Source organism: Perca flavescens, chromosome 4, assembly GCF_004354835.1.
Source record: "Perca flavescens isolate YP-PL-M2 chromosome 4, PFLA_1.0, whole genome shotgun sequence".
Lineage (NCBI taxonomy): Eukaryota > Metazoa > Chordata > Actinopteri > Perciformes > Percidae > Perca > Perca flavescens.
Window position 1 is genome coordinate 74437 of NC_041334.1, and position 144179 is coordinate 218615.

General features: G+C 43.2%; 8 protein-coding genes across 18 annotated transcripts in view; 3 read left to right on the forward strand and 5 right to left on the reverse strand.

Moving 5' to 3' along the window:
- Positions 1–2218, forward strand: part of ddx27 (DEAD (Asp-Glu-Ala-Asp) box polypeptide 27) — a 23883-nt gene extending 21665 nt beyond the window's left edge. Inside the window, exons 19-21 of one of the 2 annotated variants that reach the window (XM_028576865.1) lie at positions 1711–1807; positions 1903–1962; positions 2077–2218. In XM_028576865.1, coding sequence (XP_028432666.1) covers positions 1711–1807; positions 1903–1962; positions 2077–2092 — 173 coding nt within the window. In that variant the 3' untranslated portion in view covers positions 2093–2218. The remainder of the gene's footprint in view (positions 1–1710; positions 1808–1902; positions 1963–2076) is intronic. The other variant, XM_028576866.1, reaches the window with a different exon arrangement.
- A 9098-nt stretch (positions 2219–11316) lies between these two features.
- kcnq2b (potassium voltage-gated channel, KQT-like subfamily, member 2b) lies at positions 11317–38720 on the reverse strand. 7 transcript variants are annotated; one of them, XM_028576486.1, is made up of 19 exons: positions 38317–38720; positions 36264–36414; positions 35454–35544; positions 34882–35008; positions 34043–34218; positions 30099–30224; positions 29386–29496; positions 29017–29112; positions 28219–28313; positions 28049–28117; positions 27877–27906; positions 20299–20378; positions 18899–19114; positions 18585–18632; positions 17738–17846; positions 14289–14420; positions 13989–14109; positions 13719–13894; positions 11317–12296 (listed from the first exon to the last, which is right to left on the reverse strand). In XM_028576486.1, the coding sequence occupies exons 1-19, from the start codon at positions 38447–38449 to the stop codon at positions 11705–11707; spliced, it is 2679 nt and encodes an 892-aa protein (XP_028432287.1). In that variant the 5' UTR covers positions 38450–38720; the 3' UTR covers positions 11317–11704. The 7 variants fall into 7 exon arrangements, 3 of the variants coding, with proteins under 3 accessions (XP_028432287.1, XP_028432285.1, XP_028432286.1); XR_003692434.1 differs by lacking the exons at positions 11317–12296; positions 13719–13894; positions 13989–14109 and adding exons at positions 16585–16750; positions 17537–17562 and having other exon boundaries at positions 14335–14420; positions 28049–28120; XR_003692435.1 differs by lacking the exons at positions 11317–12296; positions 13719–13894; positions 13989–14109 and adding exons at positions 16556–16750; positions 17537–17562 and having other exon boundaries at positions 14344–14420.
- A 2159-nt stretch (positions 38721–40879) lies between these two features.
- Positions 40880–78635, reverse strand: ralgapb (Ral GTPase activating protein non-catalytic subunit beta). Its single transcript, XM_028576940.1, has 32 exons — positions 78480–78635; positions 75739–75941; positions 75051–75217; positions 74780–74963; positions 72380–72511; positions 72049–72191; positions 71850–71900; positions 71054–71098; positions 70449–70496; positions 68180–68328; positions 63394–63547; positions 63071–63194; positions 58944–59111; positions 57737–57851; positions 56626–56761; positions 56459–56520; positions 55227–55512; positions 54531–54658; positions 53943–54125; positions 53598–53746; positions 50044–50273; positions 49431–49534; positions 48830–48985; positions 47659–47844; positions 47282–47434; positions 46961–47081; positions 46377–46493; positions 46162–46256; positions 45985–46069; positions 42894–42942; positions 42584–42723; positions 40880–41863 (listed from the first exon to the last, which is right to left on the reverse strand). Exons 1-32 carry the CDS (start codon positions 78633–78635, stop codon positions 41691–41693), a joined length of 4392 nt encoding a protein of 1463 aa, XP_028432741.1. The 3' UTR covers positions 40880–41690.
- A 2049-nt stretch (positions 78636–80684) lies between these two features.
- ctsa (cathepsin A) lies at positions 80685–98129 on the reverse strand. The gene is made up of 15 exons (XM_028576767.1): positions 97966–98129; positions 91870–91929; positions 90565–90746; positions 90011–90122; positions 89889–89939; positions 89527–89613; positions 89294–89449; positions 88132–88308; positions 87705–87793; positions 87552–87630; positions 86934–87079; positions 84506–84581; positions 84042–84131; positions 81246–81347; positions 80685–81021 (listed from the first exon to the last, which is right to left on the reverse strand). Exons 2-15 carry the CDS (start codon positions 91891–91893, stop codon positions 80938–80940), a joined length of 1455 nt encoding a protein of 484 aa, XP_028432568.1. The 5' UTR covers positions 91894–91929; positions 97966–98129; the 3' UTR covers positions 80685–80937.
- A 1732-nt stretch (positions 98130–99861) lies between these two features.
- On the reverse strand, positions 99862–103547 carry snrpb (small nuclear ribonucleoprotein polypeptides B and B1). Its single transcript, XM_028575997.1, has 7 exons — positions 103391–103547; positions 102251–102402; positions 101313–101424; positions 100605–100757; positions 100394–100523; positions 100157–100282; positions 99862–100018 (listed from the first exon to the last, which is right to left on the reverse strand). Exons 1-7 carry the CDS (start codon positions 103391–103393, stop codon positions 99978–99980), a joined length of 717 nt encoding a protein of 238 aa, XP_028431798.1. The 5' UTR covers positions 103394–103547; the 3' UTR covers positions 99862–99977.
- Positions 103548–103868: 321 nt separating this feature from the next.
- LOC114554675 (E3 ubiquitin-protein ligase RNF182) lies at positions 103869–110964 on the forward strand. 4 transcript variants are annotated; one of them, XM_028576648.1, is made up of 8 exons: positions 103869–104282; positions 105570–105617; positions 105936–106004; positions 106552–106693; positions 107618–107685; positions 107993–108095; positions 108185–108369; positions 110691–110964. In XM_028576648.1, exons 2-8 carry the CDS (start codon positions 105570–105572, stop codon positions 110883–110885), a joined length of 810 nt encoding a protein of 269 aa, XP_028432449.1. In that variant the 5' UTR covers positions 103869–104282; the 3' UTR covers positions 110886–110964. The 4 variants fall into 4 exon arrangements, with proteins under 4 accessions (XP_028432449.1, XP_028432450.1, XP_028432451.1 ...); XM_028576649.1 differs by having other exon boundaries at positions 103869–104155; XM_028576650.1 differs by having other exon boundaries at positions 103870–104282; positions 105902–106004.
- A 15786-nt stretch (positions 110965–126750) lies between these two features.
- Positions 126751–128145, reverse strand: LOC114554874 (zinc-binding protein A33-like). Its single transcript, XM_028576943.1, has one exon. It carries the CDS (start codon positions 128143–128145, stop codon positions 126751–126753), a length of 1395 nt encoding a protein of 464 aa, XP_028432744.1.
- A 7693-nt stretch (positions 128146–135838) lies between these two features.
- On the forward strand, positions 135839–143331 carry LOC114553587 (regulator of G-protein signaling 9-binding protein). Its single transcript, XM_028574815.1, has 4 exons — positions 135839–136037; positions 137196–137399; positions 140782–140924; positions 143155–143331. The coding sequence occupies exons 1-4, from the start codon at positions 135839–135841 to the stop codon at positions 143329–143331; spliced, it is 723 nt and encodes a 240-aa protein (XP_028430616.1).
- Positions 143332–144179: the final 848 nt, after the last annotated feature.

Sequence of the window (144179 nt, forward strand, 5' to 3'; positions counted from 1 at the left end):
TGAATGGGCTACGGGGTAGGGTGGCAAGACGGAAGCCTTTTCTTACAAAGAAAACCACCCAAGCCTGGCTGAAGTTTGCAAAAACAAACATCAAGTCTCCGAAAAACCTGTGGGAAAATGTGTTATGGTCTGATGAGAAAATTCTGAATAACCAAACACAAACTCCTCCTATCACGGAGACTCTTTACTGTAAGCCATGTTGTCCTCTCTTTTCAGGACATGTCAAACAGCAAATTTACTGTTAGCCAGTCCCTATTTGGATATGAACCAAGTAGTAGGCACACTGTCAAAATCTCTTGGGAAATTTTCCAAGGTTGAATTTTTTGGCCATAATTCCAAAAGGTACTATCTTTTGCGCAGAAACTACACATCACCCAAACAACACCATACCCACAGTCAAGCATGGTGGTGGCAGCATCATGCTTTGGGACTGCCTTTCTTCAGCTGGAACCGGGACCTTACACCGGCTACCACTGGCTGCATGAAGTTTCTGTTGCGTGGTGGCTGCGTGGCGTTTTCTGTCTTTACACTGATGCGGCGCTGCTGCTGCTAGCCTTGTCTCTACACATGGATGTTTCCCATAAACATAAACAAATATATACTGATCTGATTAGATAGGGATAGCAAAATAGGTTACAGAACATTTCCTTCTGTAGTGACAGGTGCAATGTTTGAAAATCTATAATTATTTATTTATTTTTAATTACATTTATATCTACATTTATGTCAAAACCTAGATACTTTCAAACATCAAAATGTAATTTATTAAATGTATATAAACATCTTTTCCTATTCTTTTTTGCCTGGACACTCTTCCAACACGCTTGCGTGTCGTGTGAAAAATAGGCGTCAGTCCTATTTCTAGCATGCACGTGTTTTTGGCACGCCTCGAGCTGCACCTTAGACGTGCGTGTCATGCAGACAGTGTGCACGCTCTAACCGTTAACATGGGAGCCCAAATAAAAACGGCCACGCAGCTGACACGCTCACGCCACGCAGCCAGTGTGTAGCCGGTCTTAGTCAGGGTGGAGGGAATTATGAACGGTTACAAATACCAGGAAATTTTGGCAAAAAACCTTCAGGCTTCCGTTAGAAAGATGAAGAGGAATTTCACCTTTCAGCACGACAACGACCCAAAGCACACATCCAAATCCACAAAAGCATGGCTTCACTTGAAGAAGATTAACGTTTTGGAATGGCCCAGCCCGAGCCCAGACCAGAATCCAGTTGAACGTCTGTGGTGTGATCTGAAGAAAGCTGTGCACAGGAGATGTCCTCGCAATCTGGCCGATTTGGAGAAGAGTGGGCTAATATTGCCACGTCAAGATATGTTATGCTAATAGACTCCTACCCAAAAAGACTGAGTGCTGTAATAAAATCAAACGGTGCTTCAACAAACACTTATGCAACCAGGTTATTGTAAGTTTTTTATTTTTCCCCCTCAAAGATTTCAGTTTGTTTTTTCAATGAAATTGTTCATGTTATAGGTCACATTAAAGTTCTGACATGATTTAACTTGGTCTCTTTTTTTACATCCCAAAAACCTGGCATTTTAACAGGGGTGTGTGGACGTTTTATGTCCACTGTACTACATCAGTACTCAGCTATACTATATCAGTACTCGGATATACTACTCAGTATCAGTAATCCGTATTGCTAAAAGTAAAGATTAAACTGCTGAAAGTGATTGAATTAAACTTGTCTTTGCAGCAGCCAATCAGAAAGCAGGAAAAGGAGGGAAGAAGTCTGTGTTCGACAAAGAGCTGACCAACACGAGCAACAAAGCTCTGAAACACTACAGAGCTGGGTGAGACAGCTGTCTGTCTGTCTTTCTTACTGTACACCTGTCTGTCTTACTGTACACCTGTGTGTCTGTCTAACTGTCAACCTTTCTGTCTACAGACCATCCTTCGCGGACAGGAAGCGTCTTGGTATGGACAGGAAGCGTCCTGGCAGCTCAAGGTGTGTGTGGGGGGGTGTGTGTGGGGGTGTGGGGGTGTGTCTCTCTGTCTCTCTCGTACTCTGTAATAGCATCTCCAGGTGAGTTTACCTGTCTCTCTCTGCTCTGTCCAATAGGTTCAAGAAGAAGTGATGACAGCCAAGATGGCCACCTGGAGCAGCAGTTTTCTCCATGTCGTCTGTGCTCACTGTGTAAATCTGTTCCAGTTTTTTTTGTTCATTTAAGAAGTTTTAAATAAAGTTGCAGTCTGTATGAAAACATGTCTGTAGTTATTGCTCATAGAGCTGAAACTATACTGTCCTTGTAATGAGTTGCTTCTTCAAAACTCGACAGTTAGCTAACAGTGTAAAGTTCTCCAAAAAAGACACAAGGCATAACTTTTCTTGAGGTTCAATGAAGAAACTTTACTTTCCTCATTATACTGTAAAACTGTAACAAAGAGCAAAAGACAAACAGAAATGAGATTAAACTAATACAGATAACCAAATATAGTGCAAACCGACAACTTATAGCGATAGAAAATGCTGAGTCACAACTAATAGCCATGTTAACTATCAATTTAGTGATTTGACATTAGAAAACTCCAATAAATCAAAGATAAGCCAAGTGCAATTACTTTTAGAAAATGTTTAGTAACATATACAGTACTTACGGACAAATAGTATCCAAGGCACCAATGTGAGAAGAAATAATGCAGCAGGAGAAAACAACACTAGCACCCTGCTCTGCAGCACACTCAATTAACATCTGATGGAAATTTACAACTGAAGTGAAACTTAAACTAAAACTACTGTTGCCGGTTGGCCAAAAGGGGGCGGTGCTGTACACACAATTATGTTAAAAACCAAACTCTTTCTTAATTTACTTTAGAGGTCAGAACACTCCCCGCCTGGCACAATAAGTTTGTGCCAAAAAAAACATTAACCAAGATTTAACACAAAAGCCATAGACAACATGTTTTTACTGTCCCTCAGATAAAAGAACAACCATCTCAGAGATTGGTCTAAGAAACACTTTCACAGTTCCTTCTTTTACTGTTTTTACTTCTGCCTTTCGAACCTTGTTGTCACTGCTGAGGAATGTTTTGATGACACGTCCCACCGGCCAGTCATTCCTGTGAGCTTGTTTTTCTTTGAGCAAAACAACATCTCCAAGTTTAATGTTGGGCTTGTCGTCTGTCCATTTCTGTCGACTCTGAAGAGTGGCAAGGTACTCCCTCCTCCATCTCTTCCAGAAAGTGTCTGCAAGACACTGAACTTGTTTCCATTGTTTTGTATGGATCTCTGCTGGGTCAAAGTTGCCAGATGGGGCCGATAGAGCATTGGTCTTCTGAGTTAAGATCATTGCCGGCGTGAAAACAGTTGGCATGTCTGGGTCAGTAGACACTGGCAGTAATGGTCTGGCATTTATTATTGCCATCACCTCAGCCATCAAGGTACTCAGTACTTATGTGTGAGCCGAGTATGTACAGACTGAAGAAACATGGCATCCAGGATCCGCCTGGCTATCCCGATGAGTCTTTCCCACGATCCCCCCATGTGTGAGGAATGTGGGGGATTAAATTGCCATGTGCAGTCTTTCTCCTGAAGGTAGCTGTTTAATGTAGCATCACTGTGGTCGATTTTCAATTCTTTACAGGCACCAATTAAATTAGTGCCTCTGTCAGAGCGAAGAAGCTTGGCAGGTCCACGTACTGAGAAAAATCTTCTCAATGCATTTATGAAGCTGGATGTGGACATGGATTCCACAAGCTCAATGTGCACAGCTCTTGTTGTCATGCATGTGAAAAGTACCGCCCACCTTTTGCTGTCTGCACTACCTCCCCTTGTGCGACGTGTCGTCACCATCCATGGACCAAAGACATCAAGTCCAACGTTGGTAAAGGATGGCATTGATGAGAGCCTGTCAGCTGGTAAGTCTGCCATCTTTTGGATCTGTAGTGTTCCTCTGAGCTTACGGCAGATGACACATTTGAAGATAACAGATGACACCAAGCATTTGCTCCCAATGATCCATAGTCCTGCAGCTCTGATTGCTCCCTCTGTGATGTGACGTCCCTGGTGCGCCACCTTCTCATGGTAGTATCTCACTAAGAGAGTAGCAATGTGATGAGTACGGGGAATAATAAGTGGGTGCTTTTCTTCTTTTGTCATGTTGGCAGGTGTGAGGCGACCTCCGACCCTAAGTAATCCATCTTCATCAATGATGGGGTTGAGCTTTTTGAGTGGACTCTGCTTTGGTAATGGCAGCTTCATTTCCAAACATTTGAATTCTTCCCTGAAGATTTCAGACTGCACAGTAAGAATAATTACAACTTTTCCACGAAAGATCTCACTTACGGTGCTTGCCTCAGTGTAACACTTCCATCCAAGACATTTTTTCTGATCTGAAGTCGTCTTGAATGATCTTGCCACACGGATGAGCAAAGCTATGGTGCGACACAGAGTCATCCAACGAGAGAATCTTTCAAAGCGATGTGACTTTAACTGTGTTTCTGAAGTTGCTGTGATCAAAGTCGTTACATCAGGCCGTATCTCCACATCTACTTCCGGTTCCACTAGAGTGAAGATGTCAGTCTGTGCTGGCTCTGGGTTGGATTGTGTTAAGAATGATGGTCCCGAGAGCCAATTTGTGTGTTGAAGGTGAGAAGCATGGATAGGTCTGGTGGCATGGTCTGCAGGATTGTTCTCTGTAGAGATGTAATGCCACTGTTCAGGATGTGAAGACTTACGGATGCGAATCACTCTGTTTGCAACATATGTGTAAAATCTCCTAGTGCTGTTGTAAATGTATCCAAGGACGATCTTACTGTCTGTGTAAAATTTCACAGCATCCATGTTAATGTCTATCTCATCTCTGACTAGCTCATAAAGCTCCACAGCCAGAACAGCTGCGCACAACTCTAGTCGTGGGACGGTATGTGCGGGTCGTGGGGCTAGTTTGGATTTGCCCATAATGAATCCAACGTATGGCTGACCTTCACTGTCGATAGACCTTAAGTATGCAACGGCTCCAATTGCTGTTATGGAGGCATCCGAAAAGATGCACAGCTCTTTTCTTTGGGCAGAGGACTGTGGGAACGGAACATAGCACCTTGCTATCTGGAGACATTGGAGATCTTTCAATGATTCTTTCCACCTACTCCATTCCTCCTTCTTTTCTGAAGGAAGTGGTTCATCCCAGTCATTCTGCTCAGCTGAGAGTTCACGAAGGAGAGCTTTTCCTTGCATTGTTATAGGAGCCACAAATCCTAAAGGATCATACAAACTGTTGACTGTGGCCAAAACACCTCTCTTAGTGTATGGTCTTTCCTCTTGAGACACTTTGAATGTGAAACTGTCCGTTTCCAGGTTTCACAGGACCCCCAAGCTACGCTGTAAGGGAAGAACATCTGACCTGAGGTCCAAATCCTTCAGATCCTTGGCTCGCTCATCAGCTGGAAAAGCTTCCATGACCTTGTGACTGTTTGATGCTATCTTGTGCAATTTCAGGTTGGAGTCAGCTAGCATCTTCTGTGATCTTGTCAGGATGTCAATCGCTTCTTCAGGAGTTGGTGCAGATGCAAGTCCATCATCAACATAAAAATGTCTTACGACAAACTGCTTGGCATCAGCGCCATGCTCTCTCTCACCCTCTGCTGCAGCACGCCTCATGCAATAAATAGCCACGGCTGGTGAGGGGCTATTTCCAAACACATGGACTTTCATTCTGTAGTCCCTCACCTGCTTGCTGAGATTGCTGTCTTCATACCAAAGGAACCTGAGGTAGTCTCTGTGGTCTTCGTGTACAACAAAACAATAAAACATTTGCTGTTTATCAGCTGTGAATGCAATAGGTTCTTTTCTGAAACGTAGAAGGACCCCCAAGAGGCTGTTGTTCAAATCAGGGCCACTAAGCAGCACTTTGTTTAAGGACACTCCTTCATATTCAGCACTTGAATCAAATACCACTCTTAGCTGGTCAGGTTTCTGAGGGTGATATACGCCGAATGACGGTAAGTACCAGTGTTCTTTATGTTTAGTCAGTGGAGGAGCAGGCTCTGAATGGTCGTTTTCCAACATTTTCTGCATGAAGTCAATGTACTGCTTCCTCATGTCAGGTTTTCTGTCCAGTGTTTTCCCGAGAGAATATAGACGCTTCATTGCTTGCTCTCGGTTACTTGGAAGGCACTGTCTGGTGGAGCGAAATGGTAATGGCGCCACCCAGCTGTTTGCTTCATTTTGATAGACTTCTCTGTCCATTAAGTCAAGAAAAACCTGATCATCCACTGAAAGTGCTGTTTTTTCATCTTCCCTGGTTCTTTCAAAAACAGCAGATCCCAGCATGTCTATATTACCACTAAGGCACTCTTCCTGTGTACAAGAGGCTGGAGAACAGCCGCGATGTGATGACATGTGGTTGAGAGTCTCCTTCACTAAGATTTTGTTTGGGCATGGGCTAAGAAAAGATGTGCGGCCATTACTGAGCACATGTGTTTTCAGGACATTAACACTTGATGGCTTGTGAGTTGTTCCTAAGCAGATGTCACCCACGATGACCCATCCCAGGTCTAGCCTTTGCGCATAAGGAGCACTGTGGGGTCCGTTAATTTGCTCTCTCACCTTGTGCACCCGCAGGATGTCTCTTCCCAAGAGTATGAGGATGGGAGCATCTGGATCCACAGGAGGAATCCTGTCAGCAACTCGCTGTAGGTGTGGGTGACAACGTGCCACCTCAGGAGATGGAATCTCTGTGCGGTTATCGGGAATCATGTCACATTCAATTAAACTTGGTAGTGGTAGTTGTATTTTACCATCCATGGATTCGATCATCAAGTTTGTAGCTCTTCTGCCCATTACTTTGGTTACCCCTGAGCAAGTTTTCAGTGTGTATGGGTCTGATGAGGTTGTAATGTTAAAAAGATGAAAGAATTCTGATTTAGCGAGTGATTTGTTACTCTGCTCATCTAACACTGCGTACATTTTCTTTGCTTCCTCTCTTTTTCCAGCAGGATACACTATCACTGGACTGATTTTGGAGCAGGAATGTTGACCATCTGAATTGCCACATATCTCTGTGCATTTGGATGTCACTGGTGTCAAAGCATTTCCACTCACCTCCCCGCCATCATCTTTGTCGACTTCTTGGCTCCCTGTTGTAGTGGGAGGAGGACCAGGATGTAGCGCTGAGAGGTGTTTCTCACTGTTACATTCCAGACATTTAAGTGTCACTCTGCAGTCTTTTGCCATATGCTGTACTGACCCACAACATCTAAAACAAATACGGTTCTCCTTCAGGAATGATTTTCTCTCGTCAATATGTTTAGCTCTGAAGCTCCTGCATTTTTTTAGTGGGTGGGGCTTTTTATGTATGGGACATAGCTTATCGGGACTTTCCATAATCTTTTCACCAGAGCTACACTGGATGGTCGAAGAATCTTGTGGAACATCGGTTTTGTGCACAGTCACAGAAGCTCTGTTGCCACTTCTTATGTATTTCTCGGTTTTCAAGCTCTGGGTGCTGGAGGATGTAAAGGCACAACTGGGGTCATTTTTCACTCGTGCCTGTTGTCTTACAAAGTTGGAGAAGAGACGGAAAGGGGGAAATGCGACTCCATTGTCATCCTTATATTTGGATCCTGTGGCAACCCATCTCTCTTGCAAGTTGTAAGGTAACTTCTCCACGATGGGATTTACTCCACGAGCTGTGTCCAAATATGACAAGCCTGGTAAATATCCTCCCTCTTTTGCACACTCTAACTCCTGAAGAATGTCACCTAACTCCCTTAGCCTGACATTATCTCTGTTGATGAGTTTAGGGAAATCTTCAACCTTTTTCAGCAGAGCATGTTCTACTGCTTCTGGTGACCCGTAACATTCTTCTAGTCTTTGCCAGACTAAGTTGAGTGCTGCTGTTGGATTGAACACATGCACAGAGCGAATCCTCTTTGCCTGCTCTGCAGACTCCTCACCAAGCCATTTAGTTATCAAATCCAATTCTTCCCTCGATGAAAGGTTGAGATCTTGGATGGCACTTTGGAATGATGCCTTCCATGCCCAGTAATTCTCAGGGCGGTCGTCAAATCTCAGGAGACCTGCACTCAACATTTCCCTGCGAATCAGATACTTTGTTATGTCTTGCACACCTTGAGTCTCGGATAAAGGCTTCCTTTGAGGAAGAAATGACTCTCCTGCTGGTTCCAGGTAGTAAAGTTTCTTGTCAACTTCTGTTTTTTGTTGTGGTTGTTTGACATTAGCTTTTCTGCTATCAACATCTCTGTTTTTCTCATAATGATGTGTAGCTGCGTCCTTCATGGCCATTTCACACTGCGCATGTTCCACCTTGTGGCAGTCTTGTGGATCAACCTTGAATGGCAATTCCCCAGAGTGTGCTCCTGAGTGTTGCCTGACATATTCAGAGGTGCGTTGAGCTGAACTGATAGGTAACTCTAATAACTCTGGACTAAGTTCACTCTTGATAGACTTATCATCTTCTTCATATGCAGCAGCTTCAGCTGTTGCAGCAGCAACAGCCTTCCGACTTTTTAATATATGGAGACTTGCTTCAAGGTCAGCTTTCTGCTTTATTATTCTGGCTTCTTCTTCTGCAAAGGAGAGTTCAGCACGGGCAGCCTCTGCCTTAGCCCGAGCTTTTATCGCTGAGGAGCTAGCTGTGGAGGCTCCACTTGACTGTCTTGAAGTACGTGACTGTTCTGAATTTGCACATGCATCAGCACTTTGATTAGCTTCTTGCTGTTTTTCTACACCCTCAGTCTGAGAAGATTGCTGGTACTGTTTGCCTGACCGTTGACTCATTGTTGCTGCACATAACCTTGTTCAATTGTGCCCGCCTTGCGCTTGTCCTTTTACTATACTGTCCTTGTAATGAGTTGCTTCTTCAAAACTCGACAGTTAGCTAACAGTGTAAAGTTCTCCAAAAAAGACACAAGGCATAACTTTTCTTGAGGTTCAATGAAGAAACTTTACTTTCCTCATTATACTGTAAAACTGTAACAAAGAGCAAAAGACAAACAGAAATGAGATTAAACTAATACAGATAACCAAATATAGTGCAAACCGACAACTTATAGCGATAGAAAATGCTGAGTCACAACTAATAGCCATGTTAACTATCAATTTAGTGATTTGACATTAGAAAACTCCAATAAATCAAAGATAAGCCAAGTGCAATTACTTTTAGAAAATGTTTAGTAACATATACAGTACTTACGGACAAATAGTATCCAAGGCACCAATGTGAGAAGAAATAATGCAGCAGGAGAAAACAACACTAGCACCCTGCTCTGCAGCACACTCAATTAACATCTGATGGAAATTTACAACTGAAGTGAAACTTAAACTAAAACTACTGTTGCCGGTTGGCCAAAAGGGGGCGGTGCTGTACACACAATTATGTTAAAAACCAAACTCTTTCTTAATTTACTTTAGAGAGGTCAGAACAGAAACTAACATAAATACGGAAAATGGTTTAAGGTTTTTAATTAATATTGAAATACAATCAAACAGGCAATCTCTACACAAACGTACAGTTTGATCTGAACTGACAGACAGTGACCATGGAAACAATTATCAGGTGGTTTAAACATTTAAAGGTGGACAGTCAGATTGACAAATGAAAACCCTTCACAAAATATTAAATTTTTTTTTCAAAAGAATTACAAAAAAACAACTTTTCTTCTTTGTCTCCATGTAAATGGTAAATAAAATGTTCACATGCAGATACATGAATGAATGCATTAAAGCGATTTAACAGCTGATCCCACATTGATCCATAGCTGATTGATCAGATGTACAGACAGCTAATAAACATTTACTGTCTGATGATGACACTCATATTTACATCTCTTAGCTCTCCTCTGCTGGTCAGACATGTTGAACTCTTCGCTCTGCTTTACGGATCTTCACATATTGTTTACATTCCTGTCGCTGGGTTATTTAATCAGCCGTTGGGATTTATGAATGAATATTTTAAAATAATTAACAGTGACATATTTTAGGCCTGCAGCTACAAATAATGTGATGAATATTTTCTCCATTAATCATATAGTTGATAAAACGCCAGAAAATAGTGAACCAGTTTCTCTAAGTCCAAAGTGAAAGATTCCTTTAAACCTTAAAACCTAGAAACTCCGATAAACCTGCAAAAAATTTGCCACAAACGTGCAAAATACGGTTACAAAGACATCACAAAGTTGTATTTCTGTCACAGTTTCTGTAGTTCCAGCTCTCTGCCTGTAGAGGGCAGAACAAACAATACATTTTATGCTGAAAGCTCGCGATGATTCTCAGGAAATAACACAGTCTGTTGTTCCCATGATGCTTTGTGTCAGCTTTTTCAAAACGACTGTAACATTGAGGTGTCTGATAATAGTGTTTACAACCCTAACTGGGAGGGGTGGTGATGGCGCTGTGGATATGACACATGCCTTTGGTGTGGGAGATCTGGGTTTGATTCCCACTGCGATACATCAACCAACGTGTCCCTGAGCAAGACACTTACCCCCTAGTTGTACCAGAGGCGTGTTACCTCGGACATATATGTAGCAATTGTAAGTTGCTTTGGATAAAAGCGTCAGCTAAATGACATGTAATGTAATAACTAACCCTAACCCTTAAACATGGTAAGAAGCAACCAATCAGGTATGAGCGTGTGCCAGCAGTGAACCAATCAGGTGTGAGCATGTGCCAGCAGTGAACCAATCAGTGATAGTAAAAACAAACATTTATCACATTAAAACTTTCTCATGAATAAAACCAGCGATAGAGCCAGTTGTTTGTGGGGTCCATAGTTCCTCTGGTCTGGCTCAGTGTTGAGTTAAAGCCTGACATCTGGCGCTTCCTCCTCCGTTAGCTCCGCTATCTATTCTGCAAGGGCGCAGTCTGTGCATCTGGAGCTTAGTGCCGCCCAGGACGGCTGTGATTGGTTTAAATCAGTGATTCCCTGCCAGAAATTAAGGGTAAAAAAGTAAGCTAAACAGTTTGAATGATTATTTATAAGTACTGGATTAATGGTTGAAATAGTTAGTTAAAATAATCGTTAATGCATATATGGTCAAACATTCAGCTTGACTCCAAGTAGTAGTATCCTAGAAGGTTTGTAGTAGTAGGATACTCACCATACCAAACGTAATATTGACAATTCAGCTGTACAAAAAAATGAACAATATCCTAGCCTGGTTGACCCCAGGTGCAATTGGAAAGACCAAAAACCAATCAGATCAATGAAGGAGATGGCGCTTCAACGTCGCTGCGCTATCGTCATCGTGTAAAGCCCGCCTCAACGGTTGTGATTGGTGCCTCGATTTGGAAAAATTGGAAATGGGCTTGAATGGGCTCTTGGCCAGAGGGAGTTGCAGAGCAAATCTCAAATTTGCCAGAAGTTCATCAGGGTTTTCCCAGGCTAACAATATCCACTTTTATATAACAAATAGTGTTAAACATTTGAAACAAACATTGTGAATGAATGAAGGGGTATGTGAGTTTTTCTGACAGGACTGCTGGGGAACCTCAGACCAGAAAGGTTAGGAACCACTGTGTTAAAGAAATACCAACAAGCCAGAATGTGTAAGCCCTATCCCAGAATAGATGAGCGGTGCGGCCAGACCATACTACAGGGATGTGGAGATATGTCTGTGAGACTACAGTGCCCATGATGCTTGATTCTGTAACTCCAGCTGGTGTTTAAAGTCTCAGTTTCTTAGTTTAAATCCATATTCGTCGTTTGAATTGCTATGCTGGTTCGGCTCTACTTGGTTCCGGTCCAGGCCTGGTCGGAGTGCGGCGAGGGAGCGCAGAGCTCCGAATCGGAGTCCGACTCGCCCTCTGCAATGTACGGCCGGACAGTAGCGCAACGGGCGGCGCCACCTCCCCGGTTGGCGGAGTAGAAGCCATTGTTGAGGAAGTCCAGGTTCTCTCGGGACTGGGAGAGGGAGAAGCCGCTGAAGGAGCGCACCAGCTCCTCGTGGTCGACAGATGGGATGGAGATGGAGACGTTGCTGTCCAGCTTCCCCTCCCCCCCACCTCCTCCTCCCCCCCTCTCTGGAGGCTCCGCCGCCCCTCTCTCTCCAGCACTGTGCCGGCTCGATCGGTTCCCGCCATGTCTCTCTCCGGCCGGAGGAGGCGGGAGTCGAACCAGTGACCCGTCCCCCACTGGACTTGGAGTGTTGCCATGGCTATGCTGGGGCGGGGCCTGCTGTTGTAGCTGGGAGCTGATGGGTTGCCAGGAGGTTGAGGGCGGGCAGGTGGGAGCGCTGTAGTTCTTGTGTCCGGTGGAGCTGCTGGAGCGGACCATCTTTGTCCCAAAACGACTCTTCTCAATGTGGTCGCCAGGCAACACCCTGAACAAAAAAATGCATTCATGTGTTTGTGCTTACTCTTTAAAATCATAAAGATAAGAACATAGGAACAACTTAACCTCTTAACCTTTAGACAAAGCAGCCTATCCATTCATTAGGTAAAGATTAAGAGGTTTAAAGATGTTTTGTATATACACTCACCTAAAGGATTATTAGGAACACCATATTAATACCGTGTTTGACCCCCTTTCGCCTTCAGAACTGCCTTAATTCTTTGTGTCATTGATTCAACAAGGTGCTGGTTGCAAGCATTCTTTAGAAATGTTGGACCATATTGATAGGATAGCATCCCCCACACCATTACACCACCAGCACCAGCCTGTACAGTGGTAACAAGGCATGACTGATCCATGTTCTAATTCTGTTAACACCAAATTCTGACTCTACCATCTGAATGTCTCAACAGAAATCGAGACTCATCAGACCAGACAACATTTCAGTCTTCAACTGTCCAATTTTGGTGAGCTTGTGCAAATTGTAGCCTCATTTTCCTATTTTTAGTGGAGATGAGTGATACCCGGTGGGGTCTTCTGCTGGTGTAGCCCATCCACATCAAGGTTGTTCATGTTGTGGCTTCACAAATGCTTTGCTGCAGACCTCGGTTGTAACGAGTGGTTATTTAAGTGAAAGTTGATCTTCTATCAGCTGGAATCAGTCGGCCTATTCTCTTCTGACCTCTAGCATCAACAAGGCATTTTGGCCCCCCAGGACTGCAGCATCCTGGATGTTTTTCCTTTTTCAGACCATTCTTTGTAAACCCTAGAAATGGTTGTGGGTGAGAATCCCAGTAATTGAGCAGATTGTGAAATACTCAGACCAGCCCGTCTGGCACCAACAACCATGCCACACTCAAAATAGCGTAGATCACCTTTCTTTCCCATTCTGACGTTCAGTTTGGAGTTCAGGAGATAGTCTAGACTTGGACCACACCCCTAATGTATTGAAGGAGATGCCATGTGATTGGTTGATTAGATAATTGCATTAACGAGAAATGTAACAGGTGTTCCTAATAATCCTTTAGGTGAGTATTTTTTTTTACTTGTTTATTGCTATTTAGCCCTTATATTGTAATAGATATTTGATGTGATTTGGTCTGTCATGTGACCTTACCTGTGTTACCTGTTTACACTACTCATTTGACTTATCCATGTTTCAATAACTTTGTATACAAGAAGTTATTACAGGCTATTTAAACTTTACCCTCTCTTGTTCTTCAGAGTCCTTCAACCGTTTTAAACTGAAGAGCATCACAGGGACACTTTCTACACACCGAGCAGCACTCCATGCAGATTGGATCACGACTAAGGTAAATGTTTAATTGTCTGGATAAAATTACATTACATTACAAAAACAAAGGGACAACAAGTGAACACATAGACAACATGTTGGTGTGTAGACACTGACTGGGGGATCTTGGAGATGGACTGGCTCTTCTGCAGTTGGTCCACTGGACTCTGGTAGGGCGGGGCCGGCTCCGGCTCCTTGGGTCCAAAGTAGGCGTCGGTCTCAGCCTGAGGGATTCCCATTCGCTGGATGTAGATGTTTACCAGAAAGTCCAACTTTCTCTCCATGGAGAGGACCTGAGGGACACAACATTGGGTTCAGATTTCAAACTAAAGATGCATCAAAAGAAACCAGCAGGTTCAGAGTCAGAGAGCATTGACCGTTGGTTACCTGCTTCTCCACCTTCCCCAACCGTCCCATCATGCTTGGGTCCTCAGGAAGCTCCTCGTTGGCTGTTTTGGGACGGTCCTTGTCTGCGATTGGTGTCCCTCTGCCAACTATCTGATCCACCCTTCCGATCAGGAGACAGCAAAAGTCAAACTCTGAAATTAGCAGCTTACTAGCATAATACTTTTTTCAGTAAATTGCTTTTTTTAAACGAGTGTTTTCATTGGGACCAAAGCCGGAGTGTCCCGCCAACAAAGAGAACATTCAGGATGAAATAAACATGGCGGCGGACCGAGGTTTTACCTGGACTGGAGGTTCTTGATGCGGGCAAGCATGTCCAGGTGTCCGGCTGAATACTGTTCAATCACGTCCATTACATCATAGGGACGAAGACTCTCCTTAAACTTCCTCTTAGACACCATGAATCGCATTATACTGAGAGAGAGAGAGAGAGAGGAAACAGGAAGTCAGCTGTCAATGTCGACCTCTAGTGCATGTCAAAGACATTCAGACCTGCAGTCGACATTTTTGACTTTTTCAACATACTTTACAGACTTTTGATGACTTTTTTTGACATACTATACTATGACTTTTCGACATACTTTACAGAGTTTTTGACTTTTTTGACACATACTATACTGTGACTTCTATGACCTTTATTCCCACATACTATACTATGACTTTTATGACTTTTTGGACATACTATATTATGACATTTCTGACTTTTTTTGACATACTTTCTATGACTTTTTTTAGGACCTTTATCAACATACTATACTTAAATTTTTTATGATTTTTTTCAACATACTATACTGTGACTTCTATGACCTTTATTCCCACATACTATACTATGACTTTTATGACTTTTTGGACATACTATATTATGACATTTCTGACTTTTTTTGACATACTTTCTATGACTTTTTTTAGGACCTTTATCAACATACTATACTTAAATTTTTTATGACTTTTTTCAACATACTATACTATGACTTTTTGACATTTCAGACTTTTTATGAATTTTTTGACATTTTATACTATGACTTTTTTCAACATTCTGTACTAAGACTTTTTATGACTTTTTTGACATACTATACTATGAGTTTTTATGACTTTTTTGACATTCTATACTATGACTTTTTATGACTTTTCAACATACTATACTATGACTTTTAAGACTTTATTCCAGATACTATACTATGACTTTTTACCACATACTATACTATGACTTTTATGACTTTATTCCAGATACTATACTATGACTTTTTACCACATACTATAGTATGACTTTTTTTCTACATTATTATACTTTGACTTTCTATGACTTTTTTTGACATGCTATACTATGACTTTTTATGAATTTTCCACGTACTATAATATGACTTTTTATGACTTTTTTCGACATACTATACTATGACTTTTTATGACATTTCCACATACTATACTATGACTTTTGATGAATTTTATAGAAGAGGAGGGGGGCTCTGTATGTACGTACATGATAACTGGTGTAATAATGGGACAATTATAGATAAACACTGACACCAGACTTCGACCCATATCAGTTTGCATATAGCGTGAACAGATCCACAGAGGATGCCATCGCCGTAGCTCTCCACTCTGCACTGAGCCACCTGGAGCAGCAGCAGAGCTACGTCTGGATGCTCTTTGTGGATTACATCTCAGCTTTCAATACAATCATTCCGGACATTCTCATCACCAAACTAAACTGGTCACTCTCAGCCTCCCCCCTCTCACATGTGCCTGGATGAAGGACTTTCTCACCCACCGGCCCCAGTTGTTGAGACTCAGCCCCCACCTCTCCTCCCCTTGCACGCTGAGCAACGGCTCCCCACAGGGCTGTGTGCTGAGCCACCTCCTATTATATATTGTCTCTGGTCTCTGGCCAGTGTCCTTTTCTATGCTGTGGTATGTTGGGGAGGCAGCACTAGGAATAGAGATGCTGGATGACTGGACAGGCTGGTATGAAAACCTGGCTCTGTGGTGGGCATGGAACTGGAGTCACTGACATCAGTTGCAGATAAGAGGACCCTGAACAGACTGCTCTCTATAATGGTCAATGACTGCCACCCCCTGTACACCACTTTCTACAAGCAGAAGAGAATGTTCAGTAGTAGGCTCCTGTCTGTCTTGCAAAACAGACAGGCTGCGTAGTTCCTTTGTCCCTAGGGCCATTAAGCTCTTCAATGCTACACAGAAGGGGAGGAGTGTGATTGACTTAAGTGTTTAAGTCTGCTCTGCACACTGCCCTTTGTACCATGCCTTCATCTGGGAGCCTTTATACATACACGTAAACTACCCTGGACTACCTTGGACTGGACTGATTGACACTGTTTGACTCCCTTACTGGCTATATTAGCCATTTGCCCATTTTGCTAGCTTGCCTGTATGGTCAATACACCAAGCTGTCTTTTTGACAGTTTTCAACTTTAACTTACACTTTTCTTCAAGACTAGTGTGTATGTGTAGTTAAGTAAGGATTTTGTGTTGCCTGTTGTACTTGAAGAGATATAGAATTTGCACTATCTTGCACTATGATACCATTGCACCTTTCTTCCATTTCCAGGTGCGTCCACACCTTCTGGTTTCTTGGCGTCCTTATCTCCGCTGACATCTCCGGGACAGACAACATCACAGCACTCATCAAGAAGGCTCAACAGCGGCTACACTTCCTGAGGGTCCTCAGGAAGCACAACCTGGACTCCAACCTGCTGCTGACCTTCTACCGCACGTCCATCCAGAGCCTGTTGACGTACTGTATGACAGTATGGTACGGCAGCTGCACCGTGGCAGACAGGGAGAGGCTCCAGAGAGTAGTAAGAGTAGAGTAGCAGCACAGAAGATCATTGGTTGCCCTCTCCCTTCCCTGATGGACTTTTACACCTCCCGCTGCCTGAGCAGAGCAGAAACCATCACCGAGGACAGCTCCCTCCCTGGCTCTGATCTGTTTGACCTGCTAGGACTAGAATAGTTTCTTTCCGAAAGCCATAACCACTTTGAACTCACGCATGCACTGACTTCACAGTCTTACCCCCAACCCCCGGAATTTCTACTATCCACCTACTGTGCAATATTTAATATTTTTGATAATATATAATACTGTGCAATTTCATTAATGTGCAATATCTGTATACTGTGTATACCCTGTGTACTCATTACTCCACACTGCATATCACACTGTATATGAAACCATATACGGTGAAACCATTATTTTTTTAATATGTATATAGTGTACTGTGCACTGTACTACTTCTTTTATTCCATGTTGTTATATTTCTTTTATAACAACATGTTATATTGGCACTGGAAAAGGAGTTGCTTTTAATCTGGTTGTACATGTGTATAGTGACAATAAAAGGCCTTCTATTCTATGACTTTTTTCGACACTATGGTACTTTTCAATGTACCATAATAATAATAATAATAATAATAATAATAATAATAATAATAATAATAATAACAACAGACAATAGAAAACAGAAACAACAGAAACTATGAAGCTAACTGGAGGTCAGACTGACTGGTCTTACCCAACAGCTGATGGTAACCTTTGACCCTGTGGTGAGCACAAATAAAAGAAAAAAACAAAAACAAAAATAACATGAATAAAAAGCAGAATGAGTTCAGTGAATAATAACGGCAAATAAACAATGAGTAAAGCGATGAATGACAAGCAGATAAACTGATAAAATAAATGATGTTGTGAATGAAGAAGAAAAGACGGTTGGTACCAGATAGCCCTGATGGTGACCTTTAACCCCGGGGTCAGATCCTGTGGGACAAACTCGCAGTGGCAGCTCTTGTTGTCATCGGCCATGTCTTCTCCTGGCAGGCTGGCGTCTGAAACAACAACATTGCAATGTGTGTGAAACATTGAGCTGTACCTGGATGAAACACATTACCTTATTATGTCCTGATTATGGCTGCATTACCCGGGACGGTGGGACTTACTCCTACTGTAAAGTGTCCTGAAATAATAATCTGTAATGATTTGACACTATAAATAAAGCTGAATTGAAGTCCATAGTGTTGAAACATTATGTCCCAGTTTGTGTTAATATGATTGAACACAACTTAATTCAGCAATATGCTCCACACGAGGACTATGTCAAATAAAACAATGTGCATGTGCATGTGTGCGTGCCTGTGTGCTTGTGTGCCTGCTTGTGTGTGCGTGTGCATGCTTGTTTGCTTGTGTGCTTGCTACTACAACTACTATTTAGTCACTGAACCATTACCTTTATTGTGACTATTATTGCCACTGTTCACCACCCCCCCCCCCCTCCCCCCAACCGGCATGGTCAGACACCTCCTACCAAGAGCCTGGGTCTGTCCCGGGTTTCTTCCTGAGAGGGAGTTTTTCCTCGCCACTGTCGCACTGCTTGCTCTTTGGGAATTACTGGAATTGTTGGGTCTTTGTAAATTATAGAGTGGTCTAGACCTACTCTATCTGTAAAGTGTCTTGAGATAACTCTTGTTATGAATTGATACTATAAATAAAATTGAATTGAATTGTGTGCCTGCTTGTGTGCGTGTGTGCCTGCTTGTGTGCGTGCGTGTGTGTGTGTGTGCGCTGACCTGGGGAGCTCTTCTGTCTGAACTCTTCGTCCTGCATCTCTATCAGCACTGCAGGAGGAGAGAGGAGACAAACCTTCATCAGAGGAAGACCATACTCTACTCATCATCACTACATCATCTAAGGGCTGAATCCAGTCAGCGAGCTCGCTCTTTGGGGCACGGTATTATAACGGGATCCATCTATTCATCAGATCAATCTCAGTTTGTTAATGATGAATCCTCCAGGCTCTAAAGCTACCGTTAGGGTCCTGGAGCAGTTTTGATTGTTGTGCAGTTTTGCAGATTGTTCTGATTGGTTGGACTCCCCCTCTCACCTTCAGAGTTTTGGCGGGAGGCAGCTCCTCGGATCCTGAAGGCCTGTCGGGTTCTGCTACGTTCTCCGAAGCTCCAGCTCTTTGGAACCTTGCTGGGACTGTCCTCCAGACTGGGCTCCAAGCTGGGGGACCGTCGCAAGGCCTGGACATTCCCCAGGACTCCAGGACCTCCAGGACCAACACCAGGAGTACCACCGGATCCAACTGTGGGAGTCCCTGGAGACAGAAAGTAGGGAAGCAAAGAAGGAAGTCAAGAATGGGACACACCAGATTATGGTTTGTTGTCCTGTAGTCTTGGTCAATGGAAGCAAATTTCCAGGATAAAGCCTGTCTGCTCTCTGTGTTTCTGTTTTCAAAACCCCTTCCCTACGGGGAACAACAACATACTTTGAGCTAGCAAGCTACTTTCTTTCTTTAACCCAATCACAGCTTTCCATGGCGGTGCTAAGCCAAGGATGCAGCGATGGGGTCCCATGCAGAATAAATATCAGAGATAGTGGAAGGGAAGGAGAAGGACATGTAAGTCTTTATCCCAGGACTATACAGTACATCCAGTAAACAAGATCAAGTCTATACAAACCAAACTAAACAACATGCTGTACTGTTCGTTCTGTCCAATAGGCCCACAAATGTTACTGACTTTACGTTCTCAACAGAGAACATGTTGGGAGGATCAAGCCTCCACCTCAAATAAACTAAACTAAAACTAAACCTCAACACCACAGGAAACACATGATAAGTGGTCGAATGTTAACTACGTTCATTTACTCCAGTACTGTACTTCAATCCAAATGTTGAGGGTTATTGTACTTTACTTGAGTCTTTTCTTTTCATGCCACTTTCTACTTCTACTCCGCTACATTTAAGAGAGAAATATTGGACTTTTTACTCCACTACATTCATTTGACAGCTTGAGTTACTAGTTACTTTACTTACTCCACTACATTCATTTGACAGCTTTAGTTACTAGTTACTTTAGTTACTCCACTACATTCATCTGTTACAGCTTTAGTTACTAGTTACTTTACACATTAAGATTCCTGTACACAGAACACATGTAGTTTATAAATCTGATGTTTGATTTTAAAGTAAACTAGCCGACAATATAACGGCTACAAGTCCAGCTGAGATGATGAGACCACACAGCTGGTTGGATCCTTTACACACACTACAATGGTTTAATACGTTAACTAATCTCCTGATGATACTTACACACTTTAACTGAAGAAACATTTTCACTGCAGGACTTTTACTGCAACAAAGTATTTATAGAGTGTGGTATTAGTACTTTTACTGAAGTAAAGGATCTAAATACTTCTTCCACTGCTGCAAATGACAATAATCTGATAGTTCCCTGTGAACTGTTCAACAACTGCAACATTTAGAAACATAAGGCCCACCGTGCTGAGGGGAACCTTTCCCTTTGGTTCCTGAACTCCGGGGAGACGAGAAGACCCTCTCCTTCAGACTGACCTTCTGACTGCAGGGACAACAGACACACACATTTATTTAAAAAACTGTTGTTACCTAATCTTTCAAAAACCCAGTTTAAGACAATTAACGTTTAAAGGGAAGCTTGATTTTCTTTCAATTAATATGCATTAATATGCAACGTGGAAACACAAAGGGTAACTACCGTTTTTTTCAACCTTGCTTTTTGTCCAATAAACGTGAAAAAAAACGGTAGCTACCCTTTAACCATTTAAGAGAACGATCGGGAAGCAAAAGTTAATTAAAGCTGCAAGCAGCGATGACGGGCCCTCGCTTCTTGCATCGGGGCGTACTGGCAAACGCAACATCACATGTAGACAACACATTCTAAGTTTCATGTAAATCGGAATAACTTTTGCCAAGATACAACCGTTCCTGTTTCAACAGCCACCTACAGGAAGTTGTTCCTCCATAACTTGCGCATTGTTTTAGCTATCAAAATTATTTTGATAATTTTAGTCACGAGGTTCCACCGAGTCCATATCCAAGTTTTCGTGCAGATTGGACTCACGGCACATGGAGGAGTTAGACAAAGTATGTTTCCCATACATATATCGTTATGTGGCTAATTAATAAAATAAATTCTAACAGCGCCATCTAATGGCCAATTTACTCTACATTTGGCATGGATGCTCAAGCCCCTACGCGGAACATCTGTGTCATGTTTGGTGGCAATCAGAATAAATCTTGGTAAGATACGCAACTTCCTGTTTCGACAGCCCCTATAGGAAGTTGGTCCTCTGTAACTTGTGCATTGTGTTAGCTATCCAAATTCTTTTGATAAGTTTTTGTCAGGAGGGTCCACCGAGTCTACGTGTATATTTTTGTGCAGATGGGACTCACGCTCTAGGAGGAGTTAAAAAAAGTAGGTTTCGCTCAAAGCAAATTAGCTAATTAATTAAAAAAATTAAAACAGCGCCATCTAAAGGCCAATTGACGACATATTTGGCAAACAGCCTCATTGGCACATGAGGAACAACTTTCTTAAGTTTTGTGCCCATTGGAATAACCGTATGCTATGTTTCCACAACCACCTACAGGAAGTTGGTCCTCCATAAATTGCACATTGTTTTAGCTATCAAAATTCCTTTGATAACTTTTTGTCACGAGGGTCCTCCAAGTCTACATGCAAGTTTTCGTGCCGATCGGACTCACTTCCCAGGAGTAGTTAGACAAAGTAGGCTTCCCATATGTCAATATTTTGCTGATTAATTAAAAAAAAATTTAAACAGCGCCATCTAATGGCCGATTGCCACCAACTTTGGCACAGATGCTGAACCAGCCATGAGGAACAACTTTGTCAAGTGTCGGGGCAATCGGAATAGTTGTTGCCAAGATAACGCAACTTCCTCTTTAGAAAGGAAGTTGCTATAACTTGCGCATTTTTTCAACTATCAAAATTCTCTGGATAACTTTTCGTCATGAGGGTCAATAGATAGTACCTGCTAAGATTCAAGAAGATTGAAATCACAGCCTAGGACGAGTTCGAAAGAATGTAAAACTCCTGAAAAATTCATAATTAAAAATGGCCACCTTCTGGTTGGGCGGAGCTAATGAAGGTAAATGGGAAATATGTCTGCAATGATTAGAGCAATATGGTTATTAAATCTGGTGAAGATCAGAGCAACTATGTCCAAGTTAAGACCTTCCACGCCTTAGGGGGTGCTATGGAGCCCGCTTACAGGTATGGCCCAAATCACTGTACAGTCTCACAAAGTCCCAGGTGTTTATGTTGGCGCCAATTTTTGTGAGTTTTCGTATATATTGAGGCCGTTAAAAATGTGCCCAAGGGCTAAAACCAATTAGGGGGCGCTATAGAGCAACCATACCACTCCCAGACCTAAATGTTCTGCACATGGCTGCAACATTTTGAGAGTTTTCGTGCATCCTGAAGTCCTCAAACAAGTGTTCGTATAATGAAGATTTTTGCACGAAAACCAAGATTTTGGAAATTTTTGAATTTTGTAATTTTTTCTAAAAATAGCTCCATGGAGTTCAAGATGAGACCTATGTTTCCTCAAAAGTTGGTATATTAACTTCTTACTTTTTTCGGAATTAAGGCGCACGTTAGGGGGCGCTATGGAGCCCCCTGGCAACACCCGAGGCCAAGCACTACAGAACTTTGCAATTTTCAACAGTTGTGACAGGTGTGCAAATTTTTGTGAGTTTTCGTGTATGTTAACGCCCTCAAAAATGCGACAAAGGACTCGGAAAAATAATAATCTGACGAAAAACAATAGGTTCCTTCGCACTTTCAGTGCAAGGCACCGCTGGGGCCTTGCACTTTCGTGCTCAGGCCCTAATGATCACCTCAATGTTTAACTGTACATTCACTACAACTAGACAACTTTACAATCAATACCATATGATATGGGTGGTATGTCCTCCCCACCCAAAAAACCCTCCGAGGAAATGGGTGGTATGTCCCCCAACCCACCCCCCCCCCCCAACCCCTCCAAACCCTCCGAGGATATGGGTGGTTTACAGTTTCTGATGGGGACAAAATAAATGATTAATCAGTGTGGAATGAAACTCAACCTGACAAACTAGAATGATGAACACATGACTCATCTGACCTGAGACGAACAAAGAAACAGGTTGCATTTCTGCCTTACTAAGACACCACACACACAATAAGACTCACCTTCGGACCAACACTTCCACTGAGAGAGGACATCTACAGGAGGGAGTACTGGGAATACTGGGAATACTGGGAATACTGGGAATACTGGGACACGACCACTTCCACTGAGAGAGGAGAGCTACAGGAGGGAGTACTGGGAGTACTGGGACACTACCACTTCTACTGAGAGAGGAGATATACAGGAGGGAGTAGTGGGAATACTGGGACACTACCACTTCTATTGAGAGAAGACATCTCCAGGAGGGAGTACTGGGAATACTGGGACACTACCACTTCTACTGAGAGAAGACATCTACAGGAGGGAGTAGTGGGAATACTGGGACACTACCACTTCTACTGAGAGAAGACATCTCCAGGAGGGAGTACTGGGAATACTGGGACACTACCACTTCAACCAGCTGCTGAATCCACAAACTGAAGAACAAAGACTCCATGTGAACGTAAGTTTCAGGGAACAGGGAGTTGTTGAGCTGTCTGTCTGATATCTTTTATCTTTACTCCTCCACTACATTCAAATTTATTTTGAAAAAAAGATATAGAAATAGAAAAAGTTCTGGCAGCTCATTACCTGGACTTTGCCCCTTAATTCTTTAATCCCCCAAAACCAACCTCTGTGGCAGAGCATAAATAATGTTTGAAATGTAAAAAACAAAAATATAACCATGAATCATGTTCTATGGACAAAGTATACAGCCATACAACTGTTAATACACAGATATTTCTTAGAGTCTATCATTTGCATCAGTCTACATATCCAGCATCACCACTCAGGAATGAGACACACCCCTGTGTTACAGGTGAAGCAACAATATTTGGCAGAAGAGGCGTGACAGAGCTCCACCCCTCACCTGACTCACCTGAGACAAACCAGGAATCAATTTGTTCTTCATCCTCTGCTCCTCCTCATAGTCGTCAGATTCATCTACCAACCCTTATAGGGCTGGCTCAGGTTTGCCTTGGACCAGTTCTTAATTATGCGGTTATAGTTTTTAGACTGCCGGGGGACTTCCTTTGACACACTAAGCTCCTCTCTCCTCTCTCTTTCCATCTGTGCATCAATTTCCAAGAACTGCTTGTTACTAACTTAGCTCTGGGGAGCTTATTCCCCGGAGTCCTTATGTTTTCTCGCCTCGCAGTTTTACCGGGACTAGGGTGGCACTTAAATCATGGTTGCTGTCGACGTGGTCCTGCTCTGCACCATGTTATGCCCTGCAACACGCCCTGCAAGGCCCTGCAACACCCTGCAAGGCCCTGCAACACCCTTCAACGACCTGCTATGCCCTGCAGTGCACTGCAACGCCCTGCAGTGGCCTGCAACACCCTGCTATGCCGTGCTACGCCCTGCTATGCCCTAATACACCCTGATTTGCCCTGCTATGCCGTGCTATGCCCTGCTATGCCCTGCTACGCCCTGCTTTGCTTTCCTACACCCTGCTATGCCCTTCAACGCCCTGCAATGCCCTGCTATGCTTTGCTACACCCTGCTATGCTTTGCTACATCCTGCTATGCCCTGTTTCGCCCTGATATGCACTGCTACGCCCTGAATCACCCTGATATTCACTGCTACGCCCTGATATAAACTGCTACGCCCTTATGTGCCCTGCTATGGCCTGATCTGCCCAGATATGCACTGTTACAGCCTGATATGGCCTGCTAAGCCCCGATATGCACTGCTACGCCCTGATATAAACTGCTACGCCCTGATGTGCCCTGCTACGGCCTGGATATTAGATTAGATTCAACATTATTGTCATTGGGCAGAGTACAAGTACAAAGACAACAAAATGCAGTTTGCGTCCAACCAGAAGTGCAAAAAGAGCAGAAAAGTGCAATGTGATATACAAAGTATAGACAGGTGGTGTCCTGCAATGCCGTGCTGGTCCGAGGTTTCTGCTTAAAAGAAAGTTTTTCCTTGCCACTGTTGCACTAAATGCTTGGTCTTGAGTGAATTGTTGGGTCTTTGTAAATTATAGAATGTGGTCTAGACCTACTCTATCTGTAAAGTGTCTTGAGATAACTCTTGTTATGATTTGATACTATAAATAAAATTTAATTGGATTGAATTAAAGAGAGACACTGACAGAAAAACAGAGGATCAGATTCACCTTCAGACCAAACTAACAACTTCCTCTGAGTGAGTTCAGCTACAGGAGAGAAACGTAGAAAACTACAACACTGCTGCTTCAACCTGCTGACTCTCCACACATTGAAGTTGAGTTGGACTAAAAACTGTGAAGTTAGTAAAGGAGGGAGGGGAGCCATGACTGACTAGACTTTCTGTCTCTTTCACCCATGGGACAAAATGGCTTTCAGATTAGAGAAAGATCTCTGCTGTCCGATCTGCACTGCCGTCTTTAAAGATCCTGTCATCTTGTCATGTACGCACAGCTTCTGTAAAGACTGTCTGCAGAGCTGGTGGACAGATAGACCAATCAGAGACTGTCCAGTTTGTAAGAGGTCTTCAAAGGATGAACCACTGTTAAACCAGGCATGAAGAACCTGTGTGAGTCCTTACTGGAGAGAGATCAGAGAGCTTCAGAGGCTCTCTGCAGTCTGCACTCTGAGAAACTCAAACTCTTCTGTCTGGACCATCAGCAGCCAGTGTGAGATTCAGAAAAACACTCCAACCACAGATTCAGACCCATTGATGAAGCTGCACGACAACACAAGAAGAAACTTCAGGAAACTCTGGAGTCCTTAAAGGAGAAGTTAGAGGTTTTTGAACAAGTTAAAGTGAAGTTTGATCAAACAGCAAAACACATGAAGGTCCAGGCCAGACGCACAGAGAGACAGATTAGGGAGCAGTTTAAGAAGCTTCGCCACTTTCTAGAAGAGAAAGAAGAGGAGGTCAAGATGGCTGCACTGAAGGAGGAAGAGGAGCAGAGGGAGGATGAAGGAGAATATAGAGGCTCTAAGCAGAGAGATAGCAGCTACAACTACAAGGCTACAGTGGAAAGAGTCCAGCAGCGGCCCCCTGCTGGATGATCCACAGCTGCTCTCAGGAGCTCTGATAGATGAGGCCAAACACCTGGGCAACCTGAGCTTCAACATCTGGAACAAGATGAAGGACATGGTCTCCTACTCTCCTCTGGTTCTGGACACTGCACATCCAAGACTCATCCTGTCTGAAGATATGACCAGTGTGAGATGAGGAGAGTATAAGCAGCTTCCTGATAATCCAGAGAGAATTGATAAATACTGCGCTGTCCTGGGCTCTGATGGCTTTAACTCAGGGACTCACAGCAGGGATGTCGAGGTTGGAGACAGTACAGCCTGGTTTCTGGGTGTGTGAGCAGCTTCTGTCCAGAGGAAGGGAGACATAGGGTCTGGATTTGGTTGCTTAGGGTTCGATGAAGGTAAATACTCTGCATGGTCACCACCAGGTCCAATCACTGACCTTACAGTAAAGAAGAAGCTCCGGAGGATCAGAGTGACTCTGGACTGGAACAGAGGAAAGCTGTCTTTCTGAGCCTGATACTAACAATCACATACACACCTTCACACACACTTTCACTGAGAGGATGTTTCCATTCGTTGAGACTGATGATAAAGTGAAGATATTACCACTGCAGGTCTGTGTGACTGTACAAAAGGAATAGATTATTTCCGGGGTTTATCTAAAAAGATCATACAGATAAAATCAGTAAATTTGGACCAGAAAACAGTTTGTGATTGACAGCAGCTTCAAATGGGTTTTGGTGGTGGGAGGGGCTTCCCTTTGATTATAAATGATATCTTTAAAGTGACGTTTTCTTTAAGAGGCTTTTCACTGTAAAACTTTATTGACCATGGAACATTTAAACATTTATAACCAACAGCCATCTATTAAAAGAAAACTGCTTTCTGAATATTTAATGTTGATGGATCTTTTAGTCATTTATCTTATGAATTACTATGTTCACAGTGTGGTGATTAACATCCTGTAACTTCAACACAGATTATAATTATAACTCTGTTTATTCCAGATTATTGATTGTGGTTGGTGAAAGTTAATCTTACAGAAGGTTCTTTAGTTCATGTTGTTATTTATGTAACATGTTATAATAATCATATGAAAAAGAAATGATTATTGATTATTTGTTGACTAATATCTAAATGTTTATAAATGCTTTACAAAGTATTCATTAACCATTAACGAGGAATTATAATCATTAACTTTATAATAACTTTCCAGATGTTTCTTAAAGATTTACAAATCATTCGTTAATCATTAATAAATAATTCATACATCAGTACAGATATACTATCTTCACTAAAGCGTCTAAAGTAATCTTAAGTGTTAAAGCTTCACAAGCTTTTTCCAGCGTTTTTGTCACTTTTGGTCAGAGCAAAGTTCAGTCATTTGATCTGCACCAGAGTGTAATAAGCTTTACCACCACCTCAAACAAAAGGTATGAAAGTAACAGTTTGGGTTCAAATCAGATGTTACTTCACTTCCTGAAGGTTACCACGTGATGCAGAACATGACGTAGCTCCGTTTGTTCCCTAAAGTAAAAAAGAAACTCAGTTTCCTTTTCTTTTCTAACGGGACATGAACCCCGGTCTCCTGGGTGAAAGTCCTGTGTTTGTTTGACCCATCCAGCAGTTTGAACATAGCTGCTGTCAAAAGATCTATTATAAACAGTAGCTCTTTTAAATATTACTGCCGTAGTATTTTATATGTTGCAGTTAGACTAAAGAGGAATAAACGACCGGTATCCTTGTATGGTTTGGAGGACTTGTTGGATCATTAAACAATCAGGTGTAACAACAACCGATCGGACAAATATGGCACGATTATTAATACATGGAGGACCACCGATTCAGTCTGTCTTTAGTTAGTATCAGAGAGTGGACACTGACCTGGGGGACTGTTCAGGCTGGGCATCCTTCCTGGAGACAGAAAGACAGACAGACAGACAGGTTGTTATTGTTCACTATTGAATTAAGAAGAATTTTATGGATTCTAGTTGGACATTTTTCAGTTGTTTAAGAATCCTGTCGTTGTCGTAGCAACTTTGTAAACTTCTCAGACCTGAATGAAAGTCCTGATTTGTTCTTGAGGTTCCTCAGTAAATCCAGCTGATTGAGAGGAGGAATCAACCTGCTGACACAGAGTGATTCATGATGACCCGTGCTGATATAATAATATCATAATCTAGAATGTAAAGGTTGTGTCTGTAGGTAGGACAGGTGTAGTCTCACCTGTACATGGGGACTGAGACAGTCCTCTCATAATAGTCCCAGGTAGAATTCAGATCAGTTCGGCTCAGATTTGTGGCGTAAACCCTCCACGCTGCCTGTAGTGACAGAGATGGTTGTTTCCATGGAAACAGGTGCTGACACAGCAGGAAGGAACCCCTTGACTCCGGGGATTTTCAAACTAAAAGCCCTACTCTGGAAATGTTAAAGTTTAAGTCTTTGGCTTCGTCTAGACTGGATTTCTCTCCTTTTTAACATCATCTGATCTGCTCAGTCATTTTAATCTTTAATCTGTGTGTGGGTGATTTTGGCTGAACGATGACTCAGCAGAACCTGAAGGATGTACAGACAACTATCACTGGATTACTGCAATACTGAAGAAACGGTCAAAACAAGTTCTGCTGCTGGTTGGATGGCCAGATAATGTGATTCATCCAGACATGACTTTGATTTTTAGACGTATCTGGGACTTCCATAAGTGAGTGGTTATTTCGGACATGTTGATGATGGAAAGAAACCTTTTTGGTTCCTGTAGGTTTACACCGGCATGAATAAACACAAATGATGCCAATATGATCAGCAAATCAAACTCACACAATTAAAGCAAAGCGGATATTCGCTCCACCGGTGAGTATGCACCGTATGTCACACTGAATGAATAGGTTTCCTGTCCGTGTTCCCATTTCATGTTTCATAAAGAGGAATATGTTTGTTTCAATGCGTCATGGGTTAGGATATTATTATGACTATTATAAGATTATAAAGAAGAAGAAGAAGAAGAAGAGGGCAGTGTTGGTTCACCTGGATGAGTCCAGCCGCCGGGTTTCTTCTCTTCTCAAAGTGTTTCTGTCGGTGCTGCTCCTGAACCTTCAGGGCAAAACCAGAACCCAGGATCCCCTGAGAGACAGACAGGTTAGAGAGAAAGACACGCAGAGAGGACAGGTTAGACAGACAGACAGGCAGAGAGACGGACAGGTTAGAGAAACAGGTTAGATAGAGACAGACGGGTTAGAGGGACAGACAGGTCAGAGAGACAGAGACAGATAGGCAGAGGGACAGACAGGTTAGAGAGACAGACAGGCAGAGAGACCAGTTAGAAAGACAGACAGGTTAGAGAGACAGACAGACAGACAGACAGACAGACAGACAGGTAAAGATCAGGTGACTCACAGCGGGCAGAGCGAAGAAAGAAACTCCGATCAGAGTGAAGGTAGCAGCCAGCAGTCGTCCATTCCAGGTGATTGGGAACTTGTCTCCGTATCCGATGGTTGTTAAGGTGATCTGAAAAAGACAGACACAGACCAATCAGATTGCTATATAGATCTCTCCATTTGGAGATCCGTTACTGAGACAGAACACACCTGCTCTGCTGTTAAACTGGCCAATAAAAACACTACGCTTCACTTTACCTTCAACCTAAATATGAGACTTACACTCTGACACTAAACTTTATCTTCCCAAAGGGATTTTATTGTCTGTTTCAAACTGCATCAAATCAGTTTGAAGGCATACACATTACTGTCTGGCTGTTACACACATTACCGTGTGGCTGTTGCACACATTAGCGTGTGGCTGTTACACACATTACTGTCTGGCTGTTACACACATTACTGTCTGGCTGTTACACACATTACTGTCTGGCTGTTACGCACATTACTGTGTGGCTGTTACACACAGCGTTCAGTGGCAATTACATCCCCCAACCCAACCTTTCACCAGGTTTACCTGTGTCTGGACACCTGTGTTAGTGTGTATTAGTGTGTGTTAGTGTGTATTAGTGTGTTATTGTGTGTTATTGTGTGTTACTCTGTGTTATTGTGTTTTAGTGTGCGTTAGTGTGTGTTAGTGTGTGTGTTAGGGTGTATTAGTTTGTTTTCTCTCACCAGTCCCCACCAGAGGGCGTCTGCATACGTCTCAAACTGTTCATTGTCCTCTTTTTCTGCCAAATAAACAAGGAAACTGGCCAGAATGAGACAAAGGAAGCCGATATACCACGCAGTGATCAACTCCTGCAGAGAAAGACAGACAGATAGACACACAGACAGACATCATAATACAGTGAGACAGAGTCATGAACAGAGGTTAGAAGTTAAGGTTATCAATAATCCTAATCGATACATTCCCGGATCAATGGAAACCATCAGATGTCAGGAAGATGATACCAACGAACAAAGAATGCTGACACACCATTACAAACGGCTGACACAGTTTAAATACAGCTGACCCAGTGAAACACTGAGTGTGTTCACATGCAGTTTAAAAAACAGATAATATTCTAGTTAATGTTTCTCAGCCTCCATGTAAACACCTTCCCTCCAGTTTCTAAATTCAGAGTTCTCCTCTAGTTAACAGAGCTAATAACTTTGTTAGTAACAGGGGGATTCCTGCTGGTATTAACCTTAGTAACAGGGGTAAACTCTGGTTAAGTTTCTGCAAATGCTCCGTAGGTTCTAACTGTCCCTCCCCACTCTGCTGCCGTGGTTTCTGACCCAGAAACAGATAGTTGGAAGCCACAGCTCCAAAAACAACAGCAACAACACAAGCTTTAAACCTTTAAACACACTGCAAACTTCAAAATAGTGACAATATGATACAACTTTATTGTCAGTTTACACTGAAATTCATTTTGCGTTCCCAAGCAGCTTTGCTCAAAAGAAGAAATACAAATAAAAATACACAGTTAGACAACAATTATAAATTTAGTACAAAGATGAAAGCATGTTTCATGATATCCTCGGATCCATATCTTAATCGGCAGCACACAGGTTTTGGTTTAGCAACAGGATAGACTAGAAAAGAGTTCTTGAGCCTGTTGTGTCTAAACAAAGGGACTCTTAATTGCTTGTTGGAAGGCAGAATATGGTATCCAGTGTAAAACGTGCATGGAGTCAGAGGAGATGCTGATAGAGAGTCTGAGCACGCTTTTCTTGTGGATTGTTTGAAAGGAGTGTGCAACAGGTTGACCAATGATCTTAGTGCAAACTTTGAGTTGATTGTATAATTTAGTTTGAAGTGTAGCAGATAGGCTGCTGTACAGCATGCCACTCTGAATCAGTTATAAAACAGAGAGATAATCTGGCCGCTGGTGATGATGATCTACAGAGAAAGTAAAGTCGCTGCTTGGACCAATTCTATTTACCTTATATCTGCTTCCTCTAGGCAATATTATTAGGAAACACTCCATTAACTTTCACCCTTATGCAGATGATACCCAATTATACCTAGCAATCAAGCAAGACGAAACCAGTCAGTTAGTTAAACTTCAAGCATGCATTAAGGACATAAAATCCTGGATGACCTACAATTTCCTGAGGTTAACCTCAGACAAAACCAAGGTTATTGTGCTGGGCCCTAAACACCTCGATTGAGCTACTCTAGATGGCGTTATTTTACAGTATATCCTTTAACACTAACTTAAAACAAACCTCAAGAACAGCCTTTTTTCATCTTCGTAACATTGCCAAAATTAGGAACATCCTGTCTCAAAACAATGGTGAAAAACTAGTCCATGCATTTGTTATTTCCAGGCTGGAGTACTGTAATTCCTTACTATCAGGTTGCCCAAATAAGTCCCTTAAGACTCTCCAGCTGATCCAGAATGCTGTAGCACGTGATCTGACAAGAACTAAGAAAAGAGATCATATTTCTTCTGTGTAAGCTGCTCTGCATTGGCTTCCTGTAAAATCCAGGATTGAATTTAAAATCCTTCTCCTAACCTACAAAGCTCTTAATGGTCAGGCACCATCATATCTTGAAGAGCTCCTAGTACCTTATTGCCCCACTAGTGCACTGCGCTCCCAGAATGCAGAGGTACTTGTGGTTCCTAGAGTCTCTAAAAGTAGAATGGGAGCCAGAGCCTTCTGCTATCAGGCTCCTCTCCTGTGGAACCAGCTCCCAGTCTGGGTCCAGGGGGCAGACATCGTCACCACATTTAAGAGTAAACTTAAAACTCTCCTCTTTGATAAAGCTTATAGATAGAGAGTGAGGAGTTGCAGTGTTTGCCTAGACCGGCGGGGAGGGTGTATCGTTACAGAACCGGCACACCTTCTCTTCTATGCTTCTCTTCATAGCTGCAGACTGGTTCAGGTTTGCCTTGGACCAGCTCTAAGTTATGCTGTTATAGTTTTAGACTGCCGTGGGACTTCCTTTGACACACCGAGCTCCTCACTCCTCTCTCTTTCCATCTGTGTGCATTCATGTCCCAGAAATGCTTGTTACTAACTTAGCTCTGGGGGAATTGTTGGGTCTTTGTAAATTATAGAGTGTGGTCTAGACCTACTCTATCTGTAAAGTGTCTTGAGATAACTCGTTATGATTTGATACTATAAATAAAATTGAATTGTATTGCTGTATCTTTTTACTGTATCACTGTCAACAAGACCTGTTTCTGGACGGATAAGGAGACACATTTTTTTTTTCCAAGTTGTTGTGATGTTGACAAAGGTCAACCGGAAGAAAAGGTTTATTGCGACCAGTTGTATGATGGCAGACGGAGGTAGAGTTACTACGTCATTCTTCCTGCTCATGTTTATGGACAGAACTGGCAGAATTCTGGGAAACATTGGACGTCATTCATTTGTTGATAGCAAGACTACGGTCTACTATTTAACAATTACAACATTAGAAACAGCTAGATGCTATCATCTACGGTCACTTTCTTCTGACTGTAGCTTTGGTCCAGGAGAAGATCTCGTCAGGTGGTGTCCAACTATCATTGGATGTTTCAACCCTAAAACACAACATCCTCCGGTTGGCAGGATAGCAATGGTGGCCAGTCACTGCCCATCTTCTCCTGGCTTCCATCTTAACTCCTCCCTCTTGTTTCAGAGCCAACAAGAGGCACTTTCTGCTGCCTCTACTAACCTGCAAGAAGCTGTTTTCCTCTCTCTTCCTGCTTCTTCCAGAGCTATGAATGACTTCTGACTGCACCGGGAAACCCTAGCAGCCAGGCCCCCACCCTTTGTCCCTGCATTGCTGGACCAGTTCCTGGTACTTATTTTATTTATTTATTTTATTTTATTTTATTTTATTAGGACAATGCACATTAATCAAAATTTCTGTTAGCCAGAAGGCTAATTTTCAACTGTAATCCTAGTTACCCAGCCATGTCTTTATGGTGGAGTAAACCGGACCACCGAAGGAAAACCACGCTGACACAGGGAGAACACACAAACTCCACATAGAAAGGCCCTGTCCAGACTGGGGATCAAACCCTGCACTGCCAACTTGTTGTCAGGGAGAAGTGCTAACCACTGAGCCACAGTGCTGCTTGGGTGGCTTTCCTCTCTGAGGCCTCTTTGCATCCGTCTTCCCACAGGACCGTTAGTTCAATTATGATAATCAAGGATATGTTTGGCTCCTCAGAACAAATGAACACATCACGCCTCAGGAAAGTGTAGGTCCACCCTCATCCCCGCTGACTGTGCCGCCTGAAGGCTTCCCCCCACCACCCCCTCCCCCCCCCCCTGATGAACTGGATGGATGGCCCTGGTCTCACGTAATTCTGTTGCTTTGTCCAGCTCTCCTGCTCCAAGATGTCTGCCAGTGCTTTAAAGACTTTGTCATGGGCCACCTGTATCTTCCCTGGCTAAGAGCAGCCTTGCACCCTGCCAGTATGTGCGCCAACATGATCAAATAAATAAAATTTAATTTAATATGTTTTTTGTACTTATTGCACATTGGATTGGGGTTAAACCATGTTGAAAGAGCCAGGCCTTGAACTCAAAATAATCTGCAGAATAATCTGCAAACTGATTAAGAATGAAAATGATCGTTAGTAAGAGACAGACGAACAGACGGACAGAAAGACAGGTATTTCCCAGGTTACCTTGCTGTGGGCGTAGACGACTGACCCCAGCAGTTTCCAGGTCCCTCCCCGCCGGTCCATCCGGATCATCCTCAGAATCTGAAGGAAGCGGAGCGACCTGATGGCTGAAGTGGCGAAGACGTTTCCCTGAGTCCCTGCAGCCAATACTGAGATGGACGCTATCAGCACCATGATGTCTGCAGACAGACAGGCACACAGGGAGATAAACAGACAGGCAGGCAGGCAGGCAGGCAGACAGACAGACAGACAGGTGGTTAGAATGTCTCACATTCAACCTTTTGAAACATTTGTTTCTTTCTAATAATTTGACCCTCTATAGCACTTTTCAAACATTAAGCACAAAGTGCTTTCACATTAAAAGATTTACAAACAATTAAAGAATCAGACACTCATGTAACCCCCACTGACATACCAACATTAGAACATGGGAGCTAGGCATGGGCCAGTTACCGGTTTCAAGGTATACCTCAGTCTGAAAAAGTCACAGTTTCAAAACAACTAAAGTTTTCTGTCATACTGTTCCTGCGGAATGTGCTGTTATGAGCTGATTTCTGACAGTAGTGCTGGAGGCCAGGGTAATGCCTTCCAGAGTAGCTTAGAGTTTAACATCAGGAAATTGGATTTTATGTCCTTAATGCATGTTTGAAGTTTAACTAACTGACTGGTTTCATCTTCCTTAAATGAAAGATATAACTGGGTATCATCTGCATAACATGTATAGTTAATGGGATGTTGTCTAATAATATTGGAGAGTTATAAAGGACTTATTAGAGCAAGCTGATCATAAGGAATTACAGTAGCCCAGCCTGAAATAAACCAACGCATGTCATCAGACTCACCGATGACACAGAAAGGTTTTCTGGCAAATTTGAGTCTTCCTCTCCATCCTCTGTAGCGGCAGCAGCAGCCTGCAGCCCAGATCCTCACCATGTACTCCACCCCGAACACCACGATGGTCACCACTTCCTGTTTAACAATAATTAGGAACCAAATGACATCATCCATTCATCTGCCCATTCCAGACAGAACAAAGTGTTTGTTGTTTGGCTGATGGGGCTCTTTGTTTCTGTTTGGTTTTTGCTTTATTCTTTTTTGTACCACTCCTCATTAGTTATAGGTTTACCACATCCTTGCTGGGTTTTTTTTGTATCTTGTGGGTAAATTTTTTTGATACGCTTGATAAATAAATAATGTTGAAAGAAAACAGAACCGTGTGTGTGTGTGTGTGTGTGTGTGTGTGTGTGTGTGTGTGTGTGTGTGTGTGTGTGTGTGTGTGTGTGGTGAGTTTAAATGAAAAGCTGACTGTGAAAGTGATCAGGTCTAAAAACGAAACTGAAACAAGTTCCTAAAAATATCCCAGCGTTATATTTAGGTATGTGTTCAGCGTGCAACTCTCTGATCTGAGTTTTACCAGAATGTAGAGAGCGTCCTCCGAACTCTTCTCGTACTCTCTGATGGTGGAGAACACAGACAGAACCAGACAGGAGAACACCAACAGGAATCTGAAACATTACAGAACCACATCAGACACAGTTCTCCGCCAGGCCTCAGTTATAATAACAGATGCTCCAGTTTAAACTGAGTCTGAGTGATCTGATATGGATGAAGAAAACCCAGAAATAGATCTTTTAATAGCTATCTTTTCACCATGGATGGAGAAGTAAAAAGTCCTTTAAACCAACTGTTTGGGTCTCAATTCTTAATGTACACATGAAGCTGGAGCATTATAAAGATATCTGAGAGTTGTTTCAAGCATTAGTTCTCTCTGAGAATCTCTTTAATCGACTCTTAATGCTGCATGTCATCCCCCCCCACTGTCTCTCCTTTCATGTCTTCAGCTGTCCTGTAAAAATAAAGGCCGGAAATGCCCAAAACAATAATCTTGAAAGAAAAAAGAAATGGAATTGAATCGGGACCTTGTGAATCAAATTCATTTAGGAAATCACTGGTGGTTCCCAGCCCTACTCGACCACATTTCATCACAATCCATCCCATAATAGTTTAGATGCTTCAGTCTGAACCAAAGTGGTGAATAGATCCACATTAGCACCCACAGAGCTGCTAGCATGACAACAAAACATTTAATCTGTGGTTTAAATAATCATATTCTTATCTGGTAACAGGCAGACTGACAGACAGGCAGGCAGACAGACAGACAGACAGAGAGACAGACAGCCAGAGAAAGAGACAGACAGCCAGACAGACAGATTGCTTTATTTACACATAGGCGTGGTAGATGAAGGCCCATCCTCGCGGTCTCTCCAAGACGTTGTACAAGAAGTTCTGCAGTCGTCTGTAGACGGCGTTTCTCTTCGGAGGTTTCTTTACTCCGGAGACACTGCTGCGCTGCCGCCGAGGACCTTCCTCCCCACCTGCAGACAGTTATTATTGTTATTGTTATTATTGTTATTATTATTATACAGGTCTTATTAAAACACAGGGACACAGGTGTCAAACTCCGTTCCCTTCAGGAAACAACATCAACCTTGTAGATAGCGAGCTACAAGCTGAAAATATCAAGTTTAGAAGAAGATGAGGATGGTTACAAAAGACAGAACTGCTCGGTTCTTTCAGGGAATGATTGTAAAGATTTACTAAGAATGTGTTTAGGGAATTTCCTCTCTAACTGGGAGGTTTTATAAAGAATATGTTAGATAATTTCCTCTCTAACTGGGTGGTTTTATAAAGAATATGGTTGATCATTTCCTCTCTAACTGGGAGGTTTTATAAAGAATATGGTCGATCATTTCCTCTCTAACTGGGAGGTTTTATAAAGAATATGTTAGGTAATTTCCTCTCTAACTGGGAGGTTTTATAAAGAATATGTTAGATAATTTCCTCTCTAACTGGGTGGTTTTATAAAGAATATGGTCAATCATTTCCTCTCTAACTGGGAGGTTTTATAAAGAATATGTTAGATCATTTCCTCTCTAACTGGGAGGTTTTATAAAGAATATGGTCGATCATTTCCTCTCTAACTGGGCGGTTTTATAAAGAATATGTTAGGTCATTTCCTCTCTAACTGGGAGGTTTTATAAAGAATATGTTAGATCATTTCCTCTCTAACTGGGAGGTTTTATAAAGAATATGGTCGATCATTTCCTCTCTAACTGGGAGGTTTTATAAAGAATATGTTAGATCATTTCCTCTCTAACTGGGTGGTTTTATAAAGAATATGGTCGATCATTTCCTCTCTAACTGGGAGGTTTTATAAAGAATATGTTAGGTCATTTCCTCTCTAACTGGGAGGTTTTATAAAGAATATGTTAGATCATTTCCTCTCTAACTGGGTGGTTTTATAAAGAATATGGTCGATCATTTCCTCTCTAACTGGGAGGTTTTATAAAGAATATGTTAGATAATTTCCTCTATAACTGGGAGGTTTTATAAAGAATATGTTAGATCATTTCCTCTCTAACTGGAAGGTTTTATAAAGAATATGTTAGATCATCTCCTCTCTATCTGGGAGGTTTTGGTACTGATTGGAGGGATTGCTGTGGACGAAGTCCATACAGAGAGACACTGGTAAGAGCCAATGAGGTTTAACCATGTATCAGCTCATTTAAATAGCTCACGGTACTGGATTGTGTCAACAGTTAACTTCATGTAATATTGGATGTGGACTTTTCTTTTGAGGGGTGCAAATGTTCCACCAAAACAAGTTCCTTCCTGAGACTATTTAGCAGAGCCACCGTCGCTGCGTTTGGAGCTTAGTGCCGGCCAAGAAATGTAAACAAACCAGGTCGTCTTTTCTCCTATCCCAGAATGCATCTGTGGTGTAGCCAGACCTTCCTCCACAGCGCTGTGGAGACATACACCCACAAAAAATTCCTCCTTTAACCTCATTGGTCCAAATCTGTGGACCAATCTGTTAGGGCTGCAAAATATATGTTTTTTTTTTATTTTCATGGCAATATCAACTGGCCGAATAAACACTTTGAGAAAGACACTGTTCTACAAAAGAAAGTTGGAAATTATTTCCTTTCATTTGTTTCAAACTCAACAAGCAGTGTGTTGTATTTTATCAGAATACTGAAAACAGCAGAAGTGAGAACACTTTAATATTTGGTTATTTATCACAAATTGTATCGGTATCAAGATATTCAATGTAGCCTATTGCATATTTTCCTCTTATCCTGCAGCAATAATCACACACACACGCACGCACGCACGCACGCACACACACACACACACACACACACACACACACACACACACACACACACACACACACACACACACACACACACACACACACACACACACACACACACCTGCTATGAGCAGGGCTCCATCCCTGGTGGACTCGCTCCCCCCGGCCTCTAGACCCACGAAGCCGACCTTCAGCTTCTTCTGGTCGGCCTGCGCTCCGGGGAACACCCCGCCGTTCCGGGACTTCTGCACCATGATGGAGAAACTGCACCGAGCCGCCGATCTATTGCCAGCCCGCAGACAGAGCGCCGCGGCCGGCCAGAGACTGCACCGAGCCGCCGATCTACTGCCAGCCCGCAGACAGAGCGCCGAGGCCGGCCAGGCGCGGCGGAGGCATCGCTGCTGGAGTGGAGGAAGAGGAAACAGAGGAGAGGAGGAAAATAAAACCCGCAGAGCGACAGACAGGCAGCAGATCTGCTGATCAGCAGCTTTCTCTTTCTCTCCTCACAAACACTGCCAGCACAAACAGGAAATGGAATGACGTCACTGATGATTATTGATCAGCTCACAGATAAAAAAAAACATTAATTAGATTATCAATAAAGACACAGGTGTGTGTGTGTGTGTGTGTGTGTGTGTGTGTGTGTGTGTGTGTGTGTGTGTGTGTAATCTAAAGGTGGTAACCATGACAACCAGAGGAGAGGCAGGTGGTACACAGCATAGACATAATATAGAATATTATATATTACATGGATATATGTATTATAATATCTTTATTATGTCTATGGTACACAACCATTGTTTCTGATTCTAATTAGATAGTAGAAAACGTACCGGAGAGCGACAGTAGATCTTCCTGACATCCAGAAGGTGGCAGTAAACTGCAATCTCACTCCTCCCTTTAAACAAAATATTTTATTTTAGCGGCACCCTGGTAGCTCACATGAGCAAACGCCCATTTACTAAGGCTCAGTCCTTACTGCAGCAGCCAGGGTTCAAGTCCAACCCGCGGCCCTTTGCTGCATGTCATCCCCCTCTCTCGTCCCTGTCCTGTTGAAGGAAGGACAAAAATGCCCCAAAAACAATCTTTAAAATAAAGAAATATTGTCATTTAATCAAAAATATTTATTAAGTCTCTTGGTTCTTTTTTTTTCCACATCCAGCTTCAATAAGCACAAACATTTTTAAGTACCAGTTATCTAAGCTCCAACACTTCAGGGAGAAACATCACTCTTGCTCTGCATCTGGGTCCAACTGATGCAAACTGCATGGACAGGAGTCAACTATTCATCATCCATCAACTGCATGTCCCATCATGCACCAGGGGAGTCATAAGCATAACAAACCCCAGTTCAAACCAGGGCCACGTTCAGCCCCAACATAATGTAGCAACACGTTCATTTAAAGTGAAACAGGAGTGAGTTGAACACCCTGCTGTCTGCTGATTGGGTATCATGTGACACAACCACCAAACAGAAAACAAATCTCAAAGCTCGTCACTAAACCTGTTTGAGTCGTGATTCACTCAGATCTTTAACCCGAGTCTTTAAATTGACTCACGAATCGCAAGTCTCTAGTATCATTAACTCGGATCAGTTGAGTCCTACTACAATTCAATCTAAAATTATAACAGCGCCACACACAAATCTCTTACTAGTCCTAGCCATCTTAGCTACAAAAACCTGTATAACAGGCACAACAACTCCACAAGTCAACTGAAGCGCCTGAGTGAGCAGTCCGAGATAACAGGTTATCCGACCCGCAGACTCAGAGCCGGAAGCTCGCAGACCATGATTCACTCGAGAACACACGAGCCCTCACAGACTCGCGAGTCTGTCAATCCCACGATTCAGCTGGCTAAGTTGAAGTCTCTCCTCGAGCTCAGGGTAAAGCAAATCATCAACAAAAGACATTCTTTCACTTCTGAAATAACTTACAATGTTCTGCACGTAGCCTAGCTAGGCATAGTGTAGGTTTGGTGCATAAATGTAATATGTTGAAAAATCTAGCAGTTTTCCATTCCTGTTTCTATGTCTACATTGAAAGCCTATATATTTCTTAGGCTACACAAAGTTAAGACAATAAATAAACAGTCTGGCTCAAAATGCTTTCTATTCCGTGACTAAATGGCTCTCCTGTGAGCAGCTGCATGAGGTAGCGAGTGGGTGTGCGCAATAGGACTGAGTTTCCTTGACGATTTAGCAATACTGACTCAAGTGATTCAAGTGAGTCGCACAACCCGGTTCAGTTTAGTGAGTGATTCAGAATAACCCGAATCCTTAAAAGGGACCGGGTTTGCCAGACCTACTCTTCACCATTCAGAGGAAACCCATAGTTCAAATGGGGAACCGTAGCAACACTGTGACACGGTTTAGAGACTGAACGTGTCCCAGGTAAACTCCGGCAGCAAAAGGAAAAGGTTTAGAAGTGTAAACAGGCAGAGCTTAAATTACCCATTCACCATTTACAAGTGATGTTAATATAAAGTGTTATGGACTCAAGTTGCATCAACAGGAAATAAGATGCAACATAGACAGAGAAAACATTCATTATTTTGATGCATAATAAATTCCAGAGGTTTTATTACACTAACAACAACAAAAAGCATGTCATGTACGGAACATCCAAAGTGTTAAATAAAAGAATAACTTTGGAAATAAGACAACATAAATATGAGCATTTTTATTGTTCCATACAGTTATCATCGGGGCCACTCAGAATCTGTGGACGCTGAAGTTTACAAAGATTTTAAACAAATTAAAAAAACTTTAATTAAGATTTGACTGTAAAAACACCAAATCTTGTTTTTATTCAGAATCACATCGAACACAAAGTGATAATCTGACATTATACCAAAACATAATAGCATTCAGCTGACTGTTAAAAAGGTTCAGGGCTCCTAACCCCTAACCCTTCTGTCAGAGAGACTAAAGTTTGGGGTTCAGGGGTCCTGGAACAGAGACTAAAGTTTGGGGTTTAGGGGCCCTGGAACAGAGACTAAAGTTTGGGGTTCAGGGGTCCTGGAACAGAGACTAAAGTTGGGGTTCAGGGGCCCTGGAACAGAGACTAAAGTTGGGGTTCAGGGGTCCTGGAACAGAGACTAATGTTTGGGGTTCAGGGGCCCTGGAACAGAGACTAAAGTTTGGGGTTCAGGGGTCCTGGAACAGAGACTAAAGTTGGGGTTCAAGGGCCCTGGAACAGAGACTAAAGTTGGGGTTCAGGGGTCCTGGAACAGAGACTAAAGTTTGGGGTTCAAGGCTCCTTGAACAGAGACTAAAGTTTGGAGTCCGGGGGTCCTGGAACAGAGACTAAAGTTTGGGGTTCAGGGGCCCTGGAACAGAGACTAAAGATTGGGGTTCAGGGGTCCTGGAACAGAGACTAAAGTTGGGGTTCAGGGGCCCTGGAACAGAGACTAAAGATTGGGGTTCAGGGGCCCTGGAACAGAGACTAAAGATTGGGGTTCAGGGGCCCTGGAACAGAGACTAAAGTTTGGGGTTCAGGGGTCCTGGAAGAGGGCGGTGTAAAAGGCGGGTTCAGAGCGGCGGCTGTGGTAGCGAAGGATGATGTCATTGATCATCTGCTTCCTTCTGACGTGGGACGGTAGGGTGGAGTCACTCTCTAGCCGTCGCCGATGGCAACAGTTGATCACCATCTCTCTGACCAGGAAACCTGCAGACAAAGAAACAAACAGGAAGTGTTCATTCATGGAACTATATCCAGGCTTTACGCCACAATAACCAGTTAACACCACTAATGTTCTGTCCTGTGATTTGGGCTTTGGGCCAGTCCCTGGTCTGTGGAATCAGGAGAAGTACTTCATTCAGGAATACTCTGAAGACGCTGTTCCAAATACTACAAGAGAAGTAGACAGACAGAGAGACAGACAGACAGACAGACAGACAGACAGACAGGCAGGCAGGCAGGCAGGCAGACAGGCAGACAGACAGAGAGACAGACAGACACGCAGACAGACAGACAGACAGACAGACAGACAGACAGACAGACAGGCAGACAGACAGACAGGCAGGCAGGCAGGCAGACAGGCAGACAGACAGACATGCAGACAGACAGACAGACAGACAGACAGACAGGCAGACAGACAGGCAGGCAGACAGACAGACAGACAGACAGACAGACAGGCAGGCAGACAGACAGACAGACAGACAGACAGACAGACAGACAGGCAGGCAGGCAGGCAGGCAGGCAGACAGACAGACAGACAGACAGACAGACAGACAGACAGACAGACAGACAGACAGACAGACAGACAGGCAGACAGGGAGGCAGGCAGGCAGGCAGGCAGGCAGGCAGACAGGCAGCCAGGCAGCCAGACAGACAGACAGGCAGACAGACAGGCAGGCAGGCAGCCAGACAGACAGACAGACGTACCCAGAGAGCGTTTGCTGACCACACTCCCATTGACCAATGGGACAACCAGACTGAACTTGCTAGTGCCGTTTCCACGGAAACAGATCCGGTAAAGTCCCGTTTTCAGAGGATGGATGAAGATGAGCTGGACGTTTGATGTGCTATCAGACAGATAGACAGACAGACAGACAGACAGACAGGCAGTTTGTCATCAATAAGATTATTAAGTCTGAAGCTGTGTGGAACAACAGTGTAACAATGTGTCTGTGTGCGTTACCTGCTCCGTGTGTGTGTGTGTGTGTGTGTGTGTGTGTGTGTGTGTGTGTGTTACCCGGCGTGAGTTTGGGTCTCTGATAGCAGCTCAGTCTGAGGGAAACTCTCTGAAACATAACGTCACACATCTGTTCTCACATCATCACAACAGAAAAATACACAATTTCAATCTGTTTGGTTTATGCTCATGCAAAGAGACAACTTTAAGATCAGTTCCTTTTTTAAATTTATATTATTATTAGGGCCGGAACTCGATTAAAAAAATTAATCTAATTAATTAGAGGCTTTGTAATTAATTAATCGAAATTAATCGCATTTTAATAGTGAGAACAGTGAGAAGTAATTTTTTTCACATGGATTTTTAGTATACCATTGAATAATGACTGAATACATAAGCTTAAGCAACAAAATATTGTTTATTTTTGTTCAACCAAGTCCAGCAGACCAGTGCAATTTTTGCCATTAAGTGTAGCAATAGCATATTTAGAAATATAGTACATTTCAGAAATTCAGGTAGCCTATAGGTAGGTAGACCTGTGAGCCAGGCCGTTGGTTATTTTTTCAGACGTGGACTTAGTTACCCTGGTCCTTAAACCAGTCATCTGGTGGAGTGTGGGTTGGGTGTGGGTCCTTGTACTCGGAGTCGGGCTAGCTGCTAAATGTTTTGCATCGAGGTGATACTTGAGGCTCGATGTGCTGCGGTGATATGAGAATTCCTTGTTGCATAGCTTGCACACAACCATGCTCTTATCGACGCTTCCATCCATTCATTTTTTATAACAACCAAAGCTGTCTCGTCAGCTTCTTCGTTCATGTTCACTGTGGTTTGTTGTTGTCTGAAGTCATGAACACTAGTTGGTGCTCCAGTGTAATCGGTCAGCCGAAACTCATCCAGTGCGAAACGTCCCACGGGGCAAAAATAAGTGTGATTAAAATGCGTAAAAAATGTTTGTGTTATTTTTTGTGTAATTAATTAATCTTAATTAACAAGTTAAAGTCCCGGCTCTAATTATTATTTATCTTTTATTTATACAGGTAATCTCATTGAGACACAGAGTCTCATTCTCAAGAGAGACCTGTCTGGGACAATAAACATCAGATACAGACAGACAAACTGATTACAACAGTAATAACAAGATTTAACAAACACATACAATAATCAAACCAAAGTGCCAAGTAGACTATGAACACTAAAGTACTAAAGACAAGAACTCATTTAAGGGGGCAGAGGGTTAGGGGGGTTAGGGTTAGGGTTAGGGGACTGAGGGGACATAGCTCTGTAGGAACTGAGGGGACATAGCTCTGTATGAACTGAGGGGACATAGCTCTGTATGAACTGAGGGGACATAGCTCTGTATGAAATGAGGGGACATAGCTCTGTATGAACTGAGGGGACATAGCTCTGTAGGAACTGAGGGGACGTAGCTCTGTATGAACTGAGGGGACGTAGCTCTGTATGAACTGAGGGGACGTAGCTCTGTATGAACTGAGGGGACATAGCTCTGTATGAACTGAGGGGACATAGCTCTGTATGAACTGAGGGGACATAGCTCTGTAGGAACTGAGGGGACATAGCTCTGTATGAACTAAGGGGACATAGCTCTGTAGGAACTGAGGGGACATAGCTCTGTAGGAACTGAGGGGACATAGCTCTGTATGAACTGAGGGGACGTAACTCTGTATGAACTGAGGGGACATAGCTCTGTAGGAACTGAGGGGACATAGCTTTGTAGGAACTGAGGGGACATAGCTCTGTATGAACTAATTGAGGGGAATTGAGGGGACGTAGCTCTTTATGAACTGAGGGGACGTAGCTCTGTAGGAACTGAGGGGACGTAGCTCTGTATGAACTGAGGGGACGTAGCTCTGTATGAACTGAGGGGACATAGCTCTGTAGGAACTGAGGGGACATAGCTCTGTATAACTGAGGGGACATAGCTCTGTAGGAACTGAGGGGACATACCTCTGTATGAACTAAGGGGACGTAGCTCTGTATGAACTGAGGGGACATAGCTCTGTATGAACTGAGGGGACATAGCTCTGTATGAACTGAGGGGACGTAGCTCTGTAGGAACTGAGGGGACATAGCTCTGTATAACTGAGGGGACATAGCTCTGTAGGAACTGAGGGGACATAGCTCTGTAGGAACTAAGGGCACGTAGCTCTGTATGAACTGAGGTGACGTAGCTCTGTATGAACTGAGGGGACGTAGCTCTGTATGAACTGAGGGGACGTAGCTCTGTATGAACTGAGGGGACATAGCTCTGTAGGAACTGAGGGGATGTAACTCTATGAACTGAGGGGACGTAACTCTGTATGAACTGAGGGGACATAGCTCTGTAGGAACTGAGGGGACGTAGCTCTGTATGAACTGAGGGGACATAGCTCTGTAGGAACTGAGGGGACATAGCTCTGTATGAACTAATTGAGGGGAATTGAGGGGACGTAGCTCTGTATGAACTGAGGGGACGTAGCTCTGTATGAACTAAGGGGACGTAGCTCTGTATGAACTGAGGGGACATAGCTCTGTATGAACTGAGGGGACGTAGCTCTTTATGAATTGAGGGGACGTAGCTCTGTATGAACTGAGGGGACATAGCTCTGTATGAACTGAGCGGACGTAGCTACAGTATCTCACAAAAGTGAGTACACCCCTGACATTTTAGTAAATATTTCATTATATCTTTTAATGAGACAACACTGAAGAAATTACACTTTACTACAATGTAAAGTATTAAGTGTCCAGCTTGTATAACAGTGTAAATGTGCTGTCCCCTCAAAATAACTCAACATACAGCCATTAATGTCTAAACCACTGGCAACTAAAGTCACTACACCCCTATGTTAAATTCCCATAGAGGCAGGCAGATGTTTATTTTTAAAAGGCCAGTTAAAGGCCATAAATAGTGTTATATTTGAAAGCAGTTTTAAGGTGTTGGTGATGGTGCAGTGGATATGACACATGCCCTTGGTGTGGGAGATCTGGGTTCAATTCCCACTGCGGTGCATTAACCAACGGGTCCCTGAGCAAGACACTTAACCCCTAGTTGTCCAGAGGCGTGTTACCTCGGACATATATAGTAATTGTAAGTTGCTTTGAATAAAAGCGTCAGCTAAATGACATGTAATGTTAACGGAAGGTTAGTTACCGATATCCTCGAAGCGTTCGACCCAGACAATCAGGAGTTTAGATTCAGAGCCACGAAAAGACTTCATGTCTTCAACTGGAGATCTCTAGAGAGACAGACAGACAGGTGAGAGAGACAGACAGACAGGTGAACAAAGTAGTAAGCAGATGAAAAAGCTTTATTTTTGAAGGTCCATACTGTGGGTGGGGGAGCGGAGTCTTGGCTGAGCTCGGTATTACTCTGCTGGCTGGTAGGAGGCTCCGCCTCCTCTCGACTCTTCAACCATTCAGCTGCTTTAAACAACATTAAAAGAAGAATTCAATAAAGCATGACACATTAGAGTATTTAGATCATCAGACACTTTAAACTGAAACAAGAAGAATAATTTCATAAGTATTGAAGACTTCAGAGACTGTGTGATGACGAAGGGACGATGAAGGTGATCTCTGTCAGACCGTCGGCATACATCAGGACGAACCTCTCTCCATCAAACACTCCGCCTCCGCTGTCACCCAGCACAGCATGGAACTCTGGGAGACACAAAACAACCAATCAGCTCACACACAGCCGTGGAGAAAAAGTGTGGTGAAGTCTGATCCAAAAACAGAAACACAAAACTATTTTTGACCAAATGAAACCTGCGGGGTGCACTGGGCCGGTTGGTATACCAGTTTTTAAAGTTTCTGTTGCTTTTTTTTTCCAAAGTTTTTCGTCGCATTTTCAATGTTTTTGTTCATAAGTTAAAGCCCCCCGTGTCTGATCCAGACTAAGGACCCAAAGTGTTACCCAGAGCGAGCATATCTCTGTGGGTGTGAAGGACTCAGAGCCCCCCCTGTGTCTGACAGCATCTGACTGAGACTAAAGGAGACTTTCTGTGTCAGTAACTAACGTCAAAGACACCTGACCAAGCATCAGCTTTTGACACACTGGCAGTGAGACTGAGTTGGGAGATTAGAGTGACCTCTGACCCCTGTCAAGGACCAATCAGAGCAATTACCTGAACTGATGTTGACTCCGCCCCTCTGGCGTCGCCACGCCTCTACCGGCCAACCAAGAGACGACAGGAAGTCCAGGAAGTAAGACGGGACGCTACAGCTAGACTCCACGTTCCTCAGGATCTACAGAGACAGACAGGTTAGAGACAGAAAAACAGGTCAGAGACAGACAGACAGGTCAGAGAGACAGACAGAAAGGTCAGAGAGACAGGATAGAGAGAGAGGTCAGAGACTGACAGGTTGGGGACAGACAGACAGGTTAGAGAGAGAGGTCAGAGACAGACAGGTTAGAGACAGACAGACAGACAGACAGACAGACAGACCTCAGCAGCTGTCCTCTGTCCTGCTCTCATGTAGAAGATGGAGGCAAAGTCACAGTTTCTGGACGGCAGCTCGTCCAATCTTTTCAGATCGTCGGAGAAACCAGGAAGAGACGAGTCCAGAGACAGCAGCTGAGGCGGGACACTGCCGGGACTCTACAGAGGACAGACAGACAGGTGAGAGACAGACAGCTGGGCCAGACAGTTAACTAAATTTATTATAAGTTCTGTTGAAAAATCAACCACATGACAACGAGTCACAAACCTCCAAAAGGAGACAGACAGTCAAACAGACAGACAGTCAGACAGACAGACAGTCAGACAGACAGACAGACAGACAGACAGACAGACAGACGGACAGGTGTAACAGTGATTGGTACTTTCAGGGTCTCCGGAGTGAGGAGGCCCAGGTGGGACAGGAAGAGTCTCGCTGTCTGGAAGCTGTTGATTGGAGGAGGTGGCCTGCAGATTGTCATGACAACCGAGCGTCCGCTGGCCTGCGGCTGAGCCTCGACCAGCCGCTGCGTCTTCAACGCCGCCTGCAGACGCTGCAGCTGCTGCTGCACCTGAACAAACCACAGAGTGTTTCTAAAGATAGTCTGATACTGCCACTGCCATCCTGTAATCTTATAGCTTCAAATAACGATCAGAAAAATGAACCCTTTAACAAACATCAGGGGATCAGAACTACCTAAAATGACAGAAACATCTTTAGCAGGGTGTAGTGCTATCTGTGTACCGGCGTACACACATGCACGCGCGCACACACACACACACTCACGGTTGACATTGTTTTGAGGTGTAAGCAGCCTAAAACCTGAAGGCATGAAACAAACCATTTAGTTTACTTACCGAAATAGAAACGCTGAAACTCATTACAATGTTTCAGCGTTTCCTTTTTTGGAAAGTTAACTAAATGGTAAATATTATCACAGTGCAAATGATGGGGCTACATTATCATATTTAGTCTAATGAAAGGACAGTAAGTCCGCTCAGCAATTATATCTGTCTCTCCATCTCTCAGTGCGTCTTGTAGTTCAACCCATAATCTGCCATCTAATCGCCACATCCACACCAACCTACATGAGGCACATAGGCCTAAATAACATTCCTGACAATATAAAAGTGTGTAGCGCACACAACAACTTTTATAATCAGACGTGTAATTAGTTTCGCTTTCATTTTGGATATTTTACACACATGACAGGATGAATACCGTGGCTTACCTTAGTGTGATTATAAGTGATTTTAAGAGCATGTGAGTGAATGTTGACGTGTATAAAAAAAATATGAATTGCAACCAGATTATGCAAACTGAGAATATTCTTTTTCATCACTTGGTAAAACAAAGTGGTGGAACGGCGTTCTGGAGCGCTCCGGCAGCACTACACACCTGATCTATGGGAAACATTTATGTGATGTATACTTTAATTGTTTAGTTTGGTCCATGTCCCCTCTGCTGAAGAACTCCAGGTGAAACAGACTGGTAAAGACATAAAACATCTGGACCCTAACCCTAAGGATCTGGATCTTTTGGTTCTGGTTCTGTACCTTGTCAGTGACGATGTCGTCCAGGAGTGGAATACTTAGATCTGCTTTTACTAGAGAAACTCTGTCCATGTTGGCAGGAAACAGCTGATGTTTGACACCACATTGTATCCCAGAATCCTCCTGGGCGACTCCACGCTGCTCTGGGATCGGAGTTTGCTGCAGTGGATCAACAGACAGATAAAACACTGATCTGTGTCATGATCGATGGTTATTATTGTGTGTAGTGACGATTTGTCCTCAATCCAAACAAACTAATAAGTCAGAACCAAAGAGACACCAAGGCACCGAAGGAGTAAATCTTACGCAGGTCAGACACGTTCATTGTCCAAAAGATGGCATTTTCTCAGGTTTATTTTCCAGGTTTTTGGATAACAATGGCGTCTCTTGGCTCTGGTAAAAAACCATCAGCCCTACCGGTGTCTACCTGATCACCCAAATATATAGACTTCATCTGGTGGCTGCTTGGTTCCTTCAAAACAAAAGCCCTAACAGATACTTAAAGTAACCGTACAGTATGTAGAAAACAAAACAGAAACAAGATAAATAAGTAAATAATATTTATTTGGGTATCTCCACCATTGTGTATGATATTGTGTGTTACCTGTGTGGCTGTCCTTCCGTCTCGGGGCTGCAGCTGGTGCTGTAGCGTCCAGCTGTGGCGTCCTGACGCTCCTCGGATTAGCACGGTGAGCGATGGACACTTCGCTGCACACACATCAAATATAAAACTCAAGTTTAGGATATCTGTCTTTAGAGGAAGGATCAGGTGATTGATCAATTTCCTTAACTAAAGTATGCATAAAAAAAAGATTTCCATTTATCAGACCTGGAGCTCCACTGCTGTGGAATTTATTAATAATATAAACTTCTTGCCAGCCTTCATATTGTATATATTTTGTGTGTATTTAATGTTTTACTTCTTGTTTTATTTTCATGGAGTAATTATATCAGTTTTAATTTGTTATTAATAATTTGTCCTGAGGAGGACTCAGGCTTCCTTCCACTCCTGCACTGAAATAGTTTTTCATCGGTTATATGTACTTTAGGTCTTCTTTTGTGCACAAAAACTGAACTAAACTAAGTCGATCAACAGAAATAAGTCGATCAACAGAAAATTAATCAAAAACCACATCAAGAAACAAAAAGCAGAAAGAGGAACTTTGTGTCGTTAAATGCTGTATGACAGGTGAGAGGTGATCAGGTTCAGGACTGACCCGCTTCTCCCGGTTTGGGCCCCGGTTCTCCCGGTTCTCCTGGTTCTCGGGGTTCTCGGGGTTCTCCTGGTCCTGGTAGCCGTTCCAGCATGGCAAGGATTACCGAGCTGCCCACCACAAAATATCGGAACTTCTTCACACTGGTGTCACTCAGAGTGGAGCAGCCAATCAGAGCGTCCTCATCCAGCTGGTCGCCAAGCAACGGAAAGGCCCCCGAAACCTGCATCACACTGAGACAAACACACATCAGAGAAAACCCCTCCCCTCCAGGTTATATAAACATCAGTCAGGCTCTGCCCCCACGGGATCAGTGTGGCTCCGCCAGGTTATATTTACATATATATATTAGAGGTCGACCGATCGGCAAAAATCCATACCGATTTCTGGTTGCGTCCCTTGCTGGAGCGGCTGAGAAGAGCGCACTGTCATTCATTCCACAGTAGACCGAGCTGAGAAGGCTCTGCTGGCATCATGCATTACAACAGCTCCTCTAGAGGCGGAACAAAAACTATCACTGATGCCCTGTGTTGTTTATTTTCGACACATGTTACTACGCGCTGCACAGAGAGCACATGCTGTGCGGAGAAGGCTGACATCAGATGCACATTTAAAGCATCGACAGCAAAAAGGTATGTATACAGTACATTTTGTCATATCATTATAAAGTTATTAATGTGTTGAATAGATGCTGCATTAGTAGAGAAAGAACAGCACAACAGTATGTTTGTTTGCTTTTGAGGCTGAGATGACGCTAAACATTAGTACCTGCGGGTAGGCAGCCTGCGGGGCTCCATGGGCTTTCGACATACATTGCATATATTTACACTTTGAATTTCGTCATGGCATTTATATAACACATACTCTATGGTCTTACAAAGCTAACGTTTTTGACCGATTTCAGTTTAAGGTCCTAAAACCTTTTATAACATCAAAGTGACCTCACTGCAGCACACATATTCTAGTAATAGCCCAGTTTGTCCTGAAAAAAATGATGTTCATAGATTGACTGTAGACAATAATAACTGTGTATAAGTATTGTTTGTTTGTTAATTAACATGTAGCCTCCTAATAAATTTTTTAATTAAGGTTTTTATTTGTTAACCATAGTTAATGCACTATGAACTAACATGAATGATCAAGGTGCAATTGTATTGCTCAAATCTGAATACATGCTGAAAAACGTTATATGCATAGTAATGTTTATAGTTCATGTAAGCTAGCTAATAAATCCTTGTTAACAAATTAGACTTGCAAAGTGTTATAGCTAAAGAAACACACATTTGACATATTTTAATGTTTAAATTATTTTCACATGGCAACTGCTTTGAAGAAAGTACCAGTGTGGGAGTATTTTACTGAAGTATCGCCAGGGAAAGCACAGTGTAATATCTGTGACAAAATAATCAGCATGGGGCATCAACATCTACAGGTAAAAATACTACGAACATGTGGAGTCATCTGAAGCATATTCATCCAGAAGTCCATGAAGAGGCTAGTAGAAAAAGGAGCATGAAAAAAAAATCCTTCTCAGCCAACAGTGTCTCAACTGTTTGAAAGCAAGACAGGGTGCAAGGTCTATCAAAAATGATGTATTTATCACTGAAATGATTGCCACTGACAGCCAACCATTTTCAGTGGTTTCAGACCTTGGATTTAAGAGGCTCATGTCCTTTATGGAACCCAGGTACCGGATTAAAAATGAGAAGTTCTACAGAACAAAGATGCTTGATGAAACATATTCAAGAGTTTTGACAAAAGTGAAAAGTGTAGTGACGAAGGACAAGGCCCCATTCATGGCCTTCACAACTGACTGTTGGTCTGGAACTACAGAGTCCACGATGAGCCTAACTGGGCATTTTATTTCTGAGGACTGGTCTAGAAAGCAAGTGGTGCTAAATGTCAAGCCCATGACTGGATCACACACAGCCACTTATATTCAAGAAACCTTCCTGAACATGTTGGAAGATTGGGATATTGCAACATACCGCGTTGTTCTTGTCCTAAGAGATGGGGGAGCAAACATGGTAAAAGGAATGAAACTGGCTGAACTTCCTGATTTAAGCTGCACTGCTCACACCCTTCAGCTCATTATCCATGATGGCCTATCTTGTCAGAGAGCTGTCCTGGACATTATTGCCATATTAAAAAGCTGTGCAACTCACTTTGGCCACTCTGTATTGGCCAAACAGAGGCTAAGAATCATTCAGGAGGAGCTTGGTGTCCCAAAGCACAACATCATCCAGGCTGTCCCAACTCGATGGAACTCAACACTTCATATACTCCAAAGAATGTATGAACAGAGACGGGCACTGAATGTGTACACTGGTGAACATGGCCATATCAGTGGCTTATCTGCCACACAGTGGGACATTGTCAGTAACCTTATTGACACACTGGCTCCCATCGAAGAAGTCACAATGGAGATGAGCAACTCTGAGTCTTCAGCAGGATGCATTATCCCTAGTGTGTCTGTTCTGAAGCTGATGCTGCAGGCAGAGGGTCCATCATCAGTGGGGATCAAAGCTTTGTCAGGCTTGACAGCCTGACAAAGCAGTTTTCTAAAGCAGAAGAGACAAAAGTTCTGGTCCTAGCAACACTCCTTGATCCTAGATACAAGGCCCGTGCCTTTGCGTCTGAAGAAAAAGTTGAGAAAGGAAAACTATGGCTAAAGGAGGAAGCTGAAGAAGAGCTTGGCGAGCTCAGAGAAGAAGATCCGAGCCCTGCACCAGAAAGACCTGAGCAGGATGAGGATTTGGATCCAGAGACAAAGAAGCAAAGAAGAATCCATCAGCCCACTTTACTGGACACCCTGTATGCCAGGGTCCTTGGTGCCACAGCTGTGTCAAGGGGGATGAACAAGAACAGCTTTGAGAGTGAGCTTGAGTGCTATTTGTCAGAGCCTGTCATTGAAAGAAGTGAAATGCCTCTGCAGTGGTGGCAGAAAAATGACACAAGATTTAAAACACTTGCACTTCTGGCCAAGAAATTCCTGTGCCCCCCACCATCCACTGTGCCAAGTGAAAGGGTGTTCAGTGAAATAGGCATGATTTATGATGCCAAGAGGAGCCGACTGACTGGAGAACATGCACATTATAATTTGAAGTTCCTAAACTTTGAATATTAAAATGGAAGGACTAGTTTCAACTGTTTCACAAGTTGAAATTTGAAAAAGTACAGTTAAACAGTTATATGTTGAGTTTAACTGTTTTTATTTGTTATTTATTACTTCTTGTTTCAGTTTGAATGAATGTATTTTATTGACTTCAATAGTTATTTATATTTATATATTTATTTCATTTAGCATGTTTTCATGGTTCAATACAGTTTTTTTATTTTTATAATAAAGTTCAGCACTGTTTTACTTGGAGTGTCATGTTTGTTTTTATCCAGTATCAATTCTAAATACTATCAGTCGATTAATCGGTTATCGGCAAATACGGCCCAACCTAGCTATCGGTAAAATCCACTATCGGTCAACCTCTAATATATATATATATATATATATATATATATATATATATATATAAAAAATTTTATGCGTTTGTTTTGCTCACCAGTTCAGCGTAGCTTCCGCGGCCTCCTTCACCCTTAGAGAGGAGGGGTTTAGTTCTTTCTCCTCTTTACATCTCACTTCCTGTTCCTTTCCAGACTTACTGCCTGAAATGCCCAACTCCACTATCTCCAGCACCTCCAATAGACACTCCTGAAAACAACACAACAACACAACATAAAACACACAACTCCACTATCTCCAGCACCTCCAACAGACACTCATGAAAACAACACAACAACACAACATAAAACACACAACTCCACTATCTCCAGCACCTCCAACAGACACTCATGAAAACAGTTAGTTACCTGTCTGTGTGTTAGTTACCTGTCTGTGTGTTAGTTACCTGGTGGTCGAGCACGGCAGGGTGCTGTGTTAGCCAGACGTTGAGACAGTAGAAAGCAGCGACGATGATGGAGTGCAGATCTCTGGAGTGGAGAGGAGGAGGACGACTGCACAGAAACACGATGTAACTACAGACTGAAGAGAGAGCTCGCCTGCTCTCGCTCTCCTCCACACTCACCTCCACCTGCAACAACAACAACAACAACACACCTTTCCTTACTTCAAAACTGTTCAAGAAACAAACTAATCAGAATGAAGCAACAAACGTTTCTGACTAAACAAAGAAAGAATTAGTAACCAGAAGTTCTAAAGTTCTAACACAGATTATCAAGAGAACTCTTTATATTTGTTGAACACCATATTTTTAAATATTGTTTTAAATTTAAAACACAATGCAACATTTGAGCAACACATTTTTAATTTGGTTTCATAAGTTAAACCTACGATATAAACATGGTTTGTTTCTTTATACATTCTGAGTGTGTGTGTGTGTGTGTGTGTGTGTGACTGTGTGTGACTGTGTGACTGTGTGTGTGTGTGTGTGTGAGACTGTGTGTGACTGTGTGTGACTGTGTGTGTGTGTATCCACCTTTGCCAGTCCTCCCAGTATTTCCAGTGCAGACAGACAAACTGCAGAGTCATTCCTCCACTGAGCCATCAGACGCTGAGTCAGCAGACGGACAAGCTGAACCCACAGGATCTCTGCTGATCTGATGCCTGGTTACCAAGGTAACACAAGCACGCACGCACATATACATATACACACACACACACACACACACACTAGGAGTTACAAAAACATTGAAAAATGTGATATAAAAACATAAAAAAGTGACAACAATTTTAGAAAAGCCACAACAGCAGAAAAAGTGGAAAAAACGTTTTTAAAAATGGCAAAAAGATTAGAAAAAGCGACAGTGGCTGTGTTTCAGTTGTTAAAATAGTGAAGTGATATACGATCAGGAGCCTGCACAGGGAGGTTATTCTGAAAAAGTATCCGATGCTGTAGCCCTCCACTTCCTGCTGGCCTGTTTAACTCCCCACAGCGCCATCACAAATAGACCTGGAAAGTGTCATAGTGGAGAGCCCCAGAGCAGCACAGATGTGCAGGTGTAATGTAGGGGTAATGGTGTTTAATCATGTCTAACTGGGTTCATCGAGGATTCAATAAATTGATTTGGGACGGTTTGGGATCTTTTTGTTGCATTCTTACAGTATGTGTAATTTCCAGAGGAGCGAATGCCTACTAGGATATAAGCACATACAGTAAAACTTAATTAACTACCGGTTCCACTGGTTCCACTAGCTCCACTGGTTCCACTGGGTCCACTGGGTCCACTGGGTCCTCTGGTTCCACTGGTTCCACTGTGTCCACTTGGTCCTCTGGTTCCACTGTGTCCTCTGGTTCCACTGGTTCCACTGGGTCCACTGAGTCCACTCTGTCCTCTGGTTCCACTGGTTCCACTCGGTTCTCTGGTTCCACTGGGTCCACTAGTTCCTCTGGTTGCCCCGGTTGATATGGGTCTACTGGCTCCATCTTGCCAGGAATCAGTTTGCTGGAAACCAGGAAGCTAGAAATAAGGAAGAGTCATACATCAGACCTTTGTGTCAGTTGCATTGAAGTTAACATGGCGGGTTTGGGATAGGTAAAGGGGTTAATCCCACTATAACCTGTCATAGGTTTATGTTAGGGTGGTTACGGTTAGGCAAGGGGGTTAATCCCACTATAACCCATCACAGGTTTAGGTTCACATGGCCAGAGCCAGACACTGTAAACACTCAGGGCTCAGCACAAACTTCGGGGTTCCGGGTGCACGCTACATTTACGGCAGCTATTTCTCAAGCCGTTTGATAATGTTGAAGGCATGACAAAGTATCCCGGAGCCAGACACTGAACCTCCCGATATCAGGCCAGCGCCTTGCATAGCAGCTCCGCCACCACCGGTGCATGAATGTGCGTGTGAATGAGAGGAAAATGTTTATGTGAAAAAAGGTAGAAAGGCGCTTTATAAATGCAGTTCATTCACCATAAATGCAGTCCAACAGAAAACCTAAAATCTGAACTGAAAGAATCATCCTGTAGAGCAGACATCCTGTTATCTGATCCTGTGTATATATATATATATATATATATATATATATATATATATATATATATATATATATATATATATATATATATTAACTGTTCTCCAACTGTCTTCATCATTCTGAAACCAGAACACAACTAATGTTGATAAGTTTCTCTCCTGACACCTAAAGAGAGGCTGAAACTGTCTGATGTTACTATTTAATAATGTACAGTAAGATAGGAATTTAGTGTAAACTGATTACTGATCTTGAAACCTGTTTTAGTTCACAGAATGAATTTTGATTTCTGCAGTAACGAACTTTTGCTGCATTGATATACCCGTCCAGTCAGAGAGACTGATGGGAAATTTCAGGAGATTTTCAGTAGAGTTGAAGGAGAGTTTAAGGAGAGTTTCAGTAGTTTAAGGAGAGTTTAAGGAGACTTACCTGCTGAGTTTGTCCTGCAGCCTCGAACAGAGCTGAGTCCTGAATCAGATTCAACATGGCCGCTAAACAAAACAGAAAGAGCGGCAGATCTTTTTATTTATTAATCAAAGTCGGAAGATTTTAGAAAACAGTTGTTAAATTGATGAGGGAATGAATGAATAACTGACCGAGTAGAATCTGAGTGTTGGTGGTGTCAGTCTCCATCTGCAGAGCTCCAATCAGAATGCTGCGGAGGCGGGGCTTCAGAGACAGGAAGTTACCTGCTGTGACATCATCACCACTGAACTTCCCGTCCAATAACACCTGAGCAAACACACAGCAGGCATAAATGGCTGGATTAATGTACCTGTGGGTGCCAGACTGCAGGTGTATGTCAGTGTTTAAAGTCCAGTTCAGACCAAAGATCTGTGATGAAATTAAACCGTTTCAGGAAAGGTTTCAGCGGCCTGAAGCGGCCCGTCTCAGCTCGACTCGAACCAGCTGATGGTGTCGCTGGGAATCAGCTGGTCAAGGCTCCAGCTCGACAACAACAAAGCAGAGAATAAGAGAAATAAAACATTGTTTTTTCTGTTTCATCTCTACTAAAAATGCAACTGTAACAAGTATCTGAAGTCACTGTTTTTATGCCACGTTACGTCCCACAACGCCCTGCTATGATGTTCATACGCACAGAGTAGTCAGGATCCGGTATAGGAGACTGCACTACTCAATATGACACAATGTGCCCTGCTCTGACATGAACTACAACAACTACCTTAGAAGTCCCTGTTCCACTATCTTTAATGTGACTATTATTGCCACTGTTCATCACACCCCCAACCGGCCCCGTCAGACACCGCCTACCAAGAGTCTGGTAGCCACTGCTAATGCTTGCTCTTGAGGGAATTACTGGAATTGTTGGGTCTTTGTAAATTATAGAGTGTGGTCTAGACCTACTCTATCTGTAAAGTGTCTCGAGATAACTCTTGTTATGACTTGATACTATAAATAAAATTGAATTGAAATTGAATTGAAGTATCTCACTATCACGGTCCTCATTCATATTTAACATGCTACAAATAATTTCCAGCTACAAAAAAAGCCTGAAAAGTCTGAAGTTGGAACTGAAGTCCAGAGAATGGTTTCTATGGAGATGATACACCTTCTCGTCTGATTGGTGGAAACTGGCAGCTTTCAGAACGCTGCAGACTGGAGACTTGCAGGGAGACTAAAGTTTACACTCTTCTCATCACAGCTCTTTGGTCTGAAGTGGACTTTACGGGGTGAACAGAAGCTGACCTCTGATTGGACGGATCCTAACTGCAGGGGGAGGGGCAGCAGGGACAGCAGGACCAAGATGGACGCTCGCCGTAAATCCACTGGTCTCACAAAACTCTTAAACCTTAACAGCTCTCTGGGCGAGAGACACAAATAGAAACAGACAGACAGACAGACAGTGTTGAAGTACTGAAAGTATTAATGTCCACAGTAGCGATACTAGCATCCACAGTGACTGTAATTACAGACAGACTGACTGACAGACAGACGTAGAGAGAGACAAACAGACAGACAGACATAGAGAGAGACAGACAGACAGACATAGAGAGAGACAGACAGACAGACACAGAGAGAGAGAGACAGACAGTCAGACAGACAGAGCGTTGAAATACTGAAAGTATTAATGTCCACAGTAGTGATACCAGCATCCACAGTGACTGTAATTACAGACAGACAGACAGATAGACAGACACAGAGAGAGAGAGAGAGACAGACAGACAGACAGACAGTGTTGAAGTGCTGAAAGTATTAATGTCCACAGTAGTGATACCAGCATCCACAGTGACTGTAATTACAGACAGACTGACTGACAGACAGACATAGAGAGAGACAGACAGACAGACAGACATAGAGAGAGACAGACAGACAGACATAGAGAGAGACAGACAGTCAGTCAGACAGACATAGAGAGAGACAGACAGACAGTCAGACAGACAAACAGACAGACAGACGTTGAAGTACTGAAAGTATTAATGTCCACAGTAGTGATACCAGCATCCACAGAGAGACAGACAGACAGACAGACAGACATAGAGAGAGACAGACAGACAGACATAGAGAGAGACAGACAGACAGACAGACACAGAGAGAGAGACAGACAGACAGACAGAGTGTTGAAGTGCTGAAAGTATTAATGTCCACAGTAGTGATACCAGCATCCACAGTGACTGTAATTACAGACAGACAGACAGACAGACAGGCATGCATAGAGAAAGAGACAGACAGACAGACAGACAGACAGACAAGTTAGACAGACAGAGTCTAGAGTAGTATTACTAGCATCCACAGTGACTGCAATTACAGACAGACAGACAGGCATAGAGAGAGACAGACAGGTTAGACAGACAAACAGACAGACATAGAGAGAGGGACAGACAGACAGATAGGCTAGACAGACAGACTGACAGAGTCTAGAGTAGTATTACTTTTTTTAGTTTCTGCAGTTTACCTGTCGAGCAGCACGCTCTCCACAGCAAACAGGAAGCAGGGGAACAGCAAGTTGACTCCTCTCAGGTCACAGCAGAACAGACAGGTGGAGTTCATTAGGATGGAGGCCAGTACCGGAGGACACGCCTCCTCCGACACCTGGATACCCCTCAGCAGAACCAGGTAGAACCTGAAGAAGGTTTACACACAGACAGAACAGCAAATATCACCAGATCATACAGGAACACAGACAGGGCTGTAGCTGGACAGTAGCACTGCGTAATTCATCAAAAGAAATCTAAACCCAAACTGAACCTCTCACCAATGGTTATTTCGGTACCAACAGGCAGCCAGCGTCAGGTTCAGTCTGAGGTTTCTGTCTGTTTTAAGGAAGTTTTTCCTCACTGCTGTCGCACCAAATGCTTGGTCTTGGAGGAATGTGTCTCTGTAAATTATAGTGTGGTCTAGACTTATATATATACTGTATATATATTTTATTAATCCTGCTAACACCTTCCCCACTGTGTGTGTTCATGTACTTTCCCCTTAAAAACATACAACAGTGTGTAGTCACATGACTCCACCACGTGCGGTCTGCAGCAGGAAGCAACTTTGAGGAGAACTCCAACACAGAGTCAACTGAGCAACAGCAACAGTTAGTGCTAAAGAAAAGCACAGCATCCGGCATCTGGACACATTTTGGCTTCAGAAAAGATGAGACAGAAGGAGTAAGTCTAGTAAGTTGACTGTCATGCAGCGACGACAGTTACATCCATCAAAACCATCCATCCATCCATCCATCTTCGTCCGCTTATCCGGTGTCGGGTCGCGGGGGGAGCAGCTCCAGCAGGGGACCCCAAACTTCCCTTTCCCGAGCAACATTAACCAGCTCCGACTGGGGGATCCCGAGGCGTTCCCAGGCCAGGTTGGAGATATAATCCCTCCACCTAGTCCTGGGTCTTCCCCGAGGCCTCCTCCCAGCTGGACGTGCCTGGAACACCTCCCTAGGGAGGCGCCCAGGGGGCATCCTTACCAGATGCCCGAACCACCTCAACTGGCTCCTTTCGACGCAAAGGAGCAGCGGCTCTACTCCGAGCTCCTCACGGATGACTGAGCTTCTCACCCTATCTCTAAGGGAGACGCCAGCCACCCTCCTGAGGAAACCCATTTCGCCACTTGTACCCTGGATCTCGTTCTTTCGGTCATGACCCAGCCTTCATGACCATAGGTGAGGGTAGGAACGAAAACTGACCCGGTAGATCGAGAGCTTTGCCTTCTGGCTCAGCTCTCTTTTCGTCTGGCGGTGCGATAGATTGAATGCAATACCGCACCCGCTGCGCCCGATTCTCCGACCAATCTCCCGCTCCATTGTCCCCCTCACTCGCGAACAAAACCCCAAGGTACTTGAACTCCTTCACTTGGGGTAAGGACTCATTCCCTACCTGGAGAAGGCATTCCATCGGTTTCCTGCTGAGAACCATGGCCTCCGATTTAGAGGTGCTGATCCTCATCCCAACCGCTTCACACTCGGTTGCGAACCGATCCAGTGAGTGCTGAAGGTCGCAGGCCGATGATGCCATCAGGACCACATCATCTGCAAAGAGCAGCGATGAGATCCCCAGCCCACCAAACTGCAACCCCTCCCCACCCCGACTACGCCTCGATATCCTGTCCATAAATATTACAAACAGGATTGGTGACAAAGCGCAGCCCTGGCGGAGGCCAACCCTCACCTGAAACGAGTCCGACTTACTACCGAGAACCCGGACACAGCTCTCACTTTGGTCATACAGAGATTGGATGGCCCTGGTAGAGACCCCCTCACCCCATACTCCCGCAGCACCTCCCACAGTATCTCCCGGGGGACCCGGTCATACGCCTTCTCCAAATCCACAAAACACATGTAGACCGGTTGGGCATACTCCCAGGCTCCCTCCAGGATCCTTGCGAGTGAAGAGCTGGTCCGTTGTTCCACGACCAGGACGGAATCCGCATTGTTCCTCCTCAACCCGAGGTTCAACTATCGGCGAACCCTCCTTTCCAGCACCTTGGAGTAGACTTTACCAGGGAGGCTGAGAAGTGTGATACCCCTATAATTGGCACACACCCTCTGGTCCCCCTTTTAAAAAGAGGAACCACCACCCCAGTCTGCCACTCCTTTGGCACCGTCCCAGACTTCCACGCAATGTTGAAGAGGCGTGTCAACCAGGACAACCCCTCCACACCCAGAGCCTTGAGCATTTCTGGACGGATCTCATCAATCCCGGGGCTTTGCCACTGTGTAGTTGTTTGACTACATCAGTGACTTCCGCCTGGGAAATCGGCGACAATCCCCGTTATCCTCCAGCTCTGCCTCTAACATAGAGGGCGTATTAGTCGGATTCAGGAGTTCCTCAAAGTGCTCCCTCCACCGCCCTATTACCTCCTCAGTGGAGGTCAACAGTGTCCCATCCTTACTGTACACAGCTTGGATGGTTCCCCCTTCCCCTCCTGAGGTGGCGAACAGTTTTCCAGAAACACTTTGGTGCCGACCGAAAGTCCTTCTCCATGTCTTCTCCAAACTTCTCCCACACCCGCTGCTTTGCCTCTTTCACGGCAGAGGCTGCAGCCCTTCGGGCCCTTCGGTACCCTGCAACTGCCTCCGGAGTCCTCCGAGATAACATATCCCGGAAGGACTCCTTCTTCATCGGACGGCTTCCCTGACCACTGGTGTCCACCACGGTGTTCGTGGGTTACCGCCCCTTGAGGCACCTAAGATCCTAAGACCACAGCTCCTCGCCGCAGCTTCAGCAATGGAAACTTTGAACATTGTCCACTCGGGTTCAATGCCCCCAGCCTCCACAGGGATGCACGAAAAGCTCCGCCCGGAGGTGTGAGTTGAAAGTCTGTCGGACAGGGGGCCTCCTCCAGACGTTCCCAATTTACCCGCTTTACACGTTTGGGCTTACCAGGTCTGTCCAGAGTCTTCCCCACCCCTGACCCAACTCACCACCAGATGGTGATCGGTTGACAGCTCTGCCCCTCTCTTCACCCGAGTGTCCAAAACATACGGCCTCAGATCAGATGAAACGATTATGAAATCGATCATTGACCTTGGCCTAGGGTGCTCTGGTACCAGGTACACTTATGAGCATCCCTATGTTCGAACATGGTGTTCGTTATAGACAATCCATGACTAGCACAGAAGTCCAACAACAAACAACCACTCTGGTTTAGATCAGGGGAGGCCGTTCCTCCCAATCACGCCTCTCCAGGTGTCTCCATCATTGCCCACGTGTGCGTTGAAGTCCCCCAGCAGAACAATGGAGTCCCCACTGGAGCCCCATGCAGGACTCCAGTCAAGGTCTCAAGAAGGCCGAATACTCCGAACTCCTGTTTGGTGCATATGCACAAACAACAGTCAGAGTTTTCCCCCACAACCCGCAGGCGTGGGGAGGCGACCCTCTCGTCCACGGGGTAAACTCCAACACAGCGGCTCTCAGCCGGGGCTTGTGAGTATCCCCACCCCCCGGCGCCTCACACCCTGGGCAACTCCGGAGAAGAAAAGAGTCCAACCCCTATCCAGGAGTATGGTTCCAGAACCGAGACTGTGCGTGAGGTAAGCCCCACCAGATCTAACGGTGGCGCTCCACCTCCCGCACCAGTTCCGGCTCCTTCCCCCACAGAGAGGTGACGTTCCACGTCCCCAGAGCCAGCGTCTGCCGCCCGGGTCTGGTCCGTCGAGGCCCCTGACCTTCACTGCCACCCATGTGGCATCGCACCCGACCCCAACGGTTCCTCCCACAGGTGGTGGGCCCATGGGCTGGAGAGATAGTTCAGACGAGTAGTTAAAATAAGAAAAAAAGATTATGGTTTGGGTTAAAACAGAGGTCCACCCCTGTGGCCGGGTTGGCTCAGTTGGTAGAGCAGGCGCACATATACTGAGAAGTTTGTGCCTCGACGCAGAGGTCTAGGGTTCAAGTCCGACCTGTGATGATTTCGTGCATGTCTTCCCTCTCTCTCTCTCTCTCTCCCCTTTCACATCTAGCTGTCCTGTCCATTAGAGGCGGAAAAAGATCCCAAAAAAAATCTAAAGAAATTATTTTCTACTTTTTTAGGAAACTTGGCAGGTAGACAAACAAACAGACAGACAGAGAGACAGACGTGTACCTGGACAGGTAGACGGACAGGATGTCCTCTGCGGTTTTCTTACAGGAGAAGATTCTGCAGAGCATCCCACACGCCTCGGCTCGACCGGCCGCCCACCGCTCTGACATCACAGTGACATCACCGACTGGCAAAGACAAAAAGAGACAGGAACAGTAACTTTGTTGTCTTTCTTTTATTGTTTCTTTGTATTTAAAAAGCATTTCTAACATCAAGGCCAGGGGATTAGAGATGACAAATTTCTAACCCATGTAAAATCATGCTTTTAATTAGTTTGCACTGTCCCTTGAATTATAAAGTTTAGAAGCAGTGTGTGTGACACAGACCAGAGTCTCTGTGGATCAGAGCAGCATCAAACAGCCATCCGCCGAAAAGGTGGAGTAGGGAATCCACGTTACACCTGAGTGGGGACGGGGGGGGTCGGTGGGAGGATAGGGGAGGATGGGTGGAAGACTTCCAGTGATGGGGGGAGGAAGATGTCTGAGAGGAGAGAAGAATGAAGCTCATGAAAGACAACAGACTTCACTGGAGACTGTATATGATGACAGAGCCTGTACAGAGTGAGCAGCAAGGAAACTTTAACTTTAAGGCTACATCTCCACCACTACGCTAGGAATATCTTCTGCTATGTTTCTCCCTCTCATTCCCCCTGCTCTGGCGTTTCCCCTTCTTATTCCCCCTGCTCTGGTGTTTCCCCCTCTCATTCCCCCTGCTCTGGTGTTTCCCCCTCTCATTCCCCTTGCTCTGGCGTTTCCCCCTCTCATTCCCCCTGCTCTGGCGTTTCCGAGCCCCTAAACCGGAGACCTACAAAGCTTTAAATGGTCAGGCACCATCATATCTTGAAGAGCTCCTAGTACCTTATTGTCCCACTAGAGCACTGCGCTCCCAGAATGCAAAGTTACTTGTGGTTTCTACACCGTAACCCCATTTAAGAGTAAACTTAGAACTCTTCTCTTCGATAAAGCTTATAGTTAGAGAGTGAGGAGTTGCAGCGTTTGCCTAGACCGGCGGGGGAGGGTGTATAGCTCTTAATTATGCTGTTATAGTTTTAGACTGCCGGGGGATTTCCTTAGACACACCGAGCTCCTCTCCTCTCTCTTTCCATCTGTGTGCTTCCATGTTCCAGAAATGCTTGTTATTAACTTTGCTCTGGGGAGCTTATTCCCCAAAGTCCCTATTTTACCGATCTGAAATGCAAGTATCAAACGTGAAATGCAAGTAGCTTTGTGGGCAGATCTCGGGTGCTGTTGCTATGATACCGGTGGGATAAATGAGTCTTGCGCCCGATGCAAATCTAAAATGGTTTGGTCTGAAGTAGCTAGGTGTGGTTTGGGCGTAACGTGCAATAAACCAATCAGAGCTTCATCTCACATTCCCTTTAAGAGCAGGCGCGCTTGTTCCATGGCGGATTGCTATTATAACGGTGGATTGGCCTGGTGCACGCCAGCGGGAGCTGTCCAGGATGCGGCAAAGTAATAAATGCCGTCTTGACCGGGTGGTGATGTTGCTGCGGCCTCTCGGGGCATCTCCTCAAGTCTGGAGAGGATTGCTGCAGCCATGGAGCGTGGGCCTCCAACCGTACCACCTGCACCTGTTGTGCACCTTCCTCCTCCCCCCACTCCATCTCCATCTACCCGCTCCACCAGGAGCACATTGCGCATTGCCACTCCCTCACCCTTGGAAGTGTCCAATCCCAACGTAGTTCAACATCACGTCTCCTTAAGTCCTCTAATATTTCCTCATTTATGTCATCAACACATCCATGATTCATGGAAATGTTGTGTAAAAAACCTCAAGCCACAAAGAATGCTGGGACTTTTTGAGGACTGTACTGTAAAGTGCCTCCTCATCTATCCAAACACCTGAAGCGCATTTTCAGTAATATTTTCCTTTGTAATTATATATGGTTTGCAAAAATGGGAACTGCTGCGTCCGTTTAGATGAGAGAAGCAAAGTGTATGAACGTTGTGCACACGCTACATTATGGCCAAGCATGCGCCCCTAAAATAGCATCTGAATAACGCGCTACTAACTTTAGAGTAGCACCACTGACTTTAGACTAGCGCCACTGACTTTAGACTAGCACCACTGACTTTAGACTAGCACCACTGACTTTAGACTAGCACCACTGACTTTAGACTAGCGCCACTGACTTTAGACTAGCGCCATTGACTTTAGACTAGCACCACTGACTTTAGACTAGCGCCACTGACTTTAGACTAGCGCCACTGACTTTAGACTAGCGCCATTGACTTTAGACTAGCGCCACTGACTTTAGACTAGCACCACTGACTTTAGACTAGCGTAACTGATTTTAGACTAGCGCCATTGACTTTAGACTAGCGCCACTGACTTTAGACTAGCACAACTGATTTTAGACTAGCGCAACTGATTTTAGACTAGGGCCACTGACTTTAGACTAGCGGCACTGACTTTAGACTAGCACAACTGACTTTAGACTAGCGCTACTGACTTTAGACTAGCACCACTGACTTTACACTAGCACCACTGACTTTAGACTAGCACCACTGACTTTAGACCAGGTTTTTCCTGGTCTGTGGCGGAATTGTTTTCTGAAACTGCAAAATAGCACCAGGAAACGTTTTCGCCTGAACACGCCTCCTCTTTTCGCTGAACCGCCCCCGGGAGCGCAAATACATTCCCTAATTTACCGCCGTGCGTCTGTGGAGGGAAAAGTCCGCTGTGCGTCGGGTGCAAAATAGGAATGATACATGCGTCAGTATCTCCAGGTAGGGAATGAGTCCTTACCCCAAGTGAAGGAGTTCAAGTACCTTGGGGTTTTGTTCGCGAGTGAGGGGACAATGGAGCGGGAGATTGGTCGGAGAATCGGCGCAGCGGGTGCGGTATTACATTCAATCTATCGCACCGTTGTGATGAAAAGAGAGCTGAGCCAGAAGGCAAAGCTCTCGATCTACTGGTCAGTTTTTGTTCCTACCCTCACCTATGGTCATGAAGGCTGGGTCATGACCGAAAGAACGAGATCCAGGGTACAAGCGGCCGAAATGGGTTTCCTCAGGAGGGTGGCTGGCGTCTCCCTTAGAGATAGGGTGAGAAGCTCAGTCATCCGTGAGGAGCTCGGAGAGAGCCGCTGCTCCTTTGCGTCGAAAGGAGCCAGTTGAGGTGTTCGGGCATCTGGTAAGGATGCCCCTGGGCGCCTCCCTAGGGAGGTGTTCCAGGCACGTCCAGCTGGGAGGAGGCCTCGGGGAAGACCCAGGACTAGGTGGAGGGATTATATCTCCAACCTGGCCTGGGAACGCCTCGGGATCCCCGAGTCGGAGCTGGTTAATGTTGCTCGGGAAAGGGAAGTTTGGGGTCCCCTGCTGGAGCTGCTCCCCCCGCGACCCGACACCGGATAAACGGACAAAGATGGATGGATGGATGGACATGCGTCAGTGTCCAATGAATGAATTTCGCTACATGTATGTGTATGTGAGAAATAAAGTACCTTTACCTTTACCTTACCTTTACAAAGGCAATTGCGCTGGGTGCACGATAGGGCCCAATGTGTTTTTTCGCCCAGCAGTTTTCCTTGGATTAGGGTGGCCCCTAAATCATGGTTGCAGCTATCGCCATGGTCCTGCTCTGCGCCCTGCTATGCCCTGCTTCACCCTGATACACTCTGCAGTGCCCTGCTACGCCCTGCTGCGTCCTGCTACGCCCTGCTATGTCCTGCTACACCCTGCAGTGCAATGTTACGCCCTGCTATGTCCTGCTATGCCCTGCAGTGCCCTGTTACGCCCTGCTATGTCCTGCTACGCCCTGCTATGTCCTTCTACATCCTGCTACGCCCTGCAGTGCCCTGTTACACCCTGCTGCGTCCTCCTACGCCCTGCTATGTCCTGCTACGCCCTGCAGTGTCCTGCTACGCCCTGCAGTGCCCTGTTACGCCCTGCTGCATCCTGCTACGCCCTGCAGTGTCCTGCTACGCCCTGCTATGTCCTGCTACGCCCTGCTATGTCCTTCTACATCCTGCTATGCCCTGCAACACCCTGCTACACCCTGCAGTGCCCTGCTACGCCATGAACTACTATGACTATTTCTAGTCATAGCCATCATCTTTATTGTGACTATTATTGCCACTGTTCATCACACCCCCCCGGTCAGACACCGCCTACCATTGTATCACACTCTATAATTATAGAGTGGGATCTAGACCTACTCTATCTGTAAAGTGTCTTAAGATAACTCTTGTTATGATTTTATACTATACATAAAATTTAATTGAATTTGGAAACACTTCTGACCTGTTCTGGTTCTGAATCTGCAGGGTTTTGTTGCAGTCTCAACGGCTCCAAATGGAGACCTTTGACAGCACCGACACTGACGCCAATGTTTCTCCTCCTGATTGGGTCTTATCGGTCACGACGTCTCGTTCTGAGACTAAAGCTACTAACGTTACCATGGTAACTAACAGCAGTGGGCGGAGTCTCCGCGCTGCCTCCTGTTTATGTCCAGAATACCAGGATGATGATGAGATAAGATGTTTGGGCGTGTTAGTTTAGTGCTAGAGATTAGTTCTTCTACTGGAGATAAAAACAGTTGGAGCACAGAAATCAATTTTGGCTCAAAACTCAAATGCTATAAAACCAAAATGTCTCTTTCCTGAATATAAACTTCTGCCATCAGGGAGAAAACTATGTGTGCTGAGATGTAAAACAAACTTAAATTATTGTTTATTCCAATGTCTAAGGGTCAAGCTGCTCAAGCTGCTCAACTCCAACAGTAAATTTTAGCATAACAGAGCAAAGTGCAATAAATACACCAGCACCTTAATTCTTACAGTCACTTTTTTTAGATGTTGTATTGTCTGTGCAGTCATATATGTCCTTTCACGTCCCAAGATGTTATCTTATGTCGATTTTATCTTGATTTTATGTCAATTTTAGAATGGGTTCTCTGTTACATGTTTGTGTTGTGAAGCAACAAAGGCCCACGACAAATTCCCCTCGGTGACCATAAAATTTATTATATTCTATTCTAACAAAGAGACTTTAAATTAACACAGAGAGACTTTAAACGAACACAGAGAGACTTTAAACGAACACAGACAGACTAAACTCAGAGGTAAACAGTCATGTATCAGGGTCGTACCATGGGAGGTTTGCTGGTTGCCTTGGAAACATTGACAGGTTTCAGTCGTGTGTTGTGTAAAGTTGAAGTGGTGGAGGGGGGGGTACTGGGCACGCTCAGTATGTTCACTGGGATGGGGGGGGCGCTGCCAGAACGAGGTCGAGAAATACCTGAGGAGACGGAGAACAGGTTCAGATTCTTCAAATCAAACCACCATTCAAATCTGGATAAGGGGGGCAGTGCAGCCAGAGCCAATTGCACCTGACTGCAGTATGCAGATAGGGGTTGGGCTAAATGTGGGTGAAGCTAAACTTTTGAGTCTGCATGGGCACCACCTACAGACAGAGTGGCGTAAAACCCACGTTGTAGAATGTAGAATAACGATTATAATATAACTAGTGCAGAGCCCGTTTGGAATGGGCAATTGCTTGACCTGTGTTATTGCTGCTTGTAGAATTCATCAAAACCAAATTGTACCCCAAAATGACTCACAGAAGGACCCCAAACCACCTAATATGCAACTCCACTGTATGGCCTTCTACTGACTTACAGTGTAGGCTACTTCTACATCAGAGGAAGACGTTGTACTACTGTATTTACCTGACAGAGAACGCTGTAGATTCAGAATGTAATCATAAAATATCAGACAGTAATCAGACATTAGCGTCATGGACTCATGGCAGTGTGTTACACACCCGGCCCGTTATGAGTGCTAATCAGCACATATCTGCGTTCATCAACCACCAGAACCGGACCGTGTGTGTGCGTGTGTCCCCCAAACACGGACACACATACAGATACGTCTCGCTTTATAAGATAGATAGCTTGCCTATAAGTGACATCACGCTCTGTCTGCACTTGTCTGGTTGTGCCTTGCATGTGTGGGATTCTGATATGTCCTTAAATTCGGGAATTATCCTTTTTTTATTTTCTAAGTCAAAGACAGTCCATAGTAGTCCTACTATGTCACATTTTAGCTGCCAAAGCTCCGCTGCTCTCTGTCTCTGGTCCTCAGGGTGAGAGGCCAGCGGCTAGAATGGCAAAAGCCAATGTGTGCTTCTTTTACTTATATATTTAATAATATCTTTTGCATTTCTAATCCATACAACGTCGAAATTGGCACTGCACTTACTCATGCCCGTAGTAAGACACCTGTCAAGTTTGAAATCCATCAGACTAACGTTTCAAGAGATATGCGCTTAACACCCACACAGACAGACAGAAAGACGTTCCTGCAATTTATAGATAGATAGATAGATAGATAATTATATATATATATACACATATAGACTATAATAAATAATGATATTTGAATTATGAAAAAAAGGAAAAGAAGAACAGGGAAAGCAAACGTGACTCGTGGGAAACAAGCCCCACCTCCAAGCCACAGTAAGTGTTTCTAAGCCTGGGTTAACATGCTCCAGGCCCCTCATGCTCCCTCCCAAGCCCCAGTTAGGGCCTCAATGGCTGGGCGTTGACCTCCAGGGCTCTCAGCCTCACCTCTAAGCCTCTAAGTGGCTCTAAGCCTGGGTTAACATGCTCCACGACCCTCATGCTCGGTTGGGTTAAGGAAAAGAAGAACGGGGAAAGCAAACAGCAAACTCGGGAAACGATCTCTGGTCTCCGGGGTAAAAGTCCTGTGTTTTTCCCTCAGACACACATTCTTCCTCTTACGGTTGCTATTGGGCAAGTGTGCGGAGTCAAACGTTTAGCTCCACCCACGTTGAGCCACTCCTCGATCTGCGTACTGCATACAGGGCTTTCTCGCCTCGCACAGAGAGTGGTTTCTATCTCATTGGTGGAAACAGGCAGCTTTCAGAACGCTGCAGAATGGAGACTTGCAAGGAGACTAAAGTTTACACTCGTCTCGTCACGAATCTTTGGTCTGAGCTGGACTTAAGGTGTGTTGAATGATTCCTGATGTCAACTTATGCATCAAGTAACATGCAAGAAAACATTCCACCTTAAAAGTTGCCAGTAGCTGCCAGTGGCAGCCTTTGAGCTGCACAGTAAATTAAATTATTTTTTTCATGTATTTTAATATGCCACCGTAGGGAGAGTGGTTACATAACCTTCCAAACGAGACGTAATTTAACGTCATGTTCTCTCCGGTACCTAAACAAAACACTACAGCTGTGGTAGGGAGGCAGGTGGCCAGGGTTTTCCGTAAGAGGGGACAGTGGCCGTGGCTTACCACATTGTGGTGATGGGCGGGGCTTCTAGTAGAATGGGTGGGCAGAGCTTCATATATGATGGGTAGGCGGGGTTTAGCATATGGAGAGGGGCTTACCATAGGGGGGGAGGCGGTCTTTAAACGGGCTCCTGGCCACACCAACACCTGTGAGAAGACGAGTTGGAAAACAAATTCCACATAAGACTGAAGGTTCAGTTTGGATCACTGTTGTTACATTGAATGAACCTTTAATTTACCAGTTATTTTAACAAATATCAGTCTGGCTTTAACACAGGTGTCATGAATCACTCACTCGTTCACCACTCCCTACTCACTATGTAGGGAGATCATTGGTACAATGAAAATCACTTAGAACACTACACGCAGAGCCAAATTAAATGGAAAGATTACTCGAGGCATTCTGCATTTTTCGGGCCTCCTCCAAATAGATACCTTTACTGTACAGTATATGTAGAGGTAGGTCTATAGTGTGGTCTCGACCTACTCTATCTGTAAAATGTAATGAGAAACTCCTGTTAGGACTTAAACTATGAATAAAATTGAATTGAAACGCGTGGCACCTTCTCTCGAACGTTGCCGCAATGCTCCCAGAATGCATTGCTGATTACAGAGACAAAGAGCGGGAAGCATGTAAATGACAATGTGGACATGGACCATTATTGATCAGAATGACATGATCAGTTTGTTTTAATCTGAATTACCGAGAGAAGGCAGCCGGTCTCTGAAATGGATCCTCGGTGTAACTCCTGCAGAAACAAAGCAGCAACAATCGAAATATATTGAATATATTGAATGAAAGTCTGAATATATTGAATGAAAGTCTGACTGAAAGTCTGAATATATTGAATGAATCTTAGTCTGAATATATTGAATGAAAGTCTGAATATACTGAATGAAAGCCTGAATATATTGAATGAAAGTCTGAATATACTGAATGAAAGCCTGAATATACTGAATGAAAGCCTGAATATATTGAATGAAAGTCTGAATATACTGAATGAAAGCCTGAATATACTTAATGAAAGTCTGAATATACCGAATGAAAGCCTGAATATATTGAATGAAAGTCTGACTGAAAGTCTGAATATATTGAATGAATCTTAGTCTGAATATATTGAATGAAAGTCTGAATATACTGAATGAAAGCCTGAATATAATGAATGAAAGTCTGAATATACTGAATGAAAGCCTGAATATAATGAATGAAAGTCTGAATATACTGAATGAAAGCCTGAATATATTGAATGAAAGTCTGAATATACCGAATGAAAGCCTGAATATATTGAATGAAAGTCTGACTGAAAGTCTGAATATACTAAATGAAAGTCTGAATATATTGAATGAAAGGCATGTCGACGTTAGACTGATGATATATTCAATATATTCAGACATTTATAATGTGTGTGTAGTGTGTATGTGTGTTTAGTGTGTATAATGTGTGTATAGTGTGTGTCTGTGTAGTGTGTAGTGTGTATAATGTGTGTGTAGTGTGTGTACCAGTGCTTGGCAGCTGCTGCTCTGTTGATTCTTTGTTGACTACAGTCACACCTGCAGAAACACAAAAGACGTAGGTTTGGTTTCATTTCATTTTTATAATATGCTTTCCAAACTAATGTTAGTGTAATTAAAAAACTAAATGAAACGCTGTGTAAGTTGCTGTTGCTGTGTAAGCTATTCTCATATAAGGTCAGTGTACCCAGGAAGGCGTCGACCATCGTGCCGACTCCTTTCATGGCTCTGAAGAAGATGTTCGGCAGCCGGCCGCCTCCTCGCATCGCCTCCTCGGGGAAGGAAGGAGTCGAGCCAGCAACCACAGGTCGACTGAGGTCCACCGGATTACTGAAAGAGAAAGACTCACTGACATCAGGAGACTCAAACTGAAATATTTATGAGAATCGCCCCGAGATGCTGAAGGCTGTGGACGTGATTGGTAGTTTATAATTTATAGCATTTATAAAAAGGGGGACCGGAGAGTGTGCTCCAACTTTGTGTCTGTGTGTCTGTTACCTGTAGGTAGAGGGTGTTACCTGAGCAGGTGCAGGAACCTGAACCAGGTCTGGGGGACTCGCTGGTCGTCCATGTCTGCCGGGACCAGAGAAGCATCTTCATCTGGGACTTTTAAGTGAGGGAAGGACGGACCGAAGCTCAACACCAACAACCTAAACAACAACAATGATGACATGTGATGATGGTCTGAACTACAGGAATAAGAGTTCTCCGCTTTCATCTAAGCAGCAACTTCAGGGTCTGAAAAGTGAAGCCAAAGCTGAAGCTCCTTAAAGTTGCATTCTCTCTAACTTCCAGCAGGGGGAGACTCCTTACAGCTGTATTCTCTCTAACTTCCAGCAGGGGGAGACGCCTTACAGCTGTATTCTCTCTAACTTCCAGCAGGGGGAGACTCCTTAAAGCTGTATTCTCTCTAACTTCCAGCAGGGGGAGACTCCTTACAGCTGTATTCTCTCTAACTTCCAGCAGGGGGAGACTCCTTAAAGCTGTATTCTCTCTAACTTCCAGCAGGGGGAGACTCCTTAAAGCTGTATTCTCTCTAACTTCCAGCAGGGGGAGACTCCTTACAGCTGTATTCTCTCTAACTTCCAGCAGGGGGAGACTCCTTAAAGCTGTATTCTCTCTAACTTCCAGCAGGGGAGACTCCTTAAAGCTGTATTCTCTCTAACTTCCAGCAGGGGAGACTCCTTACAGCTGTATTCTCTCTAACTTCCAGCAGGGGGAGACTCCTTAAAGCTGTATTCTCTCTAACTTCCAGCAGGGGGAAGACTCCTTACAGCTGTATTCTCTCTAACTTCCAGCAGGGGGAGACTCCTTAAAGCTGCATTCTCTCTAACTTCCAGCAGGGGGGAGACTCCTTAAAGCTGCATCTATGAGAAAATGAATCTAATTCTCTCTTGAGTTATTACCTCAGTAAACATTTTCATGTGTGTGTGTGTGTGTGTGTGTGTGTGTGTGTGTGTGTGTGTGTGTGTGTGTGTGTGTGTGTGGGGGGGTGTTGTGTGTGTGCAGTGTTGGTCATCTTACTTTAAAAAAGTAATTAGTTACAGTTACAAATTACTTATCCCAAAAAGTAATTGAGTTAGTAACTCAGTTACCACATTGTAAAAGTACTTAGTTACTCAGCAAAGTAACTGTAACGTTATTTTTTATGTTCTATAATGCTATTACGTTCTATAACATCTTTAACGTCAAACATAGCGTACATGTAACATAAACATTCTTACCTTTAAAGATGCAGTAGGTAAGTCTTATAAAACTAACTTTCTGTCATATTTGCTGAAACTGACCCTATGTTCCAGTAGAACTACATGAATTATGTAATATAAAAACTCTGGCACCACCTACAGCCTGTAGTGCAATTGGCAAAATTCCACCGCTCCCGGTTGATTTTCTCCAATCAGGGCCACAGGGGGGTCTATCTGCCTGTCAATCACTGCTCAAGCACGTACACGAATATAATAGGGTTCTCCCCTCCCACTTCCCTGCGCACGAGCTGCAGCAAGGTTTCCCCAAACTCGAGTGAATATTGGAGTGGCTTTTCAGAGGTGGCGTGAGCTGCAGGATTTTAAAGATCTGAAGAACGCTGCAGATGTAGCCACATTTCTTCTCGACAGGTAACATAATTACCATGAATGATTTATCTTTCACTTGGTTATTAGTAGTCAAAAGTCAATTCAATTCAATTTATTTATAGTATCAAATCATAACAAAAGTTATCTCGAGACACTTTACAGATAGAGTAGGTCTAGACCAAACTCTATAAATTCCAAAACCCCAACAATTACAGTAATTCCCTCAAGAGCAAGCATTAGCAGTGGCTATTGCGACAGTAAAGCTACGTTGGTGAGGATGATAGTAACGTATGCACAGTGGTTGGTCTGATATAATGCTGAAATGGCTAACGCTAGCCTGCTAGTTAGCATTGTTTTACTGTTGGTGAGTAAAGTTAACATTGTGTTAGTTTTTAGTTATTGAAAATGTTGTCTGACATGCCAGCAGTTCTGTCACACTCCCTTGAGTGGGCGGGGCTTAGGAGACGGTTTGGGCTGCAGCAGAAAGGGGGGAGACGCTACCTTTGAATGTCCCTGGCTCGTCGCCATTGTCGCTGTCTTGTGTTTAGTGGTAGTCAGAGCGTGCAGTGAGACAGCGTGAGCAGGGCATCCGCCCACCCAGCCAATCATCATCACATTTGCAACGGTGTCATCATCCGCCCCCCCCTCCCAGCTCTGACACCTCACACTTCATTCAACCAAATTGTAGTAACGCGCCACTTTACATCCTCAGTAACGATAACGGCGTTGCAACGATGGGAAAAGTAATTAATTAGATTACTCCGTTACTGAAAAAATAACGCTGTTAGTAACGCCGTTATACTTAAACGCCGTTACTCTGCTCCGCTACACTGCGTGTGTGTGTACCTGGAGGTCAGGGCGGCCATGACTCGGCTCCACTGCTCCACCACAGCTGGCTGATGTCTCCAGCTGCTCAACATCTGTCTGGCCGTCTGCCACAGAGAGTGAGACGGGAAACACCGAGAGCAAGACAGCAACCACACCTCAAACAGTACTGCCATCGACAGGTGAGACAGCTGCTCCAACACATCTGCAGAGAGATAGACAGGTGAGAGAAAGAAAGGTGACAGACAGACAGGCAGACAGACAGACGAGCACATCACAGGGGAGTGTTTACCTGTGGTTGTGGGTGGAGCCAGCATGTTGTGGTTGATGCGCAGCAGGAAGTGCAGCAGCGTCTCCCAGGTGTCTCCACTCATCACAGCGCTCTCTCTGGCCAACGACTGAACTGCAAGCAACACCTGCTGACAGAGAGACAGGTAGACGGGACTCGCCTGCTCGGACCTGGGGGAGGGGGGATAATTAAACTAGTTTATTGATAAATTGAAAATGTATTTCAAAGTAGAAAACGTTACACTTCATAAGGTTTGTATGGGTTGGGTCCAGACTGAGTTGCAGTTTGGTCGGGAGAAGCGCTGTCCTAAAGGATCACTGGACCTCTTTAGGTTCCATCTCCAGCGCTACATTTTGGTTTTTAAGGGCTTGAGTTTTGATCCCAAAGTGATCTCTGTGCTCCAAGTGTTTTTAGCTCCAGTAGAAGAACTAATCTCTGTTTAAACTATCACGCCCAAACCTCATATCTCATCAACATCCTGGTATACTGGATATCAACAGGAGACAGCGTGGCGACTCCGCCCACTGGAATGAGAGAGGGAAACGTCAGAGCAGGGGGAATGAGAGGGGGAAACGTAGCAGAAGATATTCATTTTTAAACCAAAATGTAGCGGTGGAGATGGAGCCTCAGATTCTCTCAATAATCACAGATGGAGTAAAGAGTTGAGCTGTCTGACAGAGGTTCAGCCTACCTGGACAGGAAGAGGCTGTCCAGGTGTCGCAGGATCTTCTGGGTGTACAGGTTGGGCTCTCTGCTGATTGGTGGAGGGAAGGAGTCTCTCGGGGAAACCAGGGCCATCAGCCAATCAGTGTAGACATCTACGCAGAGCTGCACAGTGTCTCCGTCCAATGGGAGAGTCAAGCCGTAACACAACACCTCCATCGTCCACTTCACCTGGAAATACACACTCAACCAGTCAGTATGTACAGTATAGCTATAAGTAGCTAATGCTAGCATAGCACTTGGCCATATGCTAACAGTTGTTAGCTAACAGACCGTACCCAGGTGAGTTTTCATAGTGGCTGGTGGTTTGAACCACGTTTATCTGAAGACGTGCTTCCAAGGTTTGAACAACATGTCAAATGTTCAACTACAGGGGGAACACACTGGACTGTGTTTATTCTAACATCGCTAAAGCATACAGAGCCCTTTCCCTGCCACACCTTGGACAGTCACCTTGGATGATCACCTTTCACTATTTCTAACCCCAGCCTACAGCCCCGTTATAGAGAAACACCAACCCACCGTTAAAACAGTTCAAACCTGGCCAGAGGGAGCATTCCTACAGCTGCAGGACTGCTTTCAACACAGTGCATCACTGGCTGAGGGACTGAACCACTTTTGATTTGAGAAAGGACAGGACAACGTTGATTCACCCCAGCTGGACACTGTTGGACACTCATTTATCCTGCACACAAGAGGTCAAACAAGTCCTGAAAGCTGTGAATGTCCAGTAGGCTGCAGGCCCGGATGGGATGCCAGGGAGGGTTCTCAGAGATTGGGCTCACCAACCCGCAGAGGTTTTCACTAACATCCTCAATCTCTCCCTGATCTCTCTGAACGACTATTCTTTATAAAAGACTAGTTATGGGACACCTCTCCCCTGCCTTAGACCAGCACTGGTATGGACACCGGTAGGGCAAACAGTTCCACTGAGGATGCCATAAATGTAGCCCTACATACTGCACTGATGTACCTGGAGCAGAAGGGAACATGTTAGGATGCTGTTCGTGGATTACAGCTCTGCTTTTAATGCTGTCATCCCCAGCAGGCTGGTCAGAGAACTACAGGACCTTGGTCTCAGTGACCAGCTGTGTCTGTAGATTAAAGAATTTCTTAACAACTGTCTACACATGCAGTTTATAAAAAACAATTATATTCGAGTTAAGGTAATCCCCAGATTTCTCAAACGCCATGTAAACACTATAACCTTGGTTAAAATCTGAGTCATCATAACTTGGTTAACAGAGGTAGAGAACTCCTTCAGTAACCGGGGGATTCCTGCATCTGTACACCTTAACGGGGCTATGATCGGTTTAAGTCTCCCCACTCTCCTGGAGTGGTTTTTGAACCAGACATACTCCGTCAGCGCTGTGAGTCGTAGTTGTTGCTATGATACCATATGACAAAACAGCATTGTCAGAATCAGCGGGCCATCGGCAGCAAAGGGCCTGCCGTCTGTCTGTTCTACTCTCTGCCGTGGCAGCAGCGTGCATCGAGAGATGGCTAAACCGAGTGTCCACCTCCGGGGCTGTCAATGTTCTGTCTCAGCAAAAAAGTGGAGGGACCGAGCAGCCCCAGCTGCGGCCCCTGGCTAACGTTAATGTTAGTTAGCTAGCAAAGTTAGCTTGTTAACTTCACCCAACACTGGTTACACATAACATTACAATGAGCTGAACAAGATGTCGTCTGGCTGCAACACTGTGCATTCTTACACTGTGACAAGAGTGTGTTTGTTTGTTTATTTAGGATCCTCATTAGCTCCTGCATTTCATATTCTCTATTTTTTCATATTATTTCTTAAATCATTTATTTTATATATAAAATAATTATTAAGGTGGTTAATGAAACAATAAGTTGTTACAGTTAAATTCAGTGATCGGTCTGTGTAATGTTGATAGAGATCAACCGGAAGAAAAAGCATTGTGCTTTGGCAGATCGCCACCTAGTGTACCGGAGGTGGACTTACTTCTCCCCATTCAGTGAGTAAGACTCAGCCCCCACATATCCTCGAGCCTGACCCTCAGCAAAGGTGCTCAGCCTGCCCTCTACTCCCTCTACACACATGACTGCACACCTACATACACCACAAATTCAATGCTAACATTTGCAGACGACACCACAATGGTGGGACTTATCTCGACCGGTGTACAGAGACGAGGTCTGCAAATTAACGGAATGGTGTGCAGTGAATAACCTGTTGCTAAACACCAAAAAGACAAAGGAGCTTATTATTGATTTCAGACGGCAACAGGAAGAGCACAAGCCACTCAAAAGAGGAGAGGAGAGGGTCTGCAGGTCTCTGTGCCACACCAGAGCCTGCAGGTTTGGTAAAGACAGTACTCACTACCCTTTCACCATAGGGCCTCAAAATGCTGCACCTCCAGACTGAGGAACAACTTTTACCCCACAGCCATACACAAACCTCCCAATCCCCCTCCCTCCCCCTCCCTCCACTACCACAATATTTGACATTGGTTGCTAATGTTACTTAATTCTTTGAATGTTTTAAACTAAAACTCTTCTGCTCCTTAACTTTAAACACAGATCAGAGAGCAGGTGAATGATTTCTGACTCAACTGTTGATCAAACACTCAACACGCTTACATATCAACACCTGAGAGTTTCCATAGAGGTCACACACACGCACACACACAAACACACAGAGACACACTCACTCACACACACAAACACACACACACACACACACACCTGGCTGTCTGTGTGCAGCAGGCTGCGGGTGTCGGGGTTTCTCAGGCCTGCTCGTAGGGGCTTCACCACAGCAACAGCAACGTCTCGGGCCACAGAGGGCGGGAAGCAACTGAGCACGCTCACATGGCCCCGCCCACTGCACACTGATTGGTCCATGTTTACCTGAGAGAAAGACAGTTTAATAAGTAAACAAGCGGTTTGTTTTTCAGTATGGTTAAAGGGTCTCTGAATCAGAAAATCATTTATTGCCAAGAAACGTATGTAGAATTGGCCTGGGTAGTTTGGTGCATACATAAACATATTATAAACAAACACAGTAAGAACATCAACTTTAAATAAGCCAACACTGTGCAATTCATATGCATCTTCTTATAGGAGCAGACAGAAGACGTGTAGCTTCTAAAACTTGTTCCATAATGTTCAACCTTTCAAACAACAGCATAACAAAAAGTTTGTTTAAAGAGGAACAACGCTGCATCTGTTTGACTGAATAACTACTTTTAACTACATTTTAGAGACAGAACTACTCATCCATTCATCCAGAACATAATCCATTCATTAATCCACAGTAAAGATGCAGAACAAACCGATATATCATTACAAAACTTCAGCTGATTACTGACATTAAGACTATTATTTATGTCTGAAATGTTGTGTTTGAATAAATGAGGCATAATCTAACGCTAACTTTGGGTGAATTTAGAGAAATGTACAGACACAAAGAGACAAAGTGAGGGAGGATAGTTAAGGAAGATAAATAAAGTGATAATAATGTTTCTGTCTCAGTGTAGCTACAGCAGAAGTTAAAGACTGAGATAAGCCTCTTACCTGCACAGGTGAGTCCAGGTGAGTGAACAACAGTCAGGTCAGTCTGAAAGTCACAACTCACCTGCTGCTGCCTTCAGGGTCCGCTGGGAAACTTCAGCTTCAACCCAAGTCTGAAGGCTTGAATCCTTTAGTGTCTGATCTGTCTTTTCTACTTTCATTTATTCAACTAAAAACACTCAACTTGGAACATTTTATTGATTCAAAACTATTCAAATTGGTAATTGTAAAGTCTTGTATAAAGTAATTTATATTTATTTTTAAGTAAGTAAGTAATTTAAGTAAAACTACAAGTATCTTCCCAGAAATGACTTTGGTAGAAGTTAAAGTCTCTGATGAGTATCAGTATAATATTCAGGGTTTCCTTCTTTAACATCAAACTCAAGTCTGACATCAACAAAGACATAAACAGATTTATTATTTATTTATGTACATTTATGTTTATGAGGAAGAATCTTTGACTCCAACGTATGGAAACATTTCTACCAGTATCGAAGATGCTAGGAGGAAACGTATCGGAGTAAAAATAGACATTTAGGAAATCTAGTGAGTAAAAGTTTGCAGAAATATAAATAAAGTAAAGAACAGATAAGTTCTGGGTTCTTGACCATGTTGGTAGTGAATGTCAGCACACAGCAGCTTTTAGACATGGTTCTGTTGTTAGCTAGCAGACGGAATAAAGAGGAAACCTTCACACAATACAAGTCAACAGAGAGAGGAGCGATGCCAACTATAAACATATCTAATCTCCCCTTTCTCTCCAAGATCCTTGAGAAGGTAGTCGCTGATCAGTTATGTGATTTTCTACATAATAGTTTATTTGATGACTTTCAGTCAAGATTTAGAATGCATCATAGCACAGACGGCACTGGTGAAAATTAGTAACAACCTTCTAACTGCTGCTGACAAAGGACTTGTCGCCGTACTTGTCTTATTAGATCTTAGTGCTGCATTTGACACTATTGACCATACAATCCTGTTACAGAGACTGGAACATTTAGTTGGCATTAAAGGAATCACACTAAGCTGGTTTAAGTCCTATTTCTCTGATCAATCTCAATTTGTTAATGATAAATCCTCCAGGTACGCTAAAGTTAGCCAAGGAGTTCCACAAGGCTCCGTGCTTGGACTGTGTGTGTGTGTGTGTGTGTGTGTGTGTGTGTGTGTGTGTGTGTGTGTGTGTGTGTGTATATATATATATATATATATATATATATATATATATATATATATATATATATATATATATATATATATATATATATATATATATATATATATATATATATATATATATATATATATATATATATATATATATATATATATATTTTGAGAGATTTCTGAATGATCAGATGAAGTTGAAATGAAACCAAAGTGTCAAGTTAAAGATAAAACTTTATTTTCCCTTTAAAATCAATAAAAGAAGAAATTTCACATTCAAAACATGGCAGACTGGCGGCAGTGCTCGTTTCCACGGCAACGCGTTACCAGTGGAGTCTACCGGGAGGAGGAGGGACATGATTGGCTGAGGTTGAGACAATTCATTTCCTGCAACAGTAATGTGGTGGCCAGGCAACACGGAGCAGGGCGGTGCTGATTGGCTGGCAGTGAGTACGGCGGCCTGAGAGGGTCAGTAGGGTTTCCTCTGGAGGAATCTGGAGAACATGGCAAAGGCTGCGATTGGTTTATCTGACGGGACCATGTGACCAGAACCCTGCAGGAACACAGACAAGACAAAGATCCTCAATAAGTAGCACACACAGACACTTTCTTAAAATCAAAACACACAGGCTGCATCGAGGAGGGATCACAGGGGACCCAGCATCGAGGAGGGTCAGTAGGGTTTCTAATTTAAGATTTATGAGATGCAGCCACAGCGATGACAAAATCACTGAAGGTCAGCTAAAGATGACATCATCACTGAGGGTCAGCCGTTACCTTGACGGTGAGGAAGGCGATGTTGTCAAACTCTTTGACGAATCCTCCGACCTGCTGGCCGTCTTCATCGCCGTAGAGCCACGCACGCCGCTGTACCGCCACCTTACGGAGGAACACAGTTCTTAACCAAAATCATCATTTTACACATACACATATATTATCTACTAACCCTAACCCACCTGGGGTGGGCAGGTTAATAATCTCTATTTTCAGTACAACACTGGGAGGGTATATAACCCAAATTTTACACCTTTAAAATTGAAGTGAGATGAACATGTATTTTTAGATAAAACATAGGTTGACAAAGTTGCCTTTTGGGAACATAATTTGAATTTGGAAAAAAGGTAATAAATTGCAATATATACTCTTGAATATTGCAATATGTTTACATACCTGCAAACTCAGAAGGGCTGAAAAAGGTGACAGATTACCATCCCCCCCGAGAAGAAAAAAAGAAGTGTGTGTGTGTGTGTGTGTGTGTGTGTGTGTGTGTGTATTCCTGTTAAACCACAAAAACAACCACTGGTTGGGAAAAGGGTATTTCACAACTTTGAATGCAGCACGAGGCTGGCGAGGCGAGTTTCAGCAACATCTGTGTTGTTTTTCAGACAACGGCAGTTACAGACTGTTGTTGGAATCCTCTAGTGAAATACAGACACACTTTTACACCGTTTAGCTGTCAGCATTTTAACCGTGTTTACTCTAGCTGCTAGCTAACGGTAGGCTAACGTTACCTGCTGTTAAGTGTAGTGTTAACTAGCGTCCCGTGCGGCGATGTTTCAGTTCCCTCTAACGTCTGTTCTCGGAGCATCAGAGAGAAGCGCTGTTATTTAAGTGGCTCCTAAATAAGGCACCGAAATCCACATAGCTATTCAGTCTGCTAGATAACGGTCGTTAAGGCACCGGTGCCGTATTAGCACCGGGTCTCGAACCCCCCAAATAAAAACTCTTTGGATCTACATAATTCACGTGGATGAAATTTTCCCATTCAAAACGCCGATTTAACCTGAAAAGCGACAAGTTTGCAGGTATGTGTTTAGGATCGCAATAACATTGTATTGTGACAAAAGTAGCGTGACGATATCCTGAGGATAATGAATGAGAAAAATGCTGTAAATTAAGAATGCTTTCAAAAATATAAATCAATTATACTTAAAGGTGCAATATGTAATATTGTGTGTAATACTGGCAGCTAGCGGTTAAAATAGTTACTGCACTACCAATTCAAAATACTGGAGAGTCGTCTCCCCCTCCCCCTCCTGCCCAGACTCGAAGTTCACGGGGGTTGCCAGGCTGAGACCGCAGCATTCACAACAATGTAGCTGGACGCTTTTCTCACATAGCCAGACATTACTCCACAGCACAGAGGAGTAGCTAACGGTAGATGCTAGTCTCACATAGCCAGTTATTACTCCACAGCACAGCGGAGTAGCTAACGGTAGATGCTAGTCTCACATAGCCAGACATTACTCCACAGCACAGCCGAGTAGCTAACGTTAGATGCTAGTCTCACATAGCCAGACGTTACTCCACAGCACAGCGGAGTAGCTAACGGTAGATGCTAGTCTCACATAGCCAGACATTACTCCACAGCACAGCCGAGTAGCTAACGGTAGATGCTAGTCTCACATAGCCAGACATTACTCCACAGCACAGCGGAGTAGCTAACGTTAGATGCTGGCTATATTGACAGTCATAAAAGCCCGTGCTCACGTGGAGCTCTGTAACCAACTAACAGACACACTTTTTCGGCTTAAAATGACAGTATGAACCGCTAAAAACACAACAACCTCACTGTCCTCTCCACACGCCAGTCAGGCACACTTCTTCGGCTTAGAATTACAATACGAAACGCTAAAAATACCACTACCTTGCCGACGGAACACACTTCATTGGCTTAGAATTACGGCAACAATTGCTAAACACATTGCAAACTCATAGTCCCCTCTTTCCGATTTACAGCCCCCCTCTCGTGGCTTAAAATAACTCACCGTTGTCGGCTCCAGCCGCTGAACTACACGTTGTAAACAGCCATGGGCTGCTTCCTCCGGTAATGTTAGCTGGGTTAGCATGGCGGCGTTAGCCAGGACCAGTCGGGATCACTTCACTGGCGATGTCTCAATTGTTTTTGCGAGTAACCAACTCGGTTACTCTAGCTATATAATTCAATGTGAGTACACAAATGTTGAAATGACATAAAATGCCCATCCCTAGTAGCTGTGATAAATTAGCGTGGAGCTAATGCTTACATGTTCAGGAGAAAATAAGCCAACTCTGCTTCCTTTTGGGCTCTAAGCTGTCTCCATCTTTCAAATACATCTCCAATATTTACCAGGGGGTTGTTACGTCTCTGGTCACACAACTGTTAGAAACATGCTGTTTTCTTTTTTTATGTCATGTAGAATCTATCTCCGTTGGTCCTGTTCGTTTGTTTGCTGCTTTCATGGCTGTACTACCGTTACAGCTGTAGCGCGCTGGGTTTACGTTTTTACAGGTATATCTGGCAACCCGGCCTGCCTGTCAAACTGGGCCGTTGATAACAACACACAGATCAAAACATAAACATAAATTCCGTCACGGAATGTAAATTTCAAAAAGAAAAATATTGAAATTAGCATTGTTGTCAGAAAAGATAGCATTTCAGTTTAACATGTTTCCTTAATATCTGATGAGGCATTGGTGTCATTTTTGGATTTATTACAGTACAAATATTACATATTGGACCTTTAAAAAAGAAAATTTACAAAATGCAAAGTGAGCGAACAAAAGGATTCCATATGTTGGAGATTAAGTTACCTGCTGCTGCAGAGACTCAACAAACCACTCGTCCCCCATGAAGTTGCAGGCCATGTCCACGTCCCCGTTATAGACCAGGACCCGGTATTTCTGCACAGAGAAACACTGTCACTTTAAACAAGGACACACCCCCAAACACTTGAAGAAACACTGTCAGCAAGGACACACTGGGTTTCTGGTTCTGTCTTCATGGCGTCTGCTTGTCTTTGGTCTGTACATTTAAACCTGTACGCTCTGCTCTCTCTAACACATTTACATAGTGTTGATTAATGTTCGCTGTCCTTATGAATAAATATATATATGAAATTAAATGAAATGACATGACAGAAGAATACACTCATTACAGCTAAGAATAAAAAAACATTGCCGTGTCCAAACATTTGCCTGGTAAAACCTTTTATTAAATCAGGATTAAAAGCGCTGAACGTGTGGAAGAAGTCTGGTGTAGTGTTGCGTTCACTGACCAAAGCAGAAAGCAGTTTCTGGTACTGTTTCCTGACGTCCAGGTACAGACGACCATAGTTCAGATTCACCTCAGAGCTGCAAAACACAGACACAGAGAGAGACAGAGTCACAGACACAGACAGTCACAGACACACAAAGTCATAGTCACACAGACACAGAGAGACAGACACAGAGACACAGAGAGAGACAGGCACAGTTACTGTGAAGTACAGAACCATCTTGTCTAGATCTCCTCTCCGTGCCGTTTCATCTTCTCTCTGTAATGGACCTTTTTCACAGCAGACATGTTTACTTGTCATAGAAGGAAAAGCACAGCTGACAATGATAACCTTAACAATGGCTCAGTTCCATCAAGTGTCCCATTAAGCTATTTCAGTGAGTCAGCATGCACAATACCAGGACCTCTCCTAAATGGAATGTAGCCATCAGTAATGGTTTAATACCAGGACCTCTCCTAAGTGGAATGTAGCCATCAGTAATGGTTTAATACCAGGGTCTCTCCTAAGTGGAATGCAGCCATCAGTAATGGTTTAATACCAGGGTCTCTCCTAAGTGGAATGCATCCATCATTAATGGTTTAATACCAGGACCTCTCCTAAGTGGAATGCATCCATCATTAATGGTTTAATACCAGGGTCTCTCCTAAGTGGAATGAGGCCATCAGTAATGGTCTGAATACATCTGTGCTTTTCCTACTATGGCATGTCAACATGTCTGCCGTAAAAAAGGTCCATCTGTCGAAGGACATTAAACTTTACACTGACTATGTTTATATGCACAAAGTAACTAATTAAAATAACGTTACTGTAATTGAATAGTTTTTTGTGTACTTCTACTTTTAAAGTAGTATGTAATCTGTACTTTTACTTCAGTAGGTTTTGTTTGAAGTATTGTACATTGCTACATTTTAATAAATCTCATCCGTTACGGAGTAAAAAAATTAATCTAAATAAAAAAATGCAAGAAAAGAAATGGCCCCTCGGTAACTGCAGAGAATGATGTTTGTCTGTTCGTTAAGTCAGAGTGAGCCAAAAGCAAAAGCCCTGTCACTACCTGATGGGAGTCGAGTGCACATGTGAGTGGCACATGCTCAGATTTAAACGGTTTACGGCATAACACCAAGGGATCCGGCAAACATTTTAACTATCTATGATTGTTAGATTGCTAACGTTAGCTCAAAACACCATTCCAGTGACAGCCTTTGTTGCGTTTGATTGTTAACTTGTAGCCAGCAGTGAACCAACTTTGTTATGTAGGTCCATTTTTATTGTATTGACATTACAGCAGTCTCATTAGCAGTTTCTTGTAGGCTACTCTAGAATCAATCTAGAACTGACATCAGGGATCATGCCATGAAAATGTGATGCCTTACGCTAAATAATAAATTACCGCTATGTAATGTATAGGGCTGTCAGCATTAACGCATTAATCGCGTTGCGATTAAGGGCAGAGCATAACTCGTACATTTAAAAAAATAAAATTAAATAAATAAATCACATTAATCGCATGCCTGCAGCCGCCGCTGCAGGCATGATGGAGAAATGCAGCAGCAACACAATTCTGAATGGAGCTTTTTATTTTGTCTCGTGGACAAGTCGAAAGCCATAGGCACGTTGTGTAAAGCCAAATTAAAATGTCACCGAAGCACGTCAAGCTTGCGCTACCAGCTACAAGCTAAGCATAGTCCAGTTACCGGGACTCAGGTTGATGCTAGTGGGCTCAGGCAATAAAGCACTATTTTGGAGAGTGCTACTCGCCGACCTGTTATTGAAACCAAAGAGCAAACGCTGTCTCATCAGCCGGTGATCACTGGACATCAGTGAGTCATCAAAATGATTTAGAAGTTACTGCACACTGTATTGACTCTGGTAAGTAGGGTTGGGTACCGAAACGTGCCGACCTAAACGGTAGTAACGAGACTGAATAAGACGAAAATTTCGGTGCCCCATTTCGGTGCCTGACTTTACACTACACCTGACAGCAGGTAACGTTAGCCTACCTTTAGCTAGCAGCGTAATTAAACAGGGTTAAAATGCTGACAGCTAACGTTAAACAGTGTAAAGACTGGATTTCACTGGAGAGGATTCCTACACTGGGACCTAACGTCGTTGTCCAAATTAAACAACACAGACGGTACGTTCACTTGCAGCTGCCGTTGTCGGAATTAAACAACACAGACTGTGCGTTCACTTGAAACACGTAGCCTCGTGGTGCATTCACAGTAATTGTAAAATACCATTTTCCCATCTGGTGGTTGTTTTTGTCGTTCAACAGCAATTTACTGGTGAAATAAGTTATTGTTATAGTTATTATATATCAAATCTTAAAGTCAAGTTCATAAAGTAACTTTCTTTGCATTCATTTGATTCCCAATTAAGTGTTTCCAGATGTTCCCTGAGTGTTTCCAGATGTGTTGGGGTGGGTTACCTGCAGATGGCCCAGTCCAGGGCATCGCGGCTGATGTGCAGTGCTGCTCTGACGTAGGGGTTGTTCAGGTAGAGGTTGGAGGGGGTGGAGTTGGTGCAGGGCGGGTCCAGACGCACCGACTGGTGCAGAGACACAGCTCGCAACTTCTACAGAACCACAGGAGAACCGGTGTTATAAAGAGACTGGTGCAGAGACAAAGGAGGCCAAAACATCTGGAGCATAAGCCCTGCCTCCTGGCAGCTGTCATAAGCCACACACCCCTGGTGTCCAACTTTTTTTTTTAAATGAAAGACTTATTTCTCGTAAAATTCCGAGTTTAAAAAAAAACACAAAAAAAAACCAACACTCTGGCTGCTCCTAAACTAAAAGATGGCAGCGCCCGTATCGGGGAGATTTTGGCTTCACTTTGTACAGCGGGAGATCTTTAGAAACAGACTGTAGTTACCCTCACAATCTCAACATCAAAACACACAAGAGGCTTTATTTTCATTGACAGTCTCACAACCAACCGTCTTTTTCAAAAGGTTTCTGTTGCTTTCTCCAACATTTATTCAAAAGTTTCTTTTTTTTTTTTTTTACCCTTTTTGTTGACGTTTTGGCTGTTATTATCCGACTGACCTGGTTCCAGAGCCGAGTGGACTTATGGTTGATGAACCAGTTCCCCAGGTCTCTGATCACCAGCTCGCCTCCTTCCTCACTGACAAACACAAACAGGAAGTCAACCTCTGAGGTCACACTGGACTCTGACAGCGTGATGATGTCAGAGGTTACCTGGATCTGCCGACTCCACCGGGACACGGAGCGTACAGGTTATACATGTTGAGTCCTGAACTGTAGACGATGTGCTGAACCTCAGACAGCTGCAGAACACACACACACACACACACACACACACACACACACACACACACACACACACACTCTATAAAAACGTACTCAAAGGCACTTTACAAGACAAAGTACAACATTAACAACATCAGAATAAGAACAATAACAACTACAGATAAATATTAACTAGAGTCAAATTCCTTGTTTGTTTGTGCAAACCTGGCCAATAAAGCTGATTCTGATTAAAATGGTGCCACACAACAGCATAGACCCAGCATAGACCCAGCACACACCCAAGTATACACCCACTATTAACCCAGTATAATCCAGAATAGACCCAAGTATAGAACCCGGTATATTTGGGACTCACGCTGATGGAGCAGTTCTGATTCTGGTTGTCGTAGAAGTTGCACTTCCCGTCTGAGCAGCAGAAGGTCTGCAGCTGGCTCCAGAGGCGGCTGCCCAGCAGGCCGTGGTAGTAGGCGAAGAACACCAGAGAGTTATCGTTCATCTCGTAGCTCGACATGCCGTTCCCCACCGCCACACCCTGGAACACATGACATCACACCTCGCTAATGTTAGCATCGCAGGGGCTAGTGTTAGCAGGCAGAGAGGTATTCATTTGAAACCATGCTGCTGCCACTTGCCAGGACACTCTTGTAAAAGAGATTTGTAATCTCAAGGAGTTTTTTTATCCTGGTTAAAAGAAAGGTTTGAATGAATGAAAGGTAACATTAATGTTAACAGAGAGAAGCCAGGGATGAACAGAGGAAGAAAGAGAGAGTCAGAGCAATAGCAGCATCACATTTTACAAAACAGATTAATTAGTCCGCATCGGACCCAGTGTGGAAGGTTTCTGTGCGTGGCAAATTTTTGGGAAGAGAGATATGAAAAAAAAACTGACGAAAATTTCGGGCAAGGAGCTTTTACTTGCAGGTTGAGGCCGGCGTCCTCCATCACCTTCTCGGCGAGCGTGAAGTGTTAGCATGTAGCAGTGTGTTAGCCTGCAGTGTTAACGTTAGCGTGTTAGCTGTCCCTGCAGGTTGAGGCTGGCGTCCTCCATCACCATTCATTCACATATGATTGTGCGATATAACAGGATGTAGTTTGACTTCAGGCCTGTCTCCGCCCATTATGACATTTTCAAGGAAATATGATCCGCTGTGGGCATGGTGTATTTTATTTAGAAAATTAACCGGAGGTTTTATTTTGTTTTTGTGCTCAACTTCCTGTCGCGCACCATCTGCCGTGTGCTGAATTGCTGCGGAGCTCTCCGGCGTCCGGCAACAATACAAGCTCTGCGTATATCAGCTCCGGAGGGCTGGGACCGCCAGAGCTGGTACTATTATATACTACTATATAGAGCTGTCGGAACGCACCCGTTCTGCAGTCAGTGGAAACACACACACTGACTTTAATGGAAACCTAATGACTCCGCCGCCGTTCTGGAGCGCAGACGTTCCAGTTGGTGGAAATTGCGTGCAAGCCTGTCCCTGCAGCGTTAACGTGTAGCGTTAGCGTGTTAGCTGTACCTGCAGGTTGAGGCTGGCGTCCTCCATCACCCTCTCGGCGAGCGTCGGGATGTAGATTCCTGCGTAACTCTCTCCGGTCAGGAACAGCTGGTTCTTGCTAAACTCGGGGAACAGACGGAAGAACTCCTTCAGAGCCAGATAGTTGTTCATCGACACCTGACGACAGAAACAACAAACATGTTACCACGGCGACCTGTGGGCCAATCAGGAGCAGGTTTCAGCGTGTCACTGACCTCGGTGTCATTGGTGACGTAGTTCTTATCGTCAGAGTAAGAGAAGCCGACGCCGGCGGGAGACTCCAGGTACAGCACGTTGGCAATCTGCTCCCAAACACACAAATAAATACAGGGTTACTTAATCTGGAGCCTATGTTCCCATGCACTACTGTCTGAGTGTCTGACAACATTATGGGATGGATCCCTACAGAGAAGTGTGTTTTACGATGAGTCTGGTGGGTTTGGTGATGGTGATTTTGGTGATGAAAGATGGTTGTTTCCATCACTCACTCAGACTCAGAAACATGGAAAAAGGGTCCACGTTACGTTGAAGAAATAACCAATAACCTTTAACCAATGAGGCATCTGGAGTAACTGACCTTGTTCCAGGAGTACGGGTTGTACTGCAGCGACAATCCGTCGTCCTGGATCTGAAACAACAGGTCAGAGGTCAGCAGGTGTCCCTGTGACATCACAGCGACATCACAGTGAGGCGACCTACCAGGAAGGGTCCGTGCTCCGTCAGCAGTCCGTCCAGAGAGCTGCAGCCGGGGCCCCCGTTCAGCCACAGCACCACCGGGTCAGAGGCCGGCTTCTGCTGGGACTCCACGAACCTGAACACAACACACAAGTTAACACAAACACAACACGCAGGGTAACATGACCCTGAACTCAACACGCAGGGTAAAATGACCCTGAACACAACACGCAGGGTAACACACCTGAACACAACACACAGGGTAACATGACCCTGAACACAACACACAGGGAAACATGACCCTGAATACAACACGCAGGGTAACACGCCTGAACACACAGGGTAACATGACCCTGAACACAACACGCAGGGTAACACACCTGAACACACAGGGTAACATGACCCTGAACACAACACGCAAGGTAACACACCTGAACACACAGGGTAACATGACCCTAAACACAACACGCAGGGTAACACACCTGAACACACAGGGTAACATGACCCTGAACACAACACGCAGGGTAACACACCTGAACACACAGGGTAGTTGGGCTTAGGGTGTCTGAGGGACTGACCAGTAGTGCAGGTGTTTTCCGTCGGCTACGTTCAGGTACCCCGAGTAATGTTGGAAACTGGGCTGTTTCTGCAGACCGGGCAGGTAGGTCACCTCGTCTGCAGCCGGAGACGCTGCAACGCCGGTGCCTCCGTCCCCGCCCAGCAGGGAGGACAGGAAGACACACAACACCAGCCGCTGCATCTGCAACACAACAGGAAGTTACATCTCAACCACAACAGGAAGTGACCTCATCAACAGAATGTCTCGTCTTCTCACAGCCGGAGGAGGAAAACATTAACACATGGTTGCCGCGGAGACACCGTTTGAAAAAGGTCCAATGTGTGGGAATTTCTCCCATCTAGCGTTGAGATCATATATCAATCAACTCTCTCGCACCACGCAGTTCACAGTTCATATTACAGCTACGGTAGCCTTCACGCAAGAAGAATTTCAATTCAATTTCAATTAAATTCAATTTTATTTATAGTATCAAATCATAACAAGAGTTATCTCAAGACACTTTACAGATAGAGTAGGTCTAGACCACACTCTAATTTACAAAGACCCAACAATTCTAGTAATTCCCCAAGAGCAAGCATTCAATGCGACAGTGGCGAGGACAAACTCCCTCTCAGGAAGAAACCTTGACAGACCCAGACTCTTGGTAGGTGTCTGACGGGCCGGTTGGGGGTGTGATGAACAGTGGCAATAATAGTCACATTAAAGATAATGGAACAGTGACTTCTGAAGACTCCTGTAACACAGGAACACAGATTTTAATAATAAACAACTAAACATGTTACACACCGGACCTTTAACGACGAGAGCACATAAAAATATAAATTAAATCTCTTGACAACTCAAATGTTAACTTTTAATTCATAATTTGACATAATGTATGGTGTCACATACGCCGAAAAGTGTTTAAAACCACTTAAACAGCTGTTATTGTAGCTTTGTAAAAGACCTAGAGCGTTTAGGGTTCCTCCCTCAAGAAACGTTTTTCAATTAAAATTTAAAAAAATAAATAATTTTGGAGCATTAATATCATTATTGTGTCTAAAAAGTTGGCAACTAAAAATGATGATGGTAGGGAAAACTCTGCCTGTATTTGTTTCTGTTTTTAAATGTATTTCTTATTCATGTTTAATATGTTTGTATATGCACTAATCACTAAGGCAATAAACTCCTTTCTGATTCTAATCTCCTTTCTCATCTTTTTTTAAATCTACAGTTCGAGAATAAAGGTTAAAATTAGGTATTTTTTAATTAAGTTTGGTGGAGAACACAGGCAGCAGACTGACAGACACATCAGTTTATTCACCTCTCCAGCTGGTTTCACTCTCATTAAATCCTCTCTGGTTCCTTCAGACAGCAGGGGGCGCTACAGGGACATAAAACAGACGACAGAACAACAGGAATATGTTAACCAGGGCTCCAGACTAACTTTTTTCACTAGGAGCACAGTGGCCCCCTACTGAAAATGTTAGGGGCACAACCAGAAAATTTAAGGGCACACACCGTAAATCAACATGCTAACCAAATATTCACATTTCTACTAATTTCCACTGTATTACTAATAAATACTTTGATAATAGATGCAGAAATTACAATGTGCTATTTCAAATTCAGTGTCACTTTTGAAGATGCAACATAGAAGGCACCAATGCTGTCATGAAAGTAAACAAAATATTTAAAAAAAATATATACCAACTCTGGTCTACAAGTACAATGAATTCACCTTAAAATTAAACATGTATTGTTTAGGCTACAACCTTTAGGGTTGGGTACCTTTAGCATCTGAACCTGGTACAGATACCTGAAATTATTGTTTATTTTTTCGGTACTTTCCCTCTGTAATTACAAAATTATTTCAGTTGTAAAAATTATTCCAAACCTATTTATCCTATGTACGTAGAACATTGTTATTTTATTAGAATGTTACACTCTAAAGAAATTAAATAAAAATAAAACCCCTCTCTCCTCCCAAACCCATCCCTACAACCTATTAAATTGAATAATTATTCATTTCTTACTCACTGTAACTTGTTTAGCCTGTTGTATTTTCATCATGACCGTTTTCAATTGCTCTTTAATGTTTCATGTAAAGCACTTTGAGTTGCCTTGTTGCTGAAAGGTAGCCTGGTTGACACCAGACCCTTCTCAGTTGTAACTGTAATATCCAACATAATAAATCCTAACATAAATGCTTTTCCTTGGAGTAATAGGAATGCCACCAGACGTTCACGATTGGACTATTGGTTAGTCTCTGAACATTTGAATATTGATAAAATATCAGTTAATATCATCACAACTCCATTAACAGATCATAATGCAGTCTCCATATTTATCCCCTTACACTCTGCCCCCTCTACAAAATGTAGAAATGCTTACTGGAAATTAAACAATTCGCTTTTACAACATGATGTGGTAAAATCAGACAAAAAAATTATTTGGGAATTTTGGAATAAAGCAAAATCTGAGGATGCTTTTGGTAGCAACTGGGAACTTCTCAAATTTAAAACTGGCCAATATTTGAGGAATTATGGTAGTATCCTATCCAAAAATCGTAGATTGGAGGAAGAAAGAGTGGTCTCTAAAATAATTTCTTTGTACAGGAAGGACCCCGCAGATATTTCAGAAGAGGAACGACTGACCTTAATTTCGGAACAACTTACACTAAATGAGATTTACTCCAACAAAGCAAAAGGTGCCTTTATAAGGTCAAGAAAAAGGTGGATTGAAGAAGGGGAACAGAACTCTGCTTATTTTTTCGGCTTAGAAAGATATCATGGGAAATTCAATTTAATCCAGCAACTTAATATTAACGATTCTGTAACTGATAATCCGAAGACCATAGCTGATTTCTGTTCGGACTTCTATAGAAATTTATACAAATCAAATTACTGCCATCATTCAACCACCACATTCTTGAACAATCTTACCGTCACACCAATCTCTCAAGATAATAGGAAACTCTGCGATGAACCTATAACCTTGCAGGAAATCACATTTGCAATTGAACATTGTAAAACAAACAAATCTCCTGGAGTTGATGGCCTCTCTGCAGAGTTTTATGGGGCTTTTACACAAGATTTAGCTCCCTTTCTACTTGAAGTCATTTTAGAAAGTGTTGAAAAAGGTTCTCTACCTCCTTCACTGACTCAAGGTTTAATTACATTAATCCCTAAACCCAAAAAAGATCCATTGTTTATTGATAATTGGCGACCTATTTCATTACTCAACACTGACTACAAAATTTTTGCCTCAATCATCGCAAAACGATTACAAAATGTTCTAGACCCTATTATTGATGAAGTCCAATCAGGATTCATGAGAAAAAGACATATCTCTAACAATATTCGGCTTGTCTTAGATATAATTGATTATTCATATTTATGTCCTGACGATAGTTTTATCTTTTTCTTGGACTTCTATAAAGCCTTTGACACAGTAGAACATAACTTCATATTTCAAACTATTGAGAAATTTGGTTTTGGTGAATTTTTCTGTAAAGCTGTTAGAACAATGTACTGCAAAGGCAATAGCTCTATCAGAGTAAAAAATGGGACATCACCGAGATTTGACTTGCAAAGAGGCATCCGGCAGGGCTGCCCTGCCTCTCCCTACCTATTCATTTTATGTACACAACTTCTTTCCACCCATATTAAAAATAGTGCCTTAAAAGGAATTTCAATTGCAGAAAGAGAAGTTATCCTCACCCAACTAGCAGATGATACTACTTTATTTTTTAAAAAATGCCAGCCAAGTGCCAATCGCTATCAAAACAATAGAATCATTTTCCGCAGCTTCTGGACTCTGCTTAAATCTGAAGAAATGTGAACTTTTTTCCCTTAAAGAAAGTGACACTTCCCAGATCTGTAACATACCAATCAAGGATAAGATTATCTATCTAGGGATTACTATAATGAAAAATGAGGAGGAGAGATGCTCTGAAAACTTTGACTTGATTAGGGATAAGACAAAGAAAAAGCTTAATCAATGGCTGCAGAGAGACTTATCCTTGAAAGGACGAGTATTGTTGAGCTCTGTAATTCCATTGATAAATTACTTTTCAATTTTATTTGGAAAAACAAGACGCATTATGTGAAAAAATCTGTTATTATGAACACCTTTGAACATGGTGGTCTTAACTTTCTTGATTTTACAACCCTTAATAATACTTTCAAAATAAATTGGATAAAGCAGTTTCTAATGAATCCCACTTCTACATGGAATTTTATACCTAGCTATATTTTCTCTAAAGTTGGTGGTCTTGAATATTTACTTTTGTGTGATTATAAAATAGAAAAAAATCCCTTAAGTTTATCTAAATTCCACAAACAAATGCTCTTAGCATGGTCATTAATCTACAAACATAATTTCTCCCCACATAGCTGCTTCATCTGGAATAATCAGCTTATTAAATTCAAGAATAAATCTTTATTCTATAAAACTTGGTTTGATAATAACATTATTCTAGTGTCCCAACTACTAAATGGTAATGGATCATTGCTGAATTATTCTGAATTCATTCATACTTTTGGCATTCCAATCACCCCAAGAGAGTTTGCAATTGTTATGGATGCCATCCCATCTGGTATTTTAACTCTCTTAAAAGGGACTGGAAAACCAATTTGCTTACCAGCTTTGGACCCTAAATTGACCTCAATTGGTAATATGTGTTTCGCTTCCACAACTAGAAATAATAATCGTAACATTCGCTCTTTATTCCAGAGAGAGGTCACCAGCACCCCTAATGTTGTTCCCTATTGGTCTAACTTTGTTGACAACCTGAACTGGAAAATTATTTGGAATATTCCTTACAAGTACCTTCTTATGAATAAAGTAAGAGAAGTCTCTTTCAAAGTCATACACAGGTATTATCCTGCTAAGCAATATCTCCTTAGGTTTAAGCTTGACATTTGTGTTAACTGTTCGTTATGTGGAATATGTTCAGAATCATTGGTGCACCTGTTTTGGCAATGTCCCTATACCAGCATGTTCTGGAAGGATTTATCTCGATACATTACTGATAAACTTATTGCTGATTTTTCTTTGTTGTGGAAAGATGTACTGTTTGGTTTCCATGACAACAAAAGTAAAAAACAGAAAGAAATATATCTAGTAAACGTATTGATCATTTTAGGGAAATATCATATTCACAAAGCCAAATTTAGTAACTCTAAACCTTCTTTTATTGCTTTTGGTAAGGAAACGGAGCAATACATCAAAACCATCTATGACTCAAAAAATAAGAAAGCTGCTAAAACCATTCAGTTATGCTCTTTTTTTAATGTTTTTATATGAATCTCCCCCTGGCTCTCTTCACTACTGCGTTTTTTTCTGTATTAATGACTGTTTATGCTGTACTGTACTGTTTGTATCGTATAGTTTTAATAAAGATTGTTTATAAAAAAAAAAAAAAAAAGCCTCCACCGGGAAGCTAACGTTAGTTTAGATAATAGCTAATTCACGTTAGTTTAGCTAATAGCTAATTTGGGCGGTCCGCTAGGTGATTATAGCGGTCTGCCGTTAGCCTCCACTGGGAAGCTAACGTTACTTTAGCTAACAGTTCATTTGGCTAACCGCTAGCTGATTGTAGCGGTCTGCCGTCCGTCAGCCTCCACAGTTAAGCTAACGTTAGTTTAGCTAACAGCTAATTCGGATAACCGGTACCTGAGACAGCATGCAAACTTTTAAAAGACCCTCAAAATAAAACTTCAAAACAAACGTTAACATATATAACAGCTGTTACGTCAGTTCTGCTTTACTTGTGCTCATTTAAAAAAAAAAAAAAAAATCACTCAATACTTGTCTTTATTGTTACTGTAAAGTCTTAATTTTGCTGTAGCCTGCTTTTCCCATTATGTTTGACTTAACGTTATTTTAGACTGAATCTAGCTGTCCGTTCTGCCTGCACGATCCGTTCTGCGCATGCGTTATTTGTCGGCTAGCGGTTAGCCAAATTAGCTGTTAGCTTGGGTGGAGGCTAGCGTGGAACAGATCGGGCAGGTCGTAAAACGGTATTATCATCTGCGCATGCGTGAACATCTTGCACATGCGCAGAACGGATTGTGCAGGTGGAACGGATCGGGTACTGACAACCGCCACTGACTTGCAGAGCAAATCTCAAATTTGCCGGAAGTTCGTCAGGGTTATACTGTCTATGGGGTTTACCCAGGCTAGCTGAAAGGTGCTGTAGAAATAAAGTTGCCTTGCCTTACAGCCTCAGCCTGTCAGTCAGTCCCCAGGGCATAGTTGCACAATGTTGTGCCTGCTGCTTTTCTTAGAGAACGTGTAAGGTCAACAGCACCGTGACTGTTTTTAATATCATATCGCAGCAAACGCTGTCTGTGTGAAGTTTTTAAAAACTGTAACCATACTTGAAACCACTTTATCGGCATCACTCGCTGTGACCTCAACAAAACAGCCGACGTAGTTTGCGCCGATCGCACCTCTGCGTGTGTGTGCGCGAGTGTTTGTGTCGGAGCACCGTTCTCTTTCAATTTTCAGACAAGACAGATAAGCTTGCGCTTACGTGCTCAGGTACCTACATTTCGACATTTAACGTGTAAAAAACGGGGGCAAATTTGCTGGTCGCACATGTGCGACTGGATGTAAAATTCAGTCGCACACTCTCAAATTTTGGTCGCAAAATGCGCCCATTTGGTCGCAGTCTGGAGCCCTGTTAACAACTGGTTGTCTGTGAGCCGAATTAATCACAAGAAGTTACTGATTCATAATATGTCTCAGTCTGGATTTATAAAGTGATCTTTTTCACACAGGGAAGAAATCAATATTAAATGTGGGCATTGTTGAATAGAGTTTGGCGGAAATATCAGTTTCTCTGTCAGACTAACTTAGTGAGTTAATACTCAATAGATTAGATGAAGGGGATCATGACCGAGTGAGAAAATACACGTTACAATATTGTTAAAGTACTGTAATCTTGGATTAAGTTTGGCGAGCATAACGGCAGATTCGCTAACGTTACAATTATTAGGCTGTGTGTGACGGAAGTAGTGTTTGTGGTCTATTTTCTGTCAGCCGAATTCATCGTGGAAAGATTCCGATTCAGAAGGAGTTCAACATGCGTTTAATTAATAAAGAGCTTCAGCACAGTGGAGAGATTTCCTTCAGTTCTTACTGAACCGAGTCCGGCAGACAACACGAGACTGAACGTTTATAACGGTTTAATACGTCACTGGTTCAACTACAGAAAGCTTAACGTTTAAAACAAACACTATACTTAAACAACAGGAAGTCTAATAACGTTTAAAGTTTAATTTAAAACCCGCTGAGACCAGTTTATGCTCATGTTTAGAACCCGGAAGTGGGTTTGCTCAGGCTAGCTGCTAGCTGCTAGCACACAGAAACAAGGTAAAAACAAAGTAAAAAGATTCAGAAACTCTCTCACCTGCCTGTCTGTCTCTTGTTGACCTGTCTGTCACTCCGCGGAGGGACCGGAGCATAGACAGTAGGTAATAGGACCGGAGCTGCCGATTTTAAAATCTCAGAAGGAAAAATGATCTCAAAAAGTCATATGACTGCAGCTCACATGACCCCCGCACACCTGATGTGTTTTTTTTTTTAATGCTTTATTTACAAATTCCCTACCATGGACTGTTAATATACAGTCTCTGTTCCTTACATAAAAAGTCCGTCAGGCGAAACATTTCATTATTCTAAATCATAGAGGAGATCAGGGACCTGGGGGCTGTTTCACGATCCAGGAGAACTTGACCTAGTCTAATGCATAGGCTGTATAATATTAACAGTCTATGGTCCTGACCTAGTGTAATATATAGGCTGTATACTATTAACAGTCTATGGTCCTGAACCTGTATAATATTAACAGTGTATGGTCCTGAACCTGTATACTATTAACAGTCTATGGTCCTGACCTAGTCTAATCCATAGACTGTATAATATCAAGTCTATGGTCGAATCCCTAACAAAGTGGACAACTGTTCCTTTGTGCAAATAACAAGTGACTCATTGAATGTAAATAGGTTATATTTTAGGCCTACAGTACACTATGTCTATTCTTTTATTTTATTTCTGCTCTGAACAGAAAAATGAGAAGGCCCCAGCTTTTGAATTATGTTTGTTCAAAATAAAATACTCTTCAGATATATAGAAATATAACTGATGACCTGTCTGACGATAGGGACATTCACAGACAGTACTGTATGTTGGATGCATAAGCTAATATGCTGAATTGCAAGTTTAGTATGTGTTCACTGTCTGTGAAGACCACACTTTTTAAAGCTTTTTGTACTCCAATGTACACTGCCCAACAGCAGAATGCAGAAACTCAATGTGGCATATAATGATGGCATGAGGCTGCTGCTTAAAATGCCAGATGGAGCAGTGCAAGACAAATGTTTGTAAGTGTTGATGTATCCACCTGTTCTGCTGTACTCAGGAATCTCATGTACACATGTAAGTGTAGACTGAGTCATTCAACAGCATCACTGCAACACTAGTGAACCCTGCAATAAGTGCAGTTAGGTTCACTTGGAGATTGTGGAACCATTGGCGTTTTAGTCCATATGCTAATATCATAACACTCTTTTTGTGTATTGTGGAACTCTGACTGTTGTAGTCATTTCTTATTGTATGTGTTTCATCTTGTATTTGTCTGTCTTTTGCTATGGACCATTCTTTTTGTGTCCTGATAAAGAATATGATGATAACAGTCTATGGTCCTGACCTAGTCTAATCCATAGGCTGTATAACATTAACAGTCTATGGTCGAATCTCTAACTAAGTGGACAGCTGTGCAAATAAAAAGTGACTCATTGAATGTCAATAGGTTGTATTTTAGGCCTACAGTAGGTCTATTCTTTTGTTATTTCTGCTCAGAACAGAAAAATGAGAAGGCAAAAACATAACTTTTTAGTCTGTTGGGCTCCAGCATTTGAATTATGTTTGTTCAAAATAAAATACTCTTCAGAACAAGTTCATCATCTGTGAATGTATCTCCTAAAAAAAACACAAAGCTGCATTCAACAAAAATCATTCAGTAAGTGGTTTAGGACATTTGACCAATATCTGAGGTGTGAAACACTATTTGACTGAAATGGTTTAGAAATAATTTAAAAGACTAAAATATTTTGACTAAAACTAGACCAACAAAAAAAAGTTATGTGAATGACTAAATCTATCAAGGACAGTTGGCACAAGTTTAAATTAAAAATAGGTGACAAAATCCACACTAGTTAACTTGAATATCAGAGTTCATCTGAGCTCCGATTGGTCCAGACTTTTATTGAACTGGTTACCATAGAGAAAGAAACAGAAAGCAGAATTTAAACCATCCTGAAGAAACTTTATTAAAAAAAAAAAAAACACTGAAGATTTAAAAAACAAAAACAAAATCTATACAGCAGGCGAGTGTGAGGGGGGTGGGGGGCACGGACTTCCTCAGGGCCGGGGGGGCGGTCTCATCCCGGGAGGAGGCGGTCCTGAAACAGAAGGTCACATGATTAATCAAACTGGCACTAGAGACTCCTAACAACCCCAAAGAGACTAAATGTACGGGGGAAATGTGGAATTTTCCTGTCTGTTTTAATTTAAAGTCCCTGAACGTGTCGTTGTGTTACCTCTCATGCCGGGCGGCGGCGGCCTCATGCCTGGGGGGGGCATTCCCATCGGGGCTCCTCTGCCTGGAGGCATCCCCATCGGAGGACCCATTGGTGGGCGCATGCCGGGAGGCGGGCCCATCATACCTGCAGGGGGAGGGGCCAGGGAAACAACCAATCAGCACACAGACTCAGATCTAAAAGGCGCAAGTTCAGCCTCCCTTTTCCTATGACAGCCAATCAGAATATGGTGTCTACCTGGTGGTGGCGCTCCCCGGCCCATTGGGGGCGGGGCTCCACGTCCTGGAGGGTACTGGGTGGGAGCGCCGGCGATGCTGGCTCCGGCTGCTGCCGCGGCAACAGTCCCCCTGCCCTGCGGAGTCATCACCTGCAGACAGACCGGAAGCAGTTAACACCTGAATACTCACACACGGCCGAGCACAGCGCCGGGTAATGTTGCTATGGTTACCTGCTGTGAAGGCCCGCCCACTCCTCTCACGGGGCCGGCGAGTCCGGCCGGGGCCTGAGGCATCGGAGCGCCGGCCGGGACACCACGACCAGCCGCACGGCCCACACCAGGACCTCCGGCCACACCGGCCAATGGGACGCGAGCTATTCCCGTCTGGGGGGAGAGAGAGACAAAAGGTTATTAACTGGATCTTAAAATATGTAAATTTGCTTCAGCAATACTTTGTCTCAATATGGTCATACTAATAAAGGCTCTTTGAATTTGAGAGAGAGAAAAAAATAAAAATAAAAAATAAGCGAGACATGTATGGATTGTACAGTCATATTGTGTTATGTAATTGTTTTGTATGCCTATCAGTGCAGTATAGAATCTATGAGACACCTACTATTGTGTTTAATATGCGATTGTGTACTATATATGCATTTTATGTAAACTGCTTTAGAGAGAGAGAAAGACAAAGAAAGACAGTGAGAAAAAGAGAGACAGACAAAGAGGGACAGAGACACAAAGACAAGAGAGAAAAAGGGACAAAGAAAGAGAGACAGATAGTGAGAGAGAGACAGAGAGGGATGATAAAGTTTAGATTTAAAAAGATGTCATGCTGACCATGTCATGGTGTTTGAGTTGAAGCATTTGATGCATACATACGTATATATAAAATACAGTGTTTCATAAGGAAATATTTCAGTCAGTCTGATTGGCCCTTACATCTTTAGGGGGTGGACCCTCGACCGTCATGGAGACCAGGTTCTCCCCCCGCAGCAGAACCAGACCCAGAACCCTCTTCTCCTCTCGCTCCGGCTGCTTGGAGTTCTTTGGCCTGGAGGACACAAAACAACCATTTCCCAGCATGCCTCAGGACTGACCCCAGACAACCAGTATACTCGCTATTCCTGACCTGTCACGCAAAATTGTGACGTCATGGGAGCGCCGTTAACCATTTATACTGACGCGTGGCGGTCGAGACACTAGTTGCAGTCTTCTCCGAACAGAGGCTAATGAGGAAAGGCTGCCGACTTTGCTCTATGGACTGGAAGAAAAAAGGTAAACCAGGGCAGAACTGGCACCAGCACTGACGTCAACAGTGGCTCAGATGATATTTGAGTCAATGGATGAGGAAGAACAGCTGATTCTGAGCCTTCTTGCAAAGAAACAAAGAAAAAGAAGGTGGACTGCTGGTCCTTCGAATAACACCAGACAAATATGAGTGAGTTCAATATCCTGGTGAAACAAATGATAGACAAATACTTCAGAATGTCTGCATAACGATTCAATGACCTACTTCGTCGGATCAAGCCTTTCATTCACCATAAAATAAACTCATCTTAACCCAGTAAGGTTACAAGAGAGACTTGCAGTCACTCTGAGAGTCCTGGCATCACGTTACCCTCAAACTCATCCACGCTTCCTGTTTCCGCTTTGTTGTGCGCGTACCTCTGGTCGTGTCTCCTAATAATGAGATCTGCCTGTCTTTTGTCTGTAGCTCAGTGTTAAAAAACAAAGCAGCTTTAAATAGTTTGAGCAGACTGTATTGGGTCTATGCAAATCTACACATAGTTGTGAACCAAATGTGGGTGATTTTGCCCAAACTACCAGGTGAATAAATGTGTGTTGATGACCTTTAACCTCTGAGTTGTGAGACTTACTTGATCTTCCTGAACTCGTCACAGTCACACAGGATGAGGTTCATGTGTTTGTCGAAGGCCTTGAACGTGCCGATGAAGATACGGCCGTCCTGCAGGATGCACCTCATCCTGAAGTCAATATGCTGCAGCATCTTACTGCTCTTACCCACCGTCTGGAAGCAATCAGAGACATGTGTTACTATGACATCAGCACCAACACAGAACCAGAGAGCGTCAGACGGATCCTATAACTTCCAATCTCACCCCCCTCCCTCTCTCTCTGGGGGGGGGGGGTGAGATTGGAAGTTATAGTCAATGGAGAGAGAGAGAGAGAGAGAGAGAGAGAGAGAGAGAGAGAGAGAGAGAGAGAGTAATACAAGCTGTGGAGAAAGCTCTGCATGGAGACTCCACACAACCATAAATCAAACTTAAGTCTTCCTCAAACGAGTAAAATCACTGCATGGTGGTATTAAACAGGTTGAGCACGTGCTCGTACACAACAGGGTTTAGTTTTGTCTGGCTGAACGTGCTCCAGGAGTTAAAGATGGCCGCCCTCTATCATGCTGTAAACAACTTCTAACCCTAATCATATTGATTAGTATCGGCCAGGTCAGACACACTAACACATAAACTGATATACGCCTTTAGTTAGCCCTGAGTACAGGGACTCTACGAGTCGATACTTTATTACTGGATGCATTCATATAAACGCATGCGCAGTATCGGTACCGTTAGCTTGTAGCTCCGATAGCATGTAGCTAAGAGGTTATAATATTATATTCGGTTAGTGTCCCTACACCCGGAAACGTTGGTCTCCGGTGTGAACAAACATTAACCCGGTAAATGTTCCGTTAACGGCGCAGTTAAAACAAGGCAGTTTTCATTCATGAAACCAAAGTTCTCACAACACCGCAGCGCTACCGTTTAACGGGCTAAACGCGGTGTTTACAGACAGAAACGTGTTAACGGAGCGAAAGACTGAACATTGTGTGATTACTGATGAGATATCTGAGGAGTTTAACAACTCTTTGAGTCGGCGCGAGGAGGCTGACGATGAACCGACGTTCATCCAAATCTTCCGCCATTATATAGTCAACCCGTATAAATCTGGTAACCCCCGCAGCCTAGAGGCAGCGGACACTCCGCCCGGTAAACACTCACCATGTTTGCGGTTCTGATGGCTCCGATTCAGACGGATTCACCGAACAAACCCAAAAAATTTAACCTGCGGAGTTCCCGCCGCCAGGCTCTTCTTTATCAGAGATTCACAGGAAGTGATGTGCAGCAGCGGCAGTGATCCAACCCAAACAAGGACACACAGTAAAGAGTTCCTACCTTCACACACATGGTTCCCTCTGTGTAACGGTTTATTCAATAAACAGTCATAATATATAAATATAATAATACATACTTTTATTTATTTCCAGGGATTTCATTTTATAATATAAACTCTCTGTTTTAAGTATTCATTATTTTATTTTTTCTAGTTAATTCTTTATTGTATAGAAGTTCTGATACAAAGGTACAAACATAGATTAGACATTAATAAACAGGGACACAAGAGAAGAAAATACCATGGAAATAAATAAATAAATAAATAAATAAATAAATGGTTGGAAGGGTTACATCTACGGCCGGAAGTGACGCAAAATTAAACTAGACAAATACAGTCATATACATTTAAAACAAAACCTTTCTTTCAGGGAGTGTGTTAATCTTTTTCCTAAACGTAATCTGAACATAATGAGTCGTGTTGGTGTTAGCTGTAGCCCTTCTAGACAACCCCCCCGGTTGCCATGGTAACCCAGTCTCCTGCCGCCGGGCGCGCGCTGCAGTGAGTCAGTGAGCAGCAGAGAGACAGAGGACAGACGGGGAGTCACCGACAGAGACCGACGGACCGGAGACACTACGGACACAGTAACTACGGTAACCGTTAGCCTGTTAGCCTGTTAGCTTTCCCGCAGCTGCTGAGACCCTCACACACCATTACTGAGACTGATGACGAGCAACGGCCGCGGTGTTGCTTCAGCCTGACAGACTCCAACTTATACAGGTATATATATCTATATCTATATATATATATATTATATTATACACAGCATCATACAGGTATATATATTAATACACAGCTTCTACAGGATCACACAGGTGTATATGTATATACATATACACCTGTGTATGTATATGTATATATATGTGTGTGTATATATGTATATGTGTGTGTATGTATATATATATATACATATATAGGATATTGCACTAGTCCATATTGAGATTTCAATAAAACTCACACACACTCACACACACACGTACACACACACACTCACATGCACACACACGTACACGCACACACACATACACACTCACATGCACACACTCACACACACAAACACATACACACATGCGCACACACACACACTCACACATGCACACACACACACACACACACACACGTACACACAGACACACACACACATACACAAAAGTAGTTTTAGTCGTGCAACAGAAAACTCTGATTGGACAGATAGTCTAGCTAGCTTTCTGGATTTACCCTGCAGAGATCTGAGGAGCAGTTAACCATAGTCCTCACAAATCCACCGGAGGTTAGAACACCAACATAGAGACAGAGGAAAGGGACGGACAATACATGCATCCAGCGGAATTTCCTGCAGCATCGGAGCAATCCCTGTAGGGGAACGTCAAGGATATCGACTAGCATAAAACTGACATTTGGATATCTGACTTGGTAACAAAATGCTTTAGCTAACTACCACGTAACGGACATCACGCTATCTTAGTGTCTCTCCATGTTCTCCCTACTGATTCGTCACGTCTGTTTTCACTTTGGTCTTCATTAAAGCTCTGTTTTTGAGGTGGGCAGCTTATAAAAACTGAAGTTCTGGGTTTCTTACACACTATACTACTCAGACTGTAAATGTTAGTAAATACAAGTGAAAATCATATTGTGTAAACATGAGAATACATGATTAAATCTTGATAAAGTTAAATGGAGTCTGGTCTGCCGGGAACCAGCTGATCTGATCTCATTGGAGGTTCAGCTGCAGGTAGAGCTGTTGCTATAGCAACATCAGCATCCCCAGAGTCCCCTTCCCCGGTTACATCACAGCTGCAGTGTGTGTGTGTGTGTGTGTGTGTGTGTGTGTTTCTGAGGAGACAAAATAAATATATACCTTTGTACTCTGCTTCTGCACATGGTTAGTACAAGATGATACTCACTGTCTGTCTCTCTCTCTCTCTAACCAGTCTGTTTCTAACCTGTCTGTCTCTCACTAACCTGTCTGTCTCTCACTAACCTGTCTGTCTCTCTCTGTCTCTGTAGATGGGCGTCCTCTCTGACTGTCAGACTGCTCAGCTGATCTGGATTCAGGTAGGTACCTGCTGCTCCGACCAATCAGACGACACTTCATTGAAGAATAAGGGGTTTAGCTTGTGATGATGAGCCAGTCTGTGTAGTCAGCTAGCCTTTTATATATCTATATATACATCTATATATTTATCTAAATATAAGCGCAATTAAAACAGAGGATAAACCACAAAGATTGGTTTGAAACAACATTAAATTTAATATTTTGGCCAGTAAAAAAGATTCTTGGCTGCTGAGTCAGAAAGTTAGTTTCACCCCACGGTGCTTTCTGATTGGTTGTCTTCCAGTCAGCTGACAGTTGAACTTACCTTCCTGGTTCAGGTGAAGACGGCAGCCAGTAGGATGAGTCTGCTGAAGGGGGCGGAGCCTGGACCAGAGATGGATACCAAGGTGAGATTCCTTCTTTCTTTCAACGCTGGGTCATTAACTGTAGTTATGGTGCATTGAGGTGCAGACCTGATTAACTGTAGTTAAGGTGCGTTCAGGTGCAAATGTGATTAACTGTAGTTATGGTGCGTTCAGGTGCAGACCTTATTAACTGTAGTTATGGTGCGTTCAAGTGCAGATCTGGGTCATTAACTGTAGTTATGGTGCGTTCAGGTGCCGACCTTATTAACTGTAGTTATGGTGCGTTCAGGTGCAGAACTGATTAACTGTAGTTATGGTGCGTTCAGGTGCAGAACTGATTAACTGTAGTTATGGTGCGTTCAGGCGCTGACCTGGTTAACTGTAGTTATGGTGCGTTCAGGTGCAAACGTGATTAACTGTAGTTATGGTGCGTTCAGGTGCCGACCTAGTTAACTGTAGTTATGGTGCGTTCAGGTGCAAACGTGATTAACTGTAGTTATGGTGCGTTCAGGTGCAGATCTGAGTCATTAACTGTAGTTATGGGGCGTTCTGGTGCAGACCTAATTAACTGTAGTTATGGTGCGTTCAGGTGCAGACCTGGGCTCCGTCTCTTGAGGAACTGGAGTGTAAGATCTGCTTCAGCCGCTACGACGCTCGCAGCCGTAAACCCAAACTGCTGCGCTGCCGACACCTCGTCTGCGCCCGCTGCCTGAAGAAGATGGTCAACATGGGTGAGTTCCCCTAAATACATCTGGCAGGGAAAACAGACTTTCTACCAGACTCCATGTAAATAATCAGGACTTTTCTCATCGTAAAAAACACACTTCATTCAAAGTGGATAGAAACTAAATAGAACTATCAAAAGCCGTCTTGGTTCATCTTTCCACTGTTCCAACAATCACCACTCTGGTTTGGTTGAAATAAACCCTTAATTCACCCATTTACATGTGGAGGTATGCTGGCTCTATACATGATAAAAGTCCTGATTATTTACATTGAGTCTGGTGGAGATATGCTGGCTCTATACACGCTGAAAGTCCTGATTATTTACATTGAGTCTGGTGGAAATATGCTGGCTTTATACACACTAAAAGTCTTGATTATTTACATGGAGTCTGGTGGAGATATGCTGGCTCTATACACACTAAAGTCCTGATTATTTACATGGAGTCTGGGGGGATATGCTGGCTCTATACACGCTAAAAGTCCTGATTATTTACATGGAGTCTGGTGGAGATATGCGGGCTCTATACACACTAAAGTCCTGATTATTTACATGGAGTCTGGGGGGATATGCTGGCTCTATACACGCTAAAAATCCTGATTATTTACATGGAGTCTGGTGGAGATATGCGGGCTCTATACACGCTAAAAGTCCTGATTATTTACATTGAGTCTGTTGGAAATATGCTGGCTCTATACACACTAAAGTCCTGATTATTTACATGGAGTCTGGTGGAAATATGCTGGCTCTATACACACTAAAGTCCTGATTATTTACATGGAGTCTGGGGGATTTGAGAGAAAACTCCAGAGATGTGACTTGAACTTGTACTTAAGGACTCCAACAATATTCAGCTAATGAGATCACTGATCACATGATTCTGAAATCATCCAGAGTGCCATGTGACTCTTGTGATCTGATTGGTTTTCAGGAGAGTCCTCGCCGTGCATCATCAGCTGTCCATTCTGTCGCCATGAGACCCGCGTCCCCGACGATGAGGTGAGAAGTAAATGTTTTTGGTTCACTTCCTGTTTTGATATCGTCCTCTCCTAAAGTGATACGTTCAGTTTGGTTTGTTAACACATATTCTACTGATTTTTGACACGTTTTTTAAAAATGTATGTTGCTCTTTGTGATGTTTTTGTTGCTTTTTTCCGACATTTTATCATCACTTTACTAACAGAGAGGAGAGACCATTGGTGCAAATTCCCCGTTTTCAATGACGCTTTTTGTCTCTCTCTAACCTGTCTGTCTCTAAACTGTCTCTCTCTAACCTGTCTCTCTCTAACCTGTCTGTCTCTACCAGGTGTGGCTGATGGAGGACGACCGCTACATGCTGGCTGTCCTGTCCCATCAGGATCAATTCAAGAGAGGAGAAGAGATGCTGCTGAGTCCCCACAGTCTCCCCGGTAAACACCCTCTCACTTCTCATTGGTTAATAATCCCTTTTGTCACACTGTCTCCTCATTGGTTAATAATATCTCTCTCTGTCTGTCAGGCGGCAGCGTGGACTCAGACTTTATGCTGATCTCAGTCATGGCGCTCACCGAGGACTCTCCGAGCATGCTCAGTCTGTTTCGGCCGACCGGCCGCGACTTGATGCCCGCCAACCTGCCGGTGAACAAGTTTGGCACCTGGAAGTCCTGCAGCGTCCCCCGCTGCCTGCTGGGAGCACTCTGCCTGGTCAGTACTCCACTAAACCTCTCTCAGGAACAGTTCTGTAGAAGAAGAAAACACACACACAAACACACACACACACACCCGCCCAGCCACGTTTGATCAATACGTTTTGTTTTGTTATGAAAATATTCAAATGTATGTAAAAAAGAAATAGTAACAGAACTAGCTGTGTGTGTTAAACGTGTCTTCTCTTCTGATTAAAACCAAACTGTTTAAACCATAGACTAAGGATCAAACAATAAGGAAGCCTTCGGAACGTAGGTGGTTGCTACGGTAACAACAGGCAGACTCTCCGGTCTGCCTTCAGCAGCTAACGTTAGCTAACGTTAGCTAACGTTTAGTAAGAAATGATGAACACTGATGATGGCTTCTAGCTGAAACACGTTTGTGTTTTGCCCACATTAAATAAGATAACTTATCTGTGAGTGACGTCGTTTTTAGTTTTCTTTGATCCTGTCTCTGCCGTGGACTCCATACACTGTCTAAGATTTGGCGCCTTGCTGGTCACTTTTCATTATATCTTTCATAATTAAGACAATGCTATCCTGGAAATTTTCATTCTTTGATTTTCTTTTACTGCTGGTAGCGCATTAGCTGCTCATGATCTGACCAGATTTCTGAAGCATATGGATAGGATATGTTACATGTGTAATTTTTGTCTGACTGTCATGCAGTATGTAATTTAGATGCCTTCTCTGCTGTTTGGGTTCATGATTAGTTACCACTTTGTGTAATAAAATGGTTCATTTTATAACAGTGCTGTGCAGAGGCAATGCTGCTGGTTCTACCGGTGCAAATATATTTTAGCCTGAAGAGGTTAAAATCGACAGGTTTTTGTCTATATTGTTGTGTACAAACGTTTTAGACGGAGCTTTGTTGGTTGAGCACGTTGGAGACAGTGCTGTTATTGCCGTTGTAATGCAGTGTATGTTGGAAGGTAAAATTGTTGCTGTTTTTTTCAGATTGTCCTTTTTGCTACTTCTGCATCTTTTTGAAAATGGCCCACTCACTTTTGTACTGGCCCGCCCAAAATACTATTTCTGCCGACGCCACTGACACACATACACAAGGAGCTGGAGCGAAATACATTTTTGACAGATTATGATTAGCTGAGAATTTGATAAGAACCATTTTCACAGTATACTCCACAGTACAAGCATTTGTACACCGCTTTTCTAAGGCATGTCCAAGTCCGTTGTCTGTGAGGTTGAAACCTCCAGTCCAGGCTTCCGATATGCGGCATCCCTTGAATCACGTAGCTAGATCAGACTTGGTCTTAAACTGAGAATCAGAACTTTTTTATTCCCCTGGTCTGCAGACTGGGGAACAGAGACGGGTTTGCTCGCTGCAGATGTAGCTTGGCTTCCACACCCTCCGCACCGACTTGTGGTAGGACGCGTCTCTCCAGGCCGCGCACCTTTGGGCTACTCTTCCTTTGTCTTTAACGTCCAGGTAACTGAACATAATGGCCAGGATCTCCGGGAAGGCACGATATGTGTGTCTCCATTTCAAACATCACTGCAGGTTGACTGCTTTTAGCAGCAGAGGTCAATTGTGGGCAACAATACTGTCGTGGTTAGCTCGCCGAAACTCTACTGCCGAAGTTGCTGGCTGGCTACGCAACATTAGCTAATGTCCGCTAGCGTATGTACAGGCTAACTATAGCCAGTTAGCTTTGTGTGTAACGTAACAAAAACCCACCCATCTCAGAGGAGCGAGGCTCAATATTTCATTCAATAAAATTATGGTACAAAAGGACACTAACACCACAGGTAAGGTCTTATGTTGACAACGTGGACGCAGATATAGGAAACTCCGAAGGCAGTCGTAATATTTACCTAGCAGGCTATGCTAACGTTAGCTAGCTGTCTAAACTTGTGAAAAGCCGAACAGCATCCCCGTCCAAGCTGTGTTTCACTTTCCCTCCAATATTATTATATTATTATAAACATAATAAAGACACCTGGACTCGCGAGACCAAAAGCCATATTTGGCCATTTGACCAATGGCAGAGACCGAGACGGGGCTTTCGCCTGTCGTCTCCCCAACATGACGTAATGCAATGCATTGTGGGGGAAAGGAGAATCATTGCAAACCGCTGTAAAATAATACTACTTTTTCGTATTGTATTCCATTTTGTGATATCCATTGTATTTGATGTTTAAATGTGTATTACCAACAAGCAAATTGCACAAATTCGTTAGAAAATAAACCCTGCAACACAGCCTTTAACCCTAACCTGTGTGTGTGTGTATGTGTGCGTGTCGTGTGTGTGTGTGTGTGTGTGTGTGTGTGTGTGTGCGTGTGTGTGTGTCTGTGTGTAGGTGTACTTCAGTTCTCTTCCTCTGGGGATCTACCTGCTGATGATTGGTCGGTTGTGTCTCGGCGTTGCCATGGTGAGTCTGGTTCCCTCCACGCTGCTTCTGCTCGTCCTCTACGGCTTCTGTCAGTGCGTGTGCACGGAGCTGTGCACGGTGCTGAGGGAGAAACTCGCCGCGTGCACGCACTTGCTGCCATGACGACGACGACAACAACAACACATCCAGGATGAAACACTGCAGAATTTATTTATTTATTGTAAAGATATTTAACTTTTATTCTAACAATATTCCGACTTTTATTTTGAAGATTTATTTAAATTTTTCTTCTGAATTGATTTAAACTTTTTTTCTCAAAATAATATCATTTTTTTTTCTCAAAAATTCAGATTTTTTGAAATATTGAACTTAATGGTTGTCTTCTGTTTTGGGGAGGAGATGTGTTAACATTTTGAGTTTTACTTAAAGTTGTTTAAAGTCTTCTGCAGACTCTGTGTGGCGCTGATGCTAACCATACATATGTGTATATATCTCTATATATACATATAGAGATATATACACATACGCACATATAGAGATATATACACATATGCACATATATATATATATATATATATATATATATATATATATATATATATACGTAGATGCTGCCTCCTGCTGTGAGATACCGTCTCTGGACATCTGACCCGTTGGGACCGTAAAGACTCAGAGAAAAAGACTTTATTAGTTCATGAGAAGAAAAGCCAAACTTAGCGACATGGAATAACATTTCACAGATGATAAATGTCTTTTACAATATTTGACTGTTACCAACGTGTTGAAGAGGAAACGTTAATCCTTCATGTTTCTGTCCTGATGCTGAGCTAAGCTAACGCTCGCCTGTGTCAGCTGAACTATATGTTGTTTCAGTAGTTAGTAATATCTCAGTAAAATGCTGTTATGTGTCTGTTATTAAACTGTTCCTCGAGTCATCCACGTGTGTGTGTGTGTGTGTCTCTGTGTGTGTGTGTGTGTGTGTGTGTGTGTGTGTGTGTGTGTGATATGACACACTGATTAACAACATTTTAATATGGCTCCCGACATAAAGAAAAATAATCACCCAGTTCTGTGTTACATCTTTATATATATATATATATATTTATATATATATTTATTGACCATGAATTGCAAGAAGAGTAAAACTATTTTACTCTTCTTGCAATTCATGGTCAATAATCCTAATTTAGTCTTAAGTAAAAAGAGAAATCAGAAAATTTTAATTATTAGGGCCCGAGCGCCGACAGCGCCGAAGGCCCTATTGAAACTGAAGGAATTATTCTTTCTTTCTTTCTTTTTCCCGTCAAATGAATTGGCTTTTTGAGGGGCTTAATATATTCAAAAACTCACCAAATTTGGCGGCCGCATCAAGTCTGGTGAACATTTATGTATTTTAAGGGTTTCGGGAATAGGCGCACAAAAATGGCTCGCTAGCGCCCCCTAGAAAGTTAAGGAAATTGAGCCCCTGCAGTGCGTTTAACGTAGACTCACGAAACTTGGTACACATATGTAACATGTCAAGATGTACAAAAAACTTCATTAGAGCCATACCCTAAACCCAACAGGAAGTCCGCCATTTCGAATTAAATGTTCGAAATTAGTGCGATTTTGGCCATTTCCACATGTCGTACTTTAACGAACTCCTCCTAGAGATTTCATCCGATCAACTTCAAACTCGGTCAGTGCCATCTTAAGATGTTAAAGATGAAAAGTTGTTAAAAGAAAAACTTTTTGTCATAGGGCGTGGCCGTGGCAGGGTGGCCATTTTGTGCGTTTAGCGATGAACAAAGAAGTTGTTGTAACTTGAGTGTACATTGTCGTATCTCCCCGAAATTTCTCACGATTGACAAGGGTCCAGGCTTGAGGACACCTACAAAATTGACTTTTGGTCATAGCGCCCCCCGCTGGCAACATGAAATGCGCCTTATATGACAAACATCATCCGATTTGCATGAAACTCAGAATGTGTGGTCTACATGTGATACTGAGCCGCCCCTTATAATATGACCACGCCCCCTTTCATAACATTTGAACTGTTTAAGGTATACCCTTGTGTGAGGTGTCATTGAACTCAGCACAGACTTCCTTTTTAATTGGTTATGGTTTGACCCGCCCCCTAAGCTTTAGCCACGCCCCTTTCATAACATTTGAACCATTTAAAGTATACCCTTGTGTGAGGTGTCATTGAACTCAGCACAGACTTCCTTCTTCATCAGAGATGTTTGACCCGCCCCCTAAGCTAAGCCACGCCCTCTTTTATAACTAATGACCCGTTTGATGTAGACCCTTGTGTGAGATATCATTGAACTCAGACTTCCTTATTCATTGGTAATGGTTTGGCCCGACCCCTATGCTTTAGCCACGCCCCCTTTCACAGATGATTAACCGTGTGACATAGAGTCTTGTGTCAGGTATCGTTGAACTCGGCAGCAAGTTCCCTTTTCATTGGTGACGATTTGCAACGTCTGAGCGCCGAGCGAATGCACGGTCGCAAGGATCGGCGTCCGCCGGTAACCCCGACGCACGCAGAGGCGCGAGGGCCCATCCATCGCTGCTCGCAGCTTTAATTTTAACTTATAGTTAAGATAAATGTTTGTTGATGGATTGTCACAATTTTGATTATAAGACCATAAATGCTGTAAAATTAAATAAAACACCCAGAATTCAATGAACATAGTGATATTTAGTCAGTATTTTATGGTTTTATGGAACCATCCGTGTTGTTTTGGGCCATATTCCTGATAAAGACAGTTTGAAACATTAGGACAAACAGGAAGGAACAGAAGGGATGGAAAAGAGCAGCAGCAGCGAGAGAGGGGGGGGGGTTCCTGTGTCTGAGAATAACCTCCTGATGCAGTCTACCCACACAGGTAAATCCCTGACAGAGCAGAGCCCAAGTCTCCGGAGACGAGCTCAGCTGTTAATTAAAAACACCTAGCATCCCCGAGAGCAGAAGGACAACAAGAGTGTTAATAGAAACCTGCCTGACAGAAGAAGAAGTGATCGGCAGCAGGTAGGGTGACTTTCTCTGCTTTTAAACATGTAAATTATATCATTTATTAACATATTGTTTATGTCCAAAGCTGGGTGTCATACAGTTACGATTCCTTTAGAAGCATGAAACCATATTAGAGAAACAAACGGTATGACTTACATCTAATATGACAAACTCACAGACCACCTACCAGCCAAACATCAGGCCTCCTACTTCAACAGTTAATAACAAATTACAGCTAAATGAAATGCTGAGTCACTTTTTGTCTCTGTGAACTTTCTTCTTCTATATTTCCTTCAGATGTCTCGCTGATCATTTGTGATGTAGCCTAAACTGGAGGCGTTTCATTGCTTCTAGTCCGACAACACAGAAAAAACAGCCAATTTAAATAATAATGTTTAAATTTACATATGAGTTTATTTAATATTGTTACATCTCCTTTCATGTTACTGGGGACAATAATATGATAATCTCTTGGTGGAGGTGATCGGTGAGCCTGGCAAAAAACTCTGGAAGACTTCTGACTCTGGCAGGACCAGATGCTCCTTAAAGGACAATTCCGGCGCAAAATGAACCTAGGGGTTAATAACACATGGGTACCGAGTCGACCGTTCTCTGGGATGTGTTTTCATGCTAATCGAACGTGACCAGTTTTAGCACAAACCGCTTGCAACGCTAGTCATAGGGGCAGAGGGTAAAATAAAAAAAATCGCTATTTATACCACTAACAAGGCTCAAAATAGCACCACACTTCCACCGAAGCATTGTACACTTTGTAAGCGTACAGACAGTTTGTGAAAAAGATAATTTATAAAGACTGTAGGGTGTATGTGTCCCCCTAGGGGTCTGCAGTACGCAGATCGAGGAGTGGCTCAACGTGGGTGGAGCTAAACGTTTGACTCTGCACACTTGCCCAATAGCAAACGGAGGAGTAAGAATGTGTGTCTGAGGGGAAAAACAAAGGACTTTCACCCCAGAGACCAGAGAACGTTTGCTTTCTCCATTCTTCTTTTCCTTAACCCAACTGCTGCCTGATCTCCGCCACCAGATGGCACCCGCGCGGAGTCAAACATTTAGCTCGGCCCACACATTTAGCCCAACCCCGATCTGTGTACTGCAGTCAGGGGCACTTGATTCTGCAGGACTGCAGGGGGTATGTGTCCCCCTAGGGGTACTCTGGAAAAAAACACCAGGGGGTAGGTGTCCCCCTAGGGGTAATTTGGAGGACTGCAGGGGGTACGTGAGATTTTTTGCTGTTGGATCTATTCTTACCCTCTTTTCTTCTATGTATTTTTTTTTACAAGTTTGTTGCTTGTGTCAAAGTTATTTTCCGCTTTTTTAAAGTTTGTGACTTTTTTGAATGTTTTGTCACTTGTCGACCTAGTGTTGCCTTGCTTCCTTCCTTCTTTCCACCATCTTTTTAAGGCCCAAGCGCCGATAGCGGCGAAGGCCCTATTGAAACTGAAGGAATTATTGTTTCTTTCTATTATTATTATTTTTCCGTCAAATTAATTGGCTTTTTGAGGGACTTAATATATTCAAAAACTCACCAAATTTGGCGGTTGCATCAAGTCTGGTGACCATTTACGTATTTTAAGGGTTTCGGGAATAGGCACACAAAAATGGCTCGCTAGCACCCCCTAGAAAGTTAAGAAAAATGAGCCCCTAACCCTTAAAGTCATAGCGCCCCCTAGTGGCAACAGGAAGTAGGCCTAAAAGTCAAGGTGCTATACTTTAACAAACTCCTCCTAGAGATTTCATCCGATGGACTTCAAACTTGGTCTGTACCATCCCAATACCTTAACAATGAAAAGTTATTAAAAGAAAAACTTTTCGTCAGACGGTGTGGGCGTGGCGTGGCGGCCATTTTGAGTGTTTAGCGATGAACAAAGAAGTTGTTGTAACTTGAGTGTACGTTGTCGTATCTGCCCGAAATTTCTCACGATTGACAAGGTTCCAGGCCTGAGGACACCTACAGGCCAAAATTGACTTTTGGTCATAGTGCCCCCCCACTGGCAACAGGAAATCTGCCTTATATGACAAACATAATCTGATTTGCATGAAACTCAGAATGTCTGGTCTACATGTGATACTGAGCCGCCCCCTATAATATGACCACGCCCACTTACCCAGGCCACGCCCCCTTTCATAACATTTGAACCGTTTAAGGTAGAGTCTTGTGTGAGGTGTCATTGATCTCAGCAAAGAGTTCCTTCTTCATCGGTCCTGGTTTGGCCCGCCCCCTATGCTTAAGCCATGCCCCCTTTCATAACATTTGAACCGTTTAAGGTATACCCTTGTGTGAGGTACCATTGAACTCAGCAGAGACTTCCGTCTTCATTGGTGATGGTTTGTCCCACCCCCTATGTTGAAGCCACGCCTCCTTTAATAAATGCTGACCCATTTAAGGTAGAGTCTTATGTGAGGTATCATTGAACTCAGCAGAGACTTCCTTTTTAATTGGTGATAGTTGGACCGCCCCCTATGCTTTAGCCACGCCCCTTTTCACAGCTAATGAACCGTATGATGTAGAGTCTTGTGCGAGGTATCGTTGAACTCGGCAGGGAGTTCCCTTTTCATTGTTGACAATTTGCGGCGTCTGAGTGCCGCGCAAATGTATGGTCGCAAGGAGCGGCGTCCACCGGTAACCCCGACGCGCGCCGAGGCGCGAGGGCCCGTCCATCGCTGCCCACAGCTTTAATTGTTGTTATATTTCAAAGTTTTGTCTTTTTTAAATTTTGTTGCCTTTTCTCATCAGCATTGAAATGTTTTCCAGTTACAAGACAGTTGTTTAGTAAATCTGTCGCTGACATCACTGTATTGTTCCTCTTTATGTCGATTGTTTTTTCTACCAAAAATGATTGCCGCTGGTCAGGAGGTACTGGGTTAAAAAACATTTCAATTCAAAGGGGAGCATTATTGAAAACAGTTTGAGAACCACTGGGTTAAAGGACCCTTCACCTCGTGTCCCAACACTAGTTCAGCAGGACCGAAACCTAGAGAGCAGGACCGAAACCTAGAGACTCCTGTACAACTTCACACTTGAGGAGCCCCCTCGCTGCAGCCATTTTTTTTTTGCCTACGTCACTCCCCATGCGCTCGAACGGACCAAGACATTAGCGAAGCTGATATATAGCTTCTTGTTTCACATTAGGTGATAGAAACGGATGTAGGCTAAACACAAACAACATTTCATGCAACAACAGTGAACTGTAATTGGGCCTGTGTACTTTTTTTGATTTCCAATTTTGAAATGAAAAGGCTTGGAAATAACGTAAGACAGCTCCAGTGAAAGCCTTGTTTTCATGAGCTTCTGGGGCTAGCTGCTAACTAGCTCAGAAGCTAACATCTAATGGCTGGCAGGTTGCTAATTAGCCAATGCTAAAAAGTATGAAAGTACTAGTTTCCCCTGCTTTCTATCAATATTCCTCGGCATTTGTCTCTTGGTGTGGTTAGCTAACATGCTCGACATGTAAATTAACTGTTTGCGTGCTAGCTAAGTCAACGGTCAACACCTTTTATATTGTAACGTGAAAGCTAAAGCGGCATTAGCTTCAGCTAAACCACAGCAGGGTACAAGCGGCCGAAATGGGTTTCCTCAGGAGGGTGGCTGGCATCTCCCTTAGAGATAGGGTGAGAAGCTCAGTCATCCGTGAGGAGCTCGGAGTAGAGCCGCTGCTCCTTCGCGTCGAAAGGAGCCAGTTGAGATGGTTCGGGCATCTGGTAAGGATGCCCCCTGGGCGCCTCCCTAGGGAGGTGTTCCAGGCACGTCCAGCTGGGAGGAGGCCTCGGGGAAGACCCAGGACTAGGTGGAGGGAGGTCCAGCTGGGAGGAGGCCTCGGGGAAGACCCAGGACTAGGTGGAGGGATTATATCTCCAACCTGGCCTGGGAACGCCTCGGGATCCCCCAGTCGGAGCTGGTTAATGTTGCTCGGGAAAGGGAAGTTTGGGGTTCCCTGCTGGAGCTGCTCCCCCCGCGACCCGACACCGGATAAGCGGACGAAGATGGATGGATGGATGGATAAACCACAGCAGCAACTTGCACTACCCCGTTAAAATGCAACTTCAACCCTCGGATACAACGGTAATCACGTAATTAGCTGATTACAGTGTGACACTTTGAGCCTACAATATTGAACCTTTTCATAATATTCTAATTTTCTGAGGGTTTTCATAAACTGTAAGCCATAATCATCAAAATTATAACAAATACAGGCTTGAAATATCTCGCTTTGCATGTAATCTATATAGTCTATATAATATATTAGTTATACCTTTTAACCCTTGTATTATGTTAAGGGTCAATTTGACCCATTTCCGTTTTTGTGTTGACCAAAATACTGGTTAACCTATCTTTTTCTTCATGAAATTGTATGACATTTCCTCATTTAGGGTCATGAACTTGTTCATAAAATTTGGACACACTGATGTGTAGTGGAATGTCTGTTCAGAGTTTGTATACAAAGATGATGTTGCGGGTCATTTTGACCCGGAGACTTTCAACACCAATTTAGAACCAGGTGTGTGTGTGTGCGTGTTTGTGTGTGTGTGTGTGTGTGTGTGTGTTTGTGTGTAAAGGAGGAGGAGCTTTCTCACGCTTGTCCTCTGCTCTGTTGTAATGTCATCTCTTTGACACGCACACTACAAAATGAGCTCCAAAAGGTTTGCAACTGAAGAAGTTTTAGCACAGATTTTTGATGGTAATAGTGATGTAGAGGAAGAGATTTCAGAGTCAGAGGATCTTTCAGAGACCGAGAACAATGCTATTGACGATCCGGATTGTGAATTTTCCTATGATGAAGAGGATTCAGGGGACTAGTCTGGTGTAGTCTCTACATTAGCTGAAAACAATGGGCAGCAATCATCCTCAACATGGACAGCTGAGCCAGAAATAATATTATTTTAAAAGTTTATTGTTGCCCACATCATAATGTTGTATATTGTGGAAAGCTGCATGGAAAGATTCACTCAGGAGACAGACTGAAGGGTTAGTCAGCTGTTAATTTGACATTAAAAACTCACTACCCTAGCCTGGGTGACACCAGACTCTTCTCAGCTGTAACTGAGAGTGGGTCTGGGGAAGCTTCATTCACAGCTCATTTCCAAAGGGGCGTCACCAACGGACGCCGCTCAAATGCCTCTGGCCGCATTGGATAGTCCTTCAACCAATCAGACCAACGATCTGGGTGACGTAGCAGCGGCATCAACGGGATGCTGCGTTTCAGTGGCTACCATGTTGAAAGTAAACAAAAAGCTGCTCGCCGTCACTGCGCTATTGTCATTGTCTTAAGCCCGCCTCAACGGCTGTGATTGATGAAAATTGGAAATGGGCATGAATGGGGTCTTGGCCAGACTGACTTGCAGAGCAAATCTCAAATTTGCCGGAAGTTCGTCAGGGTTTTCCCAGGCTAACACTACCCATCAGTTAGTGAAAAAAAAGATCATAAAAAAACGTATAGTGTCAAAAAGCAGTCTAAGCTAGGGTGACCAGATGTCCACGGTTTCGGTGACCTGTCCCCGGAAATGTCCCTGGTTTTCACTGTGACTGACAGACCCGAAATTGGAATGAAATAGTCATGCACCCTACACGCACAAGCTCAAGACAGCCAGAGAAAGCCTCGGAGCTCAGAGATGTTCTAGATGCCCATTTTACGATGCTAAAATAACTGTTTATTTACATGGAGTCTGGTGGGTTTAGCGAACGCAATTTCGCGGACTTTTTATGTTCTACAAAAGGATCTTACTCTTTAACAGAAAGATCGACCTCCTTAGAAATCCTTTCCATGATGTTGTCAGACACTTAGAATATTAATCTAATATTAAAAAGAATATTAGAGTCTGTCAGTGGCAAAAAAAGCACTTTTATGAACGTAAATAGAAGTTGGACAATTGACGTCCTATTATTTTATTTAACCTTTATTTAACCAGGAAAAGTCCCATTGAGTTACAATAAGTCTTCTTCCAGGGAGTCCTGTCTAACACAGGCAGCAATAAGTTTCAAAATACATAAAAGACAGGACCATGGTCACATACTACACCACAAATCTCTATACCTACACTATACATACTAGAACACAAACAAGACATTACACTTAACTTAAGCTAATGCAGACATACAACTTAAAGGGCACCTAGTTAAAAACAATTACACTGTTCAGTCAAAGTTGATTTTAAAAGGTTTTTAAAAGTATTGAAAGGTGGAAATGATTCTAAATTTAAGGTGTTTTGGAGTTCATTCCAAACATTTGGTGCATATGATGAAAAAGCTGTTTTACCAAGTTCTGTTCTTGTTGATGGAGTACTTAATAGTATTTTTTTTTTGATGAACTTGTTCTTTAAACACTATTAAGGTAAGTAAGCAAATTTGAAATGTAGAGGGGCTGAGTGGTATAGTACATCTCATTTTTTCAATAAAAATGAAGTAGAGTGCATATAAATGATGTCACCATAATCCAACACCGATAAGAATGTGCTCTGCACCAACCTTTTCCTTGCTGAATAAGGAAAGCACTTCTTTAATCTAAAATAAAAATCTAACTTGGGTCTAAGTTTTTTTAAAAGGCTTTCAATATGGACCCCAAAAGACATCTATCATCAAACCAAATACCTAGGTATTTGTAGGTTATTACTCTCTCTCTCTATTGGAGTACCACTTTTTGTTGAAATAGTAAAATCTATAAGAGAATGTGAATGTGTAAAAAACATTAATTTTGTTTTTTTAGCATTTAATACCAACTTTAATCCTACAAGAGATTTTTATACCTGACTAAAAGCCGACTGTAAATGATGAATGGCTGCCTTCACTGATGTAGCAGAGGTGTACAAAATAGTATCATCTGCATAAAAATGAGCCTTTGTTTGATTCAAATCCAGATCTAAATTATTTATATAAATAGAAAATAAAATAGGACCCAAAACTGATCCTTGGGGGACACCCATTTTTACTTCTAGCATGGATGAGGTACAGTTATCTAATCCCACACACTGAGTTCTACCACTCAGGTAATTGGAAAACCAATTTAGCACAATGCTACTAGATCCTATGCTTTGCAATCTTTGCAGAAGAAGATGATGGTCAACAGTGTTGAATGCTTTAGACAAGTCAATGAATAGAGCAGCACAAGACAGTTTGTTATCCAAAGCATTAACAATATAATTTGCAACAGAGGTTAAAGCCGTAATTGTACTGTGTCCTTGTCGGAAACCAGACTGAGTGGAACTTAAAATACAGTTGTCAGCTAAAAAATGTTTTAGTTGCTCATTTATAAGAGACTCAAACAGTTTAGCCATGACAGATAGTCTGGAGATTGGCCAGTAATTGTCTAAAGCCGATGGGTCTCCACTTTTTAATAGTGGGAGGACAAATGCAGATTTCCATGACTTGGGAATATAACCACTGTATAGACTAAGATTAAAAATGGAGGAGATAGGGTCAGCAATCAAGTTTGCAGCAGTTTTGAAGAAATACAGCTCAATCTGGTCTGGGCCAGCAGACTTTTTACAGTCCAGGCCTAACAGTGCCTTTCGTACTTCAGAGACAGATATAGAAGGAAAGCTGAAATTATTCAAATTTACATTAGACAAGTCTGTGATAGAGGTTACACTATTTGTGTTGACTGAGTAGCTATTCCTGAATTAATAAAGTGCTTGTTGAAAGTATCCACTATATTTTGTTTACCTCTTACTTCACCTTGGCTTGCTATTATAACCTCAGGGATAGTGGGGGGTGGCATGTCACCTGAAGAAGATTTAATTGCTTTCCAAAATTTTGGGGGGTCATTAAGGTTATTATTTATTAAATTCAAATAATGGTTTTTTTTGTACTTTTTATTAGTCTTGTGCATTTGTTTCTTAATACCTTATAGCTTAACCAACATTTATCATTATTATTTCTTTTTGCTTTGATCCATGCAAATGGAATGCAAATTCCATTCTCTAATAGCTGTTGCAATAGATTCATTTAGCCAAGGATTATCTCTGCCCCTCACTCTATATCTTCTAACAGGGGCATGTTTGTCAACTATAGCTAAAAAGGTATTTTTAAAATAATTCCAGGCCAGCTCAGCATCATCCATATCACAAACTAAGTTTAAATCACTCTGATAGATTTCATGAAGGAAAGCTTGTTTATTAAAACATTTGTAATTTCGTTTAAAAATAAACTTCTTTTCTAACACAGGCAACCATACAGTGATCACTGACATCATTACAGAAAACTCCAGTAGCCGAATACTTACTGTATTTGGAGCATTAGTCAGAAGGACGTCAATTAATGTAGACTTGTCCATTCGTTTTGGATTTAGACGTGTAGGTGACTGTACTAGTTGCGTCAGATGTAACGCATCACATAGGTCTCTTAGCGCTGATGAAGTCAATAACCAGTCCCAGTTCAAATCTCCTAGGACAATAAACTTGTTGGGCAGTTTATGCAAAAAATCAGACAGCAAGGCAGTTGCTCCAGCTGCAGCCGAAGGTGGGCGGTAACATCTACCATAGTCAGAGAAGCACCATTTGGAAGATTTAATTGACCGTTCGCAAAAGCCACGCCCCCTAGTTATTGTTACTACGCCCGTCAAACAATGGAGAACCAGACACATAGCCATGGCTGGGTTGAGCTCCATACCTGTTGGTATAAATGATTGGTTTTGGAGTCATGCAGCAGACATATCCTCCAGGGCACGACAGAAAGGGCTGCAATATGCAGCGGAGGGATGTGTTCAATGACCGTCAAACTCTTGCTAAATTATCTGTGTCGATAGCAACGTGTGCTTGACAGGCTAACAGCTATCAGGCTGCCTGAATTTCCTACGGAATAATCTAACGTTCTAACTTTACTACTTTCGATAATAATGCTATATAGAACCATAACTGTTAACTTAAGTCCAGTTTTACAGATTGTAACTGTTATCTACTTAGCTACTTAAACTACTTATTGATAATTGATATAAGTTAGCTTGCTACCTTTACTTACCTTGGAGCAGACATATGTAGCTATGCTTATTAATCTTCGAGACATTAAGCTGTGAGTGAGGTCTCTGCTTAATCCATTGTCGGCATCTTTCCGCTTGGGTCTTGGACTTTGGAAAGGCGAAAAGAAACGACCCCTAACTCTAAACTTTTGGGTTACCTGGTGTCAGACTTGCAGGTGCCATAGGCGCATCGTTTCACCATCTTGCTGAAATCGCAATGTTTGACGGGGGTCCTTCTCCTTAGTTACAGTTGCTGAGCTAAGATTGGACGAGGACCGTTAAAAATTATTTTTATTATTATTATGTTTTTGCCAAAGTTTCAAGAATCAGTATATATATATATATATATATATATATATATATATATATATATATATATATATATCCCACTTACAAATATGAATATATGTTTCTACTGGTATGCTTCCTAGTGACATTAATGCCAAAATATGAAGAAAAAACTATTCCACCTGTGTGTGCCTGTTTATAATTCTAAAGTGCCAAATAGTTCAGGCTACAGCTCAAATATTTCTATCCATAGATAAGAATAATCAAGTCTAACCTCTGAATTTCTTTTCAAAGTGCACCACATTGATGCATTTAAATGTTAAAATAGACAACATTTTCTTACAGGGGAGCATGCCCATGGATCCCCTAGTGCTTGTGCCCCAGTGCAGCTCTAGGTCTAGTGACCCCCTGGGCAGTGTCCCCATTTTAAATTTTACAAAGATAAAAACATTACCTTTTTGGGAGGTATTTATGCTCCTGAGCTGAAAATGTCCCCGGATTTTGTCTCAGAAATCTGGTCACCTTAGTCTAAGCAACGCTATAAATGGTATTTTTTCATTCTTTAGGCGCGAAAGATCACTTTTGATGCTTTAGTGAAGACAGTATATCTGTACTGTATGATGTATAATGTAGTATGAATTATTTATTAATGATTAACAAATGATTTGTAAACCTTTAAGAAACATCTGGAAAGTTATTATAAAGTTAATGATTATAATTCCTTGTTAATGGTTAATTAATACTTTTTATACCATGGTCTGGGTGAATACTCGATTCTGATTGGCTGCAGGGTGTCCATTAAAAAGTGATATAGGACACCTACTAAAGGAGTTCGGTGAAACTGACTGTTTACTGTTTTAAATGAATGCGCTACATTAAATCAATAAGGAAATGTGGATTTATTATTTCCAAATCGTCCTCTGAACACCACAGGATGGCGCTAAAACACACAGGCTGTAAGAAGTCAGTTCTACTGGCCCTCTGGACCTTATATACTGTCTATGCTCTGGACTGACTTTGTTTCACAGTGAATAACGTTATCTCTCTCATCCCGTTCACTGTTCAGCTCACTGCTTCAGGCTGCGCCGCTGCAGCCGACAGTAACGTTACACATCGCGGATCTAATTTTTTGTAAAAGTCGTTATATTGTTTTGGGGACAACGACATGTCTGATAGTTAGCTTGTCTTGTTGTTCAACATACTGTCAAATAATTTTTACTGATTGCCAGTCGTATCTAAGGTTCTTCCTAATTCCTGGTGGAGAGAACAACGTTTGCATTGCATAAGAACCTGATGGATGGGAATGATTGTTACAGGTATTAGTCAAACCGTCAGGCGTAACCAGGGAAACGGAGTTATTGTTTGGATAAACTTTAGATTTCGATTTTAAAACTAATTAAAATATGAACTAATGTTTTAAAACTGTGTTATTTGGCAAGTGAGCATGGTATAAGCGGGTTAATGCCCTTCGAGGTGTCCATTGTCAGGTACTAATGGACTTCAGCGGAGGCAACCATCCTCCGATGCTGGTCGGGCATTAACCCTTACGTAAAGCACCTATAAACATTATTTAGATATTAGTCAACAAATAATCAATAATCATTTCTTTTTTATATGATTATAATAACGTGTTACCTAAATGACAACATGAACTAAAGAACCTTCTGTAAGATTAACTTTCACCAACAACAATCAATAATCTGGAATAAACAGAGTTATTATAATTATAATCTTTGTTGAAGTTACAGGATGTTAATCACCACACTATTCTGGTCCGGGGTAGAATCCCAGAAGAAGAAAGGAAGATGAGTAATCCGTTTAGAACAAGGTTAAAGAAAAAGGGGACCTTTTACTCAATGCCAAGGGCTGGCAGCTACGGAGTCACTCCCTGGACGGAGATTTAAAGAAGTTGTGCACCACTCTATTTTTTTCAGCGGTGTGCGACAAAGCGGAAACAATGGCCGAGTTCGAGGGCAACCGGATGCCAGGACTCTCAGAGTGACTACAAGTCTCTCTTGTAAATTTACTGGGTTAAGATGAGTTCTTTTATGGTGAATGAAAGGCTTGATCTGATGAAGTAGGTTATCAAATCAAATCGAAGCATTGACGTCAATGCTGCTGCCAGTTCTGCCGTTGTTTACCTTTTTCTTCTTGTTGTAGTCCGTAGAAATAGCAGTCAGTAGCCTTTGCTCATTAGCAACACCTCTGTTCAGGAGAGCTAGTGTTGCGACCACCACGCATGAGTATAAACAGTTACGGCGCTCCCATGAAGTAAGTCTCAGCGCCCACCTCTAGTTTCCTATTGCCAGCGTAGTGACAGCAATATGTAAATATTAATGAACACATTTCCATAATCAAACCCATCAAATTTATTTTGGGCCCTCTTCTCTTTATATTATATATTCATGACATTGAAAATTCTAGCATGGTTTTACACAAAGTCTTATTTGCTGATGATACAAATATATTTATGTCACATAAAAGTCCAGTTGGACTGCAAGGAATAGTAAATAGAGAGCTAAGAAATGTAGAAATTTGGTTTTGGTGTAATAAACTATCCCCTAACATCAAAAAGACAAACTACATTGTGTTTCATTCCAAAAAAAATCAAATGAAAAACAGGCATGTTTGTCTTAAAATAAATGACCAAATTATTGAAAGAGTAAATACCACTAAATTCCTTGGTGTTTATATTGATGAATGTTTAAATTGTAAATGTCATGTTGATCATCTAACAAAACAATTATCTAAATATGTTATTTTTTAAGTTAAGACATTTTCTTCCACACTCAGCACTTCTCACCTTATACAAAATGTTGTTTGAGCCTCATTTAAACTATTGTAATGTCATATGGTGTAATACTTTTCCCAACCACTTGAAAAAACTTCAGATTTTACAGAAAAAAATCCTACGGGCATTAACGTGGTCAGAGCCCAATACCCCCACTTGCCCTTTATTTCGTCGTCTGGGGATATTAAGGCTTACCGAATATAATGTCTTTCTATTTATTTTTATTTTATTTTATTATTTCAGGAAAATGCATATTTGATGAACATGTACAGCAGTACACGTAAAAGTGCCAGATTGTTGGATTAATTGAAGGACAAAAGATATACAGTAGTAACATTTGCTATATAAAACTGAGTAAAACAGGACGAAATAAAAGAAAAACAGGACAAATTATTAGTAAATGTTAAAACAGAGACACAACATACATATGCTCTACTGAGCTAATACGGTACAGCATACAAGTAGAGGTGACCCATGCTTAGTTAGCTCTAAGACAAAATATATACAGTAATAACATTTGTTATATAAAGCAGGGAAAAACAAAATGAAAGAAAAACAAACAAGACAATTTATAAGTAAGTGTTAAGACGAAGACGCAATTCATTAGCACACTCTACTGGGTTAATATGGTACAGCATGCATTCAGAGGTGATTGCACGTTTGGTTAGCTCTAAGCCACACCTTTACCTGGCTTTTAAAAGGTGGCCAGAGTGGGACATTCCCTTATAGTTGGGGGTAGTGTGTTCCATAATGCACTACCTTTAATAGATAGTGCATTATGACTAAAATAAGTTTTTCTAAAAGGAACCTCACAGTCCCTGTTTTCAACAACTCTAGTAACCCGAGTCTGTCTTGCGCCAAGCCATGTAACACTTTATAAATTAAGCATATTGAGAAAAATGTACAAAAATTATCAAAAGTTAGTGAGTTGTAGTTCTCTAAGATTTATTAATTAATTAATAAAATAAAAAGATTAATTCTAATTTATTCCTGTTGTACAGTCACACAGACTTGCAATGGTAATATTTTCACTGGGACTTTATCCTCATTGTCAATGTATGGAAACATCCTCTCAGTGAAAGTGTGTGTGAAGGTGTGTATGTGTGTGTTAGTATCAAGATCAGAGAACAACAGATTTCCTCTGTTCCAGTCCAGAGTCACTCTGATCCTCTGGAGCTTCTTCTGCACTTTAAGATCAGTGATTGGACCTGGTGGTGACCATGATATGTATTTACCTTCATTGAACCCTATGCAACAAAATCCAGACTCTATGTCTCCCTTCCTCTGGACAGACTCTCCTAACACACCCAGTGCCCAGCCTGTACTGTCTCCAACCTCGACATCCCAGCTATGAGCCCCTGAGTTAAAGCCATCAGAGCCCAGGACAGAGTCGTATGTATCAATCCTCTCTGGATTATCAGGAAGCTGCTGTCTCTCTCCTCCTTGTCTCACACTGGTCAGATCTTCAGACAGGATGAGGGTTGGATAAGCAGTGTTTGGGTCCAGAACCAGAGGAGAGTAGGAGACCATGTCCTTCATCTTGTTCCAGATGTTGAAGCTCAGGTTGCCCAGGTGTTTGGCCTCGTCTATCAGAGCTCCTGAGAGCAGCTGTGGATCATCCAGCAGGGGGCTCTGCTGGACTCTTCCCACTGCAGCCTTGTAGTTGATCAGGAATGAGACGTCTTCAGCTCTCAGCTGATCCTCTGTGACTCTGACTGTGTCTGAAAGAGCTGCTATCTCTCTGCTCAGAGCCTCCATCTTCTCCTTCATCCTCTGACTCTTCTGCTCCTCTTCCTCCCAGAGTGCAGCCAACCTGGCCACCTCTTCCTCTTCTAGAAACTCGTGAAGCTTCTTAAACTGCTCCTTAATCTGCATCTCTGTGCTTCGGGCCTGAACCTTCATGTGTTCTGCTATTTGATCAAACTCCACTTTAACTTGTTCAAAAAACTCTAACTTCTCCTTTACAGGCTCCAGAGTTTCCTGAAGTTTCTTCTTGTGTTGTCGGGCAGCTTCATTGATGGGTCTGAATCTGTGGTTGGAGTGTTTTTCTGAATCTCTGCAGACGACACAAACTGGCTGTTGATGGTCCAGACAGAAGAGTTTGAGTTTCTCAGAGTGCAGACTGCAGAGAGCCTCTGACACTCTCTGATCTCTCTCCTCTAAGAAACTCTCACACAGGTTCTTTAACGCCCGGTTTAACGGTGGTTCATCCTTTGAAGACCTTCTCTTACAAAATGGACAGTCTCTGATTGGTCTATCTGTCCACCACCTCTGCAGACAGTCTTTACAGAAGCTGTGCGTACATGACAGGATGACAGGATCTTTAAAGACGGCAGTGCAGATCGGACAGCAGAGATCTTCCTCTGATCTGGAAGCCATTTAGTCTCTGAGTGAAACTGAAAACACAGCAGACAGAAAGTCCAGTCAGTCATGGTTTACCAGGAGAAGGTGGGAGTGGAAGATGCCATTCTTTAGCTACTACACAGGGTGTGCTCTCACTTGGACAAAGAAGGCAGTGCTGTGAGAATCATGTTTTTTGATTTCTCCAACACTTTCAACACCATCCAGCCCTCCTGCTGAGAGACAAACTACTGCAAATGAGAGTGGACCCAAGCCTGGTGACCTGGATCACAGATTACCTCACTGAACGGCCCCAGTTTGTTAGACTGGGGGACCTCACATCTGAGGCTGTGGTCAGCAGCACAGGGGTGCCACAGGTAACTGTTCTCTCTCCTGTACTGTTCACCTTGTACACCATGGACTTCAAGTACAAATCTGAGTCGTGCCATATGCAGAAGTTCTATGACGATACTGCAATTGTGGGGTGTATCAAGTATGGACAGGAGGGGGAGTATACTGTAGAAGCTTTGTGGAGGACTTTGTGGGATGGTGTAGGACTAACCAGCTGCAGCTTAACACCACCAAAACTAAGGAAATGGTGGTGGACTTCATGAGGCCTGCCACTCCTTTGCTGCCTGTCACCATTGACGGGGTGAATGTGGAGACTGTCAGTACATACAAGCACCTGGGGTTACATCTTGATAATAAACTGGACTGTTCTGCCAATACTGATGCACTACAAGAAAGGGCAGAGCAGGCTCTATTTCCTTAGGAGGCTGGGGTCCTTCAATGTCTGCAGCAAACTCCTGCTTATGTTCTACCAGTCTGTCATGGCCAGTGTCCTTTTCTATGCTGTGGCATGTTGGGGAGGCAGCACCAGGAAGAGGGATGCTGGACGACTGGACAGGCTGGTGAGAAAAGCTGGCTCTGTGGTGGGTATGGAACTGGAGTCACTGATCAGTTGCAGATAAGAGGACCCTGAGCAGACTGCTCTCTATAATGACTGCCACCCCCTGCACACCACTTTTTCCAAGCGGAAGAGCATGTTCAATGGTAGGCTCCTGTCCCTGTCTTGCAAAACAGACAGGCTGCGTAGGTCCTATCAGTTTGCATATAGCGTGAACAGATCCACAGAGGATACCATCGCCGTAGCTCTCCACTCTGCACTGAGCCACCTGGAGCAGCAGCAGAGCTACGTCTGGATGCTCTTTGTGGATTACATCTCAGCTTTCAATACAATCATTCCGGACATTCTCATCACCAAACTAAACTGGTCACTCTCAGCCTCCCCCTCTCACATGTGCCTGGATGAAGGACTTTCTCACCCACCGGCCCCAGTTGTTGAGACTCAGCCCCCACCTCTCCTCCCCTTGCACGCTGAGCAACGGCTCCCCACAGGGCTGTGTGCTGAGCCACCTCCTATTATATATTGTCTCTGGTCTCTGGCCAGTGTCCTTTTCTATGCTGTGGTATGTTGGGGAGGCAGCACTAGGAATAGAGATGCTGGATGACTGGACAGGCTGGTATGAAAACCTGGCTCTGTGGTGGGCATGGAACTGGAGTCACTGACATCAGTTGCAGATAAGAGGACCCTGAACAGACTGCTCTCTATAATGGTCAATGACTGCCACCCCCTGTACACCACTTTCTACAAGCAGAATAGCATGTTCAGTAGTAGGCTCCTGTCTGTCTTGCAAAACAGACAGGCTGCGTAGTTCCTTTGTCCCTAGGGCCATTAAGCTCTTCAATGCTACACAGAAGGGGAGGAGTGTGATTGACTTAAGTGTTTAAGTCTGCTCTGCACACTGCCCTTTGTACCATGCCTTCATCTGGGAGCCTTTATACATACACGTAAACTACCCTGGACTACCTTGGACTGGACTGATTGGCACTGTTTGACTCCCTTACTGGCTATATTAGCCATCTGCCCATTTTGCTAGCTTGCCTGTTTGGTCAATACACCAAGCTGTCTTTTTGTCTGTATGGACAGTATTCAACTTTAACTTACACTTTTCTTCAAGTCTTTTACTAGTGTCTATGTGTAGTTAAGTAATGATTATTCTATTTTTGATACAGTGGGGCAAAAAAAGTATTTAGTCAGCCACAAATTGTGCAAGTTCTCCAACTTAAAAAGATGAGAGAGGCCTGTAATTTTCATCATAGGTACACTTCAACTATGAGAGACAAAATGAGAAAAAAAAATCCAGAAAATCACATTGTCGGATTTTTAATGAATTAATTGGTAAATTCCTCGGTAAAATAAGTATTTGTTCACCTACAAACAAGCGATTTCTGGCTCTCACAGACCTGTAACTTCTTCTTTAAGAGGCTCCTCTGTCCTCCACTCGTTAACTGTATTAATGGCACTTGTTTGAACTTGTTATCAGTATAAAAGACACCTGTCCACAACCTCAAACAGTCACACTCCAAACTCCACTATGGCCAAGACCAAAGAGCTGTCAAAGGACACCAGAAACAAAATTGTAGACCTGGACCAGGCTGGGAAGACTGCATCTGCAATAGGTAAGCAGCTTGGTTTGAAGAAATCAACTGTGGGAACAATTATTAGAAAATGGAAGACATACAAGACCACTGATAATCTCCCTCAATCTGGGGCTCCACGCAAGATCTCACCCAATGGGGTCAAAATGATCACAAGAACGGTGAGCAAAAACCTAGTGAATGACCTGCAGAGAGCTGGGACCAAAGTAACAAAGGCTACCATCAGTAACACACTACGCCGCCAGGGACTCAAATCCTGCAGTGCCAGACGTGTCCCCCTGCTTAAGCCAGTACATGTCCAAGCCCATCTGAAGTTTGCTAGAGAGCATTTGGATGATCCAGAAGAGGATTAGGAGAATGTCATATGGTCAGATGAAACCAAAATAGAACTTTTTGGTAAAAACTCAACTCGTCATGTTTGGAGGAGAAAGAATGCTGAGTTGCATACAAAAAACACCATACCTACTGTGAAGCACGGGGTGGAAACATCATGCTTTGGGGCTGTTTTTCTGCAAAGGGACCAGGACAACTGATCCGTGTAAAGGAAAGAATGAATGGGGCCATGTATCGTGAGATTTTGAGTGAAAACCTCCTTCCATCAGCAAGGGCATTGAAGATGAAACGTGGCTGGGTCTTTCAGCATGACAATGATCCCAAACACACCACCCGGGCAATGAAGGCGTGGCTTCGTAAGAAGCATTTCAAGGTCCTGGAGTGGCCTAGCCAGTCTCCAGATCTCAAACCCATAGAAAATCTTTGGAGGGAATTGAAAGTCTGTGTTGCCCAGCGACAGCCCCAAAACATCACTGCTCTAGAGGAGATCTGCATGAAGGAATGGGCCAAAATACCAGCAACAGTGTGTGAAAACCTTGTGAAGACTTACAGAATACGTTTGACCTCTGTCATTGCCAACAAAGGGTATATAACAAAGTATTGAGATGAACTTTTGTTATTGACCAATACTTATTTTCCACCATAATTTGCAATTAAATTCTCTAATTTTGTCTCTCATACCTATGATGAAAATTACAGGCCATCTTTTTAAGTGGGAGAACTTGCACAATTGGTGGCTGACTAAATACTTTTTTGCCCCACTGTATATTGTGTTGCCTGTTGTACCTGAATAGATATAGAATTTGCACTGACACTCTCTCTCCTTTAAACATGCTACAATCTAACTTTACTGTAAGGGCACACTATTGATATCTTCCTTTGTATTTTTGTAGTAGGCTATGTATGTGTGCGTGGACATCATATGTCTGTGTGCCTATGTGTATGTATGATGTGTATAACCTATTGGACACCTTAATTTCCTTCTGGATAAAGTATCTCTATCTAGCTCTTTGACTCCCTTCCCTCCTCTACTAACTTCACTGTTTTTAGTCAAACTCACCTTCAGTGTGTGTAGAGCCAGCAGGTTGAAGCAGCAGTGTTGTAGTTTTCCACGTTTCTCTCCTGTAGCTGAACTCACTCAGAGGAAGTTGTTATTTTGGACTGAATCTGATCCTCTGTTTTTCAGTCTGCATCTCTTTAGTGAGGAGGAAGAACAAACTGTTTCCTCATTTGTCTCAAGTGAGTAAACAGTGTTTCATTCCAAAATAATAATAAAAAACACCTACCAATGCCTATAAAAGTTACTGATTAACAGGTGTTATCTCATTTTATCTGTACAGTACAGAACATGTTAACTTACATGGCGCTAATAAAATACCATTAATTTGTTCAGCTGTGATAAAGCTTTTATCGGGATATAAGAGTTTCAGGAGTTTGAGTTCGACAAGTTGTTAGTTTGGTCTGAATCTGATTGTTTTTCAGTCTGTCTCTCTTTAGTGAGGACGAAGAACAAACTGTTTCCTGGTTTGTCTCAGGTGAGTCAGGTGAGGGGTGGAGCTCTGTCACGCCTCTTCTGCCAAATATTGTTGCTTCACCTGAAACACAGGGGTGTGTCTCATTACTGAGTGTAGACTGATGCAACAGATATGTTTATGTTCAAAATAAGTTTGAATGTAGTGGAGGAGTAAAAATAACCCCTGTTCCTTGAAATTTACGTTCACATTGAGTCTTTGTTCTTGTAAATCTCTGGTTTGTGGATTCAGCAGCTGGTTGAAGTGATAGTGTCCCAGTATTCCCAGTACTCCCTCCTGTAGATGTCCTCTCTCAGTGGAAGTGTTGGTCCATCTCTGATTGTGTGTGTGTGTATGTCATCTCAGTGATGCAGAATAACAACCTGTTTCCTTGTTCATCTCAGGTAAATCAGATGAGTCATGTGTTCATTATTCTAGTTTGTCAGGTTGAGTTTCATTCCACTAAACTGCTTCTGTTTTTGTCTTGAGTGTAGCACATTCACACAACTGTTCATGAAAAAAACTATATCAGATAATCAGAGAATGCAAACTAAAAGTAATTTGAAATGTTATGAACCTGAACCTTGCTGGTATTTTCCTGTGATCTGTGGTCGAGACAAGCAACAGGAGGCATTACTCATTTCAATACTGTAAATTCTTACGTAGGAGAAAACTAAAACATGCTGACAAACCAGCACACTTCTGTAAATCAGGTTGAAAAGAGAAACTTCCATAATGTGTTGTAATCAGAAGCTAAGGCCCAAACACTGAATACTTCCAGCCAGGGCCTGAAATTAAAGGCATACTATGCAGTTTCCGTTTTTTGTCAAACAGCTATGTACCCCTAGAGTCGCTGTGGAGTACTTGTATTTAACGTTACTGTCGTAAATACCACTCACGCAGAGCTGTCTCTGCACTCACGGCCTGATCCCCTCCCCCCTGTAGGACTGGTCTTATTATCAACAATGGATGAATCAACAACTTCGTAAATTAGATTAGATTAGATTCAACTTTATTGTCATTGTGCAGATTACAAGTACAAAGACAACGAAATGCAGTTTGCGTCCAACCAGAAGTGCAAAAAAGCAGAAAAGTGCAATGTGATACAAAGGTGGTGGTAAAAACTGACAAACAACAAGCAAGCGCAACAACATACAACATAGAACACGTGGAATACACACAGCTCTAACGATCACTACTGTTAGCTCTCTTGGTAGAAAGAAAGGCCGGCATCTTACAGACATGTAGTCAAGGTCAGGGGAACAGTGTTTATCTATAATTGTCCCGTTCTTACACCAGTTCTCATGCACATACATACAGAGCCCCCCTCCTCTTCTCTCACCGGAGTCCTAAGTCCTGTCCCAGTGGAGCAGAGTGCGGCCTGCTAGCTGCATGCTACCATCGGGTATCCCTGGGTGAAGCCAGGTCTCAGTGATAATCAAAACACAGCAGTCACGAACATAGCGATTTCCAGCAAGTTGTAATTCCAAGTTGTCAATTTTATGCACCAGGGATCTGGCATTGGAGAGATACAGGCTCGGTAGAGGTGGCTTATGTGCTATGCTAGCTTTAGCATAACATCGGACTTGCGGCACCGCTATTCCTCTCCCTCCTCGGTCTACTGGATGTTGTGCGTATAATGAAAGACACTCGAAATAGATATCTGGTGCTGGTCACTGATAAAGATTATGGCGGATCTAGCGGATGTTAGCAGAACCGACAGTAGTAAAGCAGTTTGTGATTCTCACGAGATTTAGCGGGGCGCCACCTACAAAACCTGCATTGCTGGTTTTCTGAAAGGCGTCCCTCCCCTGCTTTGAGAATGGGATGATTAGCCCTAATCTGAGTTTGTTTACCGTCAAAATGACTTCGAAGCTGTTACATTAAGGTATAAATCTTATAGTATAGTGTACCTTCAAAGGTGCCCTGCCACACAAAACCGTTCTGTTGTTCTGATTGGTTGTAGGTCCATCCAATGAATGCAGAGGCATTTTCTTTCCTGGTTTGGTTGGAACATGCCCCATAATCACAGCCCAATGTAGCGTTTTCAGACTCACATTCTGACTAGAATCTGAGTATGGCCACGTCAAGCTACTGTTCTACATGAATGCCCCATCAAAGTGTCTTCAGATGTTGGATGCTGTGTATCATGGAGCTTTAAGGTTCATTTCAAATTGCAGACCCCTCACTCATCACTGTACACTTTAATCCACAGTGAATTTGCCCTCTCTATCAAATCGCCGGCTGACTCACCTTTATATCTTAATATATAAGGGCATTTTAGGCAGGCTCCCATGTTACATATCCAAATGTCTTTCTTTTACACAGAGTACTTATGGTTTATGGTCCCTGAACACTATTTCATTGTAATTACCTCAAGCCCGGACAGAGTTGTTTAAAAAGGCTTTCATGTTGGCTGCACCTTCTACTTGGAAGACCTACAAAAAACACTCAAACTACACTGTCTAATTTCCTTAAATGATTTTAAAGGTTATGTTAAAACCATAGAACATGAGTCCATCCACACGTGCAAATGTTTTAACTAATGGCCCTTTCAGCTAATTGAAATGCACTTGAGTTGTCTTTGCCTCTTTTGTGTTTGTTTTGTGATTGTACATTGTTTTTATATGTAACTAAATTGTTCTGCTATCTTGGCCAGGTCTCTCTTGAAAAAGAGATTTCATATCTCAATGAGACTAACCTGGTTAAATAATAAAAAAAGAGAACCTAACTAGCCAATCTCAAAGTCCACCATGGTTGTTCCGTGTATCAACAGTAGGGAAACCTACTTAATCTACTACTAGTACTACTACTACTACTACTAAGCTACTACTTAATCTACTACTAGTACTACTACTACTACTACTACTACTACTACTACTACTAAAAGGAATAAGCCACTGTTTGTTGAAATAGGGTTATTCACCGTCTCATCTATATTTATATAGGTGGGCAAACGCATTTTTGTCTCAGTGCATGCATTGTCTTAGTCCTGCCGCGCCAGCGCTAGCTTAGCTTAGCGTAGTGAATTGAATCCTTTGTTGCCGGTTAGCATGTTAGCAACCTAATTACTTATTGTGGCCTGCGTATTCACGAGTACAAATAGCAATGCAGATTAAGACTAGACGATTTCCTAGGCAGATATTAACTATATTGGGAGCTACTGCCAGACTAAGACAATGCATGCACTGAGACAAAAATGCATTTGCCCACCTATATAAATATAGAGGAGATGGTGAATAACCCTATTTCAACAAACAGTGGCGTATTCCTTTAATCTTTGCAGCTGTGGTCAGCAGTTTATTTGCAGATGTGTGTAGACTTAGAAAGTGAAACCTTAAACAACATTACCTGTCCTTACTCCCCGACAGGTGCCTGATGACATCATGAGTCGGTGGCGTCGTTCAGTGGACGAGTTGGGGTGGCGGCGGCAGCAGGCCGAGTGTGAGCGCGCTCAAGAGGCTCTCAGTCGGGCCACTTCCTGTTTCCAGCAGCTGGTAGCATCACTCGGCAGCTCAGCCGACTGTAGCTTCCTGCGAGATGAGATGGACGAGGCGAGAGGGCTTGCACACCGAATCTGCAGCGGTACAAAGACACGTCCACTCAAACACCTGTCTGTCAGTGTCTCACCTATAGGTGTCAATATGGCAGCACTTCCTAAATGACTGGTATCTACCGGACCGAATGACAACGTAGATTTCGGCGGTGCCACTTATTTGCCTGTGCTGCCCTCTGGTGCTCTGAAACAGACAGGCAACAGAAGCATTGCTGCATGTAACGCTAGTTAACACTACACTTGGCAGCAGGTAACAATAGCCTACCACTAGTCTCGCATTACCAGACCTTACTACACAGCGCTGTGGAGGAAGGTCTGGCTAGTCCACACAAGACTCCAGGAAAGGAGAAAAATGTGCTCTGGTTTATTGGCATTTCTCTAAACCAATCACAATCATCTTGACCGGACAGAGCCATGGTGCCTCTGCTAAATAGTCTCAGGAAGGAACTTGTTTTGGTGGAACATGTGGACGTTCAAAAGTAGTTTTAGTCGTGCAACAGAAAACTCTGATTGGACAGATTCAGAGTCTAGCTAGCTGTCTGGATTTACCCTGCAGAGATCTGAGGAGCAGTTAACCATAGTCCTCACAAATCCACCGGAGGTTAGAACGACAACACAGAGACAGAGGAAGGGGACGGACATCCGGCCCAAAATGAGGGAAATCCGGTGGGTCTGGCGGCACTGGAGCAATCCTGTAAATGAATCGTCGTCGCTACAGACCAGGCTACCGTTAGCTAGCAGCTGGATTAAACACGGTTAAAATGCTAACAGCCAAACAGTCTAACCTGTGTCTGAATTTCACTGTAAAGGATTTTAACAGTGGGAAAATATCAATTAGGTTAGGGAAATGTAAGTTTGGAGAATGGGTTATTTTAACCTAGCCCTTGGTTCAATTATCGTTTTAGCACCGGTATCGGAAAAAAACCAAACGATACCCAACCCTACTCCCCGGTCTGTCTCTCACCTGTCTGTCTGTCCGCAGGTCTGTCTCTCACCTGTCTGTCCACAGGTCTGTCTCTCACCTGTCTGTTTGTCCACAGGTCTGTTTCTCACCTGTCTGTCCACAGGTCTGTCTCTCACCTGTCTGTCCACAGGTCTGTCTCTTACCGGTCTGTCTGTCCACAGGTCTGTATCTCACCTGTTTGTCTGTCTGCAGGTCTGTCTCTCACCTGTCTGTCTGTCTACAGGCCTGTCCAAGCGCCTGGTGCGTCTGCTGTCTCACTGTGACTCCGCTCTCCCAGGTGTGGAGGACAGACTGGGGTCAGAGCGTCTTTGGGTTCTCTTCCTGTCAGTGTTAGAGAACTTCCTGTTTGACCTCCATAAGGCCTGCGATCTGATTGGACGGTTCCCTCTGAGGCAGCGCTATGACAGACATTCGCTAGTCAACACAGGTCAGCTGATGGCTTCAACTTCCTGTCTGTGAGAGCTCTGTGATTGGCTCACCTTCCTTCCTTACGACTTGATTTGATTTAAAAAGTCAAACTTACCAGGATCACTAACGGTAGAACTTTGCATCAGCGTTTAATTCACTATTGCCTTGAGCATTGCTGTTGCCAAAAATTTTCTTGACGAACAATAGATCCTAGACCCTAACCCTAGACAAATACTCCTTCAGGCAGGGGCGCATCTACATTGAATGATGCCCCGGGTGAGACCCCTCTGAGGAATAAATCTGTACAACTGTTTAACTAGTATTGATAAAGCTGTACCTGTCCTTGCGGTCCCCTGAATATGTATACCAACTCCTTCTCCTAAAACTACTAACGCCATGTAATGAGTAAGCAAGAGTCAGTGAGAGTTGACACATTAAATACTTCAACAACCATTTATTAATACACTAAAACTGTATACTCCTAATGAATCATAAAACAAGCTATATATATATATATATATATATATATATCATTTCAAGAGGCCCTTTGCTTTAATTTGAAGGTCTATCATGAGTTTTTGTCTGTCAATGCAGATAGAAAAGCATCAATTCTTGTAAAGAAAGTTTGCATGATGTGCAACTTTTATATACACTACTAATGCAATCATACAGTAAAGCTTGCCTACTTTTTTATTGTTGTAGTGTTATCAACAGTTTGTCCACCACTCAGTTTTATCAAGGGCCAAAGTGTTTTAAGGGTAGTTGTGCTTACCGAAGGTTGTAAGTAAGTAAGTAAGTAAGTAATTTATTTGATATAGCACCTTTCACAGACAGAGTCACAAAGTGCTTCACACAAAAGACATTTGATTAAAAAACATTAAAATCCAAAACAGAAACTAAACAAGCAACAATAAATGCAGTTTGAGTGTAGCCTCACTCCCTCATCTCTGTCCCTCTCCTCCTGAGTCTCCCCCACTGTGCATATGCCACTGCTGCCGACACCACTATCATTGGCAACGGGAGCTGATGAAGGTCCTGCTACTGCCGAAAAAATGTCTTTTCGCTTTTTTCTTTTATTTGAGCCGCTTGGGTAACTTTGTTTCATTTTGGCATTTAGACCATTGACATAAAAGAAAGGTTTAGACTCGTCTTGCTCCGTCTCTGTGTACTTCCCATTTCTCCTGTCACTTCATGTTTTAGGCGCTGCGGCGCACTGTTACGTACTAGTCCACTTCATTGTGAAAGTGGGGGATGTTGACCTCTCTCAGCAAGCAGGGCGCCTGCAGCTGCTGGGGGCGCTGATCTGCCAATTCCCCACACAGTGAAATTATAGAAAACAGGAAAACACTTCGCATCGCAGAGGATTTTTTTTTTTTTTTTTAAGTTCTCGTGCCGCCCCCCATGTGACATGAAAAAATGCAGCCCCGGGCAGCTTTCCCGTACCAAAAACCGCCACTGCCTTCAGGTACAAATACTCCTACACAAGACACTTCCAGCCTTAGTGAAAACCTTCTTCAGATGCAATACATATGCCTATTCTTCAAGGGCCCCCAGAATCTTCTCAGAGATACCTGGATTTCATTACTGGATCCACACAACCTCCCCAAAGGTCTGCTACATTCTCCAGAAATCTCAAAAAGATGGAATCTCTCATTGGATATTTTTGTTCTTCCTCAAGGATCCCTGGAAAGCAACTATAGCCTTCTCAAAGCAGCAAATCCTTCAAGGCCCACTTCTACAACTTTATTGAGGACCACTGGAACTTCTTCAAGTAGCCCTCAAACCTCAAAAATAACTTAAACATCCTCAGGATCCATCCATCTTCGTCCGCTTATCCGGTGTCGGGTCACGGGGGGAACAGCTCCAGCAGGGGACCCCAAACTTCCCTTTCCCGAGCAACATTAACCAGCCCAGGCCAGGTTGGAGATATAATCCCTCCACCTAGTCCTGGGTCTTCCCCGAGGCCTCCTCCCAGCTGGACCTCCCTCCACCTAGTCCTGGGTCTTCCCCGAGGCCTCCTCCCAGCTGGACCTCCCTCCACCTAGTCCTGGGTCTTCCCCGAGGCCTCCTCCCAGCTGGACCTCCCTCCACCTAGTCCTGGGTCTTCCCCGAGGCCTCCTCCCAGTTGGACGTGCCTGGAACACCTCCCTAGGGAGGCACCCAGGGGGCATCCTTACCAGATGCCCGAACCACCTCAACTGGCTCCTTTCGACGCTAAGGAGCAGCGGCTCTACTCACGGATGACTGAGCTTCTCACCCTATCTCTAAGGGAGACGCCAGCCACCTTTCTGAGGAAACCCATTTCGGCCGCTTGTACCCTGGATCTCGTTCTTTCGGTCATGACCCAGCCTTCATGACCATAGGTGAGGGTAGGAACGAAAACTGACCGGTAGATCGAGAGCTTTGCCTTCTGGCTCAGCTCTCTTTTCGTCACAACGGTGCGATAAATTGAATGTAATACTGCCCCCGCTGCGCCGATTCTCCGACCAATCTCCCGCGAACAAGACCCCAAGGTATTTGAACTCCTTCACTTCGGGTAAGGACTCATTCCCTACCTGGAGAAGGCACTCCATCGGTTTCCTGCTGAGAACCATGGCCTCCCAACTGCTTCACACTCGGCTACAAACCGATCCAGTGAATGCTGAAGGTCACAGGCTGATGATGCCATCAGGACCACATCATCTGCAAAGAGCAGCGATGAGATACCCAACCCACCGAACTGCAACCCCTCCCCACCCCGACCACGCCTTGATATCCTGTACATAAATATTAGAAACAGGATTGGTGACAAAGCGCAGCCCTGGCGGAGGCCAACCCTCACCTGAAACGAGTCCGACTTACTGCAGAGAACCCAGACACAGCTCTCCCCCAGGGGACCCGGTAATACGCCTTCTCCAAATCCACGAAACACACGTAGATCGGATGGGCATACTCCCAGGCTCCCTCCAGGTCCTTGCGAGAGTGAAGATCTGGTCCATTGTTCCATGACCAGGACAGAATCCACATTGTTCCTCTTCAATCTGAGGTTCGACTCAGGATACTTTTCCTTAATGGATCTCCTTGCGGGCCAAAAGACATTCATCGAGGTCTCGAAGAAACTCTTCTTCTCTTCATTTAGAATATTATCATTGTTGTATTGTATCATGTTGTTTATGGCTGCAGCATAAGCTAAGTGCCCAAGAAAAATGTCCCACCTTGTGGGACAATAAAGTTAAGATCAATCTTGACAACAGTATTGACATTTTTCACAATTTTCTGACATTTTATAGACCAAACAACTAATCCATTAATCCAGATTTATCAACTGTGAAAATAGTTAGTTGCAGCCGTAATCCTGACAATCTTATATGTTTTACTAACCTCTCACCTGTCTGTCTGTCTGTCTGTTCTCTTCTCTGCAGGATGTATTGATGGTGTGGTAGGTGTGGCAGCTCGAGTGGCTTTAGTCCAAGCACCATGGCTCACCTTAGAGGAAGAGCCGAGCCCAGATCTGACCAATCACATCGCAGGACTGGAGGCCATGCTGAGTGAGATGCAGCTGAGGGTGAGACAGGACCAGAGAGAGAAAACACTTTCTGTTTAGATTAAACATGACAAAGTTCCTGTCTGAAGGTAGAATTGATTCTCACCAGGGCAGAGAGCTTGTTGAGGCGTGTCTGGTACCCAACGGAAGTGTTTGTCTGAAAACAGGATTGGTGACTCTAAGTGCAGACCTGGTGGAGGCCAACACCCCCTTGGAACAAGTTTTACTTACTGCCGAGAACTGCTTCCACAACCAGGGCGGAATCGGCATTGTTCCTCTTCAATCTGAGTTTGACTAGTGACCGAACCCTCCTTTTCAGCACCTTGGAGTAGACTTTACCAGGAAGGCTGAGAAGTGTGATACCCCTGTAATTGGCACAAATGTGAACACCTCGAGCATAAAAATAGTCTGATAAATTCTGTGGATTTTCATTCTGAATCACCAGTGAAAACTGTAAAGCAAAACACAAATCTGATGATTACGTTTGGGTCTGGTTATCAGGTGACTAATGGACTACTGACCTCAGCGTTGTCCATTGATTCCTGATAATGGACTCCTCATCGGGCAATACCAGACCTGCCAACCGTAAAAAACTTTTTTGAGTAACAACTTACTGATTTATTGTCGAAGTTCTTGTTCATGAACACGCGGCACGCACGCGGAATAATTGTGCCATTAAATGTCAAACCTGTCTACATTTTAAACCCTAGCAAATAATGATGTTCAAGTAGGCTACTTGAATTAAATAATATTAATATATAATATTAACATTTTATTTAAATGACCGGTCATATTTAATACAATTAATTGGATCATAATATAATCCAATAAAATAAAATATATTACAGTGCACAATGAGCACTTTTACTTTTGGTACTTTAAGTATATTTTGATAATACTTTTGTGCTATAACACAGGGAAGATGTTGAATGCAGGACTTGTAACTGACAAGTAATTTGTAACTCTAAAACACTGTTTTTTCTACTTTTACTGCAATACATGATGTGAGTAAGTCTTCCAGTCCTGCACGGATCACCAGATGTAATGGTGCGTTCTTTTTGTCCACCAAAGTCGATTTACGAGTCGTTTTCCGGAGTTACGAACCGGAAGTTGCAAAAAGAACGCCACCGAGGTCGTATATACGACTCGTCAAGTCGTCTGAACTCAGAGGACCCCGAGTTCACTTTCAAAGATGGCTACGTCGTGCATCACACGTAGTAAACATTGTGGTTTTCTACAATTTTAAGCACTTTTGTCTTTGTTGTAACCAAATGAAAAAGTTGTACACATAGCACTGTATACTGCTACCTATAGGCATGTCTCTACAGTCTTATTAGGAGTTAAATACCACCTAATTAGTTATTTTGGAGCTTGTGCAGCTGAAATTGGCTAGAGACGCTCGGTTGCTATATGACAACAATGGCTTTAAGCTGAGTCTTGAGCAGAAAGCAGAGCAGTAGCTTAACGTTAACGTTAATCAAAACGTAATTTTCATGTATCAAACTTTGAAATATATTTGTGTAATATGTTAATAACTGGGTGAATAGAATCCTAAATGTTACTAAAAATATTACAAAAATCCATCTTTTCTCCGACTCGTAGTATTGTGTGACAAAAAGAACGCAACAACCCATGGTTACTCGTTTTCCGACATGGATGTGACGTCACACTCGAGCTACTAGTCGCGATTACAAGACAAAAAGAACGCACTATTAGAGTCCGGCGGCTGCTCGCTCTGTTTGTTATAAGACTAATAAGTTTGGCTAGCTAATTGCCGTTAGCCTGTTAGCTTGAGCTTTGTCTGAAGGCACCGAACGGCCAGCCAAAGTCCAACAGACACAAACAGAGAGGCGTGTTTACTTTGTGTCTCGGTCCTCCAGTGCGTCCAGAGACGGGCTCCGGTCAGTTTTTAATTAGCCTAGCTAATGATTGGTCGAACTCTTCTTCTTTAGTTTTTTTTTCCAGCATGCTCGTGGCTGCTGCGCTGTTTTATCCATAAGTTTTAGCTGCCTACTATCATCAAGTGTTGGACTGAGACGGCTACTGCACGTCAACGAGTGAACTCAAAGCAGTGACCTGATTTTCGCGTAGTTTAAAGTGACAAATTGTATCACCGTATTTTGATGTCAAAATGCGTATCTACTACGCAAAATGCATACAGGTTGGCAGGTCTGCAATACCCTTACGTACCTGAGTGTCATGTATTGGGGAGGGTTTGTTCCTGATGAGTATTTGTCCAAATGTTCTGCAGGTTCCTGTGGCGTTCTGGGCAGTGGAGGCAACCCAGCCGGCTTGGGCTGAAGCTCACGACGAACGGGACGAACCGGACGTCACCCTGGAGGAGCTGATGGAGGTTGAGGTTGTCTCCAATAACAAGATGGCCGCATGCTGCCAGCCAGCGTGCTGCGGACTGGGCTGTGTCGGGTAGAGGAGGCGTTGTCATGACTTACTGACAACATTACAGGATAGTAAGAATAAGAAAACAAAGACTGTCCAACTTACATTAACCCTCATGTTGTCCTCGGGTCAGGGTTTGACCCATTTTAACGTTTCTATATCAGAAATATGGGTTTCTTCAAACAAACTGCCCAAAAATAATATGGATGGTTACATAAACCGATGTAGGCAGGATAGGCACATGCTAGGGGCACCGGCAGTCCACCAGCAAAGTTAAAGGTAATAAGAAGAATACAACAAAGCAACAAAAACAGGTGAAATGTTGCCTAGGGGCTCTGAGGATAGTAATAATAAAACAACAAAGACTGTCCAATTTACTCCAACTCATGTTGTCCTCGGGTCAGATCGTGACCCATTTACAAAGGTTCTATATCAGAAATATGGGTTTCTTACAAACTTCCCAAATATGTAACAATCAATCAACAAACATTCCTATTATCATAACTATTAGTCAAAATAATTCAAATGTTCTGCTTATTTAGGTATGTTTCATATAAATTAGTTTTTTTTTACCATGAATTCCATAAATACGTGTGAAACCATAGTAGTAATAGGTTGGAATGAAGTTGACCAGAAGATGTAACACAGAACTGGGGGAGGAGTTATACTTTATGCTTTATAAACAGAAAACCGAAGACACTACGAGGGTACCAAGTCCTTGGTACCCGGATGGCCGTCTGATTTCTGATTTGAGACTGTATTACTAAAGGACAAATCATTCAAGGCAAGAATTCAGTGATGGACATTTTAATATTTCCTTTAATAGCATAAATGGCAGCTTTGTTGCACAACAGTGGCTTCCAAACTTCTTCACATCAT

Excerpts from the sequence above, each read along its gene's own strand:
- snrpb (XM_028575997.1), bottom strand. Across the intron at positions 100,524-100,604 it reads TGGGCGGGCCTTCACAGCAG|GTGATGACTCCGCAGGGCAG; the intron begins GTAACCATAGCA and ends GTCTGTCTGCAG. Across the intron at positions 100,019-100,156 it reads GCCGCCGCCCGGCATGAGAG|GACCGCCTCCTCCCGGGATG; the intron begins GTAACACAACGA and ends CTTCTGTTTCAG.
- ralgapb (XM_028576940.1), bottom strand. The coding sequence starts at position 78,635 with ATGGACCAATCAGTGTGCAGTGGGCGGGGCCATGTGAGCGTGCTCAGT. Across the intron at positions 42,943-45,984 it reads CGAACGCTTCGAGGATATCG|AGAGTTTCCCTCAGACTGAG; the intron begins GTAACTAACCTT and ends GTTATGTTTCAG. Across the intron at positions 42,724-42,893 it reads GAGACCCAAACTCACGCCGG|CACATCAAACGTCCAGCTCA; the intron begins GTAACACACACA and ends TCTGTCTGATAG.
- kcnq2b (XM_028576486.1), bottom strand. The coding sequence starts at position 38,449 with ATGGTGCAGAAGTCCCGGAACGGCGGGGTGTTCCCCGGAGCGCAGGCC. Across the intron at positions 35,009-35,453 it reads AGGACGCTCTCTACATTCTG|GAAGTGGTGACCATCGTGGT; the intron begins GTAAAACTCAGA and ends ATTGTTAAACAG. Across the intron at positions 14,110-14,288 it reads ATCAAGAACCTCCAGTCCAG|GGTGGATCAGATAGTTGGCA; the intron begins GTAAAACCTCGG and ends CCTGATCGGAAG.
- LOC114554675 (XM_028576648.1), top strand. The coding sequence starts at position 105,570 with ATGGGCGTCCTCTCTGACTGTCAGACTGCTCAGCTGATCTGGATTCAG. Across the intron at positions 107,686-107,992 it reads CCCGCGTCCCCGACGATGAG|GTGTGGCTGATGGAGGACGA; the intron begins GTGAGAAGTAAA and ends TGTCTCTACCAG. Across the intron at positions 108,370-110,690 it reads TGCTGGGAGCACTCTGCCTG|GTGTACTTCAGTTCTCTTCC; the intron begins GTCAGTACTCCA and ends GTCTGTGTGTAG.
- ctsa (XM_028576767.1), bottom strand. The coding sequence starts at position 91,893 with ATGAGAGTGAAACCAGCTGGAGAG. Across the intron at positions 87,631-87,704 it reads GGTGGAGTCGGCAGATCCAG|TGAGGAAGGAGGCGAGCTGG; the intron begins GTAACCTCTGAC and ends TGTGTTTGTCAG. Across the intron at positions 84,132-84,505 it reads AGAAACTGCTTTCTGCTTTG|AAATACCGGGTCCTGGTCTA; the intron begins GTCAGTGAACGC and ends TTCTCTGTGCAG.
- LOC114553587 (XM_028574815.1), top strand. The coding sequence starts at position 135,839 with ATGAGTCGGTGGCGTCGTTCAGTGGACGAGTTGGGGTGGCGGCGGCAG. Across the intron at positions 137,400-140,781 it reads ACATTCGCTAGTCAACACAG|GATGTATTGATGGTGTGGTA; the intron begins GTCAGCTGATGG and ends TCTTCTCTGCAG. Across the intron at positions 140,925-143,154 it reads TGAGTGAGATGCAGCTGAGG|GTTCCTGTGGCGTTCTGGGC; the intron begins GTGAGACAGGAC and ends AATGTTCTGCAG.
- LOC114554874 (XM_028576943.1), bottom strand. The coding sequence starts at position 128,145 with ATGGCTTCCAGATCAGAGGAAGATCTCTGCTGTCCGATCTGCACTGCC.